The sequence below is a fragment of the Magnolia sinica genome, chromosome 3, assembly GCF_029962835.1.
Source record: "Magnolia sinica isolate HGM2019 chromosome 3, MsV1, whole genome shotgun sequence".
In the NCBI taxonomy this organism is placed as follows: domain Eukaryota; kingdom Viridiplantae; phylum Streptophyta; class Magnoliopsida; order Magnoliales; family Magnoliaceae; genus Magnolia; species Magnolia sinica.
The window spans coordinates 106709108-106831597 of record NC_080575.1 but is presented as its reverse complement, the minus strand read 5'-3'; the positions used below and the strand labels follow the sequence as shown (position 1 = coordinate 106831597).

Here is a 122490-nt window from a genome sequence, read left to right as displayed (position 1 = left end):
TTGATAAGCCTCTACATTGAGGTGGGTGATCCCACTTATGTATCCGGCCACGCGTATGGGGCATCTCAGCCGTGCATTGAGGTGGGTGATCCCACACAAAATCAGGCCCCGAAATCACCAGAGGTTTAGGAACGAAAAAAGGCCAACGGTTTGAACATGCAGATCTTCCTTGTGGGGCTTGGATGCTGGTACGAACGTGCCAGATTGCTGCTACGTGTTGCTATGCATGGTAGGTTTGTGGGCTTGTGAAAAGGTCATGCAGACCTTTGAGAAGGCTAATGATGCTCTACTAACGATCAGCAGATCAAGTGGGACTCATGGGTGGATGCCCCATGCACCAAGGTCGGTGGATCCCTGACTGTGGGGCCCACTGTGATATATTTTTCCTCTATCCTCGCCGTCCATTTAGCCAGCTCATTTTAGGGCATGATCGAAAAATACAGCAGACCCAAATCTCAGGTGGATCACGCCACAGGAAGCAGTGGTGATTTACCATGAAACACTTCTTATGGGCCGCAAAGGTTTTGGATCAAGCTGATATTTGTGTGTTCTCTTTTTCTAGGTCTTTGTGACCTTAACAACAGGCTTAATGGCAAATAAACATTCTGGTGGCCCCCAAGAAGTTTTTAATGGTGGGCGTTCAGTCACCACTGTTTCCTGAGGTGTGGTCCACCTGAGATTTGGATCTGCAGCATTTTTGGGCTCATGCCCTAAAATGAGCTGGTGAAACAGATGTGCCGCATGTTCTAAGAGAAATAAAAAATAAACACGGTGGGCCCCACAGTTCCACCGCTGGCCACACGGTCAGGGTTCCGCCGTTTGTACACGAATCGAGTTAGCTTGTTTGTACACGAATCGAGTTAGCTTTGTTAACTCGCTCAACTCGACTCGAAAAAGCTCGATTCGAGTTAGCATTGTTAACTCGCTTAGCTCGACTTGAAAAAGCTCGATTCGACTCGGTTTGAAACTGAGTTGGAGCCGAGTAGAGCTGATTTTTGGAGCTTGAAAAAATTTCGAGCAGCTTGTCGAAGCTCGAATCGACTCAGATCAAACCCCAACTCGAATTGAACTCGGATCGAACTATTTCGGTGACTTGGTTATTTTGATATTGATGTTGCTCACCAAGTATTTGATGAAATGACTCAATGAAGTGTTGGCTGGTGGTGAGGAAGGTATGGATATGAACAAATACCCTTGTATCTTGATTTTGATGTTGCCTACTGGGTGTTTGATGAAATACGATGAACAAATACCCTTGTATCTTGATTTTGATGTTGCCTACTGAGTGTTTGATGAAATACGGGTAAATTATTGCTGTTGTTTTACGTGCTGCGAGAAATTGAAGGTGCATGGGTTTGAGAAAATGCCGCACATGCTCGATCTTGGCTCGAACTTGACTTGAACTGGCCTGACCTGCTGACTGAACCGAGCCGAGCTGGCCAGTCAGGAGACTGCCGAGTTCGAGTTAGAGTAAGCTAGTGGTTGAGCTGAGTCGAGCTCGACTCGGTTTGACTCATGTACAGCTCTACTGCCAGCCTGGGCTGTTCATTTAGTGGGTCCCATGTGCATGATATTTGATGAATTTCCCTCGAAATCCTAAAACGGGCCAGCCAGGCTGATGGGCAATTAAAGGAAGCCAAACCCTGACCCGGTGATTAAACGGGCAACGGGCTCAAATTTCAGGGCTGTACCGATCCCTCGGTCCTTGTATTAACAGTCCAAAGTGGGCTGGCCTTGTATTGAAGCCCAAGCATGGCCTAAAAGCTCGACGGGCCGGCCCAGCCCATTGGCAGCCCTAGTTGGCATCATCTAACACAAGGTGCGGCTTTAGTATGATAAGAAATGCAAAGTGGGGCCCACTGCATAGATATTGACAGTTGATGATTAGGCCTATTATCTGCCTGATATTGGCCTTGTGTTTTTTTTTTTTTTTTCTGGCATCTTGTTGATTGATGGCTAGGATGGCGCAGTTAGGTTGATTCCAAGATCATCACTTGCCAGGAGTCTGATGGAATGATTGAGCTGCCTGTATTAGTGATGAAGTTGACTTTCTAAAGTACTAACCGAATGGGCCCAGGAGTTTGAATGTAGTGCAAGGTGGGCCCCACCTCCATCCCATCCTTGATGGATAGAACTCGGTAACTTGAGGCTTGATGGCGTCATCTGCAAGCAGATACTGGCCTATCCGTGGAGTGATGTTGAATATCTGAGAATGCCAACCATGAATTGATCACTCCCTTTCTTTTGAAAAGAAGCTTTCTCAATTCAAAGAAAGGAGTCTCGGATTCCTCATTTTTTTTTTTTTTTTTTTAAAGGCACCAATTTCTGTATTATATGCTTTAGATTCCGACGGAGGACTAAATATAGGTGTGTTTGGATGCACTATTCAATTGAATTGCAACAATTTATCTAAAAAACAGAAAAGAAAAGAGAAGGATAAAAAAAAAAAGAAGGAAAAGAATATTACAGATCCCACAGCTGGCTAATTGATTCTACAGTCAGTTAATTAATTTTCTAAATTCTAGATTTTATCTCCATGTAGAAAGTCATTATTAATGTAGAGCTAATAAAAATGCTAATTTTGAATGATAGCAATAGCTGGTAGACAACGTATAGTGACCATTTCGGCGACATGAGCAAAAGTCTCATGGTAATCCAACCCTGTCTTCTGATTATACTCCTTGGCTATCCTTTGGCTATGAGACGATCATTGTAACGGTCAAGAAAGCCATTAGAATTATGCTTTATTTTTGTAAACCCTTTTACATCCGATACGTTTTCTGGGTAGGTCTCTTAATTAATATCAATTGATTATTGTATTTGAGATTGCAGTTTAGTTTTTATAAATTGTGATCTCAAATACGTAATTATGATCAATAAAATGTGATGAACTCATTTTTAAGTGGCATCAAACACACCTTTAGGATTTGGTAGAGACACAATCTTGCCCGTAGCTATTAGAAGTATTCGAAATCTGAATTACATGCAAGTCAGCAGAGGGGAGTCTCTGCAATTCTGCTGGCTCTGTTTTTGAGTACGTCCTTCATGATTCGTAGAGGGCACTGTTTGATGCTGACGTGTTCTAGCTCAGTGCACGAGTCTAGGATGTTGCAAAGAACTTCACAAGATATTGTAGCATTGTTGAGGTTGAGAAACTTAAGAGTTTTGGCATGAAATTCCCAATTGAAGAGTAGATGGCCTAAATTGAGGTCCACCAGGCTTGGACAAGATTGACCCATTTCTTCGATCACTGATGCGGAGACAGCGGAGAAGAACTTAACGTTGATGAGTTTCAGGTGATTGCAAGTGCGAATTAGATTGAACAGAGCAGCTGGCGATATTTGACGACAATTTGGAAGGGAGATTGACTCAATTGATCGGCATCTAGCTTGCAATTGGATCCAACATGATGCATGTTATTGAATTGAAATGGTGGGGATTTTAGTTTAACCCCCTTTGATGGAGTTGATGACCCAAAGAAATCACCGTTCCTTGTGATTGATTTCGTGAGATGAAAGTAGAAGCAATCTCTACTGCTATCAACAGCAGAATTACTTTCGTTCAAAGAGTGATTTGATTATGATAATGGTGCATCTATATTTAACTTTAAATTTTTTTTTATCAAAACACTAATTCATCTATATTCTAAGACTTGATCCCACAAACTGCAACAGGAGAGCATACACGAGCACTTAGACATCATTTTAAATTTACCCAGACCATCAATATCATGTATCAATCAAAATCTATGTGGTGGTAAGGGGGGGGAGGGGAGAGAGAGAGAGAGAGAGAGAGCCCTCACAGAATCTCTCTCTCTCTCTCTGTTACCATTACTGTGTTCTTCTCTTAACAACGTCTTTCTAGGCCACTTCTAGTTCTAAATCACTACAATTTTCTCACTCTATATGGAGCTAATTGTTGCAATTCAATTGGTTTGTGCATCCAAATGCTGCCTTAGGACTGCTCGTTTGCCACTTAAATTTGAATTCATCTCATTTTAGTTAAGGATAATTGAAAGCACCTCCACTCTAAGAAAATTTTAAACGTGTCCTCTTTATTCAGGAGAATTTTGAACACCTCTCCTCTGTTTTAGATTATGACATATACCTCCTCCTGTTTTAGAAGAATCTTAAACACCTCTCTGTTTCCAAAGATCTGCGGTACATTCCCCCATATAAGTAAACATCACTATTATCGTTTAGCAATTGATCATTTTATCCCCATCTCATATGCAACTAGCTGTAGACATGTCGGCCACCATAGGAATTGCATGTTATTTGATTGTTTTAGCACATCACTCCACCATGAAAAGGGGCACCCCAGAGATCTAGCTACTCCAACCACCAGCAGGCCCACATCATGAATCTGGTGGTCTTTGGGTTTGATTGGATTAGCCTGCTTTTGGACTTCCAATTTTTGCAGACCAACCCTACTATATAGGTTGGATGTCATTTATACATAATGGTGGGCCCCATTATATAATGGAATTGTGTTTACATTTGTTGTAAAAATTATTCCTCTTGATTAATATCAATTACATACTAGAGATGGTAGTTTATATAAATTTTTGGTCATATTTTAATCCCCATAAAAAATAAAATGATCTCTACTACATAATTACGATTAAGTAAAATTAGAAGAACTCATTTGTAAGTCGCATCAAACACACCCTCTCAGTATTTGATAGAGACACAATCTTGGCAGTAGCTATTGTAAGTACTTGAACTCTGAATAACATGCAATACATACCTAAAGATACCAAAGCTCATGACTGTGGAAGTCTTCTACGAGGATCAGGTTGATGGGATCTTCGTATGCATGCAGGGATCCTTATGGATGGGAATCGAAGTCCGACATATATTTCACGGGTGTACTTGAACTCTTCAATTCTTCTGGCCTTGTTTATGAGCTCATCATCCATGATCAGTCGAGGATGGCAGCATCGGATGCTAACGTATTCTAGCTCAGTACTAGAGTCTAGGATGCTAAAAAGAACATCACGATATATAGTGGCACTGTTGAGGTTGAGCCACTTGAGTTTCGGCATGAATTTTCTGATTCCTGTTGACATTTCTTCCGTTACTCTTAGATGGCCCAAATTGAGGCCTACTAGGCTTGGACAAGATTGACCCATTTCTTGTATCACTGATGCGGATGCAGCAGAGCAGAACTTAACGTCGATGAACTTCAGGTGCTTGCAAGTGCGGATCAGATTGAGAAGAGCGGCTGGTGAGATTCGACCACAATCTCGAAGGGAGATTGACTCAATTGATGGGCATCTAGCATTCGATTGGATCCAACATGATGCATGTTAATGAATTGAAATTGTACGAGTTTTAATTACCCCATTTGACAGAATTTAATTAAGACCCAAAGGATCCCACAGCTCATTGTGATAGACTGCATTTCTTGCACAAGTAGAAAGAATCTCTACTGTTATGTCAATGGCAGAATTACATTGCTTCAACAAACAATATCAGGACCACCAAATTTACCCCAGAAGAGGGGAGTGCTATGATCTTGATAATGGTGTAGTCATATTTAACTTAGGGCCTGTTTGGATGGTAAGTTGCTTAAGATAGGTTACTTATGTCATAAGTAACTTATTTTAGTTATTTATTTATTTATTTATTTATTAAGAAGATAAGTATGTTTGCGTAAAGCATCTAAGTTTCACATTATAACACTCGGTTTCCTTGGGCACAAGTATAAACTCTAGCCGTAAAAATTCGGAATGTTACAAGTAGAGACTGTACATTTGTACAGGTAAAGAAGATGCCTAACACCTTCCCTCTTTGTAACTGAGGCCCCTTACTCAGAATGCCGGATTGCAAACCAGGAGTCAACTTAAGGAAAGAGAGTCTTCGGATTTCTCTAGCCCTGCATATTCTGGAGGTTTTATTCGACTGCGGGATTTTGAGATTAAGTGGATAGTGGCGACTCCAAACTTATAATCAAAGTCACACCCCCTACACAATCAAAAACCAAAACAGATCACCTAAAGCGTGGGCACCGATCTCCTAGCGTTCACAGTTTGGTAAACAACATACTTATCAGCTTCTCCTCTCTTTCGTCTCTCTTATGCCTCTCTTCAGCAACTTAGGAAAAGTAGAAAAGCTAAAAAAAAAGCTGAAGTGATTAACTACTTTTGAGTAAAAAAAAATTACTTATAACTTATCATAAACCAAACTTATATGAAATAAGTTACTTATTTACTGCTGTAAGTAGAAAAAGTAACTTATTTGGTGGTATCCTAATAGGCCCTGAGAGGCTGTTTGGATGCAAACGAAGTTGTGTCCAACGCAAAAATGTCTTAGCCTGTCTATCATTGTTTTAAACAGTATGCATGAGAACTGAGGAAAATTGAGGACAAGGTGCCCCAAAAATAACTGATTAGCAATGATAACATGTTTCTCGAGTAAGGTGGAAGAAAAATAACAGAAGCTTATCCTTAATTCGGTCACTTGGAAACACACTGTTCAGTGCTCATGTATCAAATATGCCAAATGTGCAGCCTTTCCTATTCAACGGTCCTCTTGTGCCACATGTGACACCTCATAATATGCTTTCGCGCGTTGTTTCGTTGAGGGTTAAAATGATAAAATTAAAGGGTACTTCATAACGGTAGGAATGTCCCAACAACCATTAACAGCTCTTCACTTTTCCATAGAGTGTGGATCTTGTGTCGTACCTTTCATTGGTTCATGCCATCACAGATGACATTGGCTGACTAAATATTGATTTTGTCTCTTTCAAATAGATTTATTTATTTTATTTTATTTTATTTTTTATTTTTAATTCTTTAACAGACGCACTTGACACACACCGTAGCCGAAATATTTCACCGCCTATAGGCTCTCAAACCTAGACTTCATGTTGAAACTCCCGAGAGTCCACCACCGAGGCCAGGATGAGGACCTAAATTTGTCTCCCAAATAGATTATGAACACAACACAACTTTTAATGTGTGGAAATTTTATGGCCCTGCCATGATTTATGTGTTAAATCAACATCTGCCATCAAGTTTTGCAGATCATTTCAGAGCATGAGCCCAAAAATGAGGCACATATAAAGCTTAATTGGACCACAACATAAAAAAATAATGAGGATTGAACTACTACTGACGAAACCTTCTTAGGATCCACCGTGAGGTTAATTTGCCATCATAATCAAAGCCTCTTGTAGACTTTTTTTTTAAAAAAAAATAATTAATTTATTTATTTTAATGATGGGCATTCAATTCCTACTATTTCTTGTAGTGTGGCCCATTTGAGCCTTGGATTGCCTCATTTTTAATCTCATGCACATGGAAACAATGATGGACAGTGTGGATCTGACATATACATGATGAGGCCACGGGAGTTTTACATGTCAACACTTTTGATTCTCTTCTCTCCCAAGAATATGATGCACTACATAGCAAGCAATAAATTTCTTAACATGTTTAATTTAGGCGGCCCCATCACGATGTATTTCTTTTATTCACACTGTCTATAAAATTTTTGAAATCATTGTAGGATATGACCCCAAAAAGAAGGTAGATCCAAAACACTAAGTGAATCACATCATAGGAAGTAGTAGGAATTGGACACCTACAACTAAGAGCTTCTTGGGACCAGACAATGCTCTAATCAAGCTTATATTTGTGTTTTTCCTTTATCCAGGACTGTGTGACCTTATGAACAATTTACATGGTAAATAAGCATCATAGTTGACTCTAGAAAGATTTCAATGATAGTTCGTTAAATTCTAATTACTTTCTTTAGTGTGTACTTTGCTTTGAGCCATGGATGTACTTCATTTTTTTAGGCTCATACTTTAGAATTATTTGAAAAAATTGATGGATAGTGTGAATATAACACATAAATCATAGGGAAACTTGATGTAGAGCAGGTCGCGGACAGTTACATGGCCAAGATGGATTAGAAAAGGCCTGGTCGATGACAGAAGTGATCCAGACCATCGAACCTTAAATCGGGCGTTTCTTGCAATTCGGAATGAGTTATCTGACATAAAATATATGATTTTGGGGTAGAACGAGCTACTGAAGCCAACCAACCCCACTACATCAGGTTGCGTAGCCCGGAATTGTGAAAACCCCTGGATCGATGGTCGTTTCCCCGTTTTAATTTTGTTTTTACTATAAATAGTAAGTTTTAGTTTGATTATAACTCTTCATCCGTCGGGCTTTAGGAGTTGCGCCCAACGTGAAAAGAGCTTAGAATAATTAGGAGAATGGCTTGGTGAAGCCAAATAGGACACTTACTATTTTTGGCCGAGAACCTTGCGCACTAGTAGACATCACGACCGTCTATAAATAGTAAGTTTACTATTTATAGTAAGTCGCGGATTCTAGGTTTAGTTGTAGTTTGATTCTAATTTCTTTCCCATTGCTTGGTACCCCTATTTAAAGGATTGTGAACTCATTTTTATTCATCAATTAATCAATTTCGAATTTTTTAGAATTTATTTCTATTTTCTGCTTTCTTTCCTCGTGGATTCGAGAAGCCTCTATGAGGAGTCCAGAGAAGCTCCGTGGATTCGAAGTAGTTATCCTCATCATGTTCATCCCTGCGTCAGAACTCAAGAAAGTTTCACATGTTAAAAGTTATGTTGTGTAGTATGAATTGACGCAATTTATTTTGGAGAGAGTCTGTGTGTTTTGTGAGCTAGTGTGGGCAATGAGAAGCGACGGCACATGAATTTCCTGTGTCTGGTCAAATTCAAAATCCCCTTCTTTTGGAACGTATGCAGAAAGAAGATGTGAAAAGTAGGAGGTTATTTCAGCCAAATAAATAAATAATCCATTTTCTATAAATAAAAATTATTGGACTTAAATTCTCTGACTCATGGACTGAAATGGGACTGGGTCACACCATGATTCAGGCTAGGCCTCCGTTCAAACACAACCAAACCAGTTATCTCAGCAGCTTTTGGCATTAGTTGGGTGATTTAAATTCATCACAGGCTTCAATGATCATTAAGAAGGCCATGAGAGCAGAGATGGTTGGGATGATCATCCAAATTATTGGATTTTGATAGTCCTAAAGTTATGCTACAAGGGCATCCAAATCTATGATTTTTTATGATCATTCCACCATCTCTGCATCCCAGCCCAAAGTTTCGAGCATTTGGTATCATGAATCAATCAAAGAATCCAAACCTGTCAGCGATCATCTGGACCATAGTGTCGTCAGCAATCGGGTGGACACAAATGGACTTGACTCCGCCTCCAACATGCCTTATCATGTATTCAGACTCCTTGAACAGCCTATCTTGATACTCGGGTTTTTCGGTTTCTTCCGTTTCTTTGATGCAGTTATCTACGAATCTTTCCTGATGATACAATTGGATACAATCCCAGCACTCTGGATAATGGGCCACACTACGCCACGAATGGCACACACTAGCAACCGATATCAGCGATTCAAAGTCTAGTTTGGAGAATATTTGTATTAGGATTTCTTCGAAGAGCAAAGCCCAACATACATCGTAAGCCCGATTATCCATGGCCCGCTATGCTTACTTGCGCTTGCTCTCATTGCTTCTTCCCTTTTATAAAGGGTAATGGCTTCATTAACAGGCGAATCTTTGGTATTATCTTTTGATATTGGTTACATGAATTTATTACTATTGTTTGGATTATTTTTTTCTATGAACCAGATCGTTTATGTGATCAGCCTCACTTTGGATGGGGATGTTTAAAAAAAAAAAAAAGGATTTAACATGAAAACTAATTGATTATATAAAGTTCGTGATTATACTTCTATTTCCAATAAAATATTCAAATTACAAAGGATTGAGATAACCATGCTAACGGTTTGGATCAATAGATGTGTACCCAGATTGAACGGCTAAAATTGCGAAGCATGATAGTGGAATGCACCGACATGTATTTTAGCTTTTTTGGTTTCGTAGTAAATGAAGCTCAGCGCATCTGGACTTTGGGATAATGCGCCGCACACGTGCTTCCAAATGCGTGCTGACGAGGGATGTGCTTAGATTGGAACGGTATACGGTTTCATTCTCACGATACACACGAGGAAAAGTTGTAAGGTCCACTATGATGTATGTATCTTACCCACGCCATCTATTTGTTCAGTCAGCTCATTTTAGGCCATAAGCCAAAAAATGAGGGAGATTTGAAGCTCGAGTGGACCACAGCATAGGAAATTGTGGAAATTGAATAGCTAACATTGAAAATTTCTTATCAGCCACAAAATCAATTTCAATTTAAGGAGTCCACGTCATTACTTGAGCTTCCAATCTGCCTCAATTTTGGACTTGTACAATAAAATTAGATGATAAAATAATTAGATGGTAAAATGGATAGACAGTGTGGATCACACTCACGCACCACTTTGGGACCCATGGATTTTAACGGTGCCCCATCGGTTTTAGATTTCATGCACCACAACACTTTAGCACATCACTTTGGTCTAATTAGGTATATACTTCTCTCTCATACAAACACCATTCATAAGTCATTATTAGCATTTTACCTACATTTTTACATATGTAATTCAAAAGATAAACACTCCATAAGCACATTTTTTTTATTTGAGGAAACATGGAATGCATTTGTACAGACAGGCCATGGGTCACAATTTTTGTGGATCTTTGAATGTAGGGCCACAATGATGTATTTGTCTTACATTAAGCTCATTTTAGGACATGATCCAAAAAATGAAGCTGATCCAAATCTCAAGTAAACCACGTCACAGGAAATAGTAGTGATTGAATACCTGATATTAAAAACTTATTGGGGGCCACCGGAATGTTTATTTGCCATCCGAATATCACCATGGCCTCTACCTAGCTTCTGAGCTCCTATGCTAGATCCAGGTAATCTGTACAGCAGGTGATGTGCATGGCAGCACAAAATATGTATACGGTGGGCCCATTGCCATATTCCCTTGTCGGACACAGATTAGGAGGTGTTCCCAGCATCACCCTCAGCGGCGGTGCACTGATGTGTTGGGTGCTGTGGGCCCATCGTTGTGTATTAATTTGTTTTATATCCACATTGTCTATTCAGTTTCACTAGCTTATTTTAGGGCATGAACTTAAAAATGAAGCATATCATAAGCTCAAGTGGATCACACCACATGAAGCAATCAGAATAATATTAACAACCACTGCCATTCATGTTTATTTGCCACCCAACTTGTTAATAAGGTCACATAGACTTGATGAAAAGAAAGCAGTACTATTAGTTTGATCCAAGCTTTTGCGGTCCCCTAAGAACGAGCCTACTCTCCCAAACATAACGTTTAGGTAACTACAATTTTCTCACTCTATGTGGAGCTAATTGTGGCAATTCAATTGGTTTGTGCATCCGAATGAGCCACTTAAAAATGAATTCATCTCATTTTATCTGGGCTTAATTATAAACTTCCTCTACTCTATTTTATGAAAATTTTAAACATGTCCCCTTTATTCTATCGAGAATTTAAAATACTTCTGCTCTGTTTTAGATTATAACATATATCTCCTTTTGTTTGATGAGAGTTTTAAATACCTCTTCCCCGTTTTGGATTGTATACTTTCCCACTGTTTTAAATATCACTTGTAGGTTCCCCCACATAAGGAGATATCACCATCATCATTTAGCTATTAACCCTTTTATCCCTATCTCATATTTGCAACTAGCTGTAGAAAGGTCGGCCTCTGTTGGGAGTGCATGTCGTCTGATCGGTTCAGCACATTACTACAGCATGAAAAAGGGTACTCTAGAGATCAAACTAATCCAACCATCAGCTGGACCACGGTATGTATTTGGAGTTCTTTGGGTATTTATACATTTTTATGGTATAGCGACCCTTTTATGTGGTTTGGATGCCATTTATATATAATGGTAGGCATCACACACATACAAAACATGTTGGGAGAGGAGATCTCCTTTCAACTGCACATAGACTAATATCAATCAAAAGAAAACGAGAAAATATATGCAAACCACAACACAGAGAATTATATAGTTCCCTTTTCGATATGTTCATAGATTCACATTGATCCACCATGCTCAAAGATAAAAAATGAAATAGTAACCTCTCAACATAATAATGGCTGTCTACCTCATGAAAAAAGTATATATCACCCCTAATAAAATAGAGTTTGCATAAAATATTATATGAAAATTTGAAATTGTCCTTCGAGCCATGGGTCATACCCTCATCCCCCAAGCAAGGGGTTGTTGCCCCTCTACGATTCCTAGTAAGTCCAGTGTGAAGCTTTAGTAGCGAAAGTAATGGCTAGATGAGTAGTATACCTTTGATGATCGTTCAAGCTTCACATATCCTAATAATCTCCCATTTAAAAACTAATCATAGACAGTCTCACTTAACATGATACATTTATAAAAGCCCATGCCTACATAGAGAACTTGATGTGAATCTCTTCCCAACCTTCAAGCTTGAAGACTGATAGTAACTGAACAAGAGGCATGGACAACGGTGTAAAGATTGGGATGGACGATAGTGGTAGAGTCTATGTTGTACTTCATCGACTCTAAGCAACTTCTTCGATGACACGGCCTTAAAAACAGAGAATGTGAAAAAAAATATTATAGTACAATTGAAACTTTTGATAAGTTGGCTAACAAACAAAAAACAAATTATTATTATGAAAACACAGTTAGTAATGTAAGGGACTTAACATCATAATCCTGTGTGGAGTTTGTAAAAAAAGAAAAAGAAAAAGATTTAGGGGGTGTTTGTTTTCTTATTTACAATTGAAAATAAAAGTAAATAAATAATCATTATTTTTCATAAAAAATATACGGCAGCCATCCATACACATTAGTTTTGATTTGACTTGACACTAAAATCAAGAAAAAAATTCAAAATTTTGCAGGGCCCACCATATATGTGTCTAATCCAATGAATGGTCCAAGCTGTCCATTCATTGTAACGGCTCATTTTAGGGTGAACTGAAAATGAAGGCAAATCCAAAGTGCAAGTGTACCACAACAAAAGAAACACGGAGATTAAACACATCGTTTAAAACTTCTTGTGAGCCATAGGAGTTTTGTATCTAGTTGATATTTGTGTTTTACCTTCATTCGTGTTTATGTGATCATATGAATAGGTTGGATCACAAATACAAATCAGTGTGGGACCTACAGATGGCTTCACATTTCAACGATGGATGTCAATATCCTCTTGTTTGTTGCGTTGTGGTCCAATTGAGCTTATAATCTACCTATTTTTTTGGCACAAGCATTAAAATGATTTGATAAAATAGATAGACGGCATGGATAGATCACATACATCATGGTGAGATCCAAAAATTTCACTCAATCATTCCTACCCTTTTTATCAAAAAGTAAATTCTGAGGGATAATTACCCTTTATATTTCCTCTCTTCCAAACCATAGAAATAGGTTATAATTACCTATTTACCACTATTTACACTGGTGAATAGAAAAACAAACAGGCCCTTAAGGGTTATGTGAGTAGAGATGCCACTCTACCATGATTTCGTCAAGGTGGGACAAAATGACGGTCCAGAGAATCACATTGATGGCTCAATGGGGCTGATCCCCTGATCTTGACCTACACAATCAGAAGGACCCCACAAAATGGATCTGGGCCCCACCTACCGCAACAGATGGCGCTTCCGCGATTCGAGATGGTGGCCAGTACGTAACAGCGATTCGGCAAAAGACGGTTCTTGGATTTTGCCGGATTTAAGATGGAGATCGTCGGAAAAATACGAAAATGCCGGATTCTGGCATAGAGAGTGCGTCCAACATTCAAGAGTTCTAGATTAGAGGCTCTGATACCATAATAAAAACTAGAAAAATAGGGAAAACAGGACTTGGATAATTTTCTTGTGTATTTTCATGCTGAATATCCTTAAATTTATACAAGAAGAATTGTCTCAATCAACTCTGACAAAATGATAAGAAATATAAGGAAAATAACAATTACCTTAATATATAAGGGAAAATATCATTTTCCCAGTAATAATGTACGTCTATTACGTAATATTTAAGATTAAATAAAATGTGGATGGACTTATTTTTACATGCAATATATTTCTAAATTATTCTACGGGGAAAAGGTTCGTGGGATAAAAGATTGGATAACGGGACAATTCTGGGGATGGAACTCTGCAAATCGGCAGAGGGGAGTACACGAACTCTGCAATGCTGCTGACCCTGTTATGGAGCTCGTCGTTCATGATCAGTTGATGGCACCATCTGAGGCTAACGTGGTGTAGCTCATTACACGAGTCTAGGATGTTACACACATCTCGAGAAGATATAGTGGCATTGTTGAGGTTGAGCCACTTGAGTTTCCGCATGAATTTCCCCATCTTTCTTGCCATTTCTTCTGTCACTTGTAGACGGCCCAAATTGAGTCCCACCAGGTTTGGACAAGATTGCCCCATTTCTTTGATCATTGATGCGGAGACGGCGGAGCAGAACGTAAGATCGATCAGTTTCAGGTGCTTGCAAGCGTGGATTAGATAGAGGAGAGAAGCTGGTGAGATTCGAACACACTCCCGCAGGGAGATTGACTCAATTGATGGGCATCTAGCATGCAATTCGATCCAACATGATGCATGTTAATGAGTTGAAATTGTAGGGCTTTGTGTTAAACCCCTTTGATGGAGTTGATGACCCAAAGAAATTCCACCATTCCTTGTAATAGATTTCACTTTTGTATAAAACAAAAATAAAAATTAACTGCTATCAATGGTGGATTTACATTGGTTCAATATATATATATATATATTAGGACCACCAAATTCACCCCAAAAAAGATGAGTGATTTATCATGATAATTGTGCATGCATATTAAACTTGGAGGCTATTTGGATGCAAGCAAAATTGTTTCCAACAAAGATTCTTTAACATAGCAAGAAGCCGTTGGTTACCTTGTATTTGAGGAGATTTTGCCTCAAAATTGATCATTTGGTGCTCCTTTATTTGGAGGTAAAAGAAATTAAGAGTATTTGAAAAACATACTTTTGGTGTGGTATGAAATCACACCTTTTTGCTATGATTCAGATATGAATATATGGCACACTGATGATACTCCAAAACAATCTAATTATCAGTTGCAACAATAAAATTACATCAATAGAATGATCTAGGCAATCCAAACATTAGTCATATAAATGGACGGTTCAAAAACATTAACTAGTCACTTGTGTGATCCTTACATTTGTGGCCTACCTAAGCTTTGGATTTTCTTCATTTTCGATCAAAATATGTATCTCAATGGGCTTGTTTTAATCATCCTATCAAATATCACATGCATATCAATTTGAGATATTAAAGATGATATAGTTAATCAAAATCAGGGCTCCGGGAATGTAATAAAGATTTTTCAATGCATTCAAAACACAAGCTCTCGGGTATAAGGTTTGGATTCCAATGCATTTCAATTATAAGCTGTCAAATCCAATTAATGATTCGGAATCACCTTGACTCAAGTATAATTGTGATTTGGATGTTAATGCATTCAAATACAAGCTCCCAAAACCAGCCTCACGCCCGAGCATAATGTTCAATGCACATGCATCAAATGTACCACGGTTATACAACAATGGCATGAGTGGCCTTGAAGTGGATTAGTTTCTAAGTATGGGCCATTGACATGGTAAGCCTTGATCAACAGCCCACGTCACCATTTCTATCAATGTGATTCACAGCTGCCCTACTGGATTCCTGCCTGAGATTTCTATCTTGTTAAATAGATTGGCCAGACTATTCATCCTTTTCTTTTCTTTTTTCTCTTGTAAATAAACTTTATCGAGCCTGATTCCCCAACTCATGGATCGGATTTGGACTGGGTCGCACCATGATTCAGGTTTGGTTAGGCCTCAGTTCATCTGGGCCAACCCTGTTTGAAACCAAGCCAGCTATCTCAACAGTTTTGGTGTTGGTTCAGTGTTTTAGATATGATTTTTTCAGCATAGGCTGCAATTGTCATGCAGAATGAATGGCCCACAAGCAGAGATGCTTGGGATGATCATGCAAATTGTGGGCTGGAAGGGCAACCTTAACCATTGATTGATTGTGTTAAACTTTCCTTTTTCAACTGTCCCCATTCCACCATATGCATTGCTCAAACCATCCATGAACAGTTCTGATCATTCCACCATCTCTGCATCCCGGGCTTACAGTGGGAAGCGTTTGGCACCGTGAATCAGTCAAAGAATCCAAACCTGTCAGCGATCATCCGGACCGTTGTGTCATCAGCAATTGGGTGGACACAAATCGACTTGGCTCTGTCTCCAACATGCCTTATCATGTATTCAGACTCCCTGAACAGCCTATATCGATCAATGGGCATTATCGTTTCTTTGATGTTGTTGTCTAAGAACTTTTCACGATTGAATAAGTGGACACAATCCCAGCACTCTGGATAATGGGCCACACAGCGCCACGAATGGCATACGCTTGCGACCGTTATCAGCGAATCAGAGTCTAGCTTGGAGAAGATTTCGATCAGGACTTCTTCAATCACCGAACCCCAACATACATTTCGGTTCCGGTTATCCATCGCCCACTATGCCTTCTTGCGTGGAATTTGTTTGCTCCTTTCCTTTTTATAGAGGGTCATGTCTTCATCACTAAGGTGGGTTTGTTATTATCGATTGAAATTTGTTACAATACATTCTGAAGTATTAGAATATGATGCATCATGAATTTATTATTAGGATTTGAATTCTTTTGAATGAATCAGACCGTTTATATGATAGTATTCACTTTGGATGGGAATGTCCCACAAAAGAATATTTAGAATTTAGCAAGAAAACCGTTTGATAATTTAAAGTTCATATTTAAAGTTCATATTGATTGTGAAAGAATCAAAATATCATGGATTCATATAATTTTATTTCCATCAATATCAAACTGATACTATCATGTAAACGGTTTGGATCATTCTATGTGGACCCAGATTGAAGGGTTAAAATTATGATGCATTATAGTGCGATGCATCGGCATGTATTATAACTTCTGTTTTCACCCAAAGGGATGAACACCATGGGAAGCGGATTGTGTACTGAGCAACTCAGTACGGTAAGCGTACTGAGTAAACTCCGTGGGCCCTAGTGTCATTCATGCATTATATCCACTCCGTCCATATCTTTTAACACATAATTTTAGGACTCTATCCAAAAAATGGAATATATGCAACCTCAAATGGACCACACCACCGGAAACAGTGTGAATTGAACATCTACCGTTGAAAATTTCTTGGGGACAACAGAAGTTTTAGATCAAGCTGATATTTGTGTTTTCCCTTCATCCATGTCTTTATTATCTTATGAACAGGTTGGATGACAAATAAACATCACTGGGGGCCTTAGAAAGTTTTCAACGGTTGAAATCAATACTTCCACTTTTTCCAGTGGGATGGTCCACTTGAGCTTTTTATATGTATCAATTTTGGGTTGAACCCATAAAATAATCTGGAAAAACGAATGGACGGCGTGGATAAACCACATGCATTCGTGGTGGGCCAAACTGAGTTTACTCAGTACGATAAGAGCTACACAATCCGATTCCAATACTATGGGGCTTTGGATTATGCGCCGCACACGTGCGTCCAAATGCGTGCGCACGAGGATATGCTTGGGTGGGAAGGAATGATAACATGCAGGTGACTGCATAAACGTTGTATGCAGCTTCCTACTTAGGATACACATGAGGAAAATGGGCCTTGTGATCTGAACCGTTGTTCTTATGGGGCACCATGTGGGTAGGCTATATACAAAAGAGAAGAGGATTGGACTTCCGGTATCAATCTGGTAAGTGCCCAGCATGGAAAAGGTTGCAGCAGTGGTCTGGTCATTTGAACGTGGACCATTGATTTGTTTATCTTCAACATGGTCCGGCCACAAATTGAGAATTTAGAATAGTTCGACCTAGGAGATTTTGGAGGTATGATCCACCTGTTAGGATAGATATACCACCATTGACGATGGGCCCAAGTAGAAATGATCAACCAGCCACTCTTGTCTATTCTGGATAGGAACTGCTATAATTCATCGTTCCAATCGCCTAGCAGATGTTTTTTTTTAGGAAACATACAACGGTTTGGTCATGACCCAAACCAAACCATGTTCATGACATCTAAAAATGTGTATATATATGGTGGGCCCATTGCTGATGGGAGACACCTAGGAAATACAGAAAATCTCCCCATCAGAGGATTTCGACCATTTGCTTGATTAATCTGTCATTCTTTCCACCATTAGATGTGAACGTATGGCTGCAAAAGTACCAATTGGATTGCTACTAATCTGATAGAGTAGATATTCGAGCATGGATGGCCTGAATGATTAGATATTTCTTTTCTTTTCTTTTCTTCTGTAATTAATTAAATTTTTTTTATTTGGGTAAACCTGGGTGTGGGTTCTAGATGTGGCCAAACCCAGTTTTGAATGCACTTTTGCAGAGCCTATCTAATCCCTGGCTAAGTAAAATAGAGAGGATTAGTTGGTGTTGCCAAAACCACCCACATGGATGGTGTGGTGATGTGTTGGTCACTGCGGGGCCCTCCATGATATATGTGTTTTATGTCCATGCCATCCATCAGTTTTGCCTGTTCATTTTAAGGCACGAACCCAAAAATTGAGTTTGTATCCATATTCTACATTTAGGCCTGGATGGGTTTAGGCTCAGATTCGGCTTCTAAAGTCAATTGGTGCTGCCAGATTTCAAAGGAGTAGGACCTTCTTGTGTTTCATGCTGCGAAATTCTGAGTGGACCCAGGATTGGATGGGTTTGGCCTTAGAAGTTTCTAATGGTGGCCGTTCAATCACTACTGTTTCTAGTGGTGTGGCCCACCTGAGATTTGGATCTCCCTCAATTTTGGGCTTATGCCTTAAAATGAGCTGAAAAATGGATGGACCTATGGATAAAATACATACATCAAGGTAAGGCCAACAGAGCTTTTCCAGCTCTGACGTACTGGAAGGGTCACTACCGAATCCGAGTCCGAGGAATGGGACTTGAAATTCGACATGGGCCCAGAATTTTCACTAATTTGTTAGGCTTTTGAGGTCAAGTCTATTGGAAGTTTTTATTTTGTATGTTCCAGGCATTGGTAGAAACCAAAATTGGTGCGGGCAATGGGCCTGTGACTCTGGTAAACCCGTGGACCAGCTGGGCTGTTTCTAACTCAGGCTCGGGTGTAATTACTGGACTGTGCTTCAGTTTCAGCACGAAAACAAGGCCTGTTATAGTAAATGAGTCCTATGGCTGACTCATTCCCGTTTCAAACTGTTTCTAGGATGCGTGCATGTATTAACGAAAGGTTTCAAATCCTAATTCTCACAAATGTTACTAGCTAACTGGCCTGACATAAGGGCCCTTAAGTAGAGAAGGCCTAGTATGAAGATCCATTGACCCAAAAATAGGACCCTTAACTAATGAGGTTGGCCGTAGGCATGAACAAAATAGACCGTTACAATAACATGACCACTGGCCTATATTAGACATGACACAGTTCGTGATTGGAGCAGCCCAAAACTCTTGAGAGAGGACATGCTAACAGTGAACACAGCTCATGAACAGCAGAGATCTTGCACGGCATGGTCCATAGACATGTCCTGTCAATCACCTTGTCAATCTCTGGCGCAAATTGCATTGGAAGTGTTCATTTAGATTAGCATCACTTAGAAGAAAGGCTAATCTTTCGGTGATCCAGACAGTTCATCTGTTGGGACACTCTGAATGGTTGTGATGAGGACATCGTGCACACGCACGCCCGCACACTACCACCCCTACACACGTATGTACGCAGAAGGAGGACCCCACCATCGATCTGGCTCGATGACGACGTCCAGGGATGGCCTCCTATCTAGAAGACAAGTTTTGGTTCAGAAAAGTGGCCCGATAGTCAAGAAAAGCCCACCATGAGATCTCATGATCGTGGCCCACTCGTCGGATTGGTTTTATATTTTAAGTTTTGTTTATTGTTATTATTTAGAACATCGTGAACGTTTTAGATTTTCTTGTTTGGTTTTTATTTTAGTTTACTTCATCGCCAAGTAATAGGTGTCGCACATGGGTGCGATTTCTTGGGTATAGGGTTCTCCCTATAAATAGGCATCCTTTGTAGTTCTTTTGATTCATTGAAGTTTATAAAAAAATTCCTGCTTTATTTTTCTGTTCTCTTCGTGAGTTGTGGAAGAATTCAAAAGTGGATGTGAAGCCCTCCCTTTTCGAAGGGCTAACTACCGTGGTGCGAAGCCACATCAATCCCAATTCACCCCCATCTTCCATCATCTTTTTTTTCCATCTTCCCCCACCATCCATATGTCAAATTTGTCCTTTTGTTGCATCAGATTTCTTCATTGAAGCAGGTTTTCAGATTTCGCGGCGGAGCACTACGCACAAACCGTACATCGGATCGAGCTGAAATTTGGAGGTTTTGGAGTCCATCCCTAGCCGACCAGGGCCAAGGTGGCCTTTTTCTGAATAGTAGGTCCCACACACGTGCGGCCGGGATCACACACACGTCCATCTGGACCATTGTTGCTGTCCACACGCGGGATCATATTTTGGTTCAGGTTTTTATCTTCTTTTATCCTCTCATAGCTGTTTTTTTCATGAATCCTAACCCTATATTACATGATCCCTAATTGATTTGCCCCTTTTTATCATCTTAGGATTCCTTGAATTGAAATTAGGGAATCCCTTGGATTAGGGACTGATTTTTATGCATGAGTAGTTGATTTTATTTCCCTTTGACATTGTTTGGTTTATAATTTTATTGGTCCAGTCCTAGCCTGTGTCGGCTTGGACCCGCATAGATTCCTCTTTAATTGAATGCTTGGATTTTCATGTGGGATGTGGAATTTGTGTGATTATTTCTGAATTGGTGTGATCTAAGCCTGCAATCTTGCATATCATATTTAATTTTCCATGTCCTGCATCAGGTTGGAATGGCAAATAATTACTGTGGCATTGGATGAATATATATAACCACCCAATATGGCCTCCTAGTTGTAGATAAGATGAAAATACTACCAATTGTTCAATGAGAAAGAGTTCACTAATCAGATAATTGAGATGGGTTTCATTCAACTCATGCATGCATAGCACACATGTAACAGATTAGTGCCATTCATCAGCTACCAAACATAAGCTGGTTCATTCATCAAGTAGGCCACATTTGCCTATTGGATATGGATTATTGGTCATTTTTGCAAACTGCTCATTTTACTCCTACATTTGTGAGCATGCTAGCTAAGGGCCGTCGTGGAGCAGGTCCCATCTTTCCAATTTTATCCTTACAATCAGGACCATGCTAGTCTGAATTTTGACAAAATCACTAAAACTCAAATGGGCTGCAAAGTAGAATTCCATCAGTACTAAAATGTACATCACTCTTGAAGGCTGAAACCCATCCTTTCCTAATGAATGAATCCCACTGAATAATAGAACTTGCTGTCAGATTATAAAAGTACTGAAAACAATATTACTATCATAATATTTTACGTCAATTTTTGTTTTATTTTTTTACAGTTTGGGGAGAGAGAGAGAGAGAGAGAGAGAGAGAGAGAGAGAGAGAGAGAGAGAGAGAGGTGAAAAAGAAATGTTTACTAGTTCTACAAGCTAACAAAATGGTTTTATAAGAGTCTTAAAAGAAAAAACAAGATAGATTCTCAAAACAGTTATATTTATTAAAAGAATAATAAAAGAGTTTGCAAAATTAAATCCAATTTTTATTTTATTTTATTTGGATTGAGGAAAGTATATGAATTGAATAAAAAGAAAAATATTCTATAATTAATAATATGATTAACCATGAATGGATCATTCTAATTAGATTGGTGGATTGTATAAATTATTCACTGGCATTTTTTTTGAAGGATCTGTCTGATAGGACAACCACAGTCCGAAAGATACAGAGATTTGGAAAAATTAGATGAAGCGCATTTTTCATAATTGGATCTGGACTTATTCAACAGATACATTCTCACCATCACTTTCTTTTACACAAACAGATAACTGAATGAGGTTCATCACTTTTTTTTTCTTTTTTTCTAATAACTCTGAAAAAGATATAATGCAAGTAAATTAAGGAGATCCAAGTTGCAACAGGATGGTGGTTTCAGAATTCAGAATCTGTTACCAATGTTCTACAACTCTTCCAATCCAAACCCAGACAAGCTGAAGATGTGAAGGTTCCTATCAGTTTTCTAAGTGGAGACTTAAAGGTCAGTGCATGAGAAGAAAACACCAAAAAAGAACAATGAACCGAAAAATGCCCCCAAGAAGCTTTTAATGTCAGGTGTTCGATCACCACTGTTTCCTGTGTGGTGTGGTCTGCCTGAGATTTGGATGTGATGCATTTTTGGATTCATACCAGCCAAATGGATGGACCGTGTGTATATAAGACAAATACATCACAGTGGGAAAAGTCAGGGATCCACGGAAATCCACCAAAGTCACGTCCATTCTCATTCTCCCCAACCCAAATAGAAAAATATTATGGAAGTTCCAAGCTTTACAAACTCCATACAATCTACATGAATTGGGGTGCCTCCTACCACCAATCTCAGCTAGAATATGCCACCTGATTGCTCTCTCCTGAAAAGCCCTCAACAGCCAACTTGGAGTCACTTTCTACTTAGATATTAGACAGTTGGGGCTGGTCTTGAACAATTCTAGTTGGTGGATAAGTTAGGTTCATTCATTAATTAGGTGGGTCGCAATTGTACTAGGAAAATAAACAGCTAAGAGGAAAATTCATCAAAATAGTAGCCTATATTAAACGTATGAGTGCAGCCTGCATGACAAGTGGACCAACCTCGCTGCTTGACAAGGCATGTTTGGGTTAAACCCCACCTGGAACATAGCTACGTGTTCAAGGATTTTTTTCTTTGGTGTTTTCTTTATTTCTATTGGTCTTTGCATTAGTTCTCTATTTATGTTGGTAGCTTAGTTATTAATCTAGATTTTAATTAGTTAAGATGGAATGGAGGGTTTGCTATTGACTAGAGTTACGAGGAGGAAGGAGAGCATTTTGGTTTGTTATTTACTCTCTCAAATAAGTGTGTGCAAGACAGTCTAATACCTCTAGTAATTATTTTTCAGTATGACCATTTCTCTGGAAAAATTACTTTAAACACAATTCGCTTTGATCTTACCTTCGTTGGTGCTGTTGTTTCTATTTTCTGTGGGTTCCATTGACTAGGAATTCAAATTTTTCTTAGAGAAAAAACACAAGGAAAACGAAAAGAAAAAAATCGGAGGTGAGAAAATTTTTAGAGAGAATTGTCTGAGAAAATAAATATCTTTTAAACCTGTTTGGGTGGAAAATACTTTCCGAAAGTGACATTTTTCCTTGATTGGGAGTTCATTTATTGGTGGAAAATATTTTCCAAGAATGTTTTCAAAAAGAAAAGTCTTGGGCCTCAGTAAGTTTTTTTTTTTTTTTTTTCCCAAATGTTTTCTTAAAAAATAACTTTCAAAGAAGATGTCAATCTCTCCTTTTATTAGCTCTCCAATTGACCCTTTTGGAGCTTGGAAATTAAAAGAAGAAAAACTAACTTTTTCTTTGAAAGTTATTTTCAAAGCAAGCATTTTGGGAGAAAAAAAGTGGGATAGTTGGGAATATTTTCTAGGACTTTTTCTATGAAATACCTTTTATACAAAATGTTTTCCCAGAAAATGTGAACTCAATCAGGGAAAATCTCATTTTCTTGGAAAATGTTTTCTAACTAAATACTCTTTGAGCTCCTATACTGACCTTACCCTGCTCTCCCAAGGCTCCATGACAAGCCTTAAAAATATACTAGCTTCACAGGTAATCATTTTATTGAAAGGACTTTTTAATAAGGAAAAAAAAATGGTTATAATAAAGCCAACTGGAGTTCTTTGGAGTGCCCCCTCTTTTAGAGTAAATCCTCTGTTCCAAAAGTGAGTAGGCTTATCCAATTTATGTGTTCAGGTACTCTTGACATAGTTCCAAACCTCTTAACATTAGGGTTGTATGTAAAGAAATGCTCAGGCTACTCATAATGTCCTTGTAGACTAGAGTATATTCAATGGACACTTTAGATTGAGCTATGGTACAATCTTCTTGAGTCGCATTGCTAGAGTTCGAATTCATTGTTCTTTTTCTTTTTTCTTCTCGTCTAATTAAAGAAGTCACAACCTATACCTTCGCTTGTGAATTTTTGGTAGTCTGCAGCTTATGTATCATATTAGCTTGTATCTTTTCATATTTGTACATTTTCCTTTATTATAAATTAATGAAAAATGAAAAGAAAAGAATCATCTCAAATTCTCTATAATTACATGGTATCGGAGCCACAATTTGGGGCTTTAATCTTGTTGCAAGAATCCATCATCTCTGTTCCCAATGTGCTCTTGTTGGCCTTTGCTTTTAACAACTGCCGCACCACCTGTGAAAGTTCAAGGCCATGAAATGGTGCTGCTATTGGTAGATCTTGGCCACAAAACCAGATTCAATGCCTCTCACTGCGTGCATGAGACCACATGTCGCAGAAAAATTGCAACTCTGTGGCCTTGTCGCAGCAAAACTCTTCCAAACTGCCATCCCAGACCCTCTTCCATAATTTCCATCAAACCCTATTACCAAGCCCTCAGCATGGCAATGCCAGATCTGAAACCCTCAGCATTGTCATCTTTCTACTTTGGATACTATGTTAGTACAAATTAGTGTTATGGAAAATGATTACGATTACTAAAAGGTAAATTCTTTGGCTCGAAAACCTGCAATTAAAATATAACCATTGTACAACAAAACATCTTTATTCTTATAATCTACTTTTATTTTACCTGGATCATGCACATATCATAATAAGAAAAACAACTTTTCTGTGCTCGATGTTTATACAATAAACACACCTAATAATAATGTTCTTGCCACTACACACCCACAACCTTGATGATTTTCATCCACCCAATTATACCTTCAGATCCATTAGTTGACACAATGTAAGTGTATGGAATGGCTCTAAAGAGAAAGAAGGCCCACCAATGGATAACTCCTGCGCCACACGGTGCATGGTTGTCCAAGCGTCTGGATCCGGCCGAATGCACGCAAGTGCAATGGACACTGCAAATACAATTTCTTTGGCAACCCCAGCCATTGGATTCGAAAGACGTTGGTCCAAGGTATCCTTTAGCAGTGTATCTTGTCTACTTGCTGATGAGAAAGAGGAGATGAGCCCCCCCCGGATACCTTCCCATCATCACTTCAAGTGCCACAACACCAAAACTATATACATCACATTTTTCAGTTACCCTCATTGTATATGCCAGCTCTGCAAGGAAGAAGTGGTTCAGTCAAGTCTTTTTATCTTTGTTAATCATTAATAGAAAAATTCTTAATCATATATCAAACTCATTTGGGTTTCTTAATCTAGGTTTCATACCTTCTAGGTTTTTGTGCTTGCAAACCCAAAGGGGTCTCTACAAAAATAAGGACATGCCAATTTAGATGTTCTTGGAAGATCTAGGAGGTGCATATATAAGATGGGACAAACATCGGATGATCTTGCTAGAAAGTCAAGATGGTACACTTATCAGCCATTCCATATGCATACATTGTGTACTGTTGGAATTTTTTTCTGAAACTATCCATTGTTTTAATGTGGTGGTTGGAAATCATAATTTCCACTGTTTTCTTTGGTATGGTACAATTGAGATTTTTATAAGCTTCAATTTTGGGCTCAAAGCTTAAAATGAGATGGAAAAACAGATGGAAGGTGTGGATAAACCATATAAATTCACGGTGGGCCCAACTGAGTTTACTCAGTACAATGAAAACCTACTTAGTAACATAGTACGCAATCCGATTTCGCAACCGTGATGCATGGGTCTTATCATGAGTCCAAAAATGAGGCAGATCCATGCTCATGTAGACCAGAAAATGGGGATTAAACTCATACTGTTCAAAACTTACCGGGTCACGGAAGCTTTGGATGTAGCTGATATTTGTGTTTTCCCTCCATCCAGATCTATGTAACTTTATGACCAGGTTGGATGGCAAATCAACATCACGGTGGGCCCTAGAAAAGTTTCAACGGTGAAAGTCATAATCACCGTTGCTTCTTGTGGTGTGGTCCGCTTGAGCCAGGGATCTACCTTGTTTTTGGGCTTTGGGATTATACCCTAAAAAATATGAAAAAAAATAAAAATGGATGGACGGTGTGGATAAGACCCCTACATCAAGGTAGCCACTCAAAGTGGGCGTGGATTGGATACTTACAGGGTCAGTAGCCAAATGGCTACTGAAGTGACGTCACCAAGCTCTTTGGACCCCACCATGATGCATGTGTTGTATCCATCCCGTCCAACCATTTGTAGAGATCGTTTTATCTCATTACAAAGAGAATGAGATAGATCTAAATTTTAAGTGGACCCACCACAGAAAACCATGGGAGCCATCACACCCACCTTTGAAACATTTATAGGGCCCACAGTGATGTATTTTTGAGATCCATCCAATTCATAAGTTAACATAGAGATAAATGTAGTGAAAACAAAAATACCAGCTTCATCGGAAACTACTGTAGCCCCTAAGAAGTTTTGACTGGTGGATGTCACTGTCCCCACTATTTTCTATGGTGGGTCCACTTGAACTTTATATCTATCTCATTCTCTTTGTAATGAGATAAAACAATCTCTAAAAATGTTTGGACGGTATGGATACAATACATGAATCATGGTGGGGTCCACATAGCTAGGTGATGTCACTTCAGTAGCGAGTTGGCTACTGACCTTGTCAGTATCCAATGCGCGCCCGAGCTCCTCCCTGCTCCAGATGGAGACGGGCGGGGTAGGACGCAATCCGCGTCCGCGGGAAACGGACTGGCTACTCCCCTCCACCTGCCGATGGCTGATGGTTAGTGCTCTGTGGGACCCACCATGATGTATGTGTTTCATTCATTCTGTCCATCTATTTTTATAGATCATTTTATGGTATAAGATTAAAAAAAAAATGAGGTATACACCAACCGCAAGTGGACCACATTACAGCAAACAGTGTTGAATGAACTTAGACCATCAAAATTTTTTTGAGCCACAAAAGTATTGGATCAAGCTTATATTTGTGTTTTTTTTTTTCCTTCATCTGAGCCTGTATGACCTAATCAACAGATTGGATGTCAAATAAACAGTACAGTGGACCTTAGGAGGATTTTAATGGTGGATATCTTATCAATATTGTTTTACTGTGGTGTGGTCCACTGGAGATTTATATCCCTCTAATTTGTGGTATAAATCACTAAAATGATCTGTAAATTGGATAAACTGAATGGATGAAACACATACATCATGGTGGGGCCCACGTAGCACCGACCATCTGTCAGGGGAGTAGCCAATCCTTTTCCACGTCCGCGTTGCCTGCACTACGGCGGGGCGTGGTGAGGACGCGGATTTCCAGCGAAAGTCTCTCGCAGGAATTCCCTGTCTGAAAACCTAGCTGGGCCCACCCTAATGTTTGTGAGAAATACACCTTTCCATGCATATCCTGAGATCATTTCAGGACATGGAATGAAAAATGAGCCGGATCCAATAATCAAATGAGCTGAAAACTTATGGATTGAATGTCCAAAGTTAAAATATTCATGGGTCCCATGGTTTTGAAACAGGATAATATTTGTGTTTTCAATTATCTCATTAAGAATAGAAATGAAGTTATGAATGGTATGGATGGCACGTAAACATCACTGTCGACCTTAGTGAGGTTCCAACGGTGAGAATTTTTCTACCCACCTTTTCCTTTAGTGCGGCATACTTAAGTCTTGGATACAGCTCAATTTTTGTCTCTATAAATTCTAAAATAAGCTCACAAAGCAGTTGGACAGAGTAGATTTCTCACAAACATTATAGTGGGAGTTTCTGGTGCAAAAACTTCCCGTGGATCAGTGTAGTGGCGTGTCTTATATCCATGCTCTATATTCATTTTCCCAGCTTATTTTAGAGAATGAAAAAATGAAGCAAATCTATAGCTCAAGTGCACCACACCATAAGAAAAATGTGGGAATAATGACACTTTCCTGGAGTCCACTATATTGTTTATTTGCGATCCAACCCATTGATAACGTTACACGGATAACAACAAAGGAAAACACAAATATTAGCATGATCCAAAACGCTTGTGGCCCCACATTTTTAGGTGGGTGTTTAGTCACCACTATTTCCTGTGGTGTGGTTCACTTAGCTTTGTATCTGATTAATTTTTGTATTCATGCCCAAAAAAGAGCTGGCAAATGGAATGAACAGTGTGGATATAAAAACACATACGTACGTACATTGCAATAGACCCAGCACCCAACGTATCACCGAATAACTGCTAGGGCGGTGTGGGCAACACCACGGGATCCGCATCCTGCTAAGTCAGGCCAATGTTTGTGTTTTCCATCAATCCCTGTGGCAAATGACCTTAATGAATGCTTTGTAAAGCAAATAAACATGGGTGCGGATTGATATGACCGTCCGTTTCTGGCTAGGTTCTGGTGGGTAAATACCCAATCCACGCCCTCAGGTTGCGCCCGGGAAGATTTCAACAGTGAGTATTTTCATCTCCCTGCTATTTCTTGAAGTGTGGCATATGGAAGTAACGCATGGACATGTTGGATTTCTCGCAAACATCAAAGTGGTAGTGGATACATTATAGTCAATCCAAAAGTAATCGGGGTGACATAAATTCCCCTTACCCGGGTCCCTACTCTTGCCCGGGTGGTAGACTCCCAGGAGTTTCAACTCCCGGTCAAGGGTTCGAGTACCCATAGGTGGTGAAATTCCACTAGCATGAGTGTGTGGGGTGTGTGTGTGTAAAAAAAATTAAAAAAAAAAAAACCCTTCCCCTAAGCTATGTGGGGCCACTGTACTTGTTCATTTTAAGACGTGATTTTAAAATAAGGTAGATTTAAATCTCAAGTAGGCTACGCCACAAGGAACAATATATGGTGATTGTACACCTACTGTTGAAACCTTCTTGGGAGCCACATAAGTTTCAGATCAAGCCGATATTGGTGTTCCCTTCATCCCTGTGTAATCAACTTATAAATGGGTTGGATGGCGTATAAACCATCACATGGTGGGTATTAGGAAAGTTTCAACATGCATGTTTCCTCCCCGCTACTTCTTATGGTGTGGCCCATCTAAAGTTATTACATCGACATCCTAAGTTCCTAACATGAGCTGGCCCAACAAATGGAGTGCATATAAATTAGAAGTCATGATAGGCCCCACATAGCTTAAGGTTACACGGTATTATTTTTGTGCTCGGGACTACACACAAGTTGTGTTTATGATATTCCAAGTAGTGGTGGCCAAGATTGGATGGTTTTGTAACGTATTCTTATTTTAAAGTCAAGGCTCCCTTTTTTGTTTTTTACTTTTATTGGTGTTCAGGATTACAATGAGATGGGAATGGGACTGGATGGCTTTGGGTCAAAATTCTATTTCTAGAATCAAATATCCAGGCTATGATATTCCAAGGAGTGGGACCCAGCACTTGTTGGTTTGAGTGGGGATTCTACGTGTATAGTCAAGTCTCCTCCCTAATGAGTGCGTGGAGATTCCAAGGAGTGGGCCTCAAGACTGAATGAGTTGGCCCAAGTACACCTTTTAGCGTCAAGTCTTTGGTATTTATTAATATTAATAATATTATTATTATTTGGGTGTGAGTGGGAACCCGACGGGATGGGATTGGCCCAGATTCTACGTTTAGAGTCTTAAGTCTCCTTTCATCTTTTGGTGCTGCCAAATTCGAACGAGGGTGACTGAGACTGGATATGGACCCAGATCTTTTACTAATTTGTGTGGCATGTGAGGCCGTCTATTGGAAGTTTTTATTTGTACAACCCAGGTTTAAGTGGAGCACTATATTAGGGTGGGCAATGGGCCTCTGACTGTGCTAAGCGTGTGGGCCGGCTGCCTGGTCTTGCTTCTAACTGAAGCTAGCACTACTTATTGGGCTGTGCTTCGGTTTCAGCATGAAAACAATGCCTGTTAAAGTAAATGGTTGGAAGGAGTGGTGCTCAGGCTTAATATCTTGTTGACGGGTGGGATCATGTGTTAAAATTCGAAACCCGATTAGCAAATGGGTGAGGATTGGGTCATGGCTGTAACGACTGTACATTAATAAAATAAATCCAAATTTAAATTTAAAATTGATTTTTAAATTTGAGAGAGAAACAACAAATCTCTCCCTCATCCCTCCTATCCCTTATCTACTATCTTTTGTCTCTCTCTTATCTAATGGTTTTTCCTTCTTAAGGAGGATACATGAGGAGGCCTCTTTAATAAAAACACTTTAGAGAGTTGGAACGAGGGAGATAGGAGAGGCTACAAGGAAACCATAAGCTCAATTTACCCAGGTTTGTAATATGGTCCATTTACTTTGATTTTCTTATAATCTAGGTCTATTTTGATAGATCTATGCAATGAACGGGTTGGATTAGTTGCGTGTAAATCACATCGATCTATTCGTCATGTATAGTACAGAGACATCATCATCAGTGCAATCACTTTTGGCAAATTGATGTAAAGAATGATGTTAGCCTATAATGACTTGTGAAGTTAGATTTATACAATCCATCAGTTTTTCGAGGTTGAGATATGGAAAAACCTCAAAGACCAAGCTAATCTAACCATTTGATGGACGGTACTGATCAATGGTAATCTCATTGTTCTTTCTTCTATTTTTGTAAATTTATGTTATTTTTATTAAATCTATACAACAAACGGTTCAAATTAACCATACATTTATTGTATTGATGTGTTTGGAATATCTAGCAAAAGGACACAATTTTCTGCGCAAGTGCTTTTGCAACTTAGTGCAGAGAATCATGTTGGGCTATTTTATGCGTGGGATCAAATCCGTATGAATCATCTAATTTCTAAGGTCAAAATCTTAGAACCCCGAATATCAGATTGATCTGATCATCAGATGGGCCACACCGATTACATGGACATTCTAGATAACTCACGTATTTTATACTTTGTCGAGTTATCAGATGTGTGAGATTGAATCTAGATGGTCTATCCGGTTTCTAGGATTGACTAGTTTGATATCCAGAATATCATATCGATCTGCCATCTGGTGGGCCACTCTGATCGAACATCAACTATTATCAAATCATATAGTTTTGAATGATGTCAACCATGGGTGGTTCAGACCAGTTAATCAATGAACCTCTCTCCCTTCATTGATCAGGAGAGGGCCAATGGTCGGTTTGGATCTATCCAACAGGCATAATCGGAGTCTAAAAATGAAATTAAGGAAAAATTAACAAACTTCGATTTGGTTCGTCAAAAACTGATCAAATCTAGAGACTTTCGATTTGATTGACGAAATGTCAATTTTGTTTAGAGACTGTCAATTTCATTTTCTATTCGTGTTGATTTGATCAATAGACCGTCAATTCAATCGACAATGCATCAATTCAATTGATAGTGCCTTTGATCTGATCAATAGACAATCGAAACAGATCTGTTCGATTCTGCAATTGGAATATGATTTAATTAATGAACCATTAAAATTATAGATTAGAGTAAATTATACATGTTTAGACCATTTAAATGTCATTAGATGGTGGTCAGCACCTATGATGTGATCAATGGGTCCCACATTGGCTTGTGATAATTACAAACTCTGTGTTAAGGGTTGGATCCGAAGGAGTTCGATTGGACAGCGTGGGATCCTTCATGTGGACCCCACTGTGAAAAATTGATCAATTAAAAGTGGGCCCCACCACAAGAGTTAATATGATCAGTTTTATGATTTCAATTATATAGTTGTATTAGGGATTTCTACGTCACTCTAACTCGATTAATATATAGGAATAATCATCACTGAGTTACAGGTGAGTGATCCCAACATGTTTCCTCTCTATTAGAGTTAAATAATTTTGATGTATTTATTATGTCCAATCTGATGTTTGTGATATTATTCGCTTGTTTTGGTTAAGTAAAAACTACTTGACTTAATGTTGTTGAACTTATGACTTGATTCATTTTGGTTGAGAATTATTTGGTGTTGATTTCATCAGTTCACTTGTAATTTATGTTGGCACTAAGCTAAATATTAGTTTGATATATGTAATCTATTGTTTACAATTTTATTACTACATTTGAACATTTATCTCATGTATTACTACATGCTTAAATTCCTAGGGGTAGGGCTGTTAATGGGCCAAGTAGTCCCGACAGGCCTTTGGGCTTAGGCCATATTGGGTCGGTTGTATTAGGCCCGATGGTCGGGTTCAAGCTTAAATTAAGTGGTCAATTGTAAATTGGGTTAAGGGCTTGGGTCAAGCTTTGTGTAAATGTCCCGGGCCGGACTCAGACTAATTTCTGAACAAGTCGAAAATCAACGACAGATTTGAGGTCCTTCGCTTCTCCTAGGATCAACAATGGAGTTTATCCGTCGCCAAATTTTATAATAGTGATTTTTTATTTATTTTTATTTTTTTTGCAGTTAGTGGCAAAAAATGGATCCGTCGTTTATTTGTGACGGACTTAAACCGTCGTAGAGTCTTAATTTTTACAACACAGCAAACTGGCTGACCGTACAACAGATTAAGTCCGTCATTAATTGCGTTTTGCAACAATTCTGGTCCATTGCAAATATGTGATTTGGGCAGCCTTAATCCCCACAATAAGCTCATTAAACACTTGGTTTAGACACCCTATTAAATTATACCTATTGCCTTTAAACTGACGGGATATGAATTACTTAATTTTAATTTTAATTTTTGGATGACTAATTTTTAGATAATTCTTTCGTCCTGATGAGGGCACATCAAAAGTATGAATGAGTTGGATTTCATATAATCACCACCATTTGTTTACACAAAACGTATAGTCAACGCGTGGGAAGAGAGTAGTGCAGGCAAGTATATATGCTCTAGGTTAAGAGGTAACTGTAATTCCATTTCTGAATGGATGCAGATTGCCGGCGAAAAGGAACTTCTTGCACTGGAAAGTTCAGTGGATCTACAGTGATGTTTGTAAGAAATCCACCCCGATCATTTTTTTTATTATTTCATGTTAGGAAATGTGCATGAAAATAAGGGAGATCCAAAGCTCAAGTAGGCTGCACCACAAGAAACCGAAAGTCCACTGTTAAAACCTTCGTGGACCCACAAAAGGTTTGGATGAGGCTAATATCTTTGTTTTTCTGCTCATCCCAATTGAAAAGAACTTATGAATGGTATGGATGCATGTAAACATCACGGTGGAACCCACCTAGCTTCCCGTCTACGGAAGTTCCTGCAAAGGCTTCTGTAGGTAATTCGCAATCATTTATGACAAGTATCTTAACTAGGTGTCAACAGCCAGGTCATGGCCAAGCCAAGCTCTGTCCAAGCTAGGCTTGCATTTTTCAATCCAAGCCCAAATTCAACCAAAGCCCGGCCCAGAATTTTTGGAGAGAGAGAGAGAGAGAGAGAGAGAGAGAGATCACCACTTTAACGGGCATTTCTCTGTTTCTTCTACAATCATTGTTTGCTTGTTGTTACTACAATGACGGCAAGGGTGCATAGGTACGATGGCATGGGAGTAACTAGGTTGGCCGGATGGAAGAGAGAACTAAGAAAAACGAAAAAGAAGAATAGAAGAGTGCAGGGTGAAGAGAAATGGCCAAGCAGGGCATGTAAATGGAGTTTTTATATTTACCTTCCAACAGGTAAACAATTATGTTGGAAAAAGGTTTCCCTACTTTTAAATATTTGAAAATTTTGGAAACCCTAGACCAAAGAGAGAGGTTGGGCCAAGCTGACTGGCCTTTGGGCATAAAGCCCAAGTCCGGCCTGATTTTAAGCCTGAACATAGCCATCCGGCTCAATACTCTATCCCAAGCCCGGCCGGAGGCAGGCCAAGCCTGATGCCCGTGGGCCAACCCAGTCCATTGACACCGCTAATCTTAATCCAACGAAGTTTGCCAGAATACATCCTGTCGACTATATAAGTAGTGCCTTTGATGTGGCACACCTAAGCTTTGAAAGGCCTGCGTTATGATATGTACCTTCGCCCCTGTGGTTCTCATCAGATGAATGGTTTTGATGGTATATACAAAACATGATGGATACTATAGTTGTATATCATGCAGGATTTTAGAATCTAGGTACGAAATAGCTGAGCGCCCGTCACGGTTCGGATTCCACAAAACATCACGGTAGCTTAACGTGCATTCAAACGCATGGGTACAAAACCCGCTGAAAAATGAACGGTTGGGTAAAAGACACTTAAGATCCAAACTTACAACAACTAGGCTAATCCGATCTTGAAAGATTTTACGGCACTCTAATCCACATAATCTCCGAGCATGCCAACGGTCCAGATCAATAATCGATGGGCCCAATATCTTATAAATCGCTGGTGGCAGAACTCCGCCCTCTAGCATGGCTTCGTCTCCTCTCTCTCCTCTTTCATTCCTCTTCTTTCTCCTCCTCTCTCAAAACGCCATCCCTTCCCATGCAAATCTCCAGAAAACGAAATCTCTCCTTTTGGAATCCCAAGACCTCTTCAAACAGCAGCAACCGCAATCCTCAGAAACTCCCACCACCTTCTTCCAAGTAACAAAACCCATCTCCCTCCCAAAATCCAACCCATGCTCTTCTCTCATCCTCCAACACTCCTTCGCTTTTACCTACACAAAACCCCCTGTAACAGCCCCTTACAATCCTCCTTCCGACTGCCCTTCTAATTCCTTCTCCAAGATCATCCTCGTCTGGTCTGCTTCCTGCAAGGGTCGGCAGTTCGACCGGATATTCGGCATATGGCTCAGTGGTGTTGAGCTCCTACGCTCCTGCACCGCTGAGCCCCGCGCCAGTGGCATTGTATGGACCGTTGAGAAGGACATCACCAGCTACTCTTCCCTCCTCAAACAACCCCAAACACTCGCCGTCTATCTCGGAAACCTCGTCGACAGTACCTACACTGGAGTCTACCATGTTAATGTGACATTCCATTTCTACCCAGAAGAAGAAACTACACCAAACCGTGCGATTTCAGGACTTGGGTTTGGCTCTCCAGCTGATTTGATACTGCCCATCTCACGGAATCTACCATTGAATGATGGGCTGTGGTTCTTGATAGAGAATTCGATGGATGTTCAGGTGAAGGAATTCGAGATCCCCACGAATGCATACCGCGCCATTTTGGAGGTGTTTGTTTCGTTCCATTCCAGCGATGAGTTCTGGTATGGGAATCCACCAAACGAATATATAAAAGCGAATAATCTGACTGGGGTGGCTGGCAATGGTCCCTTTAGGGAGGTGGTCATTACTTTGGATGGCGAGGTAGTTGGGGCAGTATGGCCTTTTACAGTGATCTACACGGGCGGTATCAATCCCCTTCTTTGGCGTCCTATTACGGGCATTGGATCCTTTGATCTCCCAACTTACAATATTGAGATTACGCCATTCTTAGGGAAGATTTTGGATGGGAAGAAACATAAATTCGGGTTCAGCGTGACAGACGGTTTGAGCTATTGGTATGTAGATGCCAATTTGCAGCTTTGGTTGGACAACAACAGTGTGAAAACAGAGGGTGAACTGATCAAACACAAAGCAGAGCCATTCACACCTTCTTTGGTTTCGAACTTCAAGGGTCTAAATGGGTTGTTCTTGATGACAGCAAATCGGTCTATATCTTCCACTGGATGGGTCAAATCATCCCATGGGAAGATCACAACGCTATCGTTCCATGCGTTTGATTACAAAAATTCAATTGAGTTCGGAGACGATGGAAATCTGCAGGTTGTGAATCAGACCATTGACACCGCTTATGGCGTGTATGTCATACAACGACCTCGGGATGCATACTTGAAGCGAGTGCTTCGGAGGTTTCCTCTTTATCTGTATTCAGGCATTGTTGATCAAGGCAATGGCAGCTACGCTTCGTTTGCGAACATCTCATTGGGATTCTTCGAGGATCAGTTTGTGGGGCCGGGGCCGGACTTCTCATTCAGCTCTCTCTCGAACAAGCAGGATGGGAAGGCTTATACACTTGTAGAAGGGAATTTGGTGGTTGGTGCATTGGGAAGTACACAGCAAGTATACAAATATGAGAGCAGTGAAGGTTGCTATTTCAGGAATGTGAGTAGCAGTGATTATACCATTCTTCATGATGAATCCAGAGAGGTTTGTAGCGAGGGATTGCAGTCACGCTCTGCGTTTAGATCCAAACTAAGGCAACCTTTTTCAGCCAGGCGGGTTTCTCTTGCATAGCGCCCGATTTGCATGATCAAGAGAAGAGATTTAGATTCATTGACTTGGGATGATTGTTCCTTGGTAAGCATCTCCTCACTAGATTGTGGTGTGGTGTGGTATGGTGTGATCAAATAATCATGTAAGTGCAAATCATGGAATTGATTGCAGAACATAAGTTATACTATATATGTACAGTACAAATTCATAAATAAGGAAATAACAGTCAGTGGATGTAAGCTGATTGAGTGTTAGTAGGTGTCTTTGGGTGGTGTAAGTAGGTGCAAGTAGGTGCCAGTGGGTGTAATTAACTATCAGTGGGTAGTTTATATGGATGTAATTAGCTGTCATGGGTGGTGCTAGTGGTTGTAATTGGGTATCAGTGATGTAAATGGATGTTAATCATTTGAACATGGACCTGCTGTGCATTTGAGATTTATAGTCCCAACCATGATGTTTATGTGGAATCCAAACTATGCATCTGGGTCTCTCCGCCATCTTAGGCCTACATGCCAAAATCCAGCCTCATCCATGGCATAAATGAGCCACACCAAAGGGAACAATGAAAACATTCAATCATGATTGATTTGCAAACCTTATGAATGCTGTATTATGTAATATGTACATGTATTGAACCCTCTCCTCCACCATTGTGCATCTTGTTATCTCAATTTCTCCATTCCCATTTAAAACTCTCCAAAAACTAATTCTGATTTTTACCCAAGTTGAATCTCCTTTCATGACCACGTCAATGGATCTTTACTGATTTCTTTGAGGGCTTGTTTTTCCATGTGTCTAATGGCTATGATGAATACGATTATTTGGAAGCGAGTTGTGATTTTGAGAACTCGGAGATTGTAATTTAAGCATGTATCATTTGTTAATGAGCTTAGTAGTGCATTGAAACACAACCTTGGGATTTAGTAAAAACATAATCTTGCTAAATAAAATCACCCAAGCTTTTGGAAGCGTGATATAAATTACAAGCAATCCATATCTAAGGATACCAAAGATAATGTCTGTGGTAATATTCCCCTCGGAAAAGTTCGTCGCATGTGTAATTGCTGTCACAAGGGGCTGTTTATGGTGTGAGTTGTGAGTGTCACTCCACCTGCGTGTGAGTTGTTAGTGTCGCCAAGTATGTTCCCGTGGGGAGTTGCGAGAGAATGCTAAAGTCCCTTGATATACATTGATGCCCGTCTTCTAATGGCTCGAGCTTTTAGAAAATTTGGTTGTTTGACAATCTACTAATCCACTGCTCAGAGGGCTTGAACTCTGTAATTCTGCTAGCCCTGCTCCTGAGCTCGTCCTTCATGATCAGTCCACCGCACCATTGAACGCCACCGGAGTCTAGCTCAGTGCACGAGTCTAGGATGCTACAGAGAACTTCACAAGATATAGAGGCACTGTTGAGGTTGAGCCACTTGAGTTTTGGCATGAATATCCGGATCGTTGTGGCCATTTCTTCTGTCAGTAGTAGACGGCCCAAATTGAGGCCCACCAGGCTTGGACAAGTTCGACCCATTTCTTCTATCACTGATGCAGAGGCAGCAGAACAGTACTTAACATCAATGAGTTTCGAGTTCTTACAAGTACGGATAAGATTGAGAAGAGCGGCTGGCGAGATTTGACCACAATCACGACGGGTGATTGACTCAACTGATGGGTCTATAGCATACAAGTTGATCCAACATGATGCGTGTTAATGAATTGAAATTGTAAGCCTTTGAGTTAACCCTCTTTGAGGTTGGTGACCCAAGGAAATCCCACTGTTCCAGCATTCATCTCGTACAAGAGACGAAATCAGCAGTGGAATTACATTGATTCAACAAAAAATATCATCAACGCCAAATTCAGCCCAAAACATCGGAGTGACTTGATCATGATAATGGTGCATCCAGATTTAACTTAGTGGCTGTCTGGATGCAAGTAAAATTGTTTCAAATACAACATAGGTAAATGAAATGGGAGTAAAAGGCTTACTAGTTGCTTTTGGATGAGAGTAAATGGGAAGAATTAGAATGTTGGAATTTTTCAATATATTCACTCAACTTTAATATCTCAAATTAGTGTACATATTTGATATTTAATAGAATAACTGTAATAAACCCGTTGAAGTATTATACTTTTGCCAAAAATAAGAAAATCTCGAGGCTCAAGTGGGTACAAACATAAGGATTGCAAACAAGCAACTTGCCAATGTTTTTTAACCGTCCACTTAGATGGCTAATCTCTGAATGGTTTGGATCATTCTATTAGTGTGATTTTAATAATGTAGCCAATAATAAAATTGTTTCAGAGTATCATCAGTGCACCATACGTTTGACGGATATGTGCATAGTGGCACCTTTTTTTACTCGTGCAACTCTTCAAGGGAGCACAAAAATGAATTTCACCCCATTTACTTCTAAATCCTCTCTTATTTATAGAAACATTTACTCCGGCCCACTTTATTTTTATTCCCATGTATTTACCCTCATCCAAACGTATCTCAAATGTCATTTGTCTATTTACTCCCAATTCCTCCATTTTGACGCAGGGATGGACGTGCTGAGGTTGATCACCGTCTTCCTCAAGGATAATTACTTCGAATCCACGAAGCTTCTCTGAACTCATAGCGACTTATCGAATCCACGAGGGAAAAAAACAAGGAATATAGAAAATAAATTACATAAAATTCATAATTTGATTGATGAATGAAATAAATGAGTTCACAACCCTTTAAATAGGGATACTAAGCCATGAGAGAAGTTTAAGAATCAAACGACAACTAAAACTTCTAGAAATCACAACTTACTATAAATAGTAAACTTGCTATTTATAGACAATCGTGATATCTACTAGTGTGCATGATTTTTGGCCAAAAATAATAAGTGACCTATTTGACCGAACCATGATATTCTCCTAATTATTCTAAGTACTTTTCATGTTGGGCGCAATTCCTAGACCTATCTGAATGAAGAGTTATACTGTAACTAAAACTTACTAAAAATAGTAAAAATGAAAATAAAACGGGAATTAGACTATTGATCTAATATTATTTCACAAATTTGGCATGGGCAGCCTGGCATAGAGGGTTGGGTGGCTAAAATAGCTTGTCCTACTCCAAAATCATATATGGTACGTCCGATAGCTCATTCCAGTTTGCGAGATATGTCCGTTTTAAGTTCTGACAGTCCGGATCACCTCTGCTTCCGATTGGGCCTTTTTTGATCCATCTTGGTCATGACACTGTCCACGACCCACTCTACATCACATTTACTCCCATCCAAATGGCTCCTTAGCCTGTCTATGTTTTATTTTAACCCATTTATGCACGAAAATTGGGAATAAGCACAAGCTGTCCCAAAAAATAACCGATGAGCAGTGATAACATATTTGTTGAGAAAGGTGGAAGACAGATGAGAGAAGATTATTCTTAATTTGGCTAAGTGGGAACGTAATGTTCATGCATCAACTATGCCAAATGTACAAGCTTCCACGTTCATTTGCCCCCTTGTGTCAAATGTGCCACCTCACCATATGTCGCAATGTGCAATGTGAATGTGCACATGTGCCATAAGAGCTACATATGCCACCTTCAATCTCTCCTACAATCTTAAGCTTCCAACATGTGCCATAATTCACATTTACTTACTGCTCCACGGTGTCTTACAAACTGTAGCTCAGTTTGGATGACACCCTTCCGCATCTATGCTGAGAACATGCCACACTACTAAGATAATCCAGTTCATTGATACCGTGGGACAACAGATGGATCAAAAGTCATGGTTGCCCAGTAATGTCATGAGTGGGCTGCAAGTGGATTAGTTTCCAAAAGTCGAGCAAAGAATAAGCATGGGCCATTAAAATGGTAGGTCCCTGATAGCCCACATCTCCCTTCTGTCAATGTAATGGACAGCCGGCCTACTGGATATATTCCTGGCTGAGAGTTCTATCCAGCTAGATAGGCCAGGGCCACAGATTTATCCTGACCATTTTTACCGTTTTTTTTTTATTTGATCTTTTTTTAAAGTAGACGTCATTGGGCCTGAATTCCCTAACTCAAATACGATTAGGTCATACTATGATTTGGGTTTGATTAGGACTCGGTTCAGCCCAGCCAAGCCTGTTTGAACCACTGTTCAAACACAACTAAGCAAGCTACCTCAGCAGTTTTGCCGTAATCATTCAGCACAGGCTGCAATGATCATTCAGAATGCATGGCCACATGGGGCCCAGAAGCAGAGATGGTTAGGATCATCATCTAAATTGTTGATTATATTGAAATATAGTCGTGATGTCATGTTAGAAGGGCCAATCCTGACCATTGATTCGTCATGTTAAACTTGTTATATGTTGTTTTAAAATGATATTAAAATTTGAATTTTCAAATTTTCGGTGATTTTCCTTCATTTTTAAAAAGTTATGGTACTTTTGAATTATGGGTTTTGTCCCACATTGGATTTGACAAAGTAAACTATCTTTTATATAAGATAGTCTTTTTGCCTAGGGCTTGAGCCCCTTTCAGGGGACATGTGAATTTGGTCCTTTAGGGGACTATGCCAATAGCTATAATCTATGTCATTGACCACATGCGCGCGCGTGCCGAACCGAGCTGTGTCGACCCGCGCCACTGGTGTGGGTGCGGTGTGAGTGTACTCGCGTGGGTGTGTATATGGGTACTCGCAGGACTGTATCGCACTTGCGCTTTTTCATTTTAAACCAGAGAGATGTATCCCTTTCGGTTGGTCGCCCCTGCCCAATGGAACTAACCTTTTGTAAAGAGTGCTTATGCACCACTTCGGAGTCTATATAAAGACTTCCGATTCCAGTTTCAAAGATACGAAAAATCTTCTTTTATAAAACGCTCTTTGATATTCGGTTTTAAACATTTTTCTACTGAGTTCATCGCGGAGTCAACTCAGCACTTTCGGATTAAACTGCAAGTGGTTCGAGCCCGTGTGCAGTGAGTGCACCGCTGGGACTAGGTCATAGTCGTTGTATCCTGGAGGTCGATTTCTTTGAAAACCTGTTGCACTTGAGACGTTGTCCAAGGGGAGCAAATTCGATTTCAAGCCGAGTGACTCAGTCACGCCTCGACTCAATTCAATAAGTTCTTCTTTCTCAAAATTTTATTTTCCTTTTTTGGTTCTCGATTTTAATAGCCTATTTAATTCAACCAAATATTCTAACAATCTTAGAATCGAAATTTGTTGAATTACATAGACTATATAGCAAATGTAAGCAAATTCGCACATTTGTACATTTTAAATAAAGTTTAAAAAAAGAAAAAATCCACATGTGTCACAATACATCTTTACTTACAGTGTGCTTGACAAATAATAAACAAGATAGCTACTCCAGAATGGCATAAGACAACATGACCTAAATGGCTTATGCTGCAGCGCTCATAATCTTGGTTCAGGTTCCGATGATCTCTCATTGGAAAAAAAATGCCGGAGCTTGCTAGCTCAGCTGGGGGGCTTGTCCTCACCATTGTCTCTTCTTAGCACACGACACACATCTAGGGTGATCCAGATGTTTGATGCCGTGGGGCACCACATGGCCCAAAAGTCATTGTCACTTATCAATCTCCATATGATTGCATGAGTGACCTCTAAATTGATTAGTTTCCAGTGGTTGGGCAAAGAATAACTAAGGGACATTGACATGGCAGTTAATAGATTAAAAACCCCTTTCACCTTCTATATCAATGTGATTAACAGCTGGCGTACTGGATTTCACACTGAAATTTCTATCCTGCTAAATGAATGGGCCAGGTCACATATCCATCCTGAATTTTATTAGTAAAATTGTTAGGCCTGAATTTTCAATACGTTGCAATGTTCATTCGGAATGCATTGCCCCGTGGGGCCCACATGCATTGATGGTTGCCATAATTGTCCAACTTGGTGATGCCGATAGTTCTAAATTATCCTGGAATATCAATCCTCACCGTTGATTTCCGGAGTTGAATATGAAACATCAAAGACTTCCTTCAATGGTGCACATTCAACTACAAGCATGCCCGAATCATCCGTTCAGGCCGAGCATGCTATTTGGTAACTTTGGAGTCAGTAGAAGAATCCAAACCTGTCAGCGATATCATCTTCACCATCATATCACCGGCAGATGGATGCAAAAAATCTACTCTGCCCGTCTCTCCAGCATACCTCATCACGTATTCTGACTCCATGCACAGCCTATCTAAATCGGGCATTACAATTTCTTTGATGAAATTTCGTTTTCCAAGAATCCTTTATTATGGTAGAAGTCGACACAATCCCAGCACTCTGGATGATGGGCCACGTATCTCCAAACGGCACACGCGTGATGTATACCAGCAAAAGGCAGTCCAGATTGGAGAAGAGTTGGATCAGGACTTTTGGGATGAGTGAAGACCAACATACATTGTGGGCCCACTTTGATTGGTGTGTGATCTCTTTGCTTAGGCTACTTAGAAAAGGTCATAGCTTCCTCACTAAGTTTTCTTGAGGACGGTTCCTCTGAAAGGCTCGTAGAAGCTTATTCTACTAAAGGGAGAGTGGGACCCACATCATATCTTTCTATAAAGGAGCGTGCGTCCTTGTCCTGAAAATCAGCCCGATTGAAAATTCAAGTGGACGTGGGACACCACCATTAAAACCTTCCAGCCCAGAGTATGTGGGTCTATCATGTTTTGTATTTGCCATAAAATTCATTTGAAGGATGCAGTCCATCATGAAGAAACACCAAAAAGCAGGCCATTTCGAAACTAGTGGAGTAACCAAGTAAATTTTAGAGGTTTCGGGCATGACTTTACAAGGTGTGGCCCACCCAACTTTTGGATCGGCCTGATTTTTTAGCACAAAGGAGAACATGAGGGGTGCGTATGATGGATGAATTTAATGTCATGCACACATCATGGTGGGCCCCACACACCATTCTGTAGAAAAGCTCTTTTTACTAGAGGAATCGACCTCAGTTTTTTTTTTTTTTTTCATTGAAGCAATGAAACCTAGGGTTCTGATTACGCGTCTGGACTTTTTGGGTGATTGGGATGATGCATCAGGAGTGCTTACAAATGCGTGAGACAAAAAGTGATGCTTCCATACAGATCACCTGCATAAAACTTCCTTGCAATTCGCTCATCACGGTACACGTGTGGAAATGATCTGGTGACCGGGGCTGTTGATCTGGTGGGCCACCATGTGGTAGTCCATATCGAAAAGTGCGACACGATTGGAGGTTGGTATTGATCAGAGAAGTTCCCTGCATGCAAAATGGTTGTAGCAGCAGTGTGCATCCAACCAACAAAATGTGGATGGTGAGATTTGTCCTCTTGACCTATGGCCCACAGACATGGTGGCCCACAAGATCAAGAGTCTCTGTCACCAGATATGTTCGCAACAAATCCTGTGAAAAGGTAACTTGATGGAACTTCCATGCAGCGGCAGCATATTAGCATCGACTGTAATAATGTGGTAATGGAGGAATTATATGAAAGCATATATATCCAAGGTACGCTTGAGTTAGGGGAGCGGGCAAATTCAAATTCAAATTGAATAATTGTTTTTGGCAGCCTAAATTTTAGCTAAAAAGATATCTTATAATATATTCACATGATAATAATTTTGGTGAATTAAAGTATTTTTAATATTTTTAAATGGTGTGTATATGGAAATGGTACTATGAGGCCGACCTCATGGGAACTTCCCATGAGGTCGGGCTGCATGGCCCCCACCGTGATGTGTGTCGAACATCTACCCTATCAGTTAGATGCATCATTCCATTCCATTGGCCACAAGCTTAAAGATCAAGTCAATCCATGACTTGGGTGGGCCACACCACATACAACAGTTTAGAGGGGTTGCATGCCCTTCCATTAAAATATTCACACTGAGAGGGGTTACCCAATCGAGGTAGCGGCTGTCTCGATTCCGGTTGATAGCACTCCTGGGCCGGATGGTTTCGGTGGTTCCTTTTTCTCATCCTGCTAGGATGTGATAGGCAAAGACATATTCGAAGCCGCAATGGATTTTTTCAATAGTGGACCCCTGCCTAGAGCCTTCCAATGCACTCATATCTGCCTCATTTTGAAGAAGAGCAACCCAAAAGCGATTGCAGACTTCAGACCAATCAGCCTTTGTAATGGGATTATGAAGATATTCTCTAAGATAATTGCTTCCAGATTGGCTCCGCTTCTAGCACCCTGTCATCATATCAAAAGAACAATGAGCCTTTGTTAGAGGTAGATCCATTGCAGAGAGCATCTCCATCTCTAGGGAAATGATTCATGAGCTGGATCACAAGGTCTTTGGAGGCAACCTGATCCTGAAGCTTGACATGGAAAAAGCATATGATCGTGTAGAATGGGGATTCCTAGCTCTTGTGCTTAAAAAGTTTGACTTCGATCAACGATGGATTCTCCAAGCGCAACGCTATTGGACTGGGAACTGGTTCTCCATCCTCATTAATGGTTGAGCTTATGAATTTTTCCAATCTTTGAGAGGTTTAAGACAGGGAGATCCTCTATCTCCCACCATGTTCATTCTTACAGCTGAAGTCTTAAGCCGCGGCATCCGCAATCTATTCACTTCAGGGTCTTGCCAAGCATACAAACTCCCTTAAAACTGCCCCATGGTAACTCACTTGCTATTTGCTGATGATGCAATTTTATTTCTTAATGGAAGGCTCGCCTTAGTGCGATCGCTTCTCAAATTCCTTGGAGATTACAAGAATGCCTCAGGTCAAAAGGTGAACGTGGGTAAAACCTCCTTCATTGTCCCGAAGAAATCGCCGACATCCAAGGCCCGGAAGATTAACCAAATGATTGGCTTTAATCAAGCTCTCCTCCCGTGCTCGTGTCTAGGCGCCCCTCTAAACAGACGAATAACACGCAGCCCCCAGTTGCAGCCAATTGTCCAGAAAATCCATAACAGAATCGAGGGCTGGAAATCCAGACTCTTGAACCCAGCAGCGAAGATTATCTTGATCAAGCACGTCCTGTCTAGCATTCCCGTTCATGTCCTGTCAGCCCTAAACATCCCCTTCCGCTGTTTGCAAGTCTCTAGAAGCAGGTTTCGCAAATTTTTTCTGGAGCTATGCAGAAGGCCGTAAGAAGAAACATTGGGTGCAATGGTCCAAAATTTGTTTGCCCTTCTCTGAGGGAGGCCTGGGGATCAGAAGACTAGTGGACGTTATGCAAGCTTTTAGAATCAAAATAGGTTGGAACCTCTGCAAGGGAGATCCCTTTGGGTGAGATTCATATCTGCCAAGTACGTCAGCAAATTCTTCCTTTCCAAAGGTAGGAACATTGCGGCAGCTTCTGCGGTTTGAAGGATATGCTCAAAATGCTCCCATTTGCTTTCCGTCATTCTAAATGGCTCATAGGAGAAGGAAAGGTTAATTTCTGGAATCAAAATTGGTCAGGAGGAGGTTTCTTGGCTGGTGCTACCATCGGGCCCATTCCGCCCCATCTTCAGGATGCGTTGGTCAGGGACTTCAGCCCGATCTTTGGTAGGTGGGACCTATCTCATATCCAACCCATTCTCCCTTCATCGATCGTCCAGTCCTTAAAAGATAGCAACGTAGGCCTCTCTGAAAGGGAAGATCTCTTGGCGTGGGACCTGACTACATCAGGCAACTTTTCTTTGAAATCAACCTGGAATGGTTACAGGCAACACCACCTGAAGCAGAAATGGGCAGTGTGGGCCTGGAACAAGGTGGTCCCGCCAAAAATTGGCTCGTTCCTCTGGAAGATCATGCGCAATGCTGTCCCTGTGGATTGCGCGGTTCAGAATTTGGACGTGAACATAGTCTCCAGGTGTGAATGTTGCAGGGATTACTCTCAGCCGGATCAGCCTTCTCATTCTACTCATGCCTCCTCTTTTCAAGTGGAGGACCTCAACCACCTTTTCTATCTTAGTTGGATAGCGTGTGAGGTGTGGAAGCATTTCTCCTGCATTTTTGATATTCCCCTAGTCCCTAATTAGTCCATCCAAAACAGAATCCGTCTGTGGACAGCCAAGGCGTCCAAATCTTCTCGCCTTAAGCAATTGTTGGGACAGACTCCATGTTTCATCTCCTAGGAACTATGGCTGAGCCGGAATGCATCCAAATTCGAAGGCATGAAGATGTCATCAAAGCAGATCATCTCCAACGTTACTAGATGGATTCAGGAAATTGGTAGCCTATTGTCATATCAGGCCAGATCCTCGTTCAAGGAAGCAATCACGAGCCAAACTCTTTGTTTGGACAAATCCTTCTCCCCTCATCCAGGTTATCCCTCCATTGTCAAATGGGCCAAGCCAAGAAGTGGGTGGATTAAGCTGAATAAAAATGGCTCTTCTCGTGGAAATCGGGGAAGTGGGACATCAAGGGAGGCTGATTTTTGCTTTCCATAGAGGCTACGGCAAAGCCACAAATACGATCGCTGAAGCTCAGGCAATGCTTGATGGCATCGTCATTTGCTCCAAATTGGGCCTGTTAAACATTATTGTTGAATCAGATTCGAAGATCATTGTGGATGCAGCTTGCGACTCCTCGGCCCATTACCCATGAAATATCTGGTACTCGATGGGAATCATTCATCAATTGACTCATCCTCTCAACCTCTCCTTTTGTCACATCTTCCATGAAGGAAACTCAGTGGCCGACGCTTTGGCTAGATTGGCTAGTGAGGGGCGAGCCAACCGCCTCTACACCTCCCGGGCTGACCTTCCGAGAACCATCAAGGGTTCTCTGGTCCTCGACAATGCGGGGATTAGTATCCTCAGACTTTCATAATTGGTCCCCCGTTGGCCCCTGTTTGGGCAGTTTTTCTTGTGGATAGTCCGGTTGTCTTTTTGTCAATAGCCTCAGTTGTTTTTAGTATATGATAGGCGAGGCCCAATCCTTTTTGTTGGTTCTCGCCTGAAAGATTGTACATCTTTGGCTGATTATAAATAAAATTCCTCTCCAAAAAAGAAAAAGAAAAAGAAAAAAGAGATGTGGTTCAGAAATCCAGCCCATCCATTGTGTGTGTGTATCCCACTTGGATGAGGGGTTGAACCAAGTTTCAGCTGCATCCAAAACTCAGGTACACCCCACCAAGTGCTTTTATATATTTTAGGCATGTCTTCACATGGTTTTAGATAGTATGACCTACTTGAGTTCCGTACATGGTTGATTTTTAGGATATCACATAACCTAAAGGGGACCCATTAAATGCATGGTGTTGATGTTTGACACACATCACAGTGGGGCCCACATAGCTCGACCTCATGGGATGCTCCCATGACGCCGGCCTCATAGTACCATTTCCACACACACACACACATATACATGAATGCTCATGTGTGCACCTTTACACGCGTGTCATGGACACAAAATTTGAACAGTCCATGTGATGTGACACTCATTGAAACTCTACGAGGTCAACTTTTAGCTTGATATAAAACTCTAGTGGACCATAGCAAAGAGAAATGTAAATACGGGGAGGAAACTGTTTCCTTTTGCCATGGCCCACCAGAATTTGTATTGGGCTGAAAGTTGGGCCCATAAAGTTTCAAGGGGTGCTGCATCGTGAACTGTTCAGATTTTGCGTCCATGGATATATATATATATATATATATATAACATGTTTGATAATCATTATAATAAGTCCCAACAAGAGTTATACATTTAATTAAAATGAGACAATTTCAAGTTTTGGATGGTCAACAAGATTAGGACTAGTGATTTCATACACGAAGCAAAAGCTTATTTATTCAAGATAATGAAAGCTACTCATTTCGATGTATATACTGTCCAAACCCATGCAAAGTTCAAGTTATAAGAAAATAGGCCTATTAAAATATTTGATCCATGTATTTATTAGGGCCCATTATGGATTTTTGATATTGTAAAGGATCAATGTGGTTAGTTAATCTTAACCATCCCATCTAAGAAAAGGATGGCTACAAAAAAAAAAGAAAAAAAAAGAAAAAGGTTAAATCAAGTATGGATTGGATTATGTGATCAATGTGAGTTTCACATTATATCACAAAAAATATATTTCAAACATAATAAAAAATTTAGATTGACTAATTAACTGTCTAAATAACACAATACAGCTATAGCTTATATAGTGATCTAAAGGTGTTGGAGCAATAAACAGCGACACGATTACCAATCCTAGCTCCAAGAATTCTTGCAAGTAAAAGCTTTATGCGGTCCACAGTGATGTCTCTATTATATATATATATATATATATATATATATATATATATATATATATATATATATATATATATATATATATATATATATATATATATATATATATATATCTGATGAATTTCCATGTGAAACGGTTTTCAAAAAAAAGAAAAAAAAGAAAAAAAAAACAACAACAACAATTTTATATTAACAGGATCTTTGTCTAGATCATCAGCCCAACCTTTCATGAAAAAGGAATTTTATTTTTATTTTTTTTCAAATTTTATACCTAAAGTAGATCAGCGTTGATCATTGTTGTGTCCATCTTCTAACAAAATGAATCGTCTCTCCTCGATCTATTTTAGATCAGCAGAAGTGAGAGCTTTCGTCAATATTCTAATAGGGATCAAATTCGACTAGAACCATCTCGTAACAAACCCCATAAATATGTGAACGGTGATGAAGAAGGGAGGTGTAGGCGTGGCCCACTTATTTCCTCTCTCTCACACTTTTCTCTCTCTTTAATTTTGGCTGAGGGGTTGACGCCCAAGGGGGTGGATGTCCAAACTCTCTCTCTCTAGACACTCCTACTCTCTGCCCTTGAAATAGAATCTCATATAATAAAAATTTTATAGTTTTAAGAAATATAGTAATTCACATGACAACTTCTATATACCCTACTGGGAAGAAAGCATGTTTACTTTCCTAACTCATACATCCTAACTATTCAAATCCCTTGACTGTATGTGGTCACCACCCGTAGGTAATTCCTATGCCACTTAATGTATGGATCAAATTAGAACTTAGTCATTTGATGTCCATCAAGCATGATATAAAACAAATCAGTATTTAAAATAAAAATTAACAGCTAAAAAATCACAATTAACCACTTAGAAACCTCAAAGGCATTTGTTGACCTTTTAAATACTTAATAGATGGAACTAACTTTAAGATCAAGCTACGGATTCATGCTCCGGGTGTATAAGCAAATTCCATGTTAGATCGTCTGTACTTTGAGGATCCTATTGAAGACACCCAATTATACCCACTTTTAATGGCAATGCACTAGACTTGTAAGAAGAGTCCAGGCATGATTAATTATGGACTCTCCATCGACGCATCCCTGTGTCACGAGGCTTTTGACAGAGCTAATGTAACCACAATCCTATTCAAGTCCATGCATGATGGGTCTCTCAACCTTGATACTTTTGAGAGATCATTGCAACACAAGTGACCAAGGGCTTTACTATTCACGACACACACACACACACACACACACACACACACACACACACACACACACACACATGCATTGGATAGCAAACCAATACCAAATTAGCCCCAATGGTTAGAGACTACAACAATCCTGTCCCTTCATCACATGAGAGGACCATCTAATTATATCATATGTATGATCAGGATCCTGTATGGTTATGGCTAGGGCAAAAAGATCCATGGATCATAACTCTCTCTTGACTACCAAGCCATAGGTTAACACCTGGTGACTTCTTATTAGTCTACACCAGTGTATCAAGATTGAGTGTAAACAAAGCCTAATCTCAAATGCCCAAGAATATCAAAAGTTTACTTGTCAAGTTTACACAAATATGTTCCATGAGAATCTCAAAAATGAATGCATCATGTTATCAAATTTAGGTATAATAACATTGGTTTCCAAGGGCATAACCCCAAAAATATATCCACCCATCCATTCATCTCACCAACTCAATTTAAGGCATGATCGAGCCTAAACATGAGGTAGATCCAAAGCTCAAACGAATCACACAATGGTAAACAATGAGAATTGAATGCCCACCATTAAAAACTCCTCGAAGTCTATTGAAGTTTTGGATCAATTGATATTTTTATTTTCCCTTCATTTAGTAGGAGTCAACCTATGAATAAGTTGAATGGTAAATAAGCATTATGGTGGGCCCTATGAAGGTAAGGAGGTTTCAATGGTAAGCATCATTATCCTTACCATTTTTTGTGGTAAGGTACACTTAACATTAGGAGCTGCCTCATGTTTGGGCTCATGTCCTGAAGTGAGCTAGGAAAACAGATGGACGTTACTGTAGATATAATACATATACCATGGTAGGTCCCATAAAGCGTTGGTCACTGCAGGCAATCCACATCCATTTTAGGGGAGAGGGTAAAAGAGGCATTGACGCAGGGATGAACGTGATGAGGATAACTACTCCGAATCCACGGAGCTTCTCTGGACTCCTCACAGAGACTTCTCGAATCCATGAGGAAAGAAAGCAGAAAATAGAAATAAATTCTAATAAATTCAAAATTGATTAATTGATTAATAAAAACGAGTTTACAACCCTTTAAATAGGGGTACCAAGCAATGGGAAAGAAATTAGAATCAAACTACAACTCAAACTCTTAGAATCCGCGACTTACTATAAATAGTAAACTTACTATTTATAGACGGTCGTGATGTCTACTAGTGCGCAAGGTTTTCGGCCAAAAATAGTAAGTGTCCTATTTGGCTTCACCAACCCGTTCTCCTAATTATCCTAAGCTCTTTTCATGTTGGGCGCAACTCCTAAAGCCCGACGGATGAAGAGTTATAATCAAACTAAAACTTACTATTTATAGTAAAAATGAAATTAAAACAGGGAAACGACCATCGATCCAGGGGTTTTTCGCAATTTCGGGTTGCGCAACCTGGCGTAGCTGGGTTGGTTGGCTTCAGTAGCTCGTTATACCCCAAAATCATATATTTTACGTCAGATAACTCATTCCGGATTGCAAGATACGCCCGATTTAAGGTTCGATGGTCTGGATCACTTCTATCGTCGACTAGGCCTTTTCTGATCCATCTTGGCCATGTAACTGTCTGCGACCCACTCTACATCAGGCACGTATCTCGAGTTGGAGAGAGAGAGAGAGAGAGAGAGAGAGAGAGAGAGAGAGAGAGAGAGAGAGATGGATGACAGTGAATTTTGGTGATGAGGACGATTCAGATGACGGTGGACTCCTACAATGCTACAATGATAGCAGCAGAAGGTGAGAGGGAGAGAGAGAGAGAGAGAGAGAGAGAGAGAGAGAGAGAGAGATGGATGACGGTGAATTTTGGTGATGAGGAGGATTCTGATGATTGGTGGACTCCTACAATGCTACAATGATAGCAGGAGAAGGTGAGAGAGAGAGAGAGAGAGAGAGAGAGAGATTGTTGCAGGGAAGGAGAGTGAGAATACCCTTTTAAGTCAAAATCTCTTCCAACAGTATAACCATCGGAAATCCTCTCAAATCTTATATCCTAGAATTGGGTTAAGATTTAAAAAAAGCGTGCATTTGAAGTATTTCAATTTCTCTCAAATTCATTTCCTCCAAATTTCAAGATCCCAAAGCACCCCTTCTTCTTCAATTCCTTTCGAACAATTTGTTTCCATGCTGATAAATGACTCACTATGTACATCATTGCTGGATGAGGACACATGATTTAAATAGGGGGCTTTTACAACAACAAGAAAAAAAAAAAAAAAAATTTAAAATCACCTATGAATATGGAATTTGTATTCTACAATCTTTTGTTTTTTTCAAAAAGGTTTTCAAAAACCCATCTCATTAGTCAATATAATTATCATTCCTCAACCTTACATTTCTTTATAATGGTTGGGTGGGCCAGGAAGCAAATGGGTCAGCTGCTTGGGTAGACCCCGCCATGATCTTTATGTAAAGTTTACCCACCAGGTGCGTCATACCTCATGTTAGGCCAAGGGCTTAGAATTCTCCCCTATCCTTAATTTAGGTGGATTACATAATTGGAAACAGTGTGCATGGCAATGATCACCCTTTGAACTGCTTCCTTTGGTATGGCCTACCTAAATCACAAGTGGGCTTGATTTTTAGGTCCCAGGCCTAATTTTGTGTGTGGCATCTAGTAGTTGGAGTAGATCTTATATAATCATCACAGTGGGGCCTATAAAAATCAAAGGTGGACATACCTTTCCTAATTGTTTTCTTTGGTGTGGCCCACATGAATTACGAATCAACTTGATTTGTTTATTTTGGACCTAAGGTAGGATTACGCATCTAATGGTCAGAGCATATTTCACATGCGCATCATGGTGGACCCCACCAAAAATCAAGTCCTGTCTTCCTCTCCAACTATACACATGTTATTTAGGAAAAGGAAGAGATGGTGGAGGCCACTCTTGATTTTGACATGGCCTGTCATGGTGTTTATGTAAGATCCACTCCTGACTATTAGATATTTAATCTCATATTAGGCCAAAGAAAAAAACACTGAGGCTGACCTATGATTCTAGCAGGCCACACCAAAGAAAATAGTTGGAAGAGATATATTCACCCTTAATTTTTAGAGGGCCCAGGATGATAATTATATGAAATCCATTCCGACCATTAGATACCACACAAAAATTTAGGCACATGTACTGAAAACCATACCCATCTTAGATTCATATATGCCACACTAATGAAAATAGTTTGAAGGGTAAGCATTACCCTTTATATTATTTCCAATAATGTATTCAACCTAAATCAGAGATGGGCCCTTGGGCTAACATAGGGTAATGTACTTTGCAGCCCGGATAAATTTTACATAAACATTATGGTACAGTCCAATTGAACGATAATTATATTGATTGATGAGACAGCTTTTTTAAAACCTTTTGAAAAATTATCAGAATATAAATTCCATATGTTAAATAAGTAGTTTAAAATTTTTAAAAAAAATTATTTAAAGCTCCCTTTGAATCTTGACCATTTGAAAGTTAGCTATCTTTTTGTAAACAAGTCGCTCTACTGGCCAATGTTGGACCGTTATAGCCATTTTGTCCAACGCTTCTCTACACAATAGGCCATCTAAGGTGGCCTCTCCCGATTTTAAGGCCTGAAATGATGACCACACATTTTCGGTGCATCATACCTTTCCTTTTTGTAAGGTGCATCAACGGAATGGAGAAGATATATGAGTATATTTCTTATGGTGGCCATCAAATGAAGGGTGTGTGGAGTAGATGATTTAGATTGATGATTGGACTGGTCGGCACCTCAAGAAGTTCCAGGTGCATAGGTAAAGCTTAGGCACACGCAGGAGCACCTGTGCTATATATAGTGTTTGACCTTATACCTTGTATGGTTCAATCGGTCTTGAAGCTTTTGCAAGTGGCCGGGTCCTTACTTCAGAGAATAATAAATCGTTGATACGACATGCCCCATTGTGGATGCTCCATGCACTAACAATATCCCGTAGTGGAAGATCCTCGACACTGGATCTTTTCATTCTAACCCTGGAATGTGGATAATAGTTGTATTTGCTTCATAACCATCTATTTCCTGTCAAGTAATCGGAGCCTTGCGTAACTTGCGTAGGTACCTATTTCTCTGACGCTGGGCAAATGCCAAATGAGCTAAAGTGCATGAAACCTACCAGGTCGTCAGGTGTACTACCCCTTGCTCGGCCTTGATCCAAAAAATTAGACTGATCCAACATTCTGGTGGGTCACCCCATAAAATTATAGAAGACTCTAAATTAGCATGGCCTACCTGAGTTTTGGAATACTATGATTTTTAGGTAATTCTTTCATCCAGATAAGGTACAGCGGACGAATAGATCAGATTGCGTATAAACATACGTGGGCCCTTAAAAAACCAATGGTGGACGTTCCATCCCAAATTCTTTCCTAGGATGTGGCCCATCTTAGTTCTGGATGGTCATGATTTTTGGAATCCAATATTGATATGATGTAGTATGTCTGATTGATGGATGGGGTGGATCTCATGAAGTTCCACTCAGGTCACTGTCGGTGCGTGATGTACTTAGCGCAGCTCCCGTACAGTACTACATTTTACACGAATTTAATGGCCATTCAAGGGGTTGTGAAATGTTAGATGGCCCTTGAAATTGGAGCGTTCGCCTTGGTTTGCAATGCATACGTGCTCTTGTGACTTTCCGTGTTGCAACTCCCAAGGTAAGGGGATCGAAAGCGGATTGGATATCCCTGTGCACGAAGTGGCCTAAGCTCTGTGGGACCCACTGTGATGTATGTGTTTTATCCACGCCATGCTTCCGTCTTGCCAGCACGTTGCCAGCACGTTTTAAGTATGAGACCAAACATTATGCAGATCCAAAGCTCAAGTAGACCACACCACAGAAAACAGTAGGGATTGAACACCCACCGTTTAAAAATTCCTTAGGCCCCAGCTTATATTTGTGTTTTCCTTTATCAATGTCTGTGCTACCTTATGTACAGGTCGGATGGCAGGTAAAACATCATAGTGGGCCTTAGAATGTTTTCAACGGTGAGCACTCAATCCCAACTCTTTTATGTGGTGTGGTTCACTTGAGCATGGATTTATATCATTTTTGGCAGAGATACGGATGCTTGATTTTAAGGCTTACATTTTTTAACGTTAAAACTTTGGACACAGTCAAATATATGTGAGGCCTACTGTGATGTATGTGGGTTATCCACACCGTCCATCTGTAATTCCAGCTGAATTAGGGCATTACCAAAAAGATGAGGCGCATCCAAAGCTCAAGTGGACCACACTACATGATTTAAGGAATCAAATACCAACCTTTACAAACTTCTTGGGTCCTGTTTCCTTTGGTGTGGGCTACTTTGAGTGCTGGATCTGCCTCCTTTTTGTTTGTCTTATGCCTCATAATATTACGCTAAAATGGATGGACGGCCCAGATACATCATATATATCAAGGTGGGGCCCAAACATTTAAACCAGTTCTTTTAGACCGGTTTTCTAAGTAAAAATACAAGCGCATTTCTAAACATGGTAGAAGAGTAATAATTACATATTTGCAGGACATTTGCATTGGATTTGGAAAATCAAACGGGCATAAGTGCTTATGTATCATCCATCAGATTCTCCCAGAGTATAAAAGTTTCGTCCCCTGGAATTATTATTTTGGAGTTATTTGACACTCTAGGAGAGTGTGCCGGTTGATAGGCAGACAGTTAAAAATATCACACGTGGGTACATGAACTAAAGTTAAACCATGGGATCATGAAACCCACCATGAATAGATCATAAGCTCACAATACAATAGATTAAGAGATTCTAAATTCCAATTGATGGACATACAGTTGATTATTAAACTTGGAATGGTTTTCGTTTCAACCATCCATTAAGTGTCCATGAGTACTTGTCCATTTGAAACCTCCATTATTTTTAATGGTTCATGATATATCTACATTAGGTCCCACGATCTGGACGGTTTAATTTGAGTTACTCATATGCCACATGTACAATTTCTTAGTGCATGAGTATGAATAATCACACTTCACCAGAGTATGTTCTTGGTAATTGTGACATTGAATACACGTACCGGTAACTACGTAGCATGTGGACCAAGATATTATATTCAATTGCATGATTGCTGGGGGAACATGTGCCCCTCTCTTTTTAGACTGTACTACGCGTTTGGGTTAATAAATGTAAAAGAAAAGGTAAGATTTTCCGCGTGAAGAATGCAACAACGGAGATTTACTGCAATTTTCTGGTGCACGAATCTTTGACTGAAGTACGGTTGTGATAACGACTTCAGTAGAAAAACGTCACGTAAATAGACGGGGATTAGTTCGTGATAGAGCAAATGGACGGTCCTGATCATCAGACCACCCATCCACAATGGGTTCAGATAACACAGGGAAATAGCAAGGTTCAATAACATGACTTGTTCACCATCCATCCTTTTTTTTTTCTTTTTCACACACGCAATAGTCGAACCCTTGACCGGGTGTTGAAACTCCCAAGAGTCTACCACCCGAGGTAGAGGAAGGATCCATTCACCATACATTCCTAACATATGATCATATACCTTCTTTTACACCAGATCAGATTCGAAACTGATACAAACGGTACATTTTGATGCTTCCGATTATACTGTATTGCCTGTTGAATTCTAATGCTTCAGTGAGAGAAGTGTTTAACGTGGAAGCGGATTTCCTGTGACCCGGCACAGAGATATTCATGTGTCTGGGGCTGTGTAGGGCCCACAGAGATGTCCGTGACAAATCCACTCTGTCCATCTGTTTTGAAAGACCCCAATAGGACTGGAGCCTAAAAAATAAGCAAATCCAAGACTCATGTGGGCCACACCACATAAAAGAGTGGGAACAAGAATGTCCAAAACTCATGTGGCCCATACCAGATGAAACAGTGGGGATTGAACGCCTGGGGGTGACAGAAGTTTTGTATCAGGATGATATTTTTGCCTACAGTTTATCTGATCAGAACGGTTTAGATGACATAAACATCATGGTCAGCTCTGGGAAAGTGAACATTCCTGTTCCCACTGCTTTGTTGATGTGGCTAACCTGAGGTTTTGGACCTGCCTGATTTTTAGACTCCTGCTCTGTTGTGGTCCTTAAAAAACATGGATAGGGTAGATTTTGTGATGGACATCTCTGTGGAACACCGGCAATCTACTTCTATCTCACCGGGACCTCGATTGCACGGTGACCTTCGACCGTGGTACTCTTTGGTGGCAGGACTGTCTAGGACCCACCATATTGTATATGTTTTATCCATGTTGTTCGTCCGTTTTTCCAGCTTATCCTGGTTATGAGCCCAAAATAAAAATTAAAATATATCCAGAGTTCAAGTAGCCACACCACAGGAAGTAGTGGGGTTAAATCCTTACCTTTGAAAGCTTATCGAGGTCACGGAAGTTTTGGATCAATCGGTGTTTGTATTTTCCCATGGTCGCCCTAGGAAGGTTTCAACGGCGGATTTCATTATCCTCATTTTTGGAATCATACTCTAAACTGAGCTGGTAAATAGATAAACAGCATGATAAAACACATGCATCATGGTGGCGTGGAAATCCATTCTTAAAACCTGAACCATTTATAAGTTACACACTCAATATGCCGCGACAAAAAATAAGTAAGCCCACTCATGGTGCGCGCATACATCGTCAACAAGTTGGCACATGCGCCCACATAGAAATTTAAAATACATTTTGTTAATTAATCCTTCGGATCGAGCAAGAATCATACCAATCTGATAATTGGAATCATCAGGTCAATAGTCTACAAAATCGATGGTTAAGATCATTAATGGGAAAATAAGTCTATTGTTAAACCATTCCTTATGTTCAATCCCCACAGGGTAACACATCCAACAGGCCACACGCAAAGTGTGGCCTACCTAGTGAATGAGCAGACCAAGCTGATTTTTGGGACCATGAATATCCATGGAGAGACAGCTGATGAGCGGCTTGGATCTAGTTGGAGTGTGCCATGGTGCCACTTGCCAGAGTCGAGAAAGGTGGCTAGGGAGGAGAGAGAGAACACGCGCTAAAGGAGAGGAAACAGTAAAAATGGGATGGACCGTAAACCGCCACGAGTCTCCTTTTGTTGTTTGTGGGGTCTCAAATTCACTGGCTCACAAGATTCACTTGTAACTGAAATCATTATGGGCCCCACTGATCTTTTGAGGAGCGTGCTTTCTGCACTTTGTACGTGGGAGGGAGAATAAATGACAGGCCCATGGTTCATTAATCAAGATCATTGACAGTGGGGCCCACGGTTGTTTAATCAAGACCATTTACAGCAGGGCCCACGGTTGGCTCATCAAGACCATTTACAGTAGGGATCACGGTTCGTTAATCAAGACCATTTACAGTAGAGCCCACGGTTCGTTAATCAAGCCCATTGGTCTGTTGAGAGGGAGAAGGAGAGGGGCCAGGCATAGTTAATTAGGATCATTGAGAGCGGGGCCCACGCAAATCAAGACCATCTGTCTGTTGAGTCTCCTCTCAATTCTTATCATGTCCATTTCTCTCATTGGCTTGGGACCCCATGAGGATCGGGTTCACTTTTATTGAGATATTAAGAGGAAAATTTTGATACTCTGGCAGGGTCTGATGGACGATATGCAGGTGCTTAGGAATAGCCCACGTGGGAGACAAGTCAAATTGAACTGTTCAAATTACAGTTTCCAGTCGTGGATGTATGATGAACTAAAACATTACACTTATTTGATTATTTAATCATCTGACTGATTGCTGGACATTTATTAGATGATTAAAAATGAAAAAATAAAATAAAAATCTGACGGTCCTATTTTCACAAACAAGTGTACAATTTCTAACAGCCTGTGTATCAATCACCATACGCAGCTTGAGGATCATATAAACTCCAGGGAGATTAATGGAGGCGCGTCAGTGCTTTTGGGCACATGGACAGTCCAATCATCATTCTAGACCATCCATTAGTCCAGGCCCTCTTTATGGGAGCATTCTATCCACTCATCCCAGTCCTACGAAAATAATGGTTTGAATTGTCCCCTAGCTAGAGTGACCAGATTATTATTGTGCATTAGCAGGGGTAGGCCCACTTCAGCCCACCTTGGGTGAGGTACTACATGACTCAACTCAAGGCTGCGTGAGTCGGATGGTGGTCTCCAAATCCTTTAAACCGGGCCCCAGGCCACTAGATCATGAACCAGGCCTTAGTGGATGTAGCCTCACAAGCCAAATACTCAGCGCAACACCCAAGCCACCTTGTTGAGTCTTCAGGGCAGAGAACCAGATTCAGCTTAATTAGTTATTGGCTTTAAAACTCCTGTTAATTTAGTTTTTAATTTTATTTTTTTATATATATAAAAGCTTTGCTTTGAAAAATTTTTCTAAGTTAAAATGTTATTTATATATAATTATTAATTAAGATTTCACCAAGTAAATGGTTGACTAGCAAGGTATGAAACACCCGATCGAGTGCGCATAAGTAATGGGCTATGGCGATTCAGTGGCACACTTCGCATGCGGTGAGGCCAGCTTGGGCTATTGGCCTCAAAGATGACAGCTCTTTTTCATACGACCTGATGAGGTAGATGAAAGGTCATCAGTCTCTAAGCTCAAGACAAGCTAAAGGGTAGTCCTTTGCACAAGTACTGAGAGGCTCTGAACATTCTATAATGGTCCGACTATTACCTGATGAGGTAGATAAAAGATCATTAATCTCTAAACGTAGGATAAGCTGAAGGGTAATCCTTTACATAATTGGTAAGCTCTCAACATTCTATAACTGAAGGGACGTTTTCTCATTTTATTTCCTACAACTCACGCTCAGATCCAACCATCCAACATACGAATTGTATACACCCAGCATGTAAATTTGTCCACCTAAACTCTTCAAATTCTATTTCTCAATTTCAACATATATATGATGAAAAAAAGAAAAGGCCTCGGGAGAAATTGATCCTATTTTACCGTGAGGTTCCATTTCAACAAACAGGTGCCAACTAATAAGAGATTAGACATTTAACGAATATGATTTGAGACTGCTGCTTGGCAACAGTGGATCCACAGTTTAGTCCTTTTAACGGAAAAAGTACTCCTCACGAAATTTGTGGGTGTCTGGGTACCAAGCATCTTACACGGGCTTAGCATTATATATATATATATATATATATATATATATATATATATATATATATATATATATATATATATATATATATATGTGGTTATGTTCATATGCGCACCTTCTTAGGTGAGCCCCTGTGTGCAAAATCCAAACAGTCCATGTGATGTCGCATCCCATGAAACCCTAACGGGCCAATTTTCAATCTAATCCAAAACTTTAGTGGCCATAGCAAAGAAAGATGCAAATCAAGGAAGGTAATTGTTTCCTTTTCCCATGATCCATCAGAGTTTTGAATCAAGCTGAAAGTTGGGCTCTTAGGGTTTCATGGGGTGCCGCATCATCTGGACTATTCAGATTGCAAGTTCTCTAAGAATGGATGCACAACATATATATATATAGCCCGCTCAGTAACTAGGCCATTTCAAAGTAATTTTTGTTAGTGCCCTCGTATTTCCACACAGCTTTCTGTTTAGACTCATTTTCAGTGTACTGGCATAAGTCAATAAGTAATCACGTATCGTCAATATGAGTTTGATGCTTACAAAATTGTACTCGTATTTGAAGATATCTTTTTCAAAATTTTATATGGTGATATGTCTTCCGTTATTAATGTGGTGTCACAAAACCATACACATGCCTTTAAGAGATAAACATGTTGAACGACATGTGGCTATAATACATGTAACATTTGAATAAGGCAAAGGACATTCGGAATCTTATCATGAATCTGAATATGAGATACTGGGTGAGGCCGTCTCACACAATCCTTCCAAAATGGGATATCTTCGCGGAGATATTCAGAGCTTTTGAGTGAATAAGAAGATTTTGAATAGTTGAAGATCAAACCAATATTTAATCAGATGGATCATAACACAAGTCATATTGGAATGAATTGGAATCAAGAGGATAGGATATCAAGATTTGGTAGATCCGTTCCTACCAGTTCCACAATCAAAAGGGAAGAATGATGGAGATGGCTCCGATCAAGCTATTTTTATATGTAGCATTGTCTTAAAGGTCTCTGATAGGAGATCATCCACATAAAAGAAGAGATGTGAAAACAAACGGTTTCAGATTTAGACGAATTCTCTATGAGAAGACTACAAGCCATAGATGCGATGGATCCTTAACTAACAAGGAAATCCAATGAAGACCTCGAAGCTCAATCCAAACACTATATATATATATATATATATATATATATATATATATATATATATATATATATATATATATATATTATATAATATATATATTATATATTATATATATATAATATATATATATATATATATATATATATATATATACCTTAACTAACAAGGAAATCCAATGAAGACCTCGAACCAATCCAAACACTATATATATATATATATATATATATATATATATATATATATATATATATATATATATATATATATATAAAAGAAGCATGCGATGAAGATCTTAAAGTCCATTGCAAACACATTTTATTTATCTTCTTTATGTTTACCTTTACGTTTTATCTTAACATAGCCTAGTATTAACATATATCACTATTGTCCAATGCCATCGCTGCAATATTATAGGTTTAGCATAAATATCCACAACCTTATGGTACTGGATCTTGATCAATTGAGTTCATGCTATTAGATTCTGGTCGGATCATGTTGATTAATTGAGTTCTTGCTCAGGCTATGAGTAGACTGTCCTGAATTTTGAAATATGGCATGTTCAGCATGCATGGTACCTAACGGGCATCCCAAATCTCTAACTTGTGTACCATCCGAAGTGGGAAATAGGCCCTGCCTGAGGGTAGTAATGTGCGCCCCTCCTATCAAAATTCAATAACCTACAACATCCGTGAGCTCAATTTGTATGATAGGAATTATAATTTTGAAATGAACAAATTACCCTCACAAACTTCCTTTTTGTAAAAGAAAAACTGTTGAAATTGGTGGTTTTTTGAAAAAATAATTCAAAATTTCAAAATTTTAGGATTTTGCTGCCAAAATGATTTTCAAAAATTTTTGAATAAAAAGTGCGATATCATGTCTGCTTTTGTCCCACATCAGAAATGATAGGAGAAGTTTTTGGGTTTATATATGGATGTGTGTGTAGTATTCTTACTTGAAAGTTTTGGAGGATGAGACGCTCGGGTTACGTGTTCCAGTATGTAGCACTAGAATACACGGGCACATGCACGGGCTAGGGCACAAGCGTGGGCAATGTGGCTATAGTGGCGCTAATTGGAGCACTTTGCACTTCGCACATCCATCAACTAACATGAGTCAGCGCTTTATGGGCGACCGAGAATGGTCGGATCCTTAATCTGAAACGTTTAACCGTTTCTAAAAACGGCTAGCTGCCTTGAAAGCTACAATGGTCTGAAAACAGATGGGCCTTGATGATCCAACAGTTCGATCTTCCGATCCGACGATCAGAAACGGCCGAAATTAATGATCAACGGTCAGAAACATTTTTCAAATGTTCAGAACCATTTATGGCCACTTAGCAATGGTCTACTCCCTGGTGCATATATAAACTAGACCATTCCAGTCCAAAAATCATTAACTCGAACTCAAATCTATCCCATCCATTAGATTCTCCAGAAAGCAGTTCATTTTAGAATACTGTTAATATATATCCACAGGTTGATTCTGTCAGACATTCCGCTACATTGAATTTTCCTAAGTGGACTCATCGTGATTGCTGCATGCCGAATCCAGATAGACTCGTCTTATCCTGGAAGTTATTCGCCTATAATCCATCAGCAATTGATAAGGGGGTGAATCACGCTTTAAGGACAGCATACCATTTTATGTGATTCAGCCAAGTAAAACGAAGAAATTGAAATTTATTTTATTTCATTTTTATTTTTCGATATATCCAACCTATTTTTATAACAAAAACTACCCCTTTTTGGTGGATTAGATATCAAATCAAGCAGATCAAGACCGTTGCTTGAGCAGGACCCAGGCTCAGGATCTTCCCTCTACAAAAGGGGTGTTGCGCACCAAATTGGCTGCCAACTCTAAAATGATTTTCTTGATTATTAAGGCAGCACTTGGAAGTATAATCAATTGACAAAAGCCATCCATTCCATTCACCGCATGGCCCAAGAAATGAACCGTTCAGATCTTAGCTGCAATTGTGCCACGTGTATGGAAGTGTTTAGTAAGTTACATATGTTAGCATTTAGAATTTAATAGTTAAATTATTTATTATATTATGCATCCAAATGCAAGTATGCATGACTTGACTACACCATGCATACCCAAAAGGGAAAAGAATGTTGCACGTGATCTTCATTGATAATATTATACAATTTTTATACGTGTTTCCTCATACGTAGTAATGGTTAAGAGTATGGTGATGGTTCACCACCATTTATTTTAATATGTAGTCTTTAATATTATTATTATTTTTCATGCACATACGCCCCGTGGACCGCATGAGTGGCATTTCACCACCTACTGCTACTCGAACCCTTGAACTAGTGTTGAAACTCTTGTGAGTCTACAGCGGGGGCAAGAGTAAGGACCCTATGCACTGTAATACGAGTGTCCAAGAAGATGGAGCGTATGCCAAATAAATACATCTTAGTTTCTTAATTTGTTGAATTTGGATCATTGACTACTGTACTTTTAACCGTCTATTTGATAGCACACTAATTGGATGGCTAGGATTGTTCACTCAGTGTGATTTTGGTCTATGTTTCATATAGTTTGGGCGGCCTATATTGACATGATGGTGCATGTGACGTAAAAAATAAATGGTGTTGGTTGAACCGTGTAGTATTTTTTTTATTTTCTATTTTAAATACTAGGCAGTGTTTTGTAGATGTCAAAGATCCAGCCTATGTTACCTAACAGAAGAAAATAGAAGAAAAATGCATGCGAAGGAATTATACAGTACTTTGCAGGCATCTTTGTATGGTATACATGCATGTGTTTAAAATTCTGGCAAGTGGGTGTATGGTTTTCCTATCCAGACCATTGATGTCTTCTGCCCAACCACATATGCACTATGCCTCAAATATCTACTTGATGAGGCAATCTTCGCCTATAGATTTGTTGCCTAAAGATAGACGGCTAAGAAGAGAAAATTAAACAAAGTTGTCTACATTCAACTGAAAAGGGTCCTTAATTGGCCGCTAGGAGACTTTTCAATCTCAGCTATTTTCGGATCATGATGTTGCTCCATCCGGAATCAGATTGGGTGGTGACCTAACACCATCCAGCTAGGTGGCATTGGGCGCTGTAGGGCCCACCATGATGTATTTGTTTATATCCATGCCGTGCATCCATTTTATCAGCTTATTTTAGGACATATATTAATTAAAAAGGAAACAAATCTAAAGCTCAAGTAGGCCACAGCACATGAAGTAGCGAGGATAATGACATCGGCAGTTGAAACCTTCCGAGGAGGCTACCATAATATTTATATGTCATCCAATCGGTTGATAAGGTAACACACGCCTTGACGAAAGGAAAGGAAAACACAAATATTAACTTGATCTAAAACTTTTGTGGACTGTAAGAAGTTTTTCCTAGTAGATGTATACTAATGTTTTCTTTGGTGTGTTTCACTTAAAGCTTTTGATCTACTTCGTTGTTTAGCTTATGCCTAAAAATAAGCTGAAAAAATGGATAAACAACGGGATAAAATACATGCATCACGTTGGGTGACATATCGCCACCACCCTAAGTGGGTGGTGTTGGTTCACCACCCAATCCACATCCACTACATCCAAGCTGGGACTCAATAAACCGGGTGCGGATTAGGTGCCACCCCCGCCCGTCTGGTGCTGGAGGCCGATTGCGTACTACCCCTGCCCGTCCTAGCTCCGGATGGGCAGTTCTGTGGGCGGGCCCACCATGATGTATTTGTACATCCAAATTGTCTATTCCTTTGGTCAGATTATTTTAAGGTATCAAAATAAAAATGAGGCAAATCCAACTATCAGCTGCACCACACCACAAATGACTCTTACATTTAATGCAATTGGCATTTAATGCTTTGTGCATTTTAATGCAACCAAGCTTATTCTTTGGAGTGGTCCAGCTGATCAGTGGATCTTCCTCATTTTTGTGTTTATGACTTAAAATAAATTAAGAAAAGGGATAAACAGTTTAGATGTACAGATACATCATGATGGGCCGCCCACAAAACTGCCCGTTCAGAGTTATGGACGGGCGAGGGTAGTACGCAATCCGCGTCCTCTGAAGCTTAGGACGGGCTGGACGCGTTGCTCATTGACTGGTGAAAAGTGGTTATGTCTGACGGCACGAGGCTACATCAGCAAACTTAGGCGTTAGCTTGCGTTTATACTCGGTCTACAGGGAACTCCAACCGTCTCCTATTTTTCTGTTGTCTACTTTTTCCGTTCGCAGAGGTTGAGTAGCGAGACTTACTATTAAAGTGATGTGCTAAGTTTTGTGGACCCCACAATAATGCATGTGTTATATCCATGCCGTCCATACATTTGGAAAAATCATTTTAGGACATGATACAAAGAATAAGTCAGATCCAAGGCTAGAATGGACCCCATCACAAAAAACAATGGAGAGAGTGATGCCCACTGTTGAAACCTTCCGAAGGTCCATCATGATGTTTATTTGAGATCCTACCCGTTCATGTATTAACTCAGACAAGCTTGATCAAAAACTTTTGTTGCCTTTAGAACTTTTTAATGACGGGCGTTGCTCTTTCCACTGTTTTCCATGGTGGGGTCTACTTGAGATTTGGATCTAACTCATTGTTTGGGGCATGCCCAAATATGATCTCTCCGAATGGACTGACGGTGTGGATACAAAACATATATCATGATGGGGCCCATAGAACTGGGTAACGTCACTTCATAGATGGCTGCTGAATCCGCGCACCAAATAGATAACGTGCATTCCAAGAAACCCAAAAAAGCGCTCGTTGTATTGAGTAAACTCTGCTGGGGGCACTATCAATTCATGTGTTTTATCCACGTTGACTCTGATTTTGCGGATCATTTCAGGGGTTCAACCCAAATTTGAAGTATATCGATAGCTTAAATACACCGTACTACAGGAAACAGTGGAATTATTTATTTCCACCGTTGAAATCTTTCTAAGGCCCAGTGATGTTTATTTGTCATCCAAACGGTTCATAAAATCACAATGACATGGATGAAGGGAAAACACGAATATCAGCTTGATCTAAAACTTATGTTGCCTCTTAAGAATTTTTCAACGGTAGACTTCAATTCACACTGTTTTCAGTGGCGTGGTCAACTTGAGATTTGGATATGCTTAATATTTGGGTTAAAGCCCAACGACGGTGGACCCCATAGACTTTACGCATGAGTACGGTTAGCGTACGTTACTCGGTAAGCAATCCGCTTCCTGCAATTACCTGGATGGGATTCGCAAGTTAGCGCTACCAGCAGGTTGAGTAGCGAGACTGGCTACCAAAGTGACTTCACCAGCTTCTGTGGGCCCACCATGATGTATGTTTTGTATCCACACTGTCCATACATTTTCAGAGATCATTTGAGGGCATGATAAAAAGAATGAGGCAGATCCAAGCTGCAGTGGACCCCACCACAGAAAACAGGGGAGAGAGTGATGTCCACTGTTGAAACCTTCCGACGGTCCACCGTGATGTTTATTTCAGATCCAACCTGTTCATGTGCTAAAGTAGACATGAAAGAAGGGAAAACATAAATATCAGCTTGATCGAAAACTTTCATGGCCCTTAGAACTTTTTAATGGTGGGCGTCACTTTCCCCACTGTTTTCTGTGGTCGGGTCCACTAGATCTTTGGATCTGACTCAGTCTTTGTATTATGCCTTAATATTATCTCTCCAAATGGATGGACGGTGTGGATACAAAACATACATCATGGTGGGGCCCACATAAGTTGATGACATCACTTCAATAGCCAATCTGGCTACTCAACCTGTCCGTATCTAATCCTCGTCCGTGGATAAGCAGGATTCACTCAAAAAATTGTGTACATTGGTTATAATTTCTCAAAAATATAAGTAAGTTAAAGCTAGACCAATGTTAGAACGGTGATAATCCAACGGCTTAAGTTGTGTCAGATTATGGATGGAGCATATTTCTAGATTTATAATGATGAAGCAATCCTGACCATCAATTTAGTTGGTAGAAAATAGATGGTTAATAATTGGACAGTAAATATAACATGGGTATTATTATCATCTCAACAATTTGGATGGTCTAGATTTAAATGGTGCTAAACAATTGAAAAGGTCTAACACCGGTTCATCTCAACAATTTGGACAGCCTGGAATTAAACTGTATGATAAGTTATGTAGTAAATTTATATTCTTTGGGGGGGGGGGGAGGGGGGGGCGGGTAATTTATTTAGAATATGTTTTGGGAGTAGACTCTCCACAATGACAATTAGATGGTTAAAAGTAAAATATTGAGTCCTTCAAATTTATAGAAAAAAATAATCAGAGCGTTAATGTTGTCTTGTAAGTGCAAATTATTCAGGGATGTACCATTCACAGTTAGACCAGATATTTGGACGGTCTGGTTTAAATGATGTTTTTATAGAGTTCAATCATCCCAATTCATGACTTTTTAACTCAAGTTCTCAATAATAATTTACCACTCTTTCATTTCTTATATGTTACAACAATTTTTCATACAACTTTCAATCCTTGTACAACATTTTTCCATACATCAATGCAAGAATTCTTTGTACAACAATTGTAGACTGCTTAAATATGCTTAGTAGGCATACCATAAGTGTAACACTAGACAATCTGAATATGCAATGTTGCTACTAGCTGGCTTTTAATTTCTTACTGCATCAATCCTCCAATAAGTCTCCACAAATTGGAGTTAGGGGCTGCTCAAAATGGAATTTAGACTGTTTAATCAGGGCGTGTTTGGGCTTGGACCCTGGAACCAATGATGTTGGTGGTAAATTAGCCATAAGACTCACCTTAATGCATGTATTTGTTTCGATCCCAAAGATTTAATAGCCTAACTTGATTTATGTTTTGTACCTCATTTGCCGCCGGGCATGTGAAAGGAAGACAATGCTTTATAACCCGAATGCATAAGCTCTTAGACTTCTCATAGCTTTACTCTTATAATCCATGTAAGAATGTCCTTGAGTTTTCTTAAGCTCTAAATTAATTGTACAACTTTTCAAATAGGCTCCAACAAAATAAAAACAAAAGGGGGTCATGCCTATCATATGATGAAAACAAATATAACTTCTGCAAAGTTGAAAATAAAATAGGAAAAAGAATGCGGGCATGCCCTAATAAAATAAAAACAAAATGGGAGTCATGCCTATCATATGTTAGAAATAAAGACAACTTCCTAACAAAAATTTTAAGAAGACAAAACATTCTGCCAACCACTTAATGAAACACCCAAACGCTAGCTTGCAACTCGCAGCACTACCACGTATCCATTGAAAATTTTTCTCCAAAAACACTACCGCACACAAAACCATCCAATTGCTAGCATGCAGATAAAGCAACATAGCAACTAGCCTAATTGAACCATGACTTGAAAACAAATAGGATCATGATAGCACCAAGCTACTCGCAACATAGGAATACTAGAATAACATTGTAGAAATTTCATTAGAATTGAAAGTACTTATCGGCATAGAGTTAAGGGAAGCAACAAAAAGGGGGGGAGGGAAGAAGAAGAAGAAGAAGTTCATACAACCAATCTAACTTTTACAAAGCCAAAATTGTTGATAAAGCAAACATATAATGCATATTTTAAAAAATGCTGGAGAATCTTTTAACATTGAGTAATTTTCTTCCTCTTTGCAGACAATAATATATGCTCACATTTCATAAAAGAAAATCTATTTACTCGAGTGTAGGTAGTGATCTTCACACCCCACCGATTGATTGTTATCATATAGTGTTGAATCTTTACATAAATTGATGCTTGGTTGGTGGTTATAAGGGGCCAAAGGCGCACTCATGAATCCACTTGGACCACTCCCAGGTATTCCGCAATGACTCCCTTTAGGAACATTTGAACTCTGATAAAGCAAAAACACAATAATAAAAACTTCAATTAGCACAAGTGATACAAATGTTATATTTAATATTACAAAACTACTAAATTAAATGTTATTCTTACCTGAGGTCGAATGTTGGTAGGATTTTGTTGAAACATGTGAACATTAGGTAGTTGGTACCCACTTTGAGGCATTGGAGCATTAGTGAATCCACTAGGGCTAGGAGTGTAGCTCATCACCATTTGATGACCATGTCTTATAGGGTATCCACTTGGTAATCCAAAAGAATTCATCACCATAATATGTGAACCCTAATAGAGAAGAAAAAAAAAAGAATAAGAAACTTTAACGAAGTAACCACATACCATGATAAGCTTTAATAAACAAGTTCGCAACAATACTGGATTGAAATAACCCAGTTGGGGGAATGCAAATGGATAAAGTGATGGTTGAAATGAATGATGGTGCATAATGTTTGATGCATCTGCCCTTGTCTGCTTCTCATGATTTGTTTATGGCTGAACAGATTTAATTTGAGATTTTTTCTTCTTTATTTTATCTAGCGGTTTTTTAAACGCATAACAGCTACCTCTAACTCCAGGCTTTACTTTAATGCCACTTGCGGTTTGTGAACTCAGACTATCTACAAAAGTAATTTGCTTTTTTAAAAAAAAAAAAAACAAGGCATGCACTTTCAGTTGGCTTAAAGTGTGCGCGTTCAGCATCTACAATTTTGGTCATCTTAGTGTGTGCAAGTTCATTGCTTATACTTTCGATCGGCTGAAGGCATGCACAATCAGTATATACACTTTCGTCATCGACTTGAGATGGTATCAATGGAGGTTCCTTGATCATTTTTATACATCCGATAACTTCATCATGAAATTTATCTGTATATCTATCTGCAAATTTAAAAACCTCGTCATGTTCCCCGACCATTGTTGCAATTTTAAGAAGTTTGTGACATTAATATTTTTTCTGCTTATCTAAAGCAACGTTGCAGTCACCGTGTATTGTTAATTTATAAGTATGATCTTTAGCAAAATCTACCATTGCATCTCTTCGCCATCTTTTCAGAATATAATAGGGATGAAACACTTTTATATTATGATGATCTATAACTTTCAATGCATGCCTACATAAGATACTCATAAACTCAAAGTTCTTGTAGTTACAGGTCACGGTACTATTTAATGAGTTAAATTTAACAATACGAGTAACGCCCTGAAAATCGGGAGTCGAGTAGAAGTCCAACTCCCGAGTTCCAATGCATCACTTATGCAATATATTTAATGATGATTAAATGTTGTCTGATTAGTGCATAAAACATGAATAAGATTAAGCCAAATCAGCAAAACATAATCCAGGGACAGTTGTAATAGGCAAGCGGAAGACTGACTCAAATATGTATAACTTTATAAATCAATATAGGTCCCCAAAGTATGTATGCATTGCCAGGTCAATAATTACATGTATTGTTTCAAAATACAAAATGTCAAAAATGTAATAGTCCACTACAAGTATAACCCTGAAGCCCCACCGATCAGAACGGTCTATGTAAACCCGCCTGAATACTGCATATACGAGAAAACATCTTCCTCATCTTTGAAATCTGGCTCTACCTCGCCAGTCGGGTCTCCATCTGCAACTAAGACAGAGTCTGGTTGGTGTTTAAAACATTGTCCCGTAACATGGGAGTGAGTGATCAACTTAGTGGAACAATAAAGCAAAAGTTAACACGTTCTCAATTCAGTCAAGCAGTAATGATAAAACAATACAATCAAACATCCTTAAGCAAATGTATCAATGGAGGTTCCTTTCGCCAATAAGTTGTTACACATACAACTAGTATAAACACAAGATAATTAATCATGACAAATACACTTTCAAATTTCATACGTTTACGATCTTTTCTACAAATACATGGAATACACTAAACTCTATATAGTTCATATATATCTGAAATGCGAAACAAACATCGCATTTGACATGTGAAATAACACCCACATCAGTAATAAATCATTAACTGACATTGAAAGCCTTGAAAATCATAACCTATACATTTATAGTCCGCACCTTACGCCGGTAAACACGTAACGGATTCATTTTAGAAACTCAGTCTTTATCGATGGCAGATTGACAACCTATAGCATGAATTAGGTTAGCTATTTTATAACTTACACTATCTGAAACCCTAAAATAGATTAGGGTAGGTTTTCTTACCTATGAACGGAATCGGAATCGCCTGTATAGTAATACAGGAATGGTGGTTGAGTGCGTGGAATAGCGGGATCGAATCCCAGGAAGAATCTCTAACTCTCACTCTCACTTTCTCTCCTTTTCCCTTATCTTTTCTCTCCTCTCTCCCCTAGGGTTCCTCAAATTCGTATGAGGTGAGAGAGAGAGGGTTTAAGGTCCTTATATAGGCCCAGGATTGATGAAAATAGCCCCAGGGCCAAGGTAAACTTAGGTTATATCCAAAGGGCGTCTATTTCAGCCCAACGGAGCACTTCTGGTGGCCCCTTTTCTACGTGCGGTCGGACTTAAACTCCCTGACCATGGATCTAAGTCAGGCAGAGTTTTCATTCTGATCGGGTTTGCAGATCAGCCGTGGCGGACCAGTTTCAGTTTAACGGTCACTGTCACTCGATCGGGACCACAAGTGCATTGCCATGTGTGGGACATTTCTCCTGATCCGAGGGTGTATTTGGGTTACATTCTAACAATTTGAATCCTTATTTTGGCCCACCAGCGACACGACTCAGATTACTTAAATTCGAAATTTATTTGTAAAGATATTCACGTTTCTCACACACTTTGCTCCGGGCTCAAGTTGTACATTTTTAGACACAATTAAGACTTGATTTTCGAGGGGGTTTTCAAGTCCAGTAATGCAGTCATAATTGTATACTTTCGCGGTCATCGGACTTTCGTCGTGCGGTCCAGGTCCGATACGGAGTTTCGGTTTGCTCCCGAGAGCAACCGGGTTTAGGGATGGATTCTAGATTTCAGGATAATGTAACGTCAATGATACTGCATGGTTTGAGTCTTGCAGATCATATTTAAAGCAATTAGTGCTAATTTCACAAGTACTCTAGTTTAGTACTAGTCAATTCTAGCCTAATTTCTAAAGGACTTGGTCCTATGTGATTTTTGCCTAAGGTGGTACTCGGGTCTTTGTACGAATTTTTTTGAGACGTTACAATACGTCATTCATCTTTTTTGTTATAAGTAACTCAAAACTCTGTAATCGTACCAAATTCACTACATTTAAAAATGGAATAACTGAGACTTTTTTTATACTCATCTTGAAAATTTCCAAACACTTTTGGAGTGTATGCCTTTACCACTTCCTTTAGCATATTCACATCAAGAAATAGTACAGGGGTGCCTCATTCTAAAATCAGCCATGGATTCCTGGTATCATCGATCAGCTAGTACTCAACATATTGAGTGAAGAAACGTAATAAATTGTATTTGGAGTTCAAATATTTTTTCAAAAGACTGTTCATGCTCTCACTTCATTGCGTACTTTTCATATCAGCACAAAATGTATTTCTTCCATAAACCAAAGTCCATTTTTTTTCTTTCTTTAAACAAATCCTATAGCTACTTATTTTGTATTAAATCATACTTCTCAATCATGTTATTCCATACAACTAAAAACTCTTCCTCCTCCTCATAATCATACACGCACCTATTAAAATCATATTCAAAACTTTTTGAAGCTTTAAATGCACCATTAAGATGTTTCACAGCATTTTGGTAGATGTGTCAAATGCATAAACGATGATATGTTTCTGGCATCACTGAAGCTATTGCATAAGCCATTGCAGCATCTTGGTCAGTCAAAAATGTTATTGGTTGTCTTCCGAATGTCGCACTTAAAAATGTTTAAAGCAACCACTTGAACGATTCAATTGTCTCATCATATAGCAAGGCCTCACCGAATGTTATACTTTACTTATGATGATTTACCCCAATAAATGGGGCAAATGATCGTCCATAGCTATTTATCCTGTATGTGGTATCAAAGCAAACTATATCACCAAAAACATTATAATCCATTATTGACTTCATATTTGTCCAAAACATATTAGTGATTTGATCATCTTCATCTACTTGTATTGCATAAAAAAAAGATAGATCATCTACTTGTATTTTTTGTAAGTATTCTAGAACAGCTCTTGCATCATCTTTTTCTATTGCTTTCATTTGTTTTCTCTGTAAGTAATTTTTGTGATCGATAGGTGTAAAACTTAGGTTCTCCTGACCTCCAGCTCGTCTACTCATCAATTCTCTAGCTGCTTTGGGTGTTATTTCTAAAGCATCTGCTATATCTACTTCAATTTTTTGTTCATCGGTCAAGCCTCTTTGTGACCTTAACATGTGCACCTTTGATGGTGCAATAACTTAATGGTTATGCTCTGCCACAAACTTAGTCACACGATATTTTCCATTCACATGAAGTTTAATAGTTATGCTTGCTAGACATTGAGTTCTTGTGATTGGACGGATAAACTTCGGCTGATCAATATGTCTCCTTTTACGTCTTTTATCTTCTTTGGAACAACAAAAATGTCTCTTAACTATGACACCATCATCGGATTTTTTGTCCATGATTTTCGAGTACTAAAACCCTTCTTCTTAGCATACCTATTGTAAAACTTGTATGCATTATCATTAAAAATAAACTCCATTCCTCGTTTTGGCTCTTCATCTAACTCATCATCTGTACTGGTCAATACATCTTGTCTTACTTCATATTCATCTACTTGTTAGTTTGCATTTTGATCATTTATTTCCATATCAAACTGTGACTTTCGAAATGGCTGAGAATATGCTTGAGTCTTCAAGATATCATTATCTATTTCACTAATTAACCTTCAAAAGAAAAGGGTATTTAAATCATTCACCATTCCAAAAATCATTTATAATATATAATATTATATATATATATATATATATATATATATATATATATATATATATATATATGAGGATCTAATCATCTATTATATGTATGATTTTAATTTTATTTCTCATCTCATTTAGTAACAATAATGCACTTGATTAAAAAAATGAATTGTTTAAAATTTAAAAAATTGCCAAATATTGCCATAAACATAAAAATGCATAAGTGTCATATGATGCACATAATTAAACCTTTCTACCATCCAATATATGAAGTAGGGCCCACCAAAATATAATATAACCCAAACGAATGAAATCTATCGACTCACTAGTGAGGACCATCATAACAGGCCATGCACCAAAAATTAGATTATAGAAAGTACAAATTTCAATAAGAATCTTTTTTGATTGTACAGTGAGCTCTCCATTGAGGCCCATCACAAATAGGTCATGCCCTAAAAATATCATCCATCACAAAGAGGGCATGCCCATTACGATTGATGGATTTTTCTTTTACCCACTGAATTTTGAATAGGCCACTAATCAAATGGATGAGATTATATAAAAGGAGAGAATTTTTACTAATCTCAATTCTAATTTCAATCCCAAAATCCTAATTGTAATTGCATTTTCAAACTAGAAACTCTAAATTCCAATCACAAAAAACAAAATCCTAATGTTTTTTTAAAAGAAAAGTCATAATTTTAAATATCTAATCTAAGCATTTAAATAGGATGAAGGAAAAAAAAAAAATCTAGGGCAGAAACCCTACCCGTTATATGCAGAGGTACAATGAGAGCTCCATCAAGATGATAGCGGCCTGCAAATGGGTTGATGAGAGAGATAGAGAATCGAAGAGAAATCAAAAAGATACAGAAAGAGGGAGTGAGAAGAGAGAAAAAAAACATGGAAGACGGAAAAAAAAAAAAAGAAGAAGAAACGTTAGGAGTTTTTTTTGGAAAACTCCATTCCGTTTGCTGACGTGTCCTCTGCCATCTGACATAACCAATCTCCACTAATTAAGGGGCTACATGTCCAGCCCGTCATGGGACACGGATTGCATACTTACCCCGCCCGTTCCTAGCTCCGAATGGGCAGTTTTGTGGGCGGGCCCACCGTGATGTATCTGTACATCCAAGCTGTCTATCCCTTTTCTCAGATTTTAAGGTATCAAAACAAAAATGAAGCAGATCCAATGGTCAAGTGGACCGCACCACAGATGACTCTTACATTTAATGCAACTGACATTTAATGTTGGTTGCATTTTAATGCAACCAAGATTATTATTTGGTGTGGTCCACTTGAGCGTTGGATCTGCCTCATTTTTGTGCTCATGCCTTAAAATAATATGAAAAAAGGGATTGGCGGCTTGGATGTACAGATACATCACGGTTGACCCACCCACAGAACTGCCCGTTCGGAACTAGGGACCGGCGGGGTAGTACGCAATCCGCGTGCCCCGTCCAGCTGAGCTCTGCAGATTGTGTACTACCCCACCCGTCCCTAGCTCCTAATGGGCAGTTATGTGGGCGGGCCCACCTTGATGTATCCGTACATCCAATCCGTCTATCCCTTTCCTCCTATTATTTTAGGTATGAATACAAAAATGAGGCAGATCCAACGCTCAAGTAGAACACACCAAATAAAAAGCTTGGTTGCATTAAAATGCATAGAGCATTAAATGTCAGTTGCATTAAATGCAAGAGTTATCTGTGGTGTGGTCCATTTAGGACAGATGGATTGGATGTACAGATACATCACGGTGGGCCCGCCGACAGAACTGCCTGCTCGGTGCTAGGAACAGGCGGGGCTAGTACGCAATCCGCGCCCCAGGGTAGTGCGGAATCCGCGCCCCAATAACCAATAAAAGGGATTACCCAAGCATGGGCCCACCTGTCGGATTTTTTTAAAAAAACGGTGAGCTCTTTGCAAATATGCGCGCCAGGTGTATTGTATAATACATATTGTCATTATTCTCGTTTCGTCATTGCTGCGAGTTTTCTCCACATGGAGAACGGATTTCAAATCAGATTTCTAGCTATATTTCAGTCTGCTAAAAATCTGCAATAATCCAAATTCCAATATATTTAAGCTCGAAATTATTTATTTTTCTTTGCTTAAAATTACACAGAATATTTTGACCCAAATCACCTAAGCTTTCAGGCCGTGTATTTAGTGCACGGATGATCCTTGGACATCTGGCACAGTCATCCATGATCTGCTGCTAGTGGGTCTTTTCCTCGGTACTGGTAGAAGACCCTCCCAAGTTTTAAGACAAGTTCTTGTGTTCCAGCAGTCATAAGTGGTGAAATCCCTCTGCACCGTGAGTGCGTGGTGTTTGGGGGGTGACTAAAAAAATAATAATAATAAATAAATAATAAAAAGAATGGAATGAGAAAAACCATGCGGATGGAACCATCCAAATAGTCAAACCAAGACCTACTGATGGACGGTATGGCAGTGGTCTGCATTGAAAATGAAACGGTCCACCAATCAGGTAAGTTGGACGGTCCTATCTGATTCTATTTGCCGGTAATAATCCATCTATGACGGGACCTAACTGATGAGCGGCTGGATCATTGATTGTAATGTCATGTCTCCAATTTTGTGCATCATATTGCACAAGGAAATTGATAAGGTAGCATGTAAAATTTCTAGCCGGGTCCACACTCACACACACACACACTTTATATATATATATATATATATATATATATATATATATATATATATATATATATATATATATATATATATATATATAAAAGAAAGAGAGAGGAATGCAAAATTCTAGCAGGCCATAGCAAAGATCCACGTGATGTGGCACCCATGAAATTATATGGGCTTAATTTTTAGCCTAATCCAAAACTCTAACGGGACATAGCAAAAAGAAATGCAAATCAATGAAGGAAACTGTTTCCTTTTTCCATGGGCTACCGGAGTTTGGTGTCGGGCATAAAGTTGGGTTTGTGAGGTTTAAAGGGTGCCGCATCACATGGACTATTCAGATTTTGTACTTAAGACCTTCGACTCGTATGCAGAGGTGTGCATGGGTGCTCACGTAAGAAGGTGCTCAAGTGAGAATTCGTATATATATTCCCAAAACTCCTAATAAATTTATGTAAATTGAATGTTAGCTTAGAATGGAGTTAACAAGGGAAAAAAAAAAACAAGTCTTCTAAATTGGAATTTGAGTTTTTTCAATTTTCGCAAAATTTGTTGTCGTTTCGGTGAAAACCTGACACGTTAGGAAACCTCCACTGGTTTCAATAGGTGGACTTATTAGAAAATTTTGAAACTTTTCTGATAACTTATTTACGTTTACATAAACTTTTCTCTAAAATTTCATATTTATTAGATTTGTATAAATTTCTTTTTAAAAAAATTTAAAAAATAAAATCCAATAGTGGCAAAATTTTGTAAAAATTATTACTGGACAACAAACCTTTTTGCACCCTATAGAGATGAAACACTCACCAAACTGTGGAATCTTACTTCGAAAGTTTTTTGTAGTTCTAAGAATAAGTTAGGAACTTAATTTTAAATTTCATCTCATTCTAATATATGATTTAGAAATTAAAAATCTGAAAGTGATGGGCTGTCAATATAAAACGATTTTGGAAATTTGCAATTGTTCGTATAAATAAAAACATTGAAGCTTAGGTTCAATAAGGGATGGACCATTTAGGCCTATCTTTTATGAAACCTATGGCACTTTTATGGTGAAATGAAAAACTACATGATATTCCTCAAGGATCTAGAACGATCAGGATCATGGACTTAAGGAACCATGTTCAATCAAGGTATAGGTGGTTTAATCTAAACACTAAATCTCTGGTACCAACCAATGATCTCAATACCCTGATCAAGCAAAAGTTTGCGACTCACTTGGAATGGATGTTACCAAAGAGCTCACTGCCTTTGTCAGGCAAGATTTCAGTGTATCGGGATTAGCCCTATTATAACCATTTTTCTGTGTTGCTCCAAATATTAGGAAAAAAAAAACTCTGTATAGTGAGGGAACTAATGTGTAAAATAATATAAAATTAAATAAATAAATAAAATATATGCATATAAATCTCGGAGTCGAGATTTTTGTTTAAGAGGGGTAGATTACAGCGCCCAGATATCGTGTAGCCAATTATACACAATTATACCCACCTAGACATATATATCTACATCAAATGGAATACAGTGAAAATTAAATATAATGAATCCGTATGCATGGTAGAAGTAGTTAGATTTTGATGATGAAATTTTATTTAATGGAACAGATTGTAACACTCCAAACTTTTCAATACTCGAGTATTGAAAGTTCTTGAGTGTTATCATAAAATTAATTTTAGTATATACATGTGAATATCACCAATTTAGCCTATCCTAATCTTACATATATTTTCTAATTTAAATATGACCATTGAAAATAATCATCATCCATAGATCAAGTCATCTGACCATTGATTTTTAAGATAAGATCATCCTATATCCAAGTATTCTCACTTGTCCATCATAACATACCGTTCAGTCAACTATTCACCGATAGGTAAAGATATCTGACCGTTCACTTTGAGCTTGGACCACCCGATCATAGTAAATTAACTACTTGATCTTTACATCCGCACATACACATATCAAATCGAGATGTTAATCCGTTCATCTTATTCACTACCTATGAATATGCTTAACCCACCATCAAAACTATAATATGATGAACTTACATATGTGAACAAGTCACTTGAATCTAATGGTATACATGTTCTACCTCTTGATCACTCCAAAAACTCACTTTGTGTTAACTCATCCATTTACGAAAGTAACCATAAATCCACCTGCGTACATGGTCAAAGTACTAACCATCAAATTTCTATATTTTAAACATGTCATCTGACCATCCATCATGTTGTTTGACATATGTATCTCACCTTAATTAATGATAATTTTAACATATTTGGTGAATAACTTTATATATATATATATATATATATATATATATATATATATATATATATATAATGATTTAGATATGAGTTCTTTTATAAGAATTGCTAAAAAAATGTACCTATTACCAAGTAGAATGATTAAATTTTCCAAAACTCTCAAATAATCAATAATTATGAAAATGTCATTAACCTAAATCCTTGAATTCTAGATGAAATGTTTCTTATGAACCGTTTGATGTGAAATTTTATACCATATTTGCCTATCATAAATTAACTATATACATTAAATTTCAACCATTAAATCATATTATAAGTGATCCAATTGACAAATCAGCCCATTAACCTTTAATTTTGGTGTCCATCCAATGAGAAAATATTGTGAGTAGTCGTAGTAAGATATTTCCCTTCATATGAACGACTTGGATTGCCCATCATATGGACCGAGTGTGAAATGTGAGAACTCCACCTTTATAGGTTTTTTCTTAGGTGCGAAGTTACCTTAAAAGGCTTACCAACTCTTTCTAATTTTGGGTCTTCCAAATTACCCACTTTTCACCGTCAATCACAACTAAAATTTATCCGCACTTTGACCTCATATGACTATGAGATCATACAAAATTTAGACCCTGATTTATGATCCTACACAATTGAATGATGACTGCTTTAAACTAATTCCTTCTTATTGGTGCGACAGGTGAAATTTTAGATTTAGGCATTTCTCACCATCGATCAATCATCAAAATTTGTCCATTCACTTGCCTATTTTGACTACACATTTCTCCTAAAATTGGGCCCTGATCATTAAGCATGGGTCGCTAATTGAGATCAAGTATGTTTTGGCACCTGTTAGGAAAATTTTTAAGATAAACCAAACTAAATTTTGGATCACCAGAAAAATTATGTACAATGGCCCTATTCAATGATCTCGTCACCGTGAATAAATTAGATTTAAAGAAAGATAGCCAGAAGAGACAAATTGGAGAAACCCAATTTAAGTGGGATGTGACACACCACCTCTCACGCCCACCCCTTTATAAAGGGTGTGTGCATCCCTTCTACACTAAAAAACTCACCTTACCACATCCATGGTAGAAAGAGAGAGATGGAGAGAGAAAGAGAGAGAGAGAGAGATCCTTCTCCACACGAGTGATGTTTCTCTCTTACTCAAGCGACGTTGTGGTTCATGTATAATCTTTTCTACATTGAGATTTATATAAGGTTTACATCTAAAGCTAAGGTGAGGGATTCCTTTAAGCTTATACTAATTTAAGTTGAATTTATATGTAGTTCTCTTATTTTCACGTAAAATTTGTGTATAGTTTGATTTTTAATGCGATTTCTATGTTAATAAGTTTTTGGATAATTATGAATTTTTTTTTATATTGGAATTATATTTGAGATGTGATTTTAATCATGTTGTACATATTTTGTGGGTTGGATCACAAAACTGTGCCTTAAATCGTGAAATTAAACTCGTTCAGGTCTCGAGCAGTGCATAGTTTGCACATCCAATGGACTGGATAGTTACTTTAGAAAATCATATGATTTTACTAATACTATTCTGACCTAAAATTTATATTTTAAACCTTAGGATAGCAGGACTCGCTTTTGGAATAATTTGGACTTATTAGGTGACCCGTTTGACTCGAAATCGCACTGTTGTGCCTATGGATTCACTTTGATGTGTATGTATTATTTTCTACCTTATTGGGTATATTTTATTATAATTCTATATTAATTATTCCATGAAAACATCGCTGGACTTTTTATGAATTCATGTGTAGTGATGGATATGCCTTGCCCTTCGCTAATTTTGAGAGCGACACGTGTTTCTACTTTGTATTGAGTTGGCTTTTTCTCAGCTCTCTTATATTGTTAAGTTAGCTTATTTGCTACTATTCTTTTTTTTATGAAGTTAGCTTATTGCCATTATGTTTCCCTTTATTGGGTTAGCCTGGTGCTACTTTTCTTATGTTATGGCTTGAGCATGTGTCTTGGAGTTTTAAGACTCTCATTGTTTGATTTAATTATCTATTGATACAAGTGATGTATTGAAGGTTTTATAACTAGTGGCTTGTATATATTTACTGTAGACATAATGCACTTTGGGTAGTGACCATCTTAGTCGATACATAAATCCATGGATTTGGGTAGTGGTATACAAATTAATATAAGTTATCCACAATACATGTTACACTACCTTCCGGGATTGGATGTCATAAATAGTTGGTTCATGAACAAATCGTGTTACGTAATTTATTTGATTCATGTGTTATACCATCTCGATGTGTTCACGTAAATCCATAGTAGTGGTAGACTCGCCAACAAATCTCTATAATTATGGGATGCAAAGTGAGCCGGATCTTTATGAATTATATTCCACAATGAAATGATCACTATTTATGATGAGCTGCGTGCACTATGATAGACATGCATTCATATAGATTGGTTGTGCATATCGATACCATTCGTAGTGATAAAGTACAGAAAGTATTATAACTTTTATATTGCCTTACTTCGAAAAATTAATTGAATTCTGTTAATTTTAAAAGACATTGACTTTCTCCAACCATATAAATGATATATATGATACATAGCTTAAAGATATGAGCGATGATCTCCCCATGGAAGACTTCGAGTGATGTTGGATGATGTTGCCGATGCTTTCACCTTAGTTTAGTGTTTTATTTCTTTATTTACGTTTCATGTTGTAAATTTAGATATTTGTAATAAGATCCTACCTGAGTGAGCATTAAATGATTAATTGAACTTTTATATTTAAATGAAATAAGATTTGTGTGTGTGTGTGTGTGTGTGTGTGTGTGTGTGTGAATGCTCATCACACATGATGTGGGCTCAATATCTGAATCGTCTATGTGATGCAGCATCCTATAAAACCCATGGGGCCTGACTTTTACCCTTATACAAAACTTTGGTGGGCAATGGCAAAAGAGAGAGAGAGAAAGAGAGAGAGAGAAATAAGAAAACAATTTCCTTTTGTCACAACCCACCAAAGTTTTGGATCAAAAGTGAAAGTCGGGCCTTAAGGGTTTCATGAGGTGCTTCATCACATGAACGATTCATATTTTGGGCCCACATCACAGGTGAGCATTCCTCTCTCTCTCTCTCTCTCTCTCTCTCTCTCTCTCTCTCTCTCTCTCTCTATATATATATATATATATATATATATATATATATATAACATCAACACCATAAGTTAGATACACCATTCTAAGGTGGCCCACCTGTCACATACAACAATTGAGAGGAGTTATCCTCTCATTAAAATATTCATAATCATTTATTGGGCCCATCAAGAAGTGGTTCACAAATCCAGCACATAAATTGTGCATCCCGTTAGGATGAGGGGTCATACCAAGTTCCAGCCTCATCCAAATTTTAGGTGGCCTCACCAAGTGCTTTTATATACTTTTTTAGGTATGTCTTTCCATAGTTTTAGATGGTATGGCCTACTTGAATTTGGATTAATCTTTGGGATATCCCATAATCTAAAGGGGACCCGCAAATGCATGTGTTGATGTTCAACACACATCACGGTGGGGCCCACATAGCTCGACCTCATCATCGGACGCTCCTATTCTAAACTGCACACCAGCTTGCACATAACTTGTGCCAACATTTTTGAAAACTCATCATATGTGATGTGACTCCAAAATCTGAGCGGTCCACGTGAAGCAGCACCTCATGAAACTTTCTAGGCTCAATTTTTACTTTGACCCTAAACTCTGGTGGGCCATGAAAAATGAAAACAGTTTCCTCCCTTGATTTGCATTTTTCTTTTCTATGGCCTGTCAAAATTTTATATCAGGGTGAAAATTTATTCTTTAGGGTTTCATGGGATTCTGCATCACATGGACTATTCGGATTAGACGGCCATGACACGTGTGCAAAGGTGCGCACATACATAGGTGCACCGGTGAGCATGACTCCAAGTATGTATATCAAAACAACTGCATCTTCAAATGTGAAAGGACATCCCTTCATCCGCATTCCGAGGTGTGAGCGTGTGATCCAGTAGGAATTATTAGGGTACGCGGTGGTCCTCATCTTTCAATGGCATACATTGGCTTTTAATTATGACAGTTGTGGGCCATGCTTCCGTAATCGAAACCATTTGTCTGTCCACCACTGTAAACATATATCCTCTGCACTGTTTACACACGATTATACGGTTTTACAAGATGTCCATATCTCTACATTTTTCTCTTACCAAGTACCATTTGTTGTATCATCTTTATCATCTTTTTGACTATTTATCTCTGTCCCCGACAGATCACATGCTTCAGATTGAGATTCCTGAGGCATGGTAAATGGTGGAGCATACCATACTGTTCCTATGGGTTGCCGAACAGTGGACCCCACTAGTTCGATTTGAAAAAAAAAAGTGTATACTGTCCATATCATTATACAATAAATCTCCCCCAAATCATAAAAATGCAGTTGGGTTGAGTTGGGAGATTTCTAGACCCGACACATTTAATAATCGGGTTTGGTCAGTTGGGTTGGCCTAATCCGCTTCTGCACACGTCCTCTTAAATGTTCTTTAGAATGAAAATGTCTCCTTTTTATTTTTAGCTTTTACGTATAAAAGTTTTTACATTTTCAACTGTAGTTTGGTTAGTAGTCTTCAACGAGAAGAAAGAGAGGTAGAGAGAATAATGGCGTTGGCTGGCAAGCAAGAAATAGTAGACAGGATTTCAAAATTTCCTAACCTTTTCCGCCGAAAAATAAAATCTAACCCTAAATTCCACGCTCCCAATCCCAAGAACCATCACGTTTTCATTTGGGCCCTCCATATTTCAAACCCCCCCCGCCTTGGAAACTTATTTAATAAGTAAATAATGGTACTCAAGCAGAGTATGATCATCCATACTCACGCAGGCAATGTTGTACGGTTACATCCACAAATTTCAAATTATCTCAATTTGACAATTTTGGAATCTTAACAATTTTCTTTTCATTTCATAATATTTATATGATTGCCATAAATTGAAAATTTATACTTATCCACTCAGCTACTTCATCAACTTTTGACTGGTACCCTATGTGATTTGGACGGTTCAGATTGAGAAGCATGTGTCATGATCATACCTACTGTCTGCACATGCACAGATTGTGTTACTCAAGCAGCTCATCAAAACAACATGAAGCGAACACGGATTCGTTCTATCCGTTAACCACCGAGGTCGGTGGATCCGTGACTGTGGGGCCCACTTTCATGTAAGTGTTTTATAGTCACGCCGTCCATCCGTTTTTACAACTCATTTTAGAGCATGATTCAAAAAATGAAACAGATCCAACTCTCAGGTGGACCGCACCATAGGAAAGAGTGGTGATTGAACGACCACCATTGAAAACTTCTTAAGGCCAACCGTAATGTTTATTTGCCATCCAACCTGTTGATATATTCAAACCTGGATGAATGGAAAACATAAATATCAGCTCCGTATAAAACTTTTGTGGCGCACAAGAAGTTTTTAACGGTGGAATTCAATCATCACTTTTTCCTCTGGTGTGATCCATATAAGGTTTTTATATACCTAGTTTTTTGATACATGATCTAAAATGAGATTTCAAAGTGAATAAATGGTATGGATATAAAACATATACATCAAAGTGAGCCCCACATTCAGGGATCTACCTACCTTGGTAGTTCCTGGATCCACCGAATCCGGTGAGAAAACTTTCATACTCTGGAAGATTGTGGAGGATAATACACAGGCACTTGGAAATTGCAGTCATTCAAGTTATTCAAACCAAGCCCCCAATTCAGATATACCATGAACCAATAATTAAGGTTATTTAATTACAGGGACTTCGTATTGGTGGACATCTAAGGGAGGGCTTAAAATGAAAAATATCCAATGGTTCCGTTTGAACAAACAAGTGTCCACCAATCAGAGGTTAGGATTATTCAATCAACTTGATTTTGGATCTTTCACTTAGACACGGTTAATTCCACAGTTTAGTCCGTTTAATTTGTTGCCATCTATAATTTCTGGATGCCTGAGTATCAAGCGTCACACACAGCGGGAGTATCAAATAACACCCCTAAAATGAAAGATGAAAAAAGAGAATAAAAAAAAAATTCAAAATCAAAACGAACAAGCAACCCAAACACATGAACCCCATGGTCAAAGTACATCTCTCTCTCCCTTAATTCAATATGATCAGATTCTCTTAAGACCTAAACATGTAATCTGCAGAATTTTAAAACATAAAAAAGATCAAAAACTAGATTCTCATTCTTCACAATCCATATAGAAAGATATTATAGAAGTTCCAAGCTTTACAGACCCATACACACAACATTATTTTAATTCCACAATATACCAGAGGACACCCAACTCTCCTAAAAAGTTAGACAGAGGTAGGCCACCCAATAAAACCCACCTCCCCAAAATACAAATACACGCTAATCTTCCCAAACAGCCCTTCTACCATTTCTAACCAAAACCCCATCTCTCAAAACAACCCAAAAACCCCACAAGAACCCTTTCCCAGCCATGGAGTAAACAAAAGCGCAGATGGGCTTTCCAAAATCTGCACCCTTGTTTTCTCCCTTTACTTTCTTAAGCAAAAACCCATCTCCCCAAACCCCCTAAAATCCAATTTCCCAAACATGATTTGAGCAAAACCCACAGATGGGTTTTTCTAGATCCACGCTCTTTTCTATATTCCTGGTTTTCCTTACTGGTTTTTCCCTCCTCACTCCTGCTAATTCCGCTGCCGACATCTTCTCCTTAGCGTTCAAGGGCTGTTCAAAGCAGACTATTTCAGACAACAGCAGTTTTCAAGATACTGTAACTGCTCTCTTCAGTGCTCTTATCTCCCAATCCTCAAGCGCCCACTTCTTCAAATCCTCCTCCGGCAGCGGCCAGAACTCTGTATTGGGCCTCTTCCAATGCCGTGGCGATCTCAGCAACGCCGATTGCAGCAGCTGCATCCGCCAGATTGCAGAAAAGTCCAGTGATTTGTGCGGCAAGTCGATCGCTGCACGGATACAGCTCGCTGGGTGCTATGTGCACTATGAGATCGCCGCGTCCCAGCAGGTTTCTGGGACCGAGTTGCTATACAAGACGTGTAGCGGCTCACGGGAGAGTTTTGAGGAGAAGAGGGATACTGCCTTCGCTGCGTTGGAGAGTGGAATTGCAGGCGGGAGCGGGTTCTATGCAACGACGTATGCCTCAGTGTATGTGATTGCGCAGTGCGAGGGGGATTTGAGTGTGGCGGATTGCAGTGAGTGCGTGAAAGAGGCGGTGCAGCGTGCCGAGGTGGAGTGCGGGAACTCAATTGCAGGGCAGGTTTATTTGAACAGGTGCTATATGAGCTACAGCTATTACCCACATGGGATTCCCGGGCATTCTTCAGGTGAAATTCTAGCTTTTCCATTTCCTTTTTGCAGATTCTGGTTGTTTTCTGGATGATTTCGATTCCCTTTTTGTGCTCTTTTTTTTTTTTTTTTTTCGAGAATTTGAATTGCCTGAGTTAGGTGTTTGGATTGAGAATGCGAAATTCATATTCATTTCGATTTGCATTTTGATTGAGAATTCAAATTAAGATTTGGCTGGGTTCAACAGCTTGATTCAACTATAATCTCTTGTGTGGACTATACTGAAATTCACTGTATAAATGCATATCGTTCATCTAGGATGCTGATTGCCTGTGCCCCCAGCCACATGAAGTTCGTTTGGTTGGAAGCTATGTGGGGCCTAAAGAAATGCCCGTGAGAAATCCACTCCGTTCATCAATTTCTCAATCTCACAATAGTTCAAGAATCTAAAAATCAGGCAGATCCAGGACTCAGGTGGGCCACATGACAGGAAACAGCAGGGACGAATGGCTACACTGGAAACTTTGTGGGCCGCGGAAGTTTTGGATCAAGATGATATTTGTGCCTACAGTTTATCTAAGTGGTAATAACCTTATGAACGGTTTGGATGGCATATAAGCATCACAGCCGGCTCCAGGAAGGTTTCAACAGTGAACAGTTCTGTTTTCACTGTTTCCTGTTGTGTGGCCCACATGATTTTTGCATATGCCTGAATTTTGGTTTCCTGCCCCATTTTGAGGTGGAGAAAGTAATGGACGGAGTGGATACCTCACGGAAATCTGTGGACCCCACATAGCCTGCGACCACAGGAACTTCCTGTGGCCTGGGGGTATAGGCAATCGGTTGTACTGATGTTAATCGAACGATTGGTCTCATCCAATGGCCCTGATCGGACATTTGATTTCTACGCTATAACTTAAGTATAAATCATCTTGAATGGGCCATAGTTAAAAAAATACACTTGTCCAATGATCGCAACCATAAAATGGGTTCAAGCCTCTAGCTCAATTGTAGAGGGTCTGCATTTAAATAGAGGTCTCAAGTTCGAGCCCAGCTTACCTATAAAAATGATCCTAACCATAAGACCGAAGGACATTTTATCTAACTGTTAGGAATATCCAATGGGTGCTCTTTTTAAATGTCTGATCCATACTGAATTTATGCCGTCCATCTGACGGTTTGGATTGATGGGCATATGTACCAATGAAGATTGGATGGCAAAGATGGTTTTGTAAATTGAGTGTAGGTGTACACAGGGGAATGTTCCCTCTTATTAAGATGGGTCTTCTCTGGGAACACCAAACTGAAAGAGCACATCTGATTTAGACATTGGTCTTTCGAATCAATGTTTGGGTGTTTGTGGTTTTGAAAAGGATTGGTGGTTTTGTTGCTGTTTGTATTTTAGGGTCAAAGCAGAGCACAGGGAAGACTGTGGCCATTGTCTTTGGAGGAGCTTTTGCTTTGTTTTTCGTGGTTATTTGTCTACTTTTCCTTAGATCCTTGCGGAGGAAACATGATGGTAAGTGTGCCTAGTAAAAAGAGTATGGGAATTTATTATTATCTACACCTATCCTGTTTGACAGATACAACCCCTTTTCTTTCTACCAGCAGTTGCAAGCACAAGGTTGTACCATTGTATTGGCAATGAGCCTGGATCTAATGCAAAGCTTTGGGTGTGTATAATGGGTGTCTAAGTCCGTTCAAGTATGTCTGAGTGCGTCTAAGTATATTTAGATACACTTAGACCCATTTTAATGCACTTAGATGCACTTAAATGCACCTAACATGCCCTTTTGTACCATACAAAGCTTTGTATTGGATCCAACCTCATTGATAATGGTAGAAAAAGGGTGTTTATTAATATGGATGGGTGAAAAAAGTGGCTTCCAAATGAATTGGGTCATTCTAACTTGGAAAATTTGGTTTCTCTTATTTAAATGATGGATTTGTGCCTTTTTTGATTTTGTTCAGATTATTGAGTGGATGGAAGTGGGACTTGTGATGGTGGCGTTGGAGATGCAATGGGGGGTTTTGATGTGGGTGGAAATTTTGGGAGAGGAGCAATTGGGCTTTTTGTATTTCTTTTTTTCTTTTCTGTTTTTAATTTTATAGAGGAACGAGAGGAATTTGTTGAGAAGCTAAAAGTGGGGTGTTTGGTGTGTGAAAGGAGGAATGAATGTTTGTCTTCTTGGGTGACGGGGAAAGGGGATTTTGGCTTTTTTCAGATGCCATGTGGTTTTTTGAATGTGTTCCAAAAAAATAATGCTTCTCCATTTTCACAATCACTTTAGATTAGATTTTCAAAGCTCAAAGCCACTTTACTCTCTCTCTCTCTCTCTCTCTCTCTCTCTCTCTCTCATTGTAATCTCATTCTTTTCGTATCCGACTGGAAAGTTCTCAATCTCATTCCTTTGGGATCCGACTGGAAAGTAATACAATGACAATTTTTAGCTGAGATTCTCCGCGTTAGTAAGTACTGTCCAGCTCTATTACTTTCACTTAAAAAAATAAAAAATAAATAAAGGGATTGGACTTGTAAGGAATTTGACATCGACTGGATGGTGTGATGCAGGATGATTAATCAGTTGCTCTAAAAGCTTGAACTATTAGAGTATGACGAGTTAATCCCTTTATTTCATAGTCCAGGCACATCTCATGGATTAGGACTTTGGCCGAACCCCTCTCGTGGGCTCCAAATCACATGGGTTGCCTACCCTGAATGTGTCTCCGCATCGGGCAATCCCACTCGAGCCCAGTGTGAAATGCGCATTAATCACCCCCAGTGAGGAGTCTCGAACACGAGACTTCCCCCATGGGCTTCAAATCACATAGGTCACCCACCCCAAGTGTGTCCCCGCATTCCACGGGCTACCCCACTCGAGCCGGTGTGAAAATGCCCATGCATTATGGTGTCTATGAAATATGATGAAGAGGCGTTGGGGCCCACCACCCACTCAAGAGTGTAAATGTTTGGTGTCTTGAGGCAACGGACTCTGATGACATGTCACAGTTAGATATGATCTACAGGTTTTATGTAAGTTGAACTTGCTCTTGGAATTAAGGATACCAAACCTATTCGTTTGGGAGAGGGTGATCAACGGTCCCCACGAATTGTTAGTTGAGTGTGAATCATCCTAAGTGAAAGGTGGGCCAAAGGATAAAGATCATATGCAGTGAAAATCAGGATGGTCAACTTATATGTAGGCTAAACCATTGAAATCAGTGGGCAGCCGATGGGCTGACTCAAGGTACTGGTATGGCCTACTGATTGAGCCAAGTGATCTGATTTCAGCCCAGGTCTTTACCGGATGGCTGACCTTTTGCACGGCTCGAATTAGTTACAAAATGAGGATTTCAGGTCCCCATCTAATGCATTTTCATTCCTGACGATTTCATCAAAGATGAACCGTGTTTGTGGAGGATAATACTTTAAAAAGGAGAAGTCTCCAACTTGCCTTCAAGTTTAGAAAATCAGTGCACGTGTGCATGTGGTCAAATCCATCCATTCAGGTGGGTCCCTCCATGTAACTAACCTTGTTTGACATGGACCTAATCTGGACTCAAAGCTGGACACGATTCCAAACCAAGGTACAAAAACCAAACGGGTACCTGAATATGATTGGACCCAGCTAGACCCGAACCCCGTCAGCCCAGGTCCTGGAACTCTAGGATCCGATCAAACTCTACCCTCTGAAAGCCAGCTAAATGGCAGCTGGGTAGCTGACATAAAGAGAAATGACCATGTGGGGTCCACATCACGTGTACCTTCCATCCAACCATAGTAATAAATATAATTTACTCGACCTATTTCCTTGCCATAGAAACCATAGACGACAAGTTAGGATCTTCAAACAATATCCTAAAAACAAAAATAAAAGAACGTAGTAATATTTTTATTTTTCTTTCACTTGCTAGAGTAAGAAAAACAGATGGGCAATTGACTCATCTGTTTTCATTTTCCTGTTTCTCATCAACTCTCCTCTATGTTTGTCTTCTTTCCTTTAAACCGCAACAACATTTCTCTTTTCCCGAGGAAAGAACGGGCCCTTCCCGCTATCAAAGAAGGCAACAAAGCACCAAACCCAAAAGATTCTGACCAATCTTAAGAGTACATTACTGCCCAGGGAGCTATATCCAAGGCTCTCTGAATTATTATGATTACTGTTGTTTGGGTGGTGTTCAATTGTTTTCTATGGTGTGTGGTCCACCTAATGATTGGATATACCTGATTTTTGGAGCATTCCATCATCATGGTATGGCTGACTTAATGCATCAATTGGATAGAATACACACAACATGGGCCTTACACAGGTAACACAGGTGAATTGGTGCGTAGGCAAGGTGAATGAGTTTTCGCAAGCAGATGAATCACTAGTAGAATAAGCTCACTCTACACGTCATTTAAAACAAAGGGCCTCTAATTTTGTTCATGATCAAAACCACCACAACAATTCCAATGCCATATTTATAAATAATAATTTCAAATAAATAAATAAATAAATAAATAAAATGAAAAGACTATATGATCATTAACTAGGCTCTAAATCCGGACTCATGCTAAACATGGCAAGCCAAAGCCCAAGCCCAAGCCCATCTAACACCCAACCCAAAAGGTTTCTCTACAGCAATCTCAAGGTGGGTCATCCCAATATCCTTTATTGGTGCGACTGTGGATTAGTAATTTGGATCGCCGATTTAATTAGCTCTGCTAATGAGGGGAATTGTTGAAGGGATATGATACATAGAACTGTTAAAAACTGTACTGTGGTAGAGCAATCTAACAATATGACACATGGCAGGTTTATGTATTGATCAGGTCCACACATATAGACAGATTGCTCACATTTTAAAATAAAAAGCCATGAGACGATCCAATCCATTACTTCTAATGTTTATCCAGCTTATCCCACTGCATATAGGTTATCTTTGTTCCAGTGTCATTTTAATGGCCGCTTATAGCAGCAGGCCAAACAGCACAACTGCATTTTCTTTTGGTTATTTTATTTACTTTATTCCAACAATTTTCAAGTTTTGTCAACATGTTATAAAATATCGAATCAGGACGACATTGTTGAATCTCCAATTTGCTCCAACCTGGTAAGACATTGAGTTTTTGAATTGTGTTAAACATCTGAGCAGTGGATAAGTTGGGCCGCACCATGACAAGAACAATATATACAGTGAGGCCCGACGAATGAATCAACACAGCAAGGACCTCTAGAAATGCAATTAGGAGTTGAAGGCATGCTAGCGATGCTAGCGACTATAATGTGTTACAATATGGAGAATTGAACCCATGAACTTTATTCAGAAGGTGAACACTAGAACCACCACACCATCGACCATTTGTGTTATTTCTTTGAGTTACAGCTGAGAATTTGGGATGAAAAAGTGATAATGCAACAATGTTGCTGACCTTTTTGAGAAGTTCATGGTTAATGGGTTTTAGTTCGACAATGCCGGCAACAATATAGAATGGTACCTGTTTGCATAGCTTATAAAATAGAAACCCAAGTAAGACTTTTTACTGCATCTTCAGGAAGTATACCAGCACATATTGCCACTAGGAAACCGAAAGAATACCTCAGCAATGGCAGAGATGAAGGGCAACATAACAGCTTCAAAGATAAAATTCAAGATTTACTCTCTCTACAATGTACGACCAATAAGGACTTTCTAGGGTTCTGTTTCTTCTTCTTCTTCTTCTTTTCTTAATTTATCCAAGGCACATGGGAGGATTGACATAGATGCGCAGCGACTGATCAGGCTTTTCAATTATCCAAGGCAACTAAATTATATTCTTAATATCCTCCATTTTAAGTGGTCAAGGCAAGGGTCAGGATTTCGTGTGCAGAACATCTCTCAGGATGTTGAAGATTGGCTGATTTGGGATCCTAATCCTAACTGAAACAGCTACAAAGCTGTCATTTCAGGATATTTATGGTAGCTTATTATTATCATTTTTGGAAGGTAGTTTCATGGCAAGTTGATTCAGATGATCAATTATCTCACTGATCTAATCTTCTAACTAGCTGATTCATTTACATCAATTGTACGGCTAAAGTGAAAAATAATCAAATTCATCCAGCAATCATAAGAGGGAAAAAAATCACATTAAACTCACTTGATCAATGAGGAGCTCCCAGTTTGATGAGCCTTAGCAATGACCGGTGTTTACTTACCTGGAATGGACCAGACTGTCGGATTGGTTGGAATCAGAACTCGTCACTGAAACAGGATGGGTTTTGGCTGGGACTGAAACTCCTCAGTGAAACGGGTCAGTTCACTAAAAACGCAAGTCAACCATTTTATTAAGAACATGCAAGTTCACCAGTCAAAGCTCAAACACAACATGCATTCGCAAGCCAAACATGTTAGAAGAATAATATTGCTAGTTGCTATTAACTTAATAATTATCTACAGTAGATTCCTGGGCCGGAAAAAGTCAGGAAGTCAAACATCTGTTCGGAAGATCCTAACAACCAATCTTTTGGCATTTTTTAGGTGTGTGGACAACTGCTCTGTTTCTCTTCTCCACAGTAGGACACAACAAACCAGTGATCCAAATAACCGAAGCATGCACTCTGCTGTCAGAACTGAAAAAAACGTTTACCTTAAAGAAAAAAGTGAAAAAAGATGAAGGAAACAACTGAAAAGCCGTTGAATACCACGCAAAGCTTGAGTTGCGTATCCGATAATTCCTCTCTATTCATCATCAAAGAGGTTTCTATCAAAAGGAGATTGTTAATTGTTAGAGAGTCAATACAGGTCAGGCAACGAGATCAAAATCAAATTGAACTTGAACTCAATGATGTTCTATAAGGAAATAATGGATACTTGGCATGCATTTGACTTAACACAACATAGATCACTACCAGAGGGCAAAAGATGCAACAAGACCATGAAAAAGAATAACAAAGAATCCAATAATCTGAATTGCAAAAGCCCAAAACCTGCTAGTAGCTTTCCTCCAACAAAAGAGGGTGTATTTTGACAGGAATGGGCAATGTGGACACAGAATGAAAACGTAACTATGAGACTTCATCACTCCGTGAAGTTAAATATCTGTTAGATGCCTTTTCCACAATATATCCATGTAATAAGGGCTAAGTGAATAACTAGGAAACACGTGAACAACAGATTGATGTTTGACAGCAGCATCAGTTATAACTTGTAAATGCATTTGGTATATAAAAAGTGTGTAATGTAAGAACTCTACAAGGTGGGCCTTATTGATCAATGGTTTGGATTATCCTAAGGGTTGGATAATGTGATCAGGTGTACCAGTGGGCTCCACTAAGTTGTGATACATCCAGAAATTCGTGTAAGGGTGGGATGCTAGAACTATAATACACATATAGCATTCAAGTGGAACTGGGATTGCTAATTCGTGTGGAGCCTTTAGGGAGAGGAGTTTTGATGGGTTTCAAACTCCTCTACCCTCTGCAATTATAAATCAGGGCGGGGTCCCCAATCCAACACCATCGACAGGAGCTATAGTCCATCACAGCTTCTCTAAGGGTGTAAGGAGAGGAAGACTTCAACATCCTATCTACAGCAATGGCGTCCCAACAAGGTAAGCCATTAAGTCCTTCAGATCTCCATATCTAGAGGTGTACACGAGCCGAGCTGAGTCGAGTATTGCTCAGCTCGTGCTCGGCTCGGACTGCTCGAGTCCCAGCTCGTGCTCGGCTTGGCTCGGCCTTCGAGCTCAGAACAGCAGCTTGTGCTCGGCTCGGACTGCTCGAGTCCCAGCTCGTGCTCGGCTTGGCTCGGCCTTCGAGCTCAAAACAGCAGCTCGTGCTCGGCTCGTCCAAGTTCGAGCAGATTTCGAGCCGAGTTCGAGCAGAGTTTTCGAGTCCGAGTTCGAGCCTGTTTCGGAGATTAAAAGGCAGATTTGGGGAGAAAGAGGAAGAGGAAGAGGGAAAAAGAAAAACCTCCTTCAGAGATTCCTGTCCGTTCCCAATCGAAGAGATGAAGCGACCGCTCGATGAAAATCCATCGGCTGTGAAAGATTTGAAGAAGAAGAGAAAGGTGGAAGAAGAAATGGCGAAGAAGAAAATCCATTGGCTGTGGAGGATCTGAGAGAGGGCGAGGGTTTTTTTTTTTTGAAGGGTTAGGGTTTTTTTTTTTTTGAACGGGTGCTAGGATGGGCGATGGGGTTAGGGTTTTTTGTTTTGGAAATTAGAAGGGTAAATATATCTTGGTCCCTGTACCGAGTCGAGCTGAGTCGAGTCGATTTCGAGTACTATTCGAGTCGAGCAGGGTCGAGCTCGTGCTCGGCTTGAACTCATTTCGAGCACCAAAAATCAGCTCGTGCTCGGCTCTAACTCATTTCGAGCCGAGTCAAGTCGAGTTTTTCCGAGTCGAGTCGAGCGAGTTAACGAGTATACTCTACTCGTGTACAGCTCTATCCATATCCAATGCACAGTAAGATCCTTTGGCAATTCCACATTTAGATCTAACATGTAATGCTGACAAAAAAACGAAAAGAGACAACTTCATACAATTTGCAACATCTTGCAGGCTCTAAACCCATGATTTGAGTAGCAAAATGGAAGATGATGCATCTAGTTACAAATAAAAACTCAATTCTAAAAAATATTAGGTAAGACACTAACTGTCACTGAAGGTTTACCAAGACCTTGAACATTCAACATAAGACCAGCAAACCTATTTTTGCTCTTTCTGATTTCTTGGGCATTAGGTCTATCGAAAGGGTCAACAGAACTCCTCCTGCTTGAGCTGGAAAATGCAACTGGCAAATATACAGAAAACGAAAGAATGTTTTATCCCAACATCAAAGCTTCATGTTTATACCGAAGAATGGTTTATCCCAGTACTAAAACTTCATGCTTATTCGGCAATTTTAGATGTCAAAAAGTCTATTCTCTATAGAAGATAGCAATATCTCCAGTGTAAAAGACTAATTGATAAAATACAACAAGATCAACTATAGGAACTGGATACTTGAGACATGCCCCAAAACTGAAGCAATTCCTCCATGCAGAAGCAGTTGTCTTCCTCGGAGCCACTTGGGTCCCTAAAAAAGGAGAAAATCAGTCTCAAAAGCTATCAAACTGCTAGGCACAAAAAAAAAAAAAAAAAACAAAAAAAACAAAAAGAAGAAGAAGAAGAAGAAGAAGAAGTTCAATCTTGACAAAGATGGAAGAAGCAAAGACTACCTTCTCTGAAATTGCTCTTGAACCTTCGAGGTACATGATGTAAATACCTCATCCTACTCGTACCGGTTGTCTTCCTCCTAATGGCCTTCACACTCCAGTTAATTGTTTCTTTAAGATAATCAGTAAACAGTATACTTATAGAATCTGCTAAAACTATATACATTACAAGAAGATAAACAAAGGAATAAAAAACTGTGACCCATGAAATGGTCCATATGCCAAATGTTCTGAGTTTTGCCCATTGAATGTGGACATTTGCTGCACCCAAAAGGCCACAAAATCTGGCTGACCAAAGACCTGACTACTCCAACCATCCATATTGTCTTGATTGATGATCTATGTTTGATCCAAAGTTTGATGAGATGAACAGCCAGATATATATTATGGGGCCCATACAATCAAACAAATGGTCCTAGAATTCATAGGATTTATTTATTTAAATTAATTTTTAGGGTTAGACTGAGTCAGTATTGGTTCAACAAGTTTCCCTTTGGTATTTCGTTACTTTTTGGTGGGCCATTTTCTGGGCATAACAATATTAGAACATCATGAAATTGGTCACTATCGAGCCAGCTTCAGAATGATCCCATGATCATACAATTCTGATACAGTTTATGTGAGGTCCAACCAGTTTAAGATAAGCCTATATGTTTGTGATGAGATTCAAGGGCATTTTGGTCATTTCTTATTATATTAGGTTTTTCTTTAGTTGCCAAACGATAACTGCCTCTTTGGCTTTGCGCGTAACAGCACATTGTGGTTACTTTTAATAAAATTTCGTGTTTAGCGTGTGTTGATTCCCTTTTGGCATGTGTTGCCTCTGGTTGAAACAGAGGAGATTGATTGATCAGTAGTTTCGACCAGTGGGCTGGTGGGAATCATTTCCACAGCAACTTCATCTTTGGAGACTATTCTACAACATTTCTAGCTAAAGATTTCAAAAGAAGATAGATCCAGATCAGTCCATCACGTACCCATTTGCATTAACAATGCATTGTTTTAGCTCAACATGGTGACAAAAATGTCCATATTCAGACCACTGTTGGAATTGCTACCATAAGCTCGTCATCTGGATTTTTGTGCTCATAAGTCCTATCCACATGATGGCCCACCAAATCTATGATCCTGATCAATGCACAAAAGTGTCACCCGTGTGGAGTTTTTTTTTTTGGTATTGACATCATGAAATTCCAGGAAGCATGGGAGTCATAGAAAACATTGCTTGTACATCTTTGTGGGAAATGGGAAACAGAATTCCTCGTTTGACTTCTTGAATACAATCACCAACAAATGCATATTAAAAAAGTAGGAAAAAAAAAAGATCCTAAAGAAAACGAAAATGTAGTTGTCTCATTAAGCTTGCTAAATTATGCTCTCATGTAAAGCGCACAAAGTGGCGGACCAGTCGACTCGCCTGACCTAAATTCTGATTTCACAAGAAAATTGCCATGTCACTAGTAGACAATCAACTTGCTGCTTTTTTTTTTTTGAAAGCAACTTGGCTGCATTTTAATGAAACAGGAAACCAAAAGGATTAGTTTCTTCGTGGGGCCTCAGTTTCTCAACATCAGTTTTTCAACATCAAACATAGAGCTTGCGAGTCAATTACACTTTGGACATTATGTGCAGGAGTGAATGATAATGAAAAGGGGGAGAGAAAAATGCCATGACAATAGCATAGCCATTCATAAAAGCTAATGCATGTGTACATGTTCGTGCACTTTTCTATGCATATGCGTTTGAACAGAATATTCAGTCTGTCCAAATTCCTAAACATTAATTCGCAGAGACACAAAACAGTTAATATGTTAAACGGGAAAGAAAGGCCCTATGTCAACAAGGAAAAGGAGGTTATCGAATCCATGCACAATGCATGATTTTATGTGTTAGGCTGTTAGCTACCAAAAAACTGGATGCAGGTGGACCCAAACGGATTGGCAACGTAACAAAAATTATACTGGTTGGACAATCTTAGCTGTCCAACTGCCCACCTACAAATGAGTGGTAGAAAAAAAATGGTGGAAATGGACAGCACTCCTTACGAAATAGTTCAATTGGGAAGGTATAGATTCATCTCGTCTAGCAAATTTTAGGATGTGATCCATGAAAACAGAGAGGAGCTGAAAGATTTTCTGTATTTGAGACAACCCAAAGGGGTTGAATATATAGAGGTTACAGTCATCTATACAAGGAAAATAACAAAATCAAAATCCTTTGCCTATGGAAACGAACTATACAAGGTATATAAGGTATACAAGGCATGTGAGCCTATGTAACATCTTCCCTCAAACTAATGCTGGTCATCTACAAGTAATAGTTTGCTAACTAGAAATGAGTGACGTGCAGAAGTGAGGGACTTGGTGAGAATGTCGGCAATCTAATCATTGGATGCAACATGTGGAAGAAAAATGAGCCCAGACTGAAATTTCTCGCGAATAAAGTGACAGCCAACTTCAATATGCTTCGTCCGTTAATGAAAAACCGAGTTAGAAGCAATCTGAATGACACTTAGATTATCGATATGGAGTGGAGTAGGATTCTGCAGAGGAATGCTCAAGTCAGAAAGAAATCCATGCAACCAGACAAGCTCACTACACGCAGCGGACATAGCCCGATACTCGGCTTCTGTGCTCGATTTGGAAACAGTGGTCTACTTCTTACACTTCCAAGAAATGAGAAAAGTACTAAGAAAAACATAGTAGCCAGTGGTAGATCGTCGTGTGAGAGCGCAACCAGCATCCGAATAAGCACGAAGGTCCAAAGTCGCCGTGGAGGAGAAGAACAATGATCGATCTAGAGTTCCAAGTAGGTACCGTAGGATGCACAAAACCGCAGTCATATGAAGAGTCCGAGGAGTAGAATCAAACTGACTGACGACTTGGACAACGTAGGTAATATCAAGGCGAGTCATAGTTAAGTAAACCAGACTCCCAACCAAACGGCGATATAAGTCGGGCTGTGCAAGTAGATCACCATCGTTATGGCCATATTGAACGTTAAGTTCTAAGGTAGTCTGAACTGTCTTATGATCCGTTAATGATGCTAAGGCAAGAAGATCCTTGGTATATTTACGCTGGCTGATCAGGATCCCATGTTTATAACGTAAAATTTCAAGCCCAAAAAAGTATGTTAGATGGCCGAGGTCTTTCATATTGAAGGATGATTGCAGAACTTCCTTTAAAGCTGAGATGCCAGTAGCATTGCTACCAGTCAGAAGCAGGTCATCAACATAGACGAGAACAATGACAATTCCACGAGCAGTGGTGTGCAAAAATAAGGATAGGTCATGACTACTTTGAGTAAAGTCAGCACCTGTAACAACATCGTGAAAGCGTAGGGTGGTTGGATGACGTCGGACGAGCAGGGGCGACACTGTAGGGTGGTCGGACGACTCAGTGATGGCCGGACGACGCAGCAAGGGTGGCTGGACGACGCAGGGGCGATCAGATGAGCAGGGATGGTGGCCGGAAGCAACAGGGGTGACCGGATCTAACAGGTGGTGCCAGTTTTGGATTAGTAATGCTCTGATACCATGAAAACAGAGAAGAGCTGAAAAATTTTCTGTATTTGAGACAACTCAAAGGGGTTGAATATATAGAGATTACAGTCATCTATACAAGGAAAATAATAAAATCAGAATCCTCTACCTATGGAAACGAACTGTACAAGGTATATATGGTATACAAGGCATGTGAGCCTGTCTAACAATCCATCCATGGTAGGTCCATGAGATGAACAGTCCAGATCAAGGACTGGTATGACCTCTCCAATTAGTGTTATTTCACCAGATAATGAAATTAGTGTGCTGCACACAGGTTTCATTTCTCTCATAAGAAAGTGGCACAATAGGAGACATACGAAAAAAAAAACATAACTTTGGGGGTGTTTGGGAACATGGAAACCCTGGAAATGAAATTGCTTTCTGTGGAAACCCGCTTTTTCTCCATTTGCAAAAAAAAAAAAAAAAAAGGAAAAAGAAAAAGAAAAGTAGCGTTGCAAACTAATTTCCATTTCTAAGATTTTCTTTGAAAAACTATACAGATTCATCTCTCCCAAAAAAGAGACATTGCTGACTTCTGAGGCAAAGAAGATAACATAAGGTGACAGAACATCGAATCGCTGTAAAATTGGAATCCAAAACAAACAAGGGAGGAAAAAGGAAACCATGGTTTCAATTTCTTGATGATTTCAAGTTACATTTTCATACCCCCCTTTCAATAGTTATCCTTCCATTCAAACACATGAAAAGAAAAGGAAAACAAATAAAAACTAGAAGCATAACATGAAAACGAGACACAATTATTTCCACACTATAAAGAAACTTTCATTTCTAAAAACAATGTCCCAATTGTTCGGCGATCTAGACCATTGGTGTTGCAACCCACAGTCAATGGACCATGCACCCCTAGAAGGAAAAAAAAAACCTCCTCGATTAGATGATACCCCACTATTAGGCTTGGAACTTGCCTTAGTCAGAATGTGAACCGTTGCTGTAATTCACTTCTTAACCGTCTATTTATAGCTCACAAATATCTAATCCACATCGAATGTAGAGATTGCACGAAAACGCATGAAAAATAATAATCAAAGAATGATTAAGCAGAGTATCCAAACCCAACTAATGCATAAAAACCGAATTGAGCTTCCAAAATTGGAGAAATATTAAAAAAGCAGGGGTCGGTAGATTACGTACACTTGTGGATACGGCTAGCAGGATAAGCGCAAGAAGCGCATAAGCTCTTCTAAAGATGAAAGCTACGGCACCCGCACCGCACGCAAAGAGTGTGTGTCTTGTTCCTTCTCTTCCCAAAGCTTCCCGTCCCTTTCCCCTTATAAATTAAAATGGAAATTCATTATTTTCTTTCTTTCTTTCTTTTCTTTTTCCTTACACGAGGAAATGGAAGACTATGAGATTAGAGTTAGAGATTAGTGAAATTACCATATTAGGCTTCCATGAGACTGTGTTCTTCTTGGTCGCCCCTTTGGAGTGGGAGAGGAGAAACCTGCAACCTTTCTCCAACCCAACCACTCTGATGCTCTCTTTAACCGTTTATATTTTGGTGTCCAAAGCTCCGTGGGGCTTCGGGCCAGGCCCACTTTCGACTTAAATTTGGTTTGTCTAGGCAGGGTTTGGGCCGGGCCTACACTTATGACCCATGGCTCGCACCAGCCCAACAGAGTAACCAAAATCCGAGCCCGAAAATTGGTTAGGCCGATGGCAGTGTGCATGAACGGAGCTAGCTCGACTCGACTTGGATCGAATCGAACTCGGATAAAATCAGTTCGGTGACTCGGTTACTTTGATATTGATGTTGCACACCAAGTGTTTGATGAAATGACTTAACGAAGTGTGGCTGGTAGCAAGGAAGGTATGTATATGAAACAAAAACCCTTTTTTTTTCTGGATTTTTTTTATTGCTTGGAAGGTATTTGATAAAATACTTGAAAAACCTTTGTTGTTGTTTTATATATAGTGGAATTTTGAAGGTGCAGTCCAGGTGTTTGTGGAAATGTCGCACAGACAAACTCGGCTCAATCTCCGCCCGAGTTGCTGACCGAACCGAGCCGAGCTGGCCATTCAGGCTCAAGGACCGAGCTGAGCCGAGTTCAAGCTAAGGTCAGCTAGTGGCCGAGCCGAGTCGAGCTAAGGCCAGCTCAACTCGGTTCGGATCGACATACACCCCTAGGCCCCAACTCAATCCTGCCTGGCCCAAATTTGATAAAATCACTATTTTGCATTTAAATGTTGTTAATCTATCTGTTGATCAAGTGGGGCACACATACACAATGAAAAAGATGTCCAAAGAAGCGAAACCAGCTGTATGCATTCATGGAGAATGGGTTGTTGTCTAGGGGATGACTAGAATGGGATACTTATAGGAGCAAATGAAATTAGGTGAGTCTAAAATGACTTGAGCCCAGGCCCAAACCAAAAACTGATAGGCCCAAGTTTTGCCCATGGGCCAAGCTAGTATTTTCAAGCTGGATTCAAAATAGAAATGGGCTCATGGAGCTTATGAGGTCACCTTAATTTAAATATTAGGAATGTGGTCCAGCTTTGTTGTGAAATTATGTTATTCCTGATTAACTCATGCGTACTTATTACTTTACATAATGGGTGAAGAAAGCAGGCAGCATCAGCTCTCGAATCCTACCAATTATTCATACTACACACTTGAAAATGTTATCAAGAAAATTCCTTTTCTAATCATGTTCTCGCTGCAACACTATTCACAAACTTGATGGGTTTCATCCATCCAATTATACTATGAGATTCTTTAGTTAACGCATTATAACCGCATGAAAAGGCTCTGGAGAGGCATTTGACCAGCTCTTGTGATACATGTGTCATAGTTGACTGAGATTCTAGATCAAGCCGAATGCAAGAAAGGGTCATTAACATTGCAAATACGACTTCCTTTGCAATCTTAGCCGTCGGTTGCAAGAGGTGTGTGTCAAATACTTCCTTCTGGAGTATACCTTGGCCACCTGAGGAGATGATGTCCTCAGGATGCCTTTCCATTGTCACTTCAAATGCTACAACTCTAAGTTATAGATACGTAGCTTTTTTCAATCACCTTCGTAGTTACAAGATCTAAATTGTGGGCCATCATTATCAAATGTCTTTTGCTTTCAAATGGTGGTGGCCTGCCCGATGAGCAGCCTAATCTTTGTGTGAGGTCATCAGTGTTGGCTACCTTTTATATGATTTAGATGTCCAGCAAGCATTCCAGGTTAGATGTGTGACCTAGACTGTAGTGGTGCCTGAGAGGAGGGTACTCAAAAGTAGAGGTGGGCACAGGATGACTTGATCCAGTTAACTCGACTTGTTTGACTCATTTAGATCCGACTTAACCCGAACCGAATGGATGAGTCAGTTTGAACCAAGTAAGCTTTGCCCAATACAAACTCAAACCGAGTCGAGTTCGAGTTGCCCAATAACTCGACCCGAACCGAATGGGTGAGTCGGTCCGAACCGAGTAGGCTTCGCCCAATCCAAACTCAAACCTAGTCGAGTTCGAGTTGCTCAGTAACTCGACCCAAAACTTGATCCGGTTAGACTTGACTCGATCCGAAACTCGACTCAACCCGACTCTCTAACCCTACTCGCCGCACCCTACCCCGACCCAATTCCAAACCCCCCCCCCCCCCCCTCTCTCTCTCTCTCTTCAGAAGAAGTGTCCGTGCTTCTTCTTGTGATTTGCATTTTTTCACCTATCCACGCTTTTTTCTTTTTCCCTCATTCACTTTCCCCCACCCTCTTCTCGTGCCCTACTCTCTCTCTCTCTCTCTCTCTCTCTCTCTCTCTCTCTCCAGAAGAAAGAAGCATCCGTGCTTCTTCTTGTGATTTGCATTTTTTCACCTATCCACGCTTTTTCCTTTTTCCCTCATTCACTTTCCCCCACCCTCTTCTCGTGCCCTACTCTCTCTCTCTCTCTCTCTCTCTCTCTCTCTCTCTCTCTCTCAAATTGATTCTCACCTTGGATCGGATTCGCCAAGTCGGCAAGATCGACAACTCTGTTTCATGTAGGAATTTCCTCTTTCTTGATATAGCTATACAAAGAATTGTTCAACTACAACCGGAAGTACGGTACACCTTTTTTTTTGAATTCTTTCTGATATTTTTGTTGCCACTTTTGCCCTTAAAAAAAACAAAATTCTTGTAAAAATCGGATGTAGTTGGAGTTCACCTACAACTAGTTGTATGTGATCAATCCTCCTAAAATTATATTATATTCCTTTTTTCTAGATTTCTATTTCAACTATTCTGGAATTATTTATTTATTTTGTTTGTTTATGTAGTGAGTAGAAAAATCTATTGTATTTATGTTTGAGATGTCTGTATTTGTTCACCTTTTTTGCTTTTGTCATTGATTGCATTTAGGAATCTTGTTAATTTTTTATTTGATTATGTCATGGGATCGGACGGTGAAAACCTCTTCCAAGCCCGACAACCACCCACTACCATCACCCTCCTCTTCCTCCTCCTCCTCTCTCTCCTCTCCACTCCCTCCCTCATCTCTCAATCTGACTCGGTGCGAACTCGACCTGACTCGGTACTTCTAACCGGATCGGACTCGGTCTGGATCAGTCCAGGCCAGCTGTTTTCCAAGTAAGCATTTAGGAAGGTGCGAAAAAATTACATGATGCTTGGAAATATTTTTTAAGACTTTATATATATATATATATATATATATATATATAAAGCTTTCTTAGGAAATGTTTTGCACTAAAATGTGAACCTACAATAAAGGGAAATGATATTTTCTTTAAAAACATTTCCACCCAAAATACTTTCTTAGCTCCTAAACATTGCCTCTTTTTATAAAAATTCATAGAAGAAGTATATATAAAAAGAAAATCCCTTACCCTTTCCTTTTTTCCCACTCTCCAAATGCTTTCTTGGTACACAGCTTTCAAAGAAATGTCACTTTCTCTCTTATAGCTTTTTGAGCTCCCAAATAGAATCATATTTTACTTTATATGAAAATGTGAATTTTAATTTTTTACCCTCAAATATTAATATTATCTCAATATGGCAAAGTTGTCTCATGTATTTTCAAAGCTCCTTGACAAGTCTTGGAAATGTTGTCATATGTCTTTAATCTGTATATGAAACAAGGGTTCGATCGATCGATCGACCATGCTGGTCAATCAATCAAGTGAACAAATAGGGGTTCGATTGATCGACCACATTGGTCGATCAACCTAGTGAATCTCAAATTATATGAATTGGTCTCTCAACAAGTTTTGGATAGTCTTGATCGATCAAAGTATCAAGTCAATTGATAGATAGGATTTGAAAATTCCCAATTATTTCTCTCGACTTTTGACATGTTTGATTGATCAAACCTGACCTGCTCGATCGATCGAGGATTGCTCGAACGATATCGATTGATCGGTCGATGGTGCGGGCGGTTCTTCGTAAGATCTTTTCCTATTCCAAATGTTATGCTATGTATAACAGGTGTAATATGGATTAGGGTATTCTAAGGGGATTCTAAGACATTCCTGAGGGTTCTAGAGAGAAGACGTTAGGGTTTCAGAGGGATTTAAATGGGTTCTCATTGATGTAAGTGCTTCCATCTCTTGTAATATTACTTTCATGGTGGATTGCTTATCGCTTTGTGCCGTGGTTTTTCTTAGGAGGGTTTTTTCATGTAAATTCGTGTGCTCTCTGTTTGCTTTGGTTGCATTTGATTTCCTCTTGTTTGATTTGAATTCAAGTTTGCTTTCGCGCTATCCCCAACGAGTACTATCAGAGCTAATGTTGGAGTTTCGAGTTAGAATTTAGAACATGTCGACCGACGTGAAGTATGAAATGGAGAAATTCACTGGTAGAAATAACTTTGAATTATAAAATGTGAAGACGAGAAGCATTTTAGTTCAACAAGAATTGTAACACGCTCTCCTTGACAATGCAAAATGTCTTGCGTTTATGAGTGATGAAGAGTGGGATAAACTTGATGAGAGGGCTACTACCTCTATCCAATTGTGTCTAGTGGATAATGTTTTTTATAATGTCTTGCATCAAAAGACCACCACAAGCATATGAACAAAACTTGACAATTTGCATATGAAAAAAATTCTTGACAGAGGGGTTCTCATTGATTTTTTAAAATATTGATTTTAATATATGCGAGCATTGTATATATGGCAAACAATCACGATTAGCTTTTAAGACTAAAAAACATGTATGTAAATGAATCATTAAGTATGTGCATTCAGATGTATGAGCCCGTCACTCGTTGTTTCAGTTGGGGGGTCATCCTTTTTTATCTCATTCACAGATAACTACTTTAGGAAAGTGTGGGTTTATTTTCTTTGGAAAAAAATCTAATGTTTTCACCACATTGAAGGTGTAAAAGGTGATGGTTGAAAAGTAAATAAGACAGAAATTGAAGGTATTAAGGACAGATAATGGTGATGAATTCGCTTTAAAGGAATTTAATTGGTTTTATAAAGACGATGGGATTGTGAGGCATAATACAGATAGGCACATAGTCGAGCAAAACGATGTGGCAGAGTGGATGAATCAGACTCTTTTAGAGGGATCCCAAAGCATGTTGAGTAATGTTGTATTGGGTAAGGAATTATGAATTGAGGCCATTAATACAACTTGTTACATGGTGAATTGATCCTCATATATGGCGATAGATTGTAAAATTCTAGAAGAAGTGTGAAGTAGTTAGGAAGTGAACTATTCACAGTTGCATGTATTTGGTTGCGATGTTTACTCTTATGTACCGTCAATTGAGAGAGATTAGATAAACCAAATGGCGAAGAAGAGTATTTTTGTGGGCTATGATGATGGTGTAAAGGAATATGGATTATATAACTGGGTCAAACACAAAATCATAATTAGCCAAGGCGTTTGGTTTGATTAAGATTCCTTGAACCGTAAAGATGAACACAAGGAACCTGAGAAGTTAGTAGTGATTGAAGTCCAAATTAAAAAAGTTGAGACACGGGCAGAGGTATAGTAGTAGGTGGAGAAGCTAACTTTAAAAAGAAATTCGCCGAGATATCGCAAGTTACTGAATGGATACAAAGATGACTCGAATATTGCATTCGCCCTCATTACGGATGAGGGGGATTTGTCTACCTTCCATGAAAGACTAGATGATGCGGATGCTAAGAAGTGGATGACGGTTATGGAGAACAAGATGGATTCTTTATACAAGAATGAGACATGAAAACTAGTGGAGCTTCTAGTTGTGCATAAAATGATTGATTGTAAGTGGATTTACTAGAAGAAACATGATAAATACAAGACAAGATTGCCCGCAAAAGGATATTCTCGGAAGAAAGGCGTGGACTTCAGTAAGATATTTGAGCCGGTTGTTAAGCATGTATCTATCAGATTTGTATTGGCATTGATTGCTTAATACAACTTAAAATTGGAATAATGGATGTGAAGATCATTTTTCTTACATGGGGAGTTAGAAGAGCATATCTACATAAAGTAACTAGAAAGATTTGAAGGAAAATGGGTAAAGAATAAAGTTTGCAGTTTAAGGATGTCGTTATATGGCTTGAAATAATCGCTAAGCAGTGGTATAAAAGGTTTGATACTTTTATGATGAGTCAGTAATTTATCAGAAGTGAATATGATTATTGTGTATACTTTAAGACACTGAATGATGGACAGCTCATTGTCCTGGTATTGTATGTTAATGAAATACTCATCACTGGTCATAGTATGTCTCTGAAATTAAAACATTGAATACTTAATTATCAGGGACATTCGAAATGAAAGATTTGGGGACTGCAAAGAAGATTCTCGCCAAAGACATACATAGAGATAGACATAAAAGCAGGTTACGATTATCATAGGATGAATACCTTGAAAAGGTATTAGTTAAGTTCAGTATGGATAAGGCGAAACCGGTTAGCACACCCCATATTATTTAGATTAGACTTTCTTCATAGCAATGTCCGACTACATATGAAGAAAAGAAGGCTATATTTCGTGTGCCATATTCGATTGCAGTTGGCAGTTTGATATATGTCATGGTCTGTACAAGACTATATATTTCACATGTAGTGGGTGTTGTGAGCAAAAACATGGTAAACTCTGACAAGTAACACTAGGAGGCAATGAAATTGGTACCTTAGTATATTCAAAATACATCGGACTATGTATTAACATTTAAGTAATCAAAGAAAAAGCTAGTAGGCTATGTAGATGTTGATTACACAGAAAATGTGGATAATAGAAGGTCAACTTTTTACTACTCATTTGTATTAGCGAATGGAGCTATCAGTTGGATATTAAAGATTCAGTATGTGATTGCTCTTTCCACAACCGAAGCTTAATATATGGCAGTGACTGAGGCTTTAAAAAAAAGTGCTTGGTTGAGAGGAATGATAATTCAGCTTGGTCATCAGTGAGAGGTTATGCTGATTAATTGTGACAATGAAAGTTTAATCGATTTGGTAAAAAAAAAAACTTGGTTTATCAATCTTATTCTAAGCATTTTTTTTTTTTTGGGGGGGGGGGGGGGGTTAGCTTATTAGTACACACCCATGTCATGAGTACACACTCTTATTCTAAGCATCTTGATGTTCGTCATCATTTTATTAGACATGTGCTTGAGGAAGGCTGTGTGACTCTAAAGAAGATCAATGTGAATCTGGTTGACATGCTTACAAAGGTGGTTCTTATAGAGAAGTTCAAGTTTTGTGCAACTTTTTTAAGTTTGGTAAAAGTTTAATGAAGATGGAGTGTGCACGTGAAGCCACGATGAAGCTATGATAGAAGGCATTTAAAGATGGTGATGATAGAGTGGAGTATGAAGATTGAATCCATGGTGGAGATTGTTGTTAGATGTCTTCAATATGTATATGAAATATAGGTTCAATCAATCGAGTGAACTTTGAATTATACAGATTGATCTCTAGACAAGTTTTGAACATTCTCGATCAACCGAACTGTCGGGTCAATCGATCGACAGAATTTGAAAAATCTTAATTAACTCTATGGATTATTTTTGGCATGTTTAATTGATCAAACATGGTCTACTTGATCAATCAAGGACTGATCGATCGATGTCAGTCGACTGACGGCGCACGTGGTTCTTCGTAAGTGCATGATCTATTTCTTATTCCGGACGGTATGATATATATATATATATATATATATATCAGGTGTAATCGGAATTAGGGTATTTTTAAGGGGATTCTAAGGCATTCTTAAGGATTTTAGAGAGAAAAGGCAAGGGTTTGGAGAGATTCGAAGGAATTCTCATCGGTGTAAGTGCTTCCATATCTTGTAATACTACTTTCATAATGGATTGCTTATCGCTTTGTGCTGTGGTTTTTTTCCCACTAGGATTTTTTTACGTAAATTCATGTGTTCTCTGTGTGCTTTGATTTCCACTTGTTTGATTAGAATTCAGGTTTGCTTCCGTGCTATCCCTAACAAAAAATGCACATCTATACAAGCAAAAATACACATCTAAGTTGAAGTTCTTTAGAGCACCTAGTCTTTTAGGGGAAAAAAAACCTATGTACCAAAATGAGGATGCTTATTCAATTTATATGAATTGAGATATATCAATGAAACATAAGGCCCTATTAATTAATGATAGTTTCGGATGTCTTAACATCAGGTTTGAATGTAGAGAAAGGGCCAAGCAACAAATTGTGTCTTTTAGATTGGAGTAGATTTAGTAGACACTTTGACTTGAGGTGTAGTATAACTATCTTGAGTCACATTGTTGGAGTGTGAAGTCGTTGCTCTTTTTTCTTTCTCTTTTCTTCTTTTCCTTTTCAATTAACAAAACCACAATTGGTACCTTCTCTCACTAATAAATATGCCCATTCTTCTCCTAATAATAAGTTAGTAGAAAACTATTATTTCAAAAAAGTATAACATCTCCTAAAGGTAAATTCTTTGCTTTCGGTTTAGAAGACATTCAGTTAGAAGATAACCATCACACATACAATGAAACATTTTTATTCTTTCAACATATATACATTTATAACATTTGGGTTTTGATCACCAATCCTAGAAATCTTGTTGGCGTGAGTTGTTAAATCAATCAATGAATTGTCAATTAAAAGAAAATCAAAAAGATTATATTCGTGATTGTACAACTCATTGATTGATTGTATAATATCTATATATAGTCAAGAATAGGGTTGCTAATCTCCCTATATATTTGTATAATATATCTATAAAGAAAGTATGAAAGAAATATGATAATAGAAAATTTGACATGGTATCAGAGACAATCGATTTCTAGCTCTTGGTTTACGTCTAACCCTTGTTCATAGCTTTCTTCCGCCGCCACCTTCACATATGGGAGACACCGAAACCCCGATGAAGTCTGGTGACTCCTCCATCGACTATAATACGCTCCTCTCTAAAATATTCACCACAAAAATTGCCGAAGCTCTGTCCAAAGCTCAGGCCCCGACCGTGCTTTCTGAACCTGCTGCTGTCCCGATCGGCATCAAGTTGGATGGTTCCAATTATGCTTTATGGTCCCAAGTTGTCGAGATGTACATATACGGCAAAGACAAGTTGGGCTACATCAATGGTGAGTTACCTCTGCCATCTCCGACCGATCTGTCCTTCCACAAATGGCGTACTAACAACGCCATTATTAAAGGATGGCTGATTAACTCCATCGATCCGGCGTTAATCGGCAATTTCATTCAATTTTCCACGATCAAAATGGTTTGGGATTCAGTTGCTACCACCTATTTTGATGGTGGCGATACCTCTTAAGTCTATGATTTCCGGTGGCGTGTCTCACGTCTCTGCCAAGCAGGTGGCTTCCTGAAAAATACTACACTGATTTGGAAGGCCTCTGGCATGAGATTGATTTTCGACGTCCCAATCCGATGAAGTGCCCTGCCGATATTGAACGTTATAATAATCTTTTCTAAGAAGATCGGGTCTGTATTCTTGGATAGTCTTGATGACAAGTTGAAAAATATTCGTAGCGACGTGTTGCAGATGCACCCGTTTCTCACCGTGGAGCAAGCATATGCCCATGTCCACAGGGAGGCTCTTCGCCAGGTGGTGATGAACGCTGGCGACCACGAACCACCTCCAGAGGCGGTGCTTGCTTCGAAGGGCCTAAAGCTTGGATTATCTGGATCGACTTCTTAGTATACTGGGAAATCTTCCTCTAAAGCCCGTACCTCATCTGATGGTCTTAAATGCTCTCATTGTGGCAATACGAAGCATACACGTGAAAATTCTTCCAGTTGCATGGGTACCCCGATTGGTGGCACGAGCTTCAAGCCAGAAAAAAATGAAAGGCTGTTATGGTAGCAACAGAACCTTATCTCTCTCTCATCCTGCCTACTGCATCACCTAAATCGGACTTCTCTCCTGTGGATCTAGGTAACAACTGTCATGCCTTGCTCAGTCGTCGTCATGATGTAGACAATAGTGATTGGCTCCTCGACTTTGGGGTCACAAATCATATGACATTTGATCCCACAGATTCTCCCATCACTCACCTCCAAGGCGCACCAGCATTGCGAATGCTAATGGAGTAACCTCACCTGTCATAGGAGCCAGATCTGTAACCCTATCACCCTCTCTTCATTTACCCAACACTCTGCTTGTTCCCTCTTTATCTTATAAACTATTATCTATTAGCCAAGTTACTACAGATCTAAATTGTGTAGTGTTAATATTTTTCGATTCTGTCTTATTCAGAATATTCTCACCAAGGAGATAATTGGGCATGGTACTAAGAGGGGGGATTATACTACATGGAAGATTTCAGTTTGGGTCGTGCGCATCACATGTCTTCTACACTCGGTTCTAAGGCTCGACAGATTTAGTTGTGGCATCGTCGTTTAGGACATCCGTCATTTGGGTATTTACGACATTTATTTCCTGATTTATTCTCTAATGTGGAGACTTCTAAATTTCACTGTGATATTTGTATTTTAGCCAAAAGTCATCGTGCTATTTATCCATTAAGTATGAATAAAAGTGATACACCTTTTGCTTTAATTCATTCTGATGTATGGGGACCCTCTCCTTTATCTACTATATCTGGTGTACGGTGGTTTGTGATATTTGTTGATGATTGCACCCGGATGACCTGGCTATATTTGATGAAACATAAGGATGAAGTGTTTTGTATCTTTTAGTCATTTCATGTTATGGTTCAGACCCAGTTTTCCGCTCATATTCGGATCTCCGCTCTGACAATGGTGGTGAATATGTTAATCACCACTTTCATTCCTATTTTTAACAACATTGTCTTATTCACGAGACCTCATGTCTTCAGACTCCTCAGCAAAATGGAGTCGCTGAACGGAAGATTCGACATATTCTTGAGACTGCCCGGGCTCTCCTTCTAGGCGCTCATGTTCTCATACGACATTGGCCCGATGCTATTACCACTGCCATACATTTAATCAATCGCCTCCCTTCCAAAATATTAAATTTTAAGATCCCATTATAGTCTCTGTTAGCCTTGGTCTCTCTACCTACGACCCTAATGCTCCCTCCTCGCATATTTGGGTTTGCGGCATATGTACACCTCCCTAAGAACCAGCGCACCAAACTCGACCCATGTGCCCTTTGGTGCCTCTTCTTGGGCTATGCTACGCATCAAAAAGGCTACCGCTGCTATGATCCTGCTACCAAGCGTACCTATGTGACTATGGATGTCACCTTCCTGGAATCCGAACCGTTCTATCCTTCTTCGGCATCCACTTCTTCTCTTCAGGGGGAGACACTAGATGAAGAGTTGAATTGGCTGAGTTTTGACAAGCTTGAAGATTAGAATGACACACTAATGATTGGCGAGGAATCGACAAATACATCTTCAGGGCCTGACATATCCTCTGAATCTAGAGGGCTTTCGGCAACTGAGCTCACATCATCAGGAGAAGAACCCGAATCCTCCCATCTCTCAGTGCCTGCAAATCCATCTCCTGAGAATATTCCTGAGGTAAGCAATTTCACTACACCCTCATTTATGAATAACATAAATACGTCTGCTGGGTATAACTTACCTTTCAGGCATAACCGTGGCAAGCCACCAAACAGATACTCTCTAGACATTGAAGAAAGAAAGTTGAGGTATTCAATTGCGAACTATGTTTCCACCGAAAAACTACCTAAACCTCTCAAGACATTCTCACACGAACTGTCCGCATGTCATATTCTCACTACAGTTTAGGAAGCTTTAGCTGATCCCAAGTGGACATAGGCAATAGAGGAAGAAATGGAAGCACTACTAAAGAATCAAACATAGACCCTGGTTCCATTGCCCAAAGGAATAAAAAAAACAGTCAGGTGCAAATGAGTCTTCTCTGTTAAACAAAAGGCAGATGGATCTATAGAACGATATAAAGCAAGGCTAGTTGCAAAGGGATACACTCAGACATATGACGTAGATTATTAAGAAACTTTTTCACCGGTAACCAAGTTAAATACAGTCAGGGTCCTGTTATCTCTCGCAGCCAACTTGGACTGACCATTGCACCAGTTTGATGTAAAGAACGTATTTCTCCATGGTGATCATGAAGAGAAAGTCTACATGGATACTCTTCCAGACTATACAACATCTTCAAAAGCTGAAGTTGTGTGCAAATTGCAGCGAGCACTGTATGGATTAAAACAATCACCTCGAGCATGGTTTGGGAGGTTCAGTCTGATAATGAAGAAGTATGGCTTCCACTAAAGTAATTCAAATCATACATTATTTTTGAATTACCAACGGGGGAAGGTAACAACTTTAATTGTATATGTCGATGATATGATCATCATAGGGAATGATAAGGAGGAAATTGCTAAGCTTTAGAAACAATTGGCGGCCGAGTTCGAGATGAAAAATCTAGGAGGATTCAAATATTTCCTGGGAATAAAGGTTGCTATTTCTTTCTTAACGAAAATATATATTAGACTTACCATGTGAGGTTGGAATGTTGGATTGTAAGCCAACTGACACTCCAATCATTCAGAACCATAAGCTCGGAGAATATTCAAGCCAAATGCCAACGGACAAATGAAGGTATCAGAGATTAGTTGGTAAACTTATTTACTTCATACTTGTCCAGATATTGCTTACACAGTGAGTGTAGTAAGTTAATTCATGCATCAACCTAGTAAGGATCATATGGAGGTGGTGATCCGGATTTTACGATACTTGAAATCCTCTCTGGGAAAAAGGGCTTATGTTTTCAAAAAATAACTATTTAAGAGTTAATGGTTATACAGACGCAAATTGGGCAGGGAATACCACAGATAGAAGATCTACTTCAGGATACTTCATGTTTGTTGGAGGGAATCTTATTACATGGAGAAGTAAGAAGCAAAAAGTGGTGGCATTATCAAGTGTTGAAGCAGAGTTCCGTGGAATGGCTAAAGGACTTTATGAACTCCTATGGCTCAAAAGACTTCTAACTGAACTTGGGTTTGCTCCTACATCCGAGATGGACCTCTTTTGTGATAACAAGGCAGCTATCGCCATTGCTCACAATCCGATCCAGCATGATCGTACCAAGCACGTGGAGGTTGACAGACACTTTATCAAAGAGAGTCTCGAAGCTAAAATAATTCAGTTTCCATTCATGAAGTCCGAAGACCAGCTGATGGATATTCTTACAAAGGCCATATCAAGAAAGGATTTCTACAACTTACTAAAGAAGTTGCGCATTGAAGATTTGGATGCTTTCACTTGAGGGGGAGTGTTAGCGTGAGTTGTCAAATCAATCAATGAGTTGTTGTCAAATCAATCAATGACTTGTCAATTAAGAGAAAATCAGAAAGATTATATTCGTGATTGTATAAGTCATTAATTGATTGTACAATATCTATGTATAGCCAAGAATAAGGTTGCTAATCTCCCTATATATTTGTACAATATCTTTAAAAAGAAAGTATGAAAGAAATACGATAACAGAAAATTTGACAAATCTATTATTTTTTAAGAGAAAGGTAGGAGCACACCACCTGTAACTTTATTGATACAATAAAAAAGATATACAAACATTCAAGTGGGAGCCACAAAGAAAGAGAAGCTTCACCTGAAAATCTACATTTTAGATAAACACCAATTCCACACACTAAAATTACATACATATCATAGCAAGAAAAATACCTTCTCCATATACGATGATTTTCATACAATAAACACACAATATTAATGTTCTTGCCACTACACACCCTCGACCTTGATGATTTTCATCCACCCAACTATACCTTAAGATCCATGAGTTGATGTAATGTAAGTGCGTGGAATGGCCCTAGAGAAAAGGAAGACCCACCAATAGACAACTCTTGAGCCACGTGGTGCATGGTTGGCCGAGAATTTGGATCCGGCCGAATGCATGAAAGTGCCATGGACACCACAAATATGACTTCTTGTGCAACTACAGTTGTCGGGTCTGGGAGACGTTGGTCCAACATATCCTTTAGCAGTGTATCTTGTCTTCTTGGTGGTGTCAGAGAGGAGATGACCTCCGCAGGATGCCTTCCCATCATCGCTTCAAGTGCCACAACGCCAAAGCTATATACGTCGCATTTTTCAGTTACCCTCATTGTATATGCAAGCTCTGCAATAAGGAAGATGGTTCAGTCATGATCATTTCTCATTCTTAATCATTAATAGCTAAACTCTTAATCATATATCAAACCCACCTCTATTTCTTAATCTAGATTTCATATCTTCTAAGTTTTTGTGCTTGTTAACCCCAAGACATCTCTATAAACTGCGCATATGCCAAATAAGACATACTCAACACATCTGAGAGGTGCAGAGAATTGGCCAAAGTTTTGGATGATCTATCGAAAAAGTCTGGATGGTCCATTGTTTCGTATACATCGTGTATTGTTGGCAATTTTTTCTAAAACTATCCATTGTTTTCACATGGCAGCGGCCCGCCAAATAAAAGAACCAGATTAATCATTGTGTTGGGTCATCTGCATGTTTGGGATTACCTTTATGTGTGCCTCGGGAATCCCAAACGCATGAGAAGTTGGCACGTGTAAACCAAGTCATTGATCTGTATGTAGGTATCATTGTAGTTGTACATTTCATCGGCTAGGATTGGGTACTATGGGCAATGTTTCAAGGATTTTCGATCTTGGAACTACTTTTTCTTTTTTTTTTGTGTGTGTGGGGCATTCACTATGTGGGACATCACATCAACGGTTTGGACCATAGAGCTGTCGAACCCTTGTGCAATGGAGAAAACCCAACCATCCTCTGGGATCTCTTGGCCGAGCATTGAAGCATGCCATATTTCCGTATGCATCATTTCCACATTCATTTCCTTATGCATCATTTTCACATTTACTCGTATGGGCCAGAAGCAACGAGTTTTTTCAATCATTTCTTAAACAGTGATAACACATCTATCTATGCACTTGGAATATCCATGTAAATATATCCAGACCATCTAAAAGCATGGCCCATATTGTAGATGGAATAGGTTCCAAAAATTATAGTTATTGGAGGATTCTATCCATCCAATTGGTGGCCAACAAATGTACGGTTAAGAAAAATGGTCAGCATCACAAATTTAATAGCTGATAAAATATGCATATGTTACTTGGGTAACATGAACTATGGCTAGTCTTACCATGCAACCGCATTATCTCTACCATACATAATGTAAAATGATGGACCACAGGTGTAGCAAAGAAAATACATTCTCACGTTTATCTTCATTTGCATTACTATTTTAGTTTTGACTTTGGAGATTGTAAAAATACAAACCCATATATGTTTCTTTACAAGGCCCCTTGCAGCTGTTGGATTAAGGAATCTTCTAGTTGCTCTAGATTGCAATATTTGACAACAGTATGATAACTTATGCACAAACTTTATTATGTAATTGCCAACAAAAAGAAAAAAAAAAAGAAAAAAAAGAAAAGAAAAAAAAGAAAAAAAAAGAAGGAAAGCTTAAGAAAAAATAAAAGACCAATTGCTAATTAACCTTTTAAAGCGTGGAAAATGAATTAATAGCTAACCTGGAGCGATGTATCCACAAGTGCCTGTAAGCGTAGTCCAATTGGACGAATCAGGTACCAATAATCTTGCAGTGCCGAAGTCAGAGACACAGGCCTCAAGTTCTGAATTCAGCAAAACATTGTTGCTTGATAGGTCTCGATGGACAATTGGCTGGGTGCAATCATGGTGCATGTAAGATAATGCATGGGCCACACCTTTAATAACCTTCACCCTTAGAGTCCAGTCCAACTCTGCAGCTCCTCCGTCGTTACTTAGAATACTAGCTAAGCTTCCCCTTTCCATGTACTCATAGACTAGAAATGAGAATTGAGCATGGTAACAAAAACCATAAAGTTTCACGATATTGCGATGGCGGATTTCTGTTAATACTCGAATCTCATTTCTAAAATTTCCTTGATCAGATTGATCGCCACCTTCGAGTGGGTGAAGTTTCTTCACAGCTACTACTTGGCCTGATGGTAGATTTGCTTTGTAAACTTTTCCATACCCTCCAATTCCAATGCAGTATTTGTCGTCGAAACCCTCTGTCGCTTCCACGATCTGTTCAAATGCATCAATCCCATCATAATTCCATATTGAAAATGGATTTTTGCTGCTCCTTTCAAGAACCTTCTCTTTATTTCTTCGTCTTCGGTAATAAATGGAAGAAACGCCGACGACCATAAATAAAAGAAACAAAGCTGCCAAGAGAGGAAGAACAATGAAAATGACGACTTGGTGGCCTTTTCTTGCATCACCATGCCTTATTGAAGGGGCGTTGCAGGGTCTCAAACCTTGCATTTCACCACATAAACCTTTGTTTTTTATGAATGCTATTACAGGAGCCTTCTGAAAGCTTCTACTGTTGGGAAGAGGACCTTCCAAAGCATTGTATGAAAAATCAATAGATTGCAAGCTGAACAATGCTTCAAAAGAAGGTGGAATGGAGCCCGACAACATGTTGTGGGAGAGGTTTAACTTTTCCAGCACATGCAATTTCCCAAGTTGTGGTGATATCTCTCCATTGAGCGAGTTATGACTGAGATCTAGTAAATCCTGTAAGTATACCAGGTTACCAATTTGAAATGGAATGCTTCCATTCAAATCATTTTCGCTCAATTTCATATATCGGAGTTTGGAGCAATCCCCTAATTGAGGTGGTATTGGACCACTTAGACGATTCATTGACAAGTCAAGAACCTCCAAATTGGAGAGTTTTCCAATCTCTTTTGGTACCTGACCTGAAAGTTGGTTATCATTTAAACTCAAGTTGAACAAAGAAGTTAGCCTCTCAAATTCCTTCGGAACCTCTCCTTCTAGATGGTTTGAAGAAAGGCCAAGTACTCGTAGCTGCTTCAACTGCCCAATCTCGGGAGGAATTCTACCAGTGATCCTGTTCCCAGATAACTGTAGCCTTGTCAAATTTCGGCATTCTCCCCAGTTCGGTGAGAGTTCACCAAACAACCTGTTGTTGCTGACATCCATGAAATAGAGATGTGGGTACACACCAAAGACTTCTGATACATTTGCAATGAGCTGGTTTCTCTCTAGTCGAACTCTAGTTAACCTGGTGCAATTTCTAAAGCTTTTTGGGATCTCACCATTTAAATGGTTGTCAAATGCAGTGAAGCGTTCAAGCTTGGTAAAGTTTCCTAAAGAGGAAGGGATAGAACCTGTTAGAAGGTTATTAGCAAGTGCAAGCCCATTGAGATTTACCAAATTCCCAATTTCTAGAGGAATTGAACCAGAAATTTGATTTCTTTGGAGTTGGAGTTCCATCAGTTTTGTCAAGTTCCCTAAAGTGGAAGGAATAGAACCTGTTAGAAGGTTGTCTGACAGTTCAAGATCGTTCAGATTCATTAAATTCCCAACTTCTGGTGGAATTGAACCAGAAATTTGATTGCTGTGGAGGTACAAAAGTGTAAGGTTTCTCAAATTACCTAAAGCAGGAGGGATTGGACCTGTCAGACTGTTGTTCGACAAGTCCAACTTAACCAAATTCTTGAGATTTCCTAATTGTGCAGGAATTGAACCAGAAATTTGATTGCTGTGGAGGTACCAAACTGTAAGGTTTGTCAAATTACCTAAAGCAGGAGGGATTGGACCTGTCAGATTGTTATTCTGCAGTGACAACTTGACCAAATTCTTGAGATTTCCTAATTGTGCAGGAATTGAACCAGAAATTTGATTGCTGTAGAGGTAAAAAACTGTAAGGTTTGTCAAATTACCTAAAGCAGGAGGGATTGGACCTGTCAGATTGTTATTCTGCAGTGACAACTTGACCAAATTCTTGAGATTTCCTAAGTGTGCTGGAATTGAACCAGAAATTTGATTGCTGTCGAGGTACCAAACTGTAAGGTTTGTCAAATTACCTAAAGCGGGAGGGATTGGACCTGTCAGATTGTTATTCTGCAGTGACAACTTGACCAAATTCTTGAGATTTCCTAATTGTGCAGGAATTGAACAAGAAATTTGATTGCTGTAGAGGTACAAAATTGTAAGGTTTCTCAAATTACCTAAAGCAGGAGGGATTGGACCAGTCAAATTGTTTTGGAACAATGTCATCACAACCAGATCTTGTAGATTCCCAATCTGTGGAGGAATGAAGCCAGAGATTCGATTTTGATCAAGGTACAAGATGGTGAGTTTTGTCAAGTTCCCTAACGTTGAAGGAATGGAACCATCCAGATGGTTTATGGACAAGTCTAGCATATTCAGATTCATAAGATTTCCCATCTGCAGAGGAATGGAGCCAGAAATATGATTTGCAGAGAGATTCAGGTATGTAAGCTTTGTCAGGTTTCCTAATGTGAAAGGGAGGGAACCAGTTAGAAGGTTAGGGGCCAGGTCCAGCTCATTGAGATTTATCAAATTCCCTAATTGTGCAGGAATTGAACCAGAAATTTGATTTTCAAATAGGTAGAGGATTGTCAGCCTGGTCAAGTCACCTAAAGATGGAGGAATAGGCCCACTAAGATGATTTCTGCATAAATTTAACCTAGTAAGACTCTGCAGATTCCCTATTTCTAGAGGTATTGAACCACTGATTTTATTTCCCCAAAGTCGTAGGATCTGGAGATGTTTACACAGGCCGATTTGAGATGGAATTTTCCCAGTGAGTTGATTGTTCTGGAACTGAAGGGAGATGAGTTTGGTCCAGTTGGTGAAGAAACTTGGAGCTAGTTCGCCTCTTATTTCATTAGATGAGATGTCGAGCTCTGAAAGGTGAGAAAGGTTAGCCATTGAAAGAGGTAGAACTCCAGAGAGATTATTCATTGAGATATCGAGGGAGACAAGTCTGGAAAGAGTGCCAATATCAGCTGGGATGGTTCCAGTGAGTGTGTTGTCACTGAGATTGAGACGGAGGAGGTTTGGAAATGACGAGAAGCTCAAGTTATGAAGCTTACCTTGTAAGCCTGCACTCGGTAAGCTTATCTCAATTACACTTCCAAGGCCGTTGCAGGAGATCCCATACCATTTGCATGGAGAGATTGTGTTGGCACTAGAATTAGCAGATGGAAGTGACCATGAATGGAGAGCTTGTGGTGAGGAGATGCTGGCTTTCCATTCCAAGAGAGCCTCTGCTTCTCCAAGTGTGGATGCTGGTGCTGTTGTAAAGGCATTGGAAGAAAGAAATTCTAATAATAAAAGAAGAAAAGCAAGAGAGAGAGATTTCTGTATGGCCATGGCTGTTGTTGCTTATGGTCTGTTACTAACTTACGATGGATGGGGTTTTATAGAAGGAGGTTGATGCTACTCTGGACAAGAACAGCTTGTCTTACCCTTACGAAAAAGGAAAAGAAAGAAAGAAAGAAAAAAGAGAAGAGTTGATTGATACAGGCGCTGAAAAATATGAATTCCAGTAGAAATGCGTGCGCACACGATCTAAACGCTCCAATTTGTGGACCCTAACTTAGATAACGAATAATGGCTGAAATTAGATCCGTTGGACCTAGGGTTGTCAATGGGCCGGATTAGGTCCAGGCTGAGATCTGTCCATGCCTGGCCTGTAATTATGAACCTAAGCCCAAATCTAGCTTGGCGGGCTGAAATAGTCTAGCTCGAGTCCGGCCCAGGACAATTACATAAAGCTCGTCCTGCCCGGAATATCTCTGCAGATAAATGATATTTTGGTGTGCCATGCGTGAGAAAGAGGGAGAGAATGAAAGAAAAGGGAGAAAAGTAGGTTTAGAAAAATAAAAAAAAAAAAATTGGGCCAGCTTTATGGGATTTGGAGACCTAAGCCCAATACTAGTGTGATTTACAATTGGACTCTTTATTTACGCCTGACCTGACCGTCGGGCCTAATACACTACCTCAAACCTGACCCAAATGAGCCAAGCCCAAAGGCCCATCAGATTTACGCAGCCCATTGACAGCCCTAGTCGGACCTATCTCACCTCTGTGTGGATAAGTTTTGCATGCCAAGGACGCGGATTGGCTACTGACGCTGCTACTGGCTACTCGTGGGTGCTCTCTTGGTCCCACCACAATGTACGTGTTTCATTCATGCTGTCTTTTTTTTTTCTTTTCTTTTTTTTTTTTTTTCAGATCATTGTATTGTACCAGCCTAGAAATGAGTAGATCCAAATCTTAAGTTGACCACATCACAGGAAATAGAGTTGATTGAATTGGAAATTTTTTGGATCCAGTTGATATTTGTTTTTTATTTTTTAATTTTCCATTCATCCAGGTCTGTATGACCTAACCCAATAAGTTGGATGTCCAATAAACAATACAGTAGGCTTTAGAAAGCTTTTAATGGTGGACATTCAAACACTACTGTTTCCTGTGATGTCGTCCACCTGAAATTTAGATCTGTCTCATTTTTTGAAATCAAGTTCTAAAATAATCTTGGAAAAATGGATGAACAACAAGGACAAAACACATACATCATAGTGGGGCCTCAAAGCACCGACCAGCTTCATGCTAAAAGCCTTTAGTGCTACCCGGGGAACAGGGTGTTACCCTTAACGTGGGGCTAATATTGATATTTTTTGTATATCCACACCATTCATCTGTTTCTCCATACCATTTTAGGATGGGATTACAAAAATTACCAAGATCCAAATCTCAGGTGGACCACTCATAGGAAACAGCAGTGATTGAGTGCCTCACCATTAAAATTACCAAAGGGCCCATCGAAAGGTTTTCATACTGTTTATTTGAAATTTAACATGTTAATAATGTCGGGAAGATCTGGATGATGGGAAAATATAGAGGTCAGCTTGATCCAAAACTTTTGTGGACCACAACAAGCTTTTAATGGTCGTTCATCACTATTTCTAGTGATACAGTCCACCTGAGATTTGGATCTTATTAAGGTTTAGGATCGGGTCCTAAAATGAGATGGAAAACAAATGGACAACATGGATATACAACAAATACATCAATGTGAGACCCACACCATTGAACCATGGATCCTATGGCTTGAAAGCCGAAACAAGGTGAGACCCACACCTACACGTCGGTGCTCTCTTGGCCCCACCATGATGCATGTGTTTCATCCATGCTGTCTTTATTTTTTGGAAGGTTAAGAAAATCAACTCCAGTGACTTAGAGTCAAGTCTCCATTTTGTTAGGTTTGGTTAAGAAAATCAACTCTAGTGACTTAGAGTCAAGTCTCCATTTTGTTAGGTTCTGCAAATTTTCAAGTAGTGGGGCCATCAATGAATGTATTTGGTCTAGATTTTAAGCTGGTTTGTATGGGCTTGTCAATCCTGGTCTATTAGAAAGTTTTATTTTGCATGGCCTACATTGAAAGAGACCATTGAATTAGAGTTGGCAATTTCTTTAACTCTGTCAGCCCGTGGGCCAGACGGCCAGTACTCGGCCTCAGGTCATGCATACTGTGTTGTGCTTCTTTTTTAGCCTGAAACTACTAAGTAGGTTAGGAGATGTGGCGTGCAATGACACGGAGAGAGGAAGGAAGAGAGAAATTAGGACTGCAATGGCATGAATTGCATAGGCACATGGAAGGGATGACATGTGCTAACTAACTAATCCCTATGGGACAAACATGCATCAGATCCACACAATAGGAAAATCCAATACTTACATCAGCCGCACCATAGGGAAGAGGGTTTTTCACTACATGGAACAGTGTAAAATCATTCCTAAAAATTTTAAATTCACATGGTTTGGCCAACATGACTATCAGAATTCCTTAATTCTTGGACAATCAATTATTAATCTTGTTGTGGAATGTCAGGTGAGTGGATTGGATGGTGGATGCACACCAAAGTGGACACCACATCTAAAGTGGACTATTTAAATGATGAGATTCCTTATCTCAGCTATTTTCCATGGTCTGTGCTGAGTGTTGAATCAGACTGATTTTTGGACCCTGGTCCAAATAAGAGTGGTACACTTGATTGACGGGGTGGATCTCATCCACATGAACATGGTCCTCATTAAATGAAAGTAATGCCTCGCATACATAGAAAGTTGCTGACTGCATTTTGAAAATCGGGCAGAGAAGATTGGAGAGAGAGACTTGAGTGGAACTACTTACTCGGGGGTAAAGGATGAGCCATTGGTTGGCTTTTGCAGCTAAAATTCTTAGCCGTCCTTCAATTAACAGCCACATTTTTTAATTTATAAAATACCCCTTTGAATATTAGAACCCCTTAAATTAATAGTGGGGTAGAAATGACCAATTGCTTCTTGTGTGTGTGTGGGCCAAGCTATGGCTTCTACCCATCCGTCATATGTGTATGGCATCCAACCTCTCCTACAGATCCATTCCATTGGACACCCCAAAAATAATCCAATCAACTGTCAGGTGGGCCACCACTTAAATTTGGAGCCCTTTAGGTGGTTGACATTGTTTTCTATAGTGTGGCCGGCCTAATGGTTGGATAGGCCTGTTTTCAGGGGCATTCCATTAGTCATGGTGATTTTCACTTAATACATGGGTTGGATGGCATTACGCAATATATATTTGACCCAGAAATGCAACAGTATACAAACATA

At 39.3% G+C, this 122490-nt stretch overlaps 5 protein-coding genes and 1 long non-coding RNA gene across 7 annotated transcripts; 2 read left to right on the top strand and 4 right to left on the bottom strand.

The window, feature by feature from the left end:
• Positions 1-4446: 4446 nt before the first annotated feature.
• LOC131240581 (F-box protein SKIP1-like) lies at positions 4447-9565 on the bottom strand. Its single transcript, XM_058238869.1, has 2 exons — positions 9164-9565; positions 4447-5279 (listed from the first exon to the last, which is right to left on the bottom strand). Exons 1-2 carry the CDS (start codon positions 9508-9510, stop codon positions 4766-4768), a joined length of 861 nt encoding a protein of 286 aa, XP_058094852.1. The 5' UTR covers positions 9511-9565; the 3' UTR covers positions 4447-4765.
• A 4340-nt stretch (positions 9566-13905) lies between these two features.
• On the bottom strand, positions 13906-16519 carry LOC131238680 (uncharacterized). The gene is made up of 2 exons (XM_058236301.1): positions 16183-16519; positions 13906-14542 (listed from the first exon to the last, which is right to left on the bottom strand). Exons 1-2 carry the CDS (start codon positions 16308-16310, stop codon positions 14050-14052), a joined length of 621 nt encoding a protein of 206 aa, XP_058092284.1. The 5' UTR covers positions 16311-16519; the 3' UTR covers positions 13906-14049.
• Positions 16520-24690: 8171 nt separating this feature from the next.
• LOC131240576 (probable leucine-rich repeat receptor-like protein kinase At1g35710) lies at positions 24691-119210 on the bottom strand. Its single transcript, XM_058238865.1, has 2 exons — positions 115536-119210; positions 24691-25272 (listed from the first exon to the last, which is right to left on the bottom strand). The coding sequence occupies exons 1-2, from the start codon at positions 119200-119202 to the stop codon at positions 25148-25150; spliced, it is 3792 nt and encodes a 1263-aa protein (XP_058094848.1). The 5' UTR covers positions 119203-119210; the 3' UTR covers positions 24691-25147.
• Positions 34366-36795, top strand: LOC131240577 (peptide-N4-(N-acetyl-beta-glucosaminyl)asparagine amidase A-like). The gene has a single exon (XM_058238866.1). The coding sequence runs from the start codon at positions 34366-34368 to the stop codon at positions 36193-36195; it is 1830 nt and encodes a 609-aa protein (XP_058094849.1). The 3' UTR covers positions 36196-36795.
• LOC131240578 (plasmodesmata-located protein 3-like) lies at positions 84628-88341 on the top strand. Of its 2 annotated transcripts, XM_058238867.1 has the most exons (3): positions 84665-85924; positions 87292-87405; positions 87858-88341. In XM_058238867.1, the coding sequence occupies exons 1-3, from the start codon at positions 85198-85200 to the stop codon at positions 87863-87865; spliced, it is 849 nt and encodes a 282-aa protein (XP_058094850.1). In that variant the 5' UTR covers positions 84665-85197; the 3' UTR covers positions 87866-88341. The 2 variants fall into 2 exon arrangements, with proteins under 2 accessions (XP_058094851.1, XP_058094850.1); XM_058238868.1 differs by lacking the exon at positions 87292-87405 and having other exon boundaries at positions 84628-85924.
• Positions 94714-96609, bottom strand: LOC131240580 (uncharacterized). Its single transcript, XR_009168821.1, has 2 exons — positions 95072-96609; positions 94714-94929 (listed from the first exon to the last, which is right to left on the bottom strand). It is a non-coding gene; the product is annotated as an uncharacterized LOC131240580 (long non-coding RNA).
• Positions 119211-122490: the final 3280 nt, after the last annotated feature.

Coding starts and splice junctions, on each gene's coding strand:
- LOC131240576 (XM_058238865.1), bottom strand. CDS start 119,202: ATGGCCATACAGAAATCTCTCTCTCTTGCTTTTCTTCTTTTATTATTA. Junction 25,273..115,535: donor TTGTGGATACATCGCTCCAG/GTTAGCTATTAA, acceptor TCTTCCTTGCAG/AGCTGGCATATACAATGAGG.
- LOC131240578 (XM_058238867.1), top strand. CDS start 85,198: ATGGGTTTTTCTAGATCCACGCTCTTTTCTATATTCCTGGTTTTCCTT. Junction 85,925..87,291: donor GATTCCCGGGCATTCTTCAG/GTGAAATTCTAG, acceptor TTTGTATTTTAG/GGTCAAAGCAGAGCACAGGG.
- LOC131240581 (XM_058238869.1), bottom strand. CDS start 9,510: ATGGATAATCGGGCTTACGATGTATGTTGGGCTTTGCTCTTCGAAGAA. Junction 5,280..9,163: donor GTCCAGATGATCGCTGACAG/GTTTGGATTCTT, acceptor ATCGAATGCTAG/ATGCCCATCAATTGAGTCAA.
- LOC131240577 (XM_058238866.1), top strand. CDS start 34,366: ATGGCTTCGTCTCCTCTCTCTCCTCTTTCATTCCTCTTCTTTCTCCTC.
- LOC131238680 (XM_058236301.1), bottom strand. CDS start 16,310: ATGCCCATTGATCGATATAGGCTGTTCAGGGAGTCTGAATACATGATA. Junction 14,543..16,182: donor GTCCGGATGATCGCTGACAG/GTTTGGATTCTT, acceptor ATTGCATGCTAG/ATGCCCATCAATTGAGTCAA.